This window comes from Mirounga leonina, unplaced genomic scaffold (assembly GCF_011800145.1).
Source record: "Mirounga leonina isolate KUSES-001 unplaced genomic scaffold, KU_Mleo_1.0 Mir_167, whole genome shotgun sequence".
Taxonomy (NCBI): Eukaryota; Metazoa; Chordata; class Mammalia; order Carnivora; family Phocidae; genus Mirounga; species Mirounga leonina.
The window spans coordinates 2,478,702-2,618,407 of record NW_023270422.1 but is presented as its reverse complement, the minus strand read 5'-3'; the positions used below and the strand labels follow the sequence as shown (position 1 = coordinate 2,618,407).

The following is a 139,706-nucleotide window of genomic DNA, read 5'->3' as shown; positions in this document are numbered from 1 at the left end:
GCATATCCACGTGCATGTGTTACTTACTCGAACACATGCATACATGTATGTGTGGGTGTGTGCATGTGTGTGTTGCAGGTTCCAGGCAGGGACACAATTGACAGAGCTCTCCCCTTTTCTCTTCCTCTTCATTAAACCCCATACCTCCCTACCTCACAACAAAGTTGTGTGCTGTCTTCCTCACCATCTTCCAGAGCTTCTCACCGTTTAAGTTGACACCCCTGCACAATCACTTCCTTTCACTGTGTGGGGAGACTGAGGAAACTGGTGGGCAACATTCAGCAAAGCCATGAGCTGTAAATTAGAAAGCAGGAAATGTGGGTTCTAGGGTTGACCTTGAGCAATGAGCCTCTGCTTCCTCCCTGCAGATCTGAAGGGCTTGAGTCACCACCTCTCAGTGCCAACTCAGTGTTCTAGAAGTAGCTCCACGGCGCCGTCCTAGAGCGTGACGCATGTGTTAATGGCAGTTCGGAAATCCTTCGTAATGACAGTGTCAGGAATGCAGTTTCTGACCGCTCGTAAAATATGGTGCCTGCAGGGTTGGAGACAGCGGAAATGTGTTTTCTAAATTACTTCCAAAGGCAAGGCCCTGAGTAAAGGAAGTTGGAGCTTTTTATCAACATATTTTCCCTTCGGTGTAGTGTGTGGATCCTTTGTGATGTACTTTGGAAAATGTGACTTAACTCTAAAGATGGGTTTAACATTCCTGGGGAGATTACACTGGGAGGAGCAACTTCAGTTTTGCAAGACTTTCTTACCTCCCCTGGGGGCAGGGCCATCCTCCAGGGCCTGCCTGCTCAGGGGAAGGGATAGCCTGTGTAGCCCTCAACCTGTGGCAGGCACATGGGGCCAGAACTTCGAGTCCCGTGTGTGAACGGGGTCAGTTACAGCACAGCACCTCTAGAGGTCTTGTAGAGCCAGCAGAATACATTTTCCTAAGGCCCTACTCATTAAGCAATTTGCAAAGGCAAGTTCTGTCTGAGCACTGTGCGTGGGCTGACCACCAGAGGTCTTTTGGAAAGAGCCGCATGCCAGGGGTTCCCTTTCTTCAGATGTTCTTCAACTTGTCGAAGTCTGGCAATGGCCTTGGGCAGCAGACCTGGGGAAAAATAGTTTCTCTTTCTTGAAGTCCTTGAGAGGACCAGGTGCTTGCAAGAAGCCCTGAGCACCTGGTAGTTGTGTTGCTCAGAGGGCTGGGTGATGGCACAAAGGGGCACGTGGCTAACGGGCTTTCCCTTTCCATCACAGCGGAGCTGGAGTTTGCCCAGATCATCATTATCGTCGTGGTGGTCACGGTGATGGTCGTGGTCATCGTCTGCCTGCTAAATCACTACAAAGTCTCCACACGGTCCTTCATCAACCGCCCGAATCAGAGCAGAAGGCAGGAGGACGGGCTACAGCCGGTAAGTGTGGGCCTGAGCCTCTGGGTGCTGCCCAGGCCTGTGTCTCGGCTCCAGAAGTGAGGCTTGGTGCCCACAAGGGCCACAAAGCAGGACACCCTCTTGAGTCAGCCCACTGTGGCCCATCGGCATCGAAAACTCTATCGAAGGTTCCTATACTTCAAGAAGAGCCTGTGCAGCATGAGCGTGAGGCTCAGTGAGTTCTCACAAACCGAAGACACCTGTGTAACCCCTCCCCCAGCAGCCAAGAGACGTGGCCAGCCCCCAGAAGCCCACCTGGGGCTCCCTCCTAGCCATGCTGCTACCAGGTCACCACTGCCTGGACTGCTGTCAGCACAGATTACTTGCACTTGCTCTTGACAATGTTTTTAACAAAAGAGTCCGCCGGTAGGTGCTCCTTTGTGTCAGGCTTCTTTCACTAAATCCACCCATGCTGTTACATGGAGATGGGTTTTAAAAGCAGCCCTGGAGGTGTTGCGGTGACAGGAATGCACTTGTGCAGCGCCCTGCATCCATGACAGGCTGCGGGGTTCGGCAGCACGGTGGGTGTGGGCGAGCTAGAAGGGCAGTGGGGGGATAGCAGGAGCTCGGGGCCTCCTTAGGGGGATCAGGGTGGGTTGGGTTGTGTAGGGGGCTCACAAAACAGCCCATAGTAAGGCTCTTCATCGCACTCCTCTGGAAAATAAAACATGTTTTCAGTTAAACTGCTCTATGATCTGTACTTAGGGGACCAAAGGCCACTGGCACTTCCTGTTCTGAGCCCTTTTACAATCTGTGATTCTGGTGGCCTTCAGTGAGAGGCTTGGGAATGCGAGTTTAGGCAATTACAAATTCTTGGGTTCGGTGGTGGGCAAAAGAGGCAGAATCGCCTCGTGGTACTTAGCCCCTCAGAGCATGTGTCAGGACCAGGGTGGTCTGGTGACTGGCTTAGGGAGGCCATCACAGGTGTGGGGGTGCAGCTGTCCTGGCAGGTGTGGTGGAGTGGCTGCTGGGCCCAGGGCCCTTGGACCCCTAGGGAGGGTTGGGTCACACTTCATCAGGGCTGCAGAATTGCTCAGTGGCCCATTAGCTCTGCTGTCCGCATGGGCGGAACTAAGGTTTGCTGGGTGCAGGCGGGGGGCGGGGAGAGGGAAGGGATGGGGCTGCTGGGAGCAGTCCTGAGAAAGAACCCCGTTCTCCTTCTTGCTTTCCCTCATCCTCTGCAGTCCCCTACCTTTATCTCTCTGGGTCCCCGGTTGGGCACCTGAGCCTCCTCCAGCCCTATTAACATGATTTTCATCACGCCACAACAGTTTCCGTGTGGGCCCCGGGCCCTTGGTCATCCCCGCAGTCTGGTACCCAAGGGGTCCAGGCTCACTGAACGCTGGCGTCTGGGTGCCTATGGATTCCCCACTGTTGTATAAGGACAGTTCTGTTACCTAAAGGAGAGAGCCAGTTCTTGCGAAGTTCTGAACACAGAATACACATAATTCCCCTGAGTTTAAAGAGAGAAAATCATATTCATAGCAACAGTTTCAGAACTGCGAAAGGATCAGCCATCACTGCTTTGCCTAAGCCTTAATGCAAAGACCATAAGTGCTGACCCCCAGTCTTGGGGGAAAGAGGTAAAACCATCCTCACTCCTTGTCATCAATAGGCAGCTCTCAAGTTTCCATGAAGTGCCTGCCATGAATTTACCCAAGTTCCCTGCTTTAGGCTTTCTGTTCCAATCCCCAGAGGATCTGGAGTCACTGCACACAGGGACTCAGACTGCTTTCTTGTGTTTGGCCTGGGTCCCCACCTACCTCAGATTTCATTTGGGGATCACCTTGCTCCTACGTGACTTGCCTCGCATTGATGAGGTGGCTCCTTCCTCCACTCCTCAGTGCAGACCTGGCCACGTCTGTCACCGCCTCCGTCCAGTGTGGCCTAAGCACCGGCCCATGGGTCTGCTCCCCAGACTGGGAGCTCCATGACTCAGTCAGGTGATGGGACACATACACACACACGGTCACACACTTACCAGAAGGATAACAGTTTTACAAAGGCAGAAAAGTGAAAATTTAAGTTTGTTTTTATGTAGAATGTGTCTTCTGTTTCATTTGGGAATGGGTCTGTGTGGAGCCATCTTCCGGGGCGGAGGCGGGGGCTCGCCTGTGTCTCCCTTGCTCCAGGGGCTGCTGGGCAGCAGAGCCTCCATTTCTTGAAACTGAAACGGTAATTAGTAATTTTTGGATGTCTCTTCAGGGCTACACAGCAAATGAAGATAATCAATATCTAGTGATTGTGTCCAAAGAGGTCTTTATCCCACTGTGTGCCTAATTTTGTTAATAAATGTCTGAAAGTTTTAGCTCTGAGAGCTGGACCGAGACGCAGGCTGCACACAACTTGGGGTTTAATTCCTTTGCTGCTACTATACTATTTTTTGTTTTCTTCGCGTGACCCAGTACTGAGTGCCGTTGCTTCTCAAAGCTTGAATTTTCCTTCTCAGTAAAATGGGAATGGGGATATTGCACAGCTTAGCAATAGGCTCTGTTCAGTGTTTCACAAACTCAAGATGTATTTTTACACAGTGATGAGAGACAATTCAGGCCCAGACTGTAGCCCCATTTCATGACTAGGACAACTGACCTGTGTATAATCCAAAGAGGGAAGAGAGAGGGTGAGAAAGAAACCTTAGCTTCTCTTCTAGACACAAACATGAATATAGCCAGCACTGCGGGCCACTTACAGTGTTCCTGGCTACCCAGGAATGTGCTCCCAACCAGACTTCTTGCCTACTTTTTGCCTACCTCTCCTCCCTAACGCCTTTCAAGAGATGCTGCTTCCCTTAGTACAGTACTAAGAGAGCAATTGATTAATTTACACTCATGGTTCCCCGATGGGGCGATTTTGCCCCCCTAGGGGACATTTGACAATGTTGGGAGACATTTTTGGTTGTTATAACTTGGGGATGCTACAGGGATGCTCTAAACATCCTGCAGTGCCCAGGGCAGCCCCCACGACAAAAAAAAAAAAAAAAAAAACAACAACAAAACGATCTGACTCTAAATGTCCGTAGTGCCAAAGTGGAGAACCCCTGATCTCAGCAGGTGTTGAATGCTCCCCTTTCTAGAGGCACCTCGCTGTTTGAAGAGGGGGCCTGTTAGTGTAAGTGGGTCTCTCATGACTGGCTCTGAGGCTTCAAAAGAGTGAAGAGAACACTTCCCCACAGCATGGTGGAAAGCATTGGGGGTCCCTTGCATGATCAGAGGGTCCTGGTCTGAGACTCTGCCCCGGAATAGTTTCCCCCACCCATTTCTGCCTTCTTTTGTTCATTCAGTCGTTCGCTGAACAAAATAATGAAGAAACAGTGTGATGTTTCCTTGCCCCTGACCGTCCCTGCTACCATCAGCAACATCCAGCTGGCTAATTCTGTTTGGCATTTTAGCAGTCTTACTGGGACAGGCCAGGGGTCTCCAGTGGCCGTTTGTGTAAACGGTAGGAGGGGTTTGGGATGGGGCATGAGGACTCAGAGTGGAAGTTTCAAGTTGCCCATCCAGGTGGCCCTCCCAACATCCCAAACTGACCACCTGTGCCATCCAGCCTCCTCCCCTGAGGGGCTTAGATGGAACTTGACGTTGAGGAAGGCCGGGCTCTTACTGACAGAGCCTGTTGCGGATAGCCTCCCAGGTTCCCCGTGGTGTGGTGCATATTTGCGCTCCTTGGGGGAAAGGTGGCTGGTGAAGCTGAGTGCATTTGTGGTTGCTGCTGCCCATGTGGCTTCAGAGCCCCGCCTGTCATCAGAGCACTTGAAGGGATCTGCTACGGAAGCACCTTTCCGGACGTCAGCATCGCAATCCTGCCTTCCCTGGAGCCTGAGTGGCGGGGCTGCAGGAGCCAGCTAGCTGGCAGCTTGTGGGTGCAGGATGGCCCTGTCAGCCTCACCCTGGGTGAGCGTCTCATGGTTCTAAGCCTGTGTGCTGCTGAGAGACCCCCCCACTTCTGAGAGCCTTTTAGCCCATCTGTTCTAGAACCATGTGAGGCCTGCTGCGCATGTTAGGAAAGATGTATTTATTTTAAACTTGTGTGAAAAGGGCTGTGCAATGCACAGGGCAGCCCCCACAACCAAAAAAGCGATCAGACCCTAAATGTCCGTAGTGCCAAAGTGGAGAACCCCTGATTTCAGCAGGTGAGACAGTAGTTGGGTTTTATTTTCAAGGAGGAGGTTGAACATGTAGATGTTCTGTTTTGACTGAGGAAACTTCACTGCCCTGATGTGAGCTGCCTCCTCTCCTCACGTAAGGGCTTTCCACTTGGACCAAAAGGAAGAGCAGAACTAAGGTTCATAAGATAGAGTCTTAATAGCTGTGATTATCCCTGGTTCTCAGGGAGAGTCTTCTTCTGGAAAATGGTTGGTTGGACCAATTGCCCCTTTGGGCCAAGCGTCAGGCTCACCCTGATTCCGGGAGGTTTGCTTTGTAAAGTCAAAAGTACCTTCCTCCATGACTCCACCACATGCGTCCTTCCGCACATGGCCCCCCCTCCCAGGGACTCCCTCCCCAGCTCTAACAGTGTCTTTTGGAAGCACACACTTTCTGTGCCGGCTCCCTCTGGCGAAGGAAGCAATGGATGGCAATCTGCTTTGGCCTCGGCCAGTCAGCTTCCATCAGCACGGTATCTCTGAGACACCGGTCCATGGGAGCCCAGGGACAGGACAGTCCTGGCCATGAATGTGGTGGAAGCCGCCATTTCTGGATGAAAATGAAAAATAGCAGCCTAGGCTTAAATTACAAGAAAAGTAAATGCTTAACAAATGGCAAAGAGCTGTGAGTGGCTTTGTGACAGAAACCTGTATGTATTCTTCCTGAGGTAGCCTCGGCTTATTTTTCAGAGCCTCGGTTTATGCGATTTCAGGGCTTTGAGACTGTCTAGATCTCTTTCCATCACCTTGGACTCCAAGTAACAGGAAAACAATAAAGGGGCATAAATATTCCAGACACAGGCCTGAGAGGTATTTGCACACGTCACTGGAGCCTCTCTCACCAGGGTTCGTGGGGGCTGATGGGGGCATGAGCAGCCTTCTCCAACAGCCTGTAGGGAACCCACCGGGACAGCCCAGGGTGCAGTGGACAGAGGAAAGAGGCGAGGTCCTCAGCCACTTACTGAGGAACAGCAGAGGGACAAACATTTGACTTAGTTTGAACTATGTGGAATTGGGGCTCTTCAGCCATTCTGACCTATAAAAACAGCAATTTCAATTAAAAAATTAACAGAAGGAGGCCTGTCAAGCATTTCTTCCTTGCTAAGTGCTGCCGGGATTAAATCCCTTGTGAAAACACGGGTGCCTCGTCCTCCCCATGGAGATGGACGGGGGAAGTGCAGGTGGGATGCTGGGAAGGACGCCGTTTGTTTTGTCTCCCATCTGTTGGGAGGGAGGACATGACTGCAGCGACGGGCTGTGTCAGTACAGAAATGTGGGTTCTGGAGATGCAAAGTGTCCCGGGGTGCGGGAAGTCCACGCCCAAAGTCCCTTCCTGCAGATGTTGCAGACTTGGCCTAAGGTGTGGCCAGTGCGTATGGCTTGCACCACAGGGTGTTTTGACAAAACTTGATGGAACGATAAACGTTGGGAGATTTCACATAAAAACTAGAATTTACCTGTTCTCTTGAAAAGTCAGCATATCAGGCCACACTGGCCCCTAGTCTTGCCTGGCAGCCCCAAGATGGGGCCACTCTGAATGGACTAGTGCTCACCTTTTGACTGTGGACCCACCTTTCTATGGGGAACCCTCAGTTGTGGGTAGGGTGCCATGGCCATCTATTGCTTTGCACAGTGGTGGTTGTTTTTAGAGAAAATATATCCTGCACTCATGCCTCTATCACAAGGGTGAAAACAAAAAATAGACCAAGAGAGCCACTGGTTTCCAAAGGAATGGGAGAGAACATCCTTATAGAAGCAGCTCAGGAATCCACCCACACTGGGCTCAGAGCTCACGGTGCTTGCAAAGCCCACAGGCTGTGTCCTGGGCCCAATGAAGGGTGCAGGGAGTTGGGGCGTCACCACACACACAGCTCATTCCCACTCTGACTGGAGAGGTGGACTGCTGTGTACCTGCCTTTTCTCATTTCTACTAGGTTTAGAAAAGCATTTCGAAAAACATTTCTAAAATTATAGAAATGAACTATTTTAGTTAAGGTGCAAAAAAAAAAGAACTAAAAGGCTTGATGATGTAGTTATAATAGGCACGTCTCTAACACCCCAGACTAAAGAGAAGAGAGCCACTGGCTTTATTTAGCATCAGACTGAGATGAAAGATGGCAGGGGACAGTTTCTCTGTGGGTGAGGCAGATTCTTGCTGCACTATAAGACCAGGGGTACTTGTTGTCAACTTTGTCCCAGAACAATTCATTATTTGATGAGGCTCTGAAACTACATTTCCTAACATCACAGGGACGGCAAGGGGCAGGTCAAACTGTTTCTCTCTGAATGAGTGAAGATGCAGTCCAGCTGCCAGACTGGTCATTTCAAAGGTTTTACACTTTGGTCTGTCTGAAGCATTAGAAGATAATTTTAACAGCTTCGGAATGAAGATGTCTCCCTTCAAGTAAGAGAAACAGGAGGTGAAGTTGCTAGCAAAAATTGGATAAAGTTGCTGGGACACACCGTTACACAGCAGATTCTCATCTGAACAAAAGTAGAAAGACCTTTTTAATAGCCAAGATTTGTCTTTAGAGCAATGTGAGTAGTGCAGATTGTCCATCCACTGATGTTGCCAGTGCTCAGAACAGTTTTGGAAATACCTTCAGAGCTTGCAGGTCATATTTTGGAGGTTTTTCAAGGGAAAAATATTTTTTTAATATCTCAGTGATGGCAATCTTCCTTTTTCTTATTTGTTCCCTGAAGATGGATTTGATTTTTGGTACCAGCCAAAACCCATTTAGAGCTAAATCTTACAAATGATGTGACTGATCAGGCTAAATGATCCAAGTTTGGTGCAAAACCAAATGTGGCTCAATTAGTTAAGACTGATGTTGTCTGAGTTACAAACCGATGCTGCAGAGAAAGGGGAAAAACTCACAGCAAACCTGTGGCTTCCTCTGGGGAAGAGCTGGGATGGGAGGAGGTAGACAAAGAGAACCTGGTTTGTGGGTTAAAACTTTTTTTATAAGAATGTATTCATATGTTACTTTTGCAATTAAAAAACATCCTCTGCTCACATAAACTGATGATGAAGACAAGTCCAATAATGTTCTGAGCACCTATAGACTCCCAAGGTAACTCATCTGAGTTGAAATATGGTTTGTATTATGACAAAAGCATGGTAAAATCAGATTTTTAAGTAAAATTGATGAAAATTTTAATAAAGTTTTAGTGATGTTTTAGATAGACCCTGGAGCATTAATAATCTAATGGTAAAGCCTGTTTTGTTTATTTTTCATTAGTCCTTAGAAATTGGTGTAAATTTGTTCTGGGGAAAGAAAAGTTCTCTAAATTATTCTCATTCTGTGGCCCTAGCTGAGTAGGCTCTCCAGGGCTATCAAAAGACGCCAAGGGAGGTAGCTGGGTTCAGGCTCTGTGTTAATCCCCTACCAGCTCTATGACCTTGGGAAAAGCACTGGCCCTGTCCCTAGGCTTAATCTCACAAAAGAGGAGGTGATTGTGCCTGCCTGGGCTGACAGCATGCAGTTCCACGTTTCTCTGTTGCCCTGAGCTTTCTAATTCCCAGGCTGGTTTGTCTCCGGGTCTGATTGCTCGCTCCTCCCCCAGCACCCAGCACAGGAGAGGCACCTTCGTGGTTCCTTTTCTGCTTGCTCCTCAGAGCCTATAGACTTCCCTGATCCCATTGCATTGTTCTGGAAATATAGAGGATTCCCTTTTCCTCCCAACGGATCTTCTTGGATGATTTGTCTTTCTCTTAAGGGATGTGCCCTAGATTGAGTAGAGTTGGGAAGGACATTTTAAGTCTTGAGAGTAAGTCTGATGGTGGATTCCTGAAGAGGAATAAAGGGGGAAGTGCTGGAGAAAACAGTCACTGATACCTAGAGGTCTCGCCTTTGCATCTAAGCTGTTACTGCCATCTAGGGTGGAAAGACAGTAATACTAAAGCATTTGGATGGTGAGAGACTGTGTGAGGAAAAGGAAGAAATGAAAGAAAATATGTTTTACCAGATGGTAAAGGTGCTGCTGAATATCCAAAGATGAGTTTTACCTGTGCTTTGAAGTTCTCATCCTGAGGTGGAGAGGAAATAGAGTTCCAAATATTTGATGCCATACAATACGTTTATTCACTGGGAGGTACCTTTGAAGGGTAGAAGACAAAATATCCAGCAACAGCCTTGCTTTACCACAAACTGGCTTTCACTTCCAATGAGCAGTGTACCTTCTTTGGGCTCACCTTTCTCCCATCTAAAATGAGGGATAATTGGCTTTTAGATCAGAGGCCTTCAGATTGTTTTTGACCGTGAAGAACAGTAAAAAACACATTTTACATCATAATCCACAATACTCACTTACACAACTAAGGCAGAAGTTTTGCAAAACAATACTTACAGACAATGTACTCAGTCATTATCTGTTCTGTTTCAGTTTTTTGGAATGCTGGTTGTGACCCATTTAAATCGATTTTCCAGTTCTCTAAGAGGCTGCAACTCACAGTTTGAAAAACACCATATTAGGTGTTTACAGTCTCGCAGAGATCTGGTTGTTTACAGTCCTCAAATATGCTTCCTGTGGTCCTCTGTCTATGGAAAGGAGAGTTGAACTGAGAGCATAAAACAGAGAAGATTCAGGGCATGGGAGTGGCCTTACACATGGTTACAGTGCATGGGGATGCAAGGCTTCAGCTGCAGGTCACAGCAGAAGCCCCAGTAAATCATGGTCATATATTACTCTCTTTTAATGCTATAAATGTTGTATACTTTAGATGGAAGAAGATCCAAAAGATACAGAAATAAAAAAGATTGTAAGAGAGTACTATGAACAAGTCAAAATGGACAGATTCCTAGAAACACACCGTACTAAGATTGACTCATGAAGAAACAGAAAATCTGAATAGATCTGTAAGTAGTAAGGAGATTGAATCAATATTCAAAAACCTCACAACAAAGAAAATAACCTAGACCAGATGCCTTCATTGTGAATTCTACCAAACATTTAAAGAAGAATTAATCCAATCCTTCTCAAACTCTTCCAAAAAATTTGAAGAGGGAACACTTTCTAACTCATTCTGTGAGGCTAGCATTTCCCACAACCCAGACAAAGACACAACAGTAAAAGAAAACCAGTATCCCTTTGAATAGTGATATAAAAATCCTCAACAAAATACTTCAAACCAAATTCGGTAGTATACTAAAAGGATTATACACTATGACCAAATGAGGTTTATTTCTCTCATGCAAGGATGGTTCTACATATGAAAATCAATCTACTATTCATTAATGTTCATAAAAACTAAATGATAATCTCATTGATACAGAGAAAGAATTTGAAATTATTCAGTACTTTTTCATGATTAAAAACATTCAAGAATCCAGAATAGAAGGAAACTACCTCAACATAATAAAAGGCCATTTATGAAAAGCCCATAGCTAACACACGCAGTGGTGAAGGACTGAAAACTTTTCCTCTAAGATCAGGAACAAGACAAGGATGCATGCTTTTACCATTTCTATTTCAACATAGTATTTATTGGAAGTTTTGGCCAGAGCAACTTGGCAAGAAGAAGAAATAAAAGGCATTCCAATTAGAAAGGAAAAATTAAAATTATCTCTGTTCAGAGATGACATGATCTTATATATAGAAAACCGTAAAGATTCCAACAAACAAACAAAAACCTGCTGGAACTAATAAACAGATTGATCAAAGTTGCAGGATACAAAAATCAGTTGCATTTTTTACACTAACAGTGAACAATCTGAAAAGAAAATTAAGAAATCAGTTCAATTTACAAGTAGCATCAAAAAGAAGAAAATACTTAGGAAGAAACTTAACCGAGGAGGTGAAAGATGTATACACTGAAAACTATATGACGTTGCTGAAAGAATTTAGACACAAATAAATGGAAAGACATTTATGTTCATGGATTGGAAGACTTGATAGTCTAAAATGTCAATACTACCCAATGCAATCTACAGATTCAGTGTAATTACTGTGAAAATCCCAATTATGGTTTTTTGCAGAAAAAGAAAAGTCCATCCTAAAATGCATATGCCATCTCCAGGGAGATAGTGGCCCCCACTGTAGCCAAAATAATATTGAAGAGGAATAACAAAGTTGGAAGTCTCATACTTCTTGATTTCAACACTTACTACAAAGCTACAGTAACAGAACAGTGTGGTGCTGGCATAAAGGCAGACATAGAGTCCAATGGAATAGAATAGGGAGCCGAGAAATAAACTCTCACCTATATGGTCAAGTGATTTTTGACAAGGATGCCAAGACCATTTAAGGAGAAAGGACAGTGTTTGCAAAAATGGTGTTGGGAAAACTGGATGTCCACATGCAAAATAATGGCATTGAACCATATCATCTAATACCATATACAAAAAATTAACTCAGCATGGTCCAAAAACCTAAACGTAAGAGCTAAAGTTATAAAACTCTTAAAGAAAACAATGGGGAAAAACTTCATAAACTTGAGCTTGGCAATGATTTTTTGGATATGACACCAAAAGCACAGGCAACAAAAGAAAAAAATAGATAAATAGAATTCAGAAATTAAAAAGATGTCCAGAGAGTGAAAAGGCAACTCCCAAAATGGGAGAAAATATTTGCAAATCATATATCTGATAAGGGATTAATAGCCAGAATATATTAAGAACTCCTACAATTCAACAACAAAATACTAGACAACCAAATTTTTTTTTTAAAGATTTTATTTATTTATTTGACAGAGAGAGACACAGCAAGAGAGGGAACACAAGCAGGGGGAGTGGGAGAGGGAGAAGCAGGCTTCCTGCCGAGTAGGGAGCCCGATGCAGGGCTCAATCCCAGCACCCAGGGATCATGACCCGAGCCGAAGGCAGATGCTTAATGACTGAGCCACCCAGGTGCCCCTAGACAACCCAAGTTAAAAATAGGCAAAGGACTTGAATAGACATTTCTCCAGAGAAGATACACAAATGGCCAATAAGCACATGAGAAAAGCTCAGTATCACTAATTGTGATGGTTAATTTTATGTGTCGACTTAACTGGGCTAAGCAATGCTAAGATAAGTAATAGACCATTATTTTTGGATGTATCTATGAGAGTAATTCTGGAAGAAATGAACATCTGACTCAGCTGACTGAGAAAAGAAAATCTGCCCTCCCCAGTGTGAGCTGGCATCATACAATCCTTGGAGGGCTTGAATAGAACAAAAAGGTGGAGGAAGGGTAGATTTTCTCTCTTTCTTCTTGAGCTGGGGGGTACATCTTCTGCCCTTGGATATCAGAACTCATGGTTCTCGGGCCTTTGGACACCAACACTCATATTTGTGCACCCTCCCCTGACCCGCAGCTTCTCAGGCCATCAGACTCAGACTGGAATTATACCACGAGCTTTCCTTGTTCTCCATCTTGCATATGGAAGAGACTTCTCTGTCCCTATAACCATATAAGCCAATTCCTATAATATCCTATTATATATATATCCTATTATATATATAATAGGATATACATTAAATTAAATTATATGTATTAAATATATATGTATATTGTGTGTATGTGTGTGTGTATATATAGTTATATATATATATAGTTATATAGTTATATAGTTATATAACAATATTCCCTATTGGTTTTGTTTCTCTGGAAAACCTTGACTTAATACACTAATCATACACAAATCAAAACCAAAATGAGACACCACAACACACCCATTAGGATGGCTGTTATCCTACTGGGTATTTACCCCAAAGATACAAAAGTAGGAATCCAAAAGGGTACATGCACCCCGATGTTTATAGTAGCAATGTCCACAATAGCCAAACTGTGGAAAGAGCCAAGATGTCCATCGACAGATGAATGGATAAAGAAGATGTGGTATATATATACAATGGAATATTATGCAGCCATCAAAAGGAAGGAGATCTTGCCATTTGCAATGACATGGATGGAACTGGAGGGTATTATGTTGAGCGAAATAAGTCAAACAGAGAAAGACATGTATCATATGACCTCACTGATATGAGGAATTCTTAATTGCAGGAAACAAACTGAGGGTTGCTGGAGTGGGGGGTGGGGTGGGAGGGGTGGGGTGACTGGGTGATAGACACTGGGGAGGGTATGTGCTCTGGTAAGCACTGTGAATTGTGCAAGACTGTTGAATCTCAGATCTGTGCCTCTGAAACAAATAATGCAATATATGTTAAGAAAAAAAAAAGAAGAAGAAGAAGAAGGTAGCAGGAGGGGAAGAATGAAGGGGGGGAAATCGGAGGGGGAGACGAACCATGAGAGACAATGGACTCTGAAAAACAAACTGAGGGTTCCAGAGGGGAGGGGGGTGGGAGGATGGGTTAGCCTGGTGATGGGTATTGAGGAGGGCACATTCTGTATGGAGCACTGGGTGTTATGCACAAACAATGAATCATGGAACACTACATCTAAAACTAATGATGTAATGCATGGGGATTACATAAGAATAATAAAAAAAAAAAGGATGGCTGTTATCAGGAAAACCCAGGAAATAACGAATGTTGGTGAAGATGTGAAGAAATTGGAACCCTGTGCATTGCTGATGGGAATGTAAAATGGTACTGCTGCTAGGAAAACAGTATGGTTGGTTCCTCAAAAAATTAACCATAGAATTACCATATGATCCAGCAATTCCACTTGTGGTTTTAGACCCAAAATAATTAAAAGCAAAAATTCAAAGTTATTTATAAACCCCTGTTTATAGCAGCTTTATTCACAATAGCCAAAAGGTGGAAACAACCAAAATATGCATCAATGGATGAATGAATAAACAAAAAGTGACATATATCTACAATGGAAATTAGCCTTAAAAAGGAAGGGAATACTGACACATACTACAACATTGGTGAACCTTAAAGATATTATGCTAAGTGAAAACAGGATACAATATTGTATCTGTCCACAAAAGGACAAATGTTGTATGATTCCAGTTATAAGAGGTACCTAGAATAGTCAAATTCATAGAGACAGAGAGTAGAATGATGGTTGCCAACAGGTCGGTGGGGCAAGGAATGGGAAGTTAGTGGTTAATGAGGCCGGCATTTCGATTTGAGAAGATGGAAAGGTTCTGGGAGATGGATGGTTGTGATAGTTGCACAACAATATAAATGTACTTAATGCCATAGAACATACTTTTAAATGATTAAGATGGCAAATTTCGTGTTATATACATTTTGCCACAAGAAGACAAGTTGGTTTTGATTTCTCACTCACCACCCACCCCCTAAAATGTACCAGATGGTCAGATTTAAAGGGAAAAAATGCAGTCACTGTGTTCCAGGTCTGCAAATAACACATCTTGATTGTTGGCATCATAAAGACAATCATTTGGAAGATAGGTGATCATTTTTGTCTTTAATGCAGATGTTTTAGCGTCAAGCAGGTTCGACTTAACAGGAAATTTTTCTGTCAGTTTCACTGTTCATTGACAATTGGGAAGGAGGAAAATACAAAGCGACTTCTCAAGTATAGAAGAGTCTGAAAATACCTGTCTTCAAGCCTGCAAGATTAAGAGCTGTCCTGTGGCCCTTTTCCCATAAGGCGTAGATTCAGTAGCACCTCTTGATGACCAGCCAGCACCCCCAGGGCGGTCCAAGGGGTTCAGGGTGCTTTTCTGTGGATCTGGGCTGATAGGCACTGCCATGAGGGAAGCCTCTCTCTTGGCATGTTTCCGCAGTCCAGGCTCTGCCCACAGCCTTGCAGATTCAGAAGAAATATATCACCCGACTCAGAGATGGTCAAACATGAGTGAGTGCTCCACAGTGACTGCATTAGCAGAAGAATGACAAATGGCGAAGGACTCATTTACAGGAAAGATTTCATTTTAGCAAGTAAAAGAAGATCTAAGAGATAAGCTCTTGTGATAAGCTCTTATTCTGTTTACTGCCTCCCTGCTTTCACCTCATGACATCAGAAGGAGTGGTGCACGGCCTAGGCAGCCTGGGCTGATGTCTGTACTTACCGGTGGTCCCCTCAGTGGACGGCTACTGTCAGCTAAGCGAATGACCGAAGAGCGCAGAGAGTCATCATGCAGCAGTGGGCCTTTCTTCTATGTAGCACCTGGGGTCTTGCTGGAACCCAGTGGTGGGAAGTTGTGGAGAAGACCTTGCTGTGAGGGGTCTCATGGGTAAGGCCCCTTGTAGGAATCAGCTCCCGACCTTATGAGAAAGGTTCTGAAGAAATCGGAGGTAAATGCAACTTTGCTTAAGCCTTTCTGACGCTTCCAGTCTTTCCACTCAAAATGCCACCTTTGGTGACAAATGGTCACTACACTTTCGGTGAGCAAAGTCTAACGTACAGAGATGTGGAATCCCTATGCTGTACACCTGAAACGCAGGTAACATTGTGTGTCAGCTAGACTCAGAAACAGTTTTTTTGAAAAAGGCAAAATGCCACCTTTAAAATAGTCTTGTAAATAAACAAATAAGGAAATTTCAATGACTTTGTTATTTTAAAAGCGTAACTGAAAATTGTCCCCACTTTAGTTGTGTAAAACAGCAGGTAGCCATTATGTATAATGTTAAGAGCTACCATTTACTGAATACATATGTGCAAGGCATGGACTAAGGAATTTACATACATTGCTATAATTGAGGCTCACAACAAGCTCTTTTACAAATAAGGAAACTGAGGCGTGAAGAAACTAAACAAGCTTGCCTGAAGTCACAGATTGAAGAGTGGCAGGGCCAGGATTCTGGCCAAGTGCTTTCCCGACTCAAGAGTTCACTTGCCCTTACAGATCCGCCTCTGTGTCAAGAGCTGTGTCGTCCATCCGGGTGGTATTAAGTTGTCATCAGATAATCAGTCATTACCTTTCTTGTTACAGAGCCTTTGTTCCAGGCAGAAAGCTAAAGAGTAAGAAACATACATGCAAGGCCGGGCACATACAGAGAGGGACCCAACTGAATGCCTTTCTCGTAAGCATCCTAGATCAGGTGTGACAGTCCCCCATGTGTTGTCCTCAGTTTTAATGTGTGTCTCAAGTAACTGGGACTAATAATAGATACAACATGAGCGACTTGAGAATAATATACCTTAAAAAAAATGAACTAGAATTGATTCAAAGTGATCCTTAGAGTGATGTCACGACAAATCACATTCCATGCTTTCTTGAGTAGAACAAGGGGGAGGGGGGAGTGACAGCTTAACCTCGGGGGGGTTGTCCAGACTCCCTGTTTCCCCCAACCCCCCATCCCATGGGGAGGTGTGGCACAGGGGCTATTTGGTTATGCACAGCATCTCACGTGTTGGGATCAAGACCTCTTGTCAGGAAGTGTTCAGTAGATATATGATGAAGTAATGAACGAATGCTTCCCTTCCTTTTGGTGGGTATTCTAACAAGGAAACAGCTGTAAGGGAAGGAATTTGTTTAAGCCTGCATAAAAATATTAGCAAAATTTTATTCCTATTGCTCAAATTTCTATGAACTATTTTAAGTATTATCTTAATTCACAGCTTCTTCCAAGTATAATACCATGTAATAATATAAGCATTAGCCAGGAACAATGGAGACTTCTCTGTTGAGATAAAAATTGCTTCCATAATGAGGATCCAGAAATATTGCCATTTGAGTAAATCCCAGCTGTAGGATGAGCCCCTTCTCCCTGAAAATGTCACCACTAGTGTTTGGAGAAGAAGAAACAGGGGTCTAGGCAAGAGGGCCCATGTCTTTGAGTTCAGCTAGCCACAGCTTTCTGAAAAGATAGTACAGGCCCCTTGGAGGACACTGGTCATGGGGTCAGATCATAGTCCAAGGACTTCACCTCACCTGGGGGGCAAGAATCATCAGGCTTCACCAGCAATGTGCGAGTTGGTGCTCCTGAGGACAGTCTGGTGATGGGCGGCATGGGACAGCCCCCAGGGTGTGGCCACTGCAGCTTATGGCATGAGGGCCTGAGTGAGGCAGGTCCCCTAACCATCAAATCGGCTGGGAGCCAGCCTTTCTAGAATTCTGGCCATCTTCTGGGTCTCAGTTCTCCATGTACCAGCACAGAACTAGAATGATAGCTTTTCTGGGCTGCTGACCCTAACTGTTCTCACCATGGCATCTTGTAGATCTTATAGTTTTCATGGTCTCCTGTGTACTGTGTGGGTGAAAGCCCTAAAAAATAAGTGTCCTGTAAAAATGAATGAATCAGGGGGCAGGGAGTTGTTAGTGGATGGTTAAATAAGCCATGTCGTTGTTAAAATATTAATGATGGAGGGGCACCTGGGTGGCTCAGTCGATTGGGCATCTGCCTTCGGCTCAGGTCGTGATCCCGGGGTCCTGGGATGGAACCCTGTGCGGGCTTCTTGCTCAGTGGGGAGCCTGCTTCTCCCCCTGCCTGTGCTCTCTCTCTCTGACAAATAAATAAATAAAATCTTTAAAAATAAATAAATAAATAAATAAATAAATAAATAAATAAATAAATAAAATATTCATCATGGCAATGAGGGAGGTAGAGTGGGGCGAGGGGGCATGGTAAGAGGATGAGCCCCAGTGGCAGAGGAATATGAAGTTCCGGGAGAAGCTGATGAGCTCCCGTGCAAACAGCTTGGTGCTGGGATTCCATCGGAATCCAGGAGGCCCCCGTAACTGGGTACTGGAGCTCCTGGGAGGTGCAGTGGCGTGGATCCATCCCCACCAGGATGGCCCTGCAAGGAGGGGGGTGGGAGGGAGTGGCCCAGGGAGCCCGCAGCGAGAGCAGACGTGCCCCAGGCGGGGTCTGAGGACCTCCTCACATTTTACCAAACGCAGAGCTGGAGGCACCGCCGAGCTTGGGGCCACGTGGCACATACCAGGAAGGGAGGGTGGTGCCGAAGGCAGGAGAGTGGCCCCAGCGGTGCTTGGAGGAGGCCCGGTGAGAGGTCAAAAAGCACCAAGTGGAACTGGCGACAGAAGGCGGGTATGACTTCGGTGAATGGAGGCTCAAGACCACAAGGCGTGGTCTCTTCCAGGCAGTGTCCCAGTTTGGCTCATTTCTAGGGAAGTAAAACCATTGAGGATGGCTATTTCCGTTTTCAGAAAATGTGCGAGCCCCTACTTCTGGGTCACCTCGCGTGGTGCTGTTATTTCTGGCCCTTAGGCGGCTCACTCTGCATCAGCCTCCTGCTCTGGCTGTCGCCTGGTGCCAGTCCCCAGGGTCAGAGGGGTGGCCAGTGTGTGCAGGCGCAGGAGTGTCCCCAAGCTCACGTGACGGACACGAAGAGCTGCTGGGGCAGAATTACAAGTCAGAGAGCTATGCAAGGCTTCGTTTTCACGCTGTTTTCAATCTGAGAGTGGCGCAATCACCCAGAGGCATACTGATTGTTTCCCTTTGACCCCGAGGAAGCTGCGCCAGCTCCGTGCAGCTCTGGGCCTGGTGGCTGCCTGTGGGTGCAGGGCAGCTGCTTGATTAGATTCGACTTGGGGCCGTCTGTCACCTGTCACCATGCCGGAGCCAAAACGGCCCATTACATGATTTCATAGTCAGACCCTAAGCCCCAACTTCCTCTAAGTGCAGCTGGGCCTGTTCATATTTTTGCCCCTGATTCCATGATGTCCTGCGGGTATCTTAGGAACAGGTTGTATGTACCGGACAAGCGCACTGTTTAGCTGTGAAGGGAGTGTTTGTATTAGAATTCTGGCCTACAAAAGGGAGCAAGACAGGGTTGGCCTTCGCGTCCAAAGACGTAGGGGTATTTTACCTGGCAGGCTGACTCGTGGGCGTTCTTAGACTTCAGGAGGCTCAGTGATGGCACAAAGTCATGTATGCATATTCCTAGGAATCCAAAAAAACAGGCATCTCTCCCCACCACCACCACCACCACCAACCCAGCTGTCCTTACTCTCTTTCTTAGAGTAACAGGCCTTAAGCTAATACATAGCCCAACAGACGCTGGCAATAGCCAACAATTTGGGTTCAAAAGGGAGGACATATTGAAATGCCTTGTAAACAAATTTACAGAGTTAGAAATGACCCTTAATCACGTCTACTGTTTGCTCGTCACCTTGTGGGTCTGGTCAAACATTTTTGAAAAAGGTATTAAACAACTAGATGTCCAGTTACATGTGCCTTATGAATATATAGACTCAAGAATAAACTCACTACAAGACACTCGAAGGGCGTTTGGGCTCTTGGAAACTCAGTTTGGGGTCTGAAAGCCAACCAGCGTGGCTAGCTAGTGTTTTCCTTCTAGTACTGGTGTTGCTTAGGTCCAAGCTGGTTGCAGTTCAGAAGGGTGTTGTCTGGCGCTCCGCCCCATGCTGCTAGCACCCATTGTGTGGGCAGGCCTCCGAATAAGAGCTTGGATTCACCCAGACCCACGCAGATCCAGGTGGTGATTGAATGCAGTTTTGAATGCAGTTTTGAGGCCATTTTGAATGCATTGCAAGCACACAGGTGTATAGTTCGGAAGATACTTGATTTCAGATCTATTTCAAATCCATTATGGCTGAGACCAAAACCTCCTACCTTTTCCTTGTGGTCACGATTCTCTGTTTGGATGTTAGGTGTGAAAAAGGACCAGTTCTTTGTCACTCCATGTTTTAAACAGGTCTGCTTCTGTCAAAGAGGAATGTGATCCCTTGATTCTGGGTGCTGTTGTATGAAACTAATGATTTTCTTGTGATGTTTCTTGTCCTCCCACTGCCAGGAAGGGCGCCTGTGGCCTTCAGGCAGCTCCGGGCCTCGGCCAGGGGCCTCAGAGGTAAGGAGTTGGGCAGGGGTGGGGGGTGGGCCGCTGGAGGTAGCTGCTGCACCCATGTCAGGGGAGGGAGGAGGGGAAAAAACACTGCAGCAAAACTGGTGGAAAGGCTAAGTGTATTACAGCATAGATTAAGAAATAATGCATTTCCCTTAAGGTGTATGCTGTAACTTTGGGTTAAAAAGGTGGGGAGGAGTTTTGCCCTGGAATGTCCTAGAGATGATTCCTGCTTGTCTGAAGCTCCTTACAGAAACCAGGTTGAGAATCACTGATCTTTACATGGTCCCATAAGCTGCTAATAATGAGGCTTGGCAGATGTGGGCATAGTTTATAAATACATCTCCAAGTTTAATAATATGATTTTTTTAAATAACATAATTTTTGCCTATAAGTTAAAAATATGGTGTGAGAGAGGTTAGTGGAGATATATATCTTTAGATCTGTATATATCTCTTTCCTCTAGAAGAAATTTGGATGGTGGAATAGGTGAGAGGATTATGTAAGAAGAATAGTACTTGGATTCATTTTGGGAAAACAAATCTGTAATTATATTTACTTTGGAGTACAAAATATTTTTCATGTCAGTTACTAAAAATAACTACAGGAAACTTTTATCCAGAATGAAACAACTGGATAAGCCTAGAACCTAGAAGGAAAAAGAACTCACTTTTTCTGTATTTTCTTAAGTAATTGATAGATCAACGTGCTCCTGTAAATAATTCATAAATTGACCCAGTGCCTTGTACCTACCCCAAGTACCATTGTGTGCAATTAAACTTACATTTACAATGAAAACTCTGAGGGCCCCCCTACTCTTCTGAATCATAGGTGAGAGAGCAGGCAGCATGGTCCTTCCGCTCCAGGTGAAGGGGTGGGGGCCCAGAACTGTCACCAGGTGGTCAGGACTGCAGCGCCCCCCGAACAGCGTTCTTCCACCCCACCCCTGTTTACTGAACTCTGGAAATTGCTGTTGTATTCTACTGGAACCAGCAGAAAATGTATACATAGTGTGCACCGCAACTCCCATTAAACCAGTTAACCACAGTCTCCACTGTTGAACCATCCGAGATTACCTGTAGTTTGGCAAGATGAGTGGTGTAAGTCACAGGGAATAAGAAAACGACTTTTTTTTTCCCCCCTGAAATAGACTTTTCCTGTTGTTTCCTGTTTTGAGGACTGTTTGAGGGCGCTTGGGTGGCTCAGTCATTAAGCGTCTGCCTTCAGCTCTGCCTTCAGCCCCGCATGGGGCTCCCTGCTCGGCAGAAAGCCCGCTTCTCCCTCTCCCACTCCCCCTGCTTGTGTTCCCTCTCTCGCTGTGTATCTCTCTCCGTCAAATAAATAAAATCTTAAAAAAAAAAAAAAAAAGTCTCCAAACTGCTGAGGACACAGACCAGGCATGAACTTTCTTGATACCATCACATTCGTGGTCCTTGTGTCGCGGATGTCTTCAACCCTCTCCTCCTTCCCTTGCAGATCATGTATGCCCCGAGGTCCAGGGACAGGTTTACCGCCCCATCCTTTATCCAGAGGGACCGGTTCAGCCGTTTCCAGCCCACCTACCCCTACGTGCAGCACGAGATCGACCTTCCTCCCACCATCTCCCTGTCTGACGGGGAGGAGCCGCCTCCTTACCAGGGGCCCTGCGCCCTGCAGCTCAGGGACCCTGAACAGCAGAGGGAACTCAACCGAGAATCTGTGCGGGCCCCGCCCAACCGAACCATATTCGACAGCGATTTGATAGACATTTCCGTGTGCAGTGGGGGCCCATGTCCGCCGAGCAGCAACTCGGGCATAAGTGCCAGCACCCGCAGCAGTAACGGGAGGATGGAGGGGCCGCCCCCGACGTACAGCGAGGTGATGGGCCACTACCCGGGCGCCTCCTTCTTCCATCACCAGCACAGCAGCGCGCACCGGGCGAGCAGACTGCCGTTTCAGCAGGACAGCTCGGGGGGCACAGTGCTGCCCCTCCAGGGCAAAGACAGGAAGCCCGGCAACCTCGTCTGACCCGCCCACGTGCACAGGAGGAGGAAGACGCCGAGCCGGGAGGAGGGCCGCGCCGCCTCCGCACCTCCGGCACGGTGGTGGTCCGTCTCACCTGCTACAACGAAGTAAAACCAAATGTGCAAACGTGGTCTTTGTTTCTGATTCCTTTCAGGGGAATTGCATGCAGACTAGACTGAAATAATACAAACTTCCATCCGGTCTGACCGCGAACAGTGTTTATCTGGGGACGGGCGTCAGGACGGGGTGGGGGTGGGGGCTGGTTTTGGCAAAGGGCGGGCTTGGGAACACAGAGAAAGGGATGCTTGGAAGAGATCATGAAATAAAACCCACAGAGGTATTTGATTTATTTAATTATGAAAGGAGACTTTTCAGAGAAAGAGGCCAGAATGGCCCGTTTTATAACTAATTGATAAAGAAGGATGCATTATTATATATTATCATGGGGAAGTATCGGCCAGTTTGCTTTTTCTCCCAAGGTGTGGAACTTTTATTTTGTTTTAAAAACATGATTCAAAATTCCTGTTTTGTGTGCCAAGGTATAAAGTGAAGAAGTTAGATGAATGCAAGGAGTTAATTTGTGTTGTGATGATGTGTTTTTAAAAAGTTGCACTATCTAAATGTTTATATATGAGGGGACTGTTCCATGTGAAGTTCTGTATGTTGTCTTCTCACCTGTGGATTATTATTAGGCTCGAGGAATACCTGGAGTGTTCCCCATAATCACGCGAGAAAAGATGTTTGGGGATGTAGCCTCACATACACCAACTTACCTAAATCTGGAAGCCATTCCTGTTGCAGGAGTTTGCTTCACATAGCAGTGCGCCACTGAAGTATTTGGAGACTTTGGATGGAAGATAGGAAATACTAAATCCCAGCATTTCTGACTTGTTGAGTTACTCTGCTAGTCTTAGGCTGCATATTTGATTAACTTTGACCCCAACACATGCATTTATGTACCCGGTATCATGCAGTGCTGCCCATCCTCCCGCGGTGCAGTTTCTTCAGTAATTTAGAGGTTTTTTTTCCACTGTAGCATGAAATATACTCAGATACATACATTATTTTATGCAATAAATTGTTTAAAATGCAAGGTGGTTATTTTTAATACTGTTGAACTATGTGACTTCTCAGTGTATTCCCCGTTTTCTCTCTCCTTTTATAGCTAGGTAGTTCAGTTCAGGCCTGGATGGCTGGTCAGGGCTCTGGAGGCTCTCCGCCGTGGCCCTCGAGGCGGCCTACCTGGCCACGGTGTGCAAGGCTTCTTCATGCACAGGAGGCCCCTGGAGCGGATGAGAGCACGCCGAAGTGCCCCGCACCGGAACAAGCCCTTGCACGTCACTGCCCATGGCGCTGCGCTCTTGGAGGGATGCGGTGCTCAGAGCCCACCCCAGCTCCGGGGGGAGTGTCCTCGGCTCCCCAGACGGTTACCCAACAGTGCAGGGCAGGGAGCGACTGGAAGCGCACAGGATAAAAAGCACAACACGTAGTTCAATGCAACTAGAAGGCCAATTTTAAATATTGCTAGTCTTCGCTTTACTACTCCTGATATTTCCGAGCGTTTGCTCTTCTGTAGAATAGATAACTTCCTCACGTGGAAGCCAGCATCTGGCCCGTGTGACAGCCGTAGCCTGTGGGTTTGGCCGGCACCAGGCCTCGGGAGGGCTTGTCCCCTTTGGTCTCTGCATGTAAAACAGTGAATTTGGAATGATGGCTCAGTGACTCTGATCTCTGCAGTTTTCCTGCCGAATCGGCACACGTGTGTTCCTGTCTGTCTGTGGGTCTCTGGGGTGGTTTCTCAGGGAGGTGACTTGGTGCTGTGGGCTCAGAGCTGGAGAATGTCCTGTCCACTGCTCCTTTCTGCTACTTCTCTTGGTCAGGAGGTGGCTGGGTTTTGTTTTGTTTGGAGGCTCAGAATCTCCATTGCACTCATCCGTTTCACACAGTAACCTCCACAGAACTAGTCACTCTTCAGAGAGAGAGAGAAAAGGTGGGGCAGAAGCTGCCACTCAGGCCTCAGAGCCTGTTTGGAGGCTTGTGTTCCGGGGGCTGCCTTGGGGATTCCAAGACCGGGCAGATCCCTGGGAGCCCAGACTCAGACCCAGAGACTGCCTCTCCCGTGCCCCAGGCCCTCCCACAGCTCCGCTCGCTGCCTGGGTCACAGGCCTGCACTTAAGCAAGCTGGGCATCCCCTTGGCATGAAGCCTCACGTGGCCCCGCAGGGGAATGTTAGCACCTGACCCAGTCAGGACCCCCCACGGGTGGGGGCTCAGGGTGGGCTAGGTGTCCTGTCAGATGCAAAAGGAGAAGGTTAGTCATCATTCCAAACCTCACCTGCAATTTTGGTAAAGTGGTGAACCCGCTTTATATAGCTCTTGCTCAAAACGGTTTCACAGTCCTTTTCCTACCTGCTACCGGAATGAGCTACGGTCGGAAACTGGTAAATTCCCTAGTCACTTGGCAAGTTCATGAATGTTTTGCAGATGTCCACAATAATTGGCAAAGCAATTATTTAATTCAAATAACTTTAATCGTCCTTCAAAGGAGTTCCTCCCATTCGGCCACCCTAGAGAATTGCCCTTGGAGTTAAATAGTTATTTCAAGACACAGACCTATCAAACCATGACTTGATGGTCTTTGAGGCTGGACCTCTGCGATGAATTAGTTTGAAAGCTAAGGTCATGAATTGAATTAATAGTCAATTCCCTTCGACATGGGGAAAAGGTGATTTAGATCCGTGGCTTCCTGGAAGGTGTGGCTGCCCTGTTCACACCACATTACTGGCCGGGTGAGGGACAAGAGGTGATGTGAGGAGGCAGCTTGTACGGGGGCCCAATGTTCAAGAAGCCCACGTGCTTAGGAGACCCTAGGGTCTGGCTTGGGAACCTGTGATGTAGGCAATCCGTGGTAGGTTTATTATTTCAGTAGAGAGTTAGGATAAAGGATTGCATTGTTCAAAGGAGCAGTGGGTGGGAACTGGTGCTCCCGGGCATCCGGCTGCCATCCCCGGACTTCCAGAAGTAGGAAACCCAAGGCATGTTGAATCCTGTTTCTAGGAACACAGTCTTCAGGGGTGTATTTGCTTTTTCAGGAGGTCTGTGTTCTTCAGTTGCCAAAGCAGTCCTTAGTACAAATGAGATTTTGCTAAACAAACTGTATAATTAAGTAAACATTGCTCCATTCTTTGTGTCCCTGACCAAAAGTTAGTGTTAAGGAGTTTGACAAGCATGCCTTCTGTCCTTTCCCGCTGCATAGGCACATGGACACACAGCCCACAAGAAATTTCAAGATAGCTGAAGAGAGTATTTAAAACTTGCAAAGACTTGTCCTGAAGAGGACTTCACGTGTATCTGCTGATTTTAGCTCAAACTCTTTGGGGAGGACAGGGGCTGGGAGGCCTTCAGAAACACTGGCATAGGAATGTCATGCACAGATGAGCACGCCTCGGGCTTCTGAACATCTTCATTTGATCTTCTTCACCTTTAGTCTACTTTCGTAAGAATGAGAAGGGCTCAAATGGCACGCACTGCTAGAAAGCTGCACTGACCTGGAAGAATCCGGTCAAATCACAGCCTTCCCTCAGAAGCAGAGTTGCCCCCCTTGACAGGGCCCTCCTGCACCATCTGTCCAGTTGCTTTTCTGACTAGGGGGTGCCTGTAGAAGGGTCCTGATGGGGTCCTCTGGGGCAGGGCTGGGGGCCTCCCCCAGCCCTGTGCTCCCTGCCTGCAGCCTCCATCTGGTGTTGGCTGTGCCGGGGCTCCTGTGTGAGGTTCGCTATGTAAAGCGGCACCGTTAACTGCATGTTGTCTCGTATGCCGTTCATTTCTCTTCAGATTTCCAAAGCTCAGCAGTGTGCAAAGGGGGTGAGGGGGAGGGAAATTGGGAAGGACACTTGGTTTTTAACTTTGCGGTTTTGTCTGTGGCTAAAACAAGACATATGCCCATGCTTGGCACCAAGCCTTTGTATGGTGACACGCCCCCCCAAGGCCACCTCCCCTCTCTGCCAGGGCCCCCAATCCTAGCTGAAGGGTCCGACACGGGCTCCGTTCTGCTGACGCTCACCCAGATTACTTGGCCTTTGTGAACCTAAATGAAATGACATGATTGGGTGACGGGCTGGCAGGTCTCCCCTCCTCAGTGGGAGCCACACGGTATCCACCAGTGCCCACCAAAGTCACAGATGAAGAAACCGCTTTGGCCCCAGACCACAAAAGCTAGTCTCAGCAGCTTTGCAGCTCCCTTGACTGGCACCAGCTGCCAAGGCCAGCCAGGGGACCTTGCAAAATACTCCTGCCTCGCCATACCCTGCATTCTTCAGGACCCAAGATTTCAGCCGAGGTTATTTTACCACCCGAAGTACTGTGTCTTTTGCATAGCTCGAGTTTGTGATTCACTGCCAGGCTTAGACGGTTGTTTGCGGCGGCGGCTTTCCAGGCCATCAGGACGCTGGGGTGTGTGAGTCAGAATGCCTTGCCAAGAAAGCGCGGCCTTCCTCTGATCCTCTTTCCTTCCTCGGCCTGTGCTTGTTTGTGTGCAGTGTGGTGGGGGTGCCAACGCCCTACCCGCATGTTGCGTCGCCCGTGGCGTTCCAAAGAGCTCTGCATGCCGGGGGCTCCTGCTGACTTCAGCAGGCCCAGGAACTGAGCCCCCCACCACCACACTCTGCCCCCACCTTTGTTGTGCCTCACTTACAATGGTGCTTTTTCAGTTGTCTGTCTTCTCTTATGTTTTTATTTGTAAGGTGCTGTATATAACTTGAATATATTATGCACATATCCTACCCAATGGGTAGAACAAAAGATTGTTAATACTGTAATATAATGTATAGATACTGATTTTAACAGAAATGGCATAGAATTTGTGAATGCCTATGTGCTTTGTCCTCTTTTGTAAGGAAATTTGCAAATGGATGCATACAGATAAAAATCTATGTAGTTTATTTTCCTATTAAATATCAATATTATAACACAAGGGAAAGAAGTCTGAACAAGCAAGCCACTGTTTATGACCAGCATATGTATAGCAATTGAGAGTTGCATCTTTGCTGTGAAAACCCTTTATTAAAAAAAATAATTTAAAAAGAATCCCACAGCTTTTTGGTTGCCACTAGATGCTTCTCATTTTCATCTCTTTAGTAAGGCTCAGTTGGACCAGTGATAGAGTCAGAAAAAAAAAAAAGTTTTTTTCACCTTTGCTTTATGAAAAGATATCTCATGTTGTAGAATAGTGGAGATGTCAGGCCCCAGGGAGAAGCACGTACTTTCTTAAAATTGCAGAAATTATGTCCAAGTTCAGTAAATTGGCCAGCAGCAGAGGACTTTGTTCCGTACAGAGGCGTTGGCAGCCGTCTGTGTCCCTAGTCTCTCTGTGCCTTTTTCTTTGACAAACTGAAGCTGTGGAGCCAATGAACGAATGCGTGTGTAGGGCAAGAGTATCTCAGGAAAAACAAATCCACTTAGGAGAAGACCCCACTCTTAGAAAAACTGTTTTGTTTTGGGTTATCATTCACAGAGAATTAGCTATCAGCCAGTCAAGTGAAGAATCTTCTATCCGTTCCTGTTGGTGTGTCGTGGTGATCTTGACAAGCTAGGTTTTGCCAGCAGTTAGGGACGACGTTTTCAGTCGCATGCTCTGTCACACCTCTTACGCAGCATCTATCCGTTCAGCTCAGTGTTGTGTCCGTTGTGACCTCTGCATTTATCTTCAAATATCCTAATACTAAAAAAGGAAAAAGCCTTTCACGTGTTTACCAAAACCGCGGTTGAATCATGGGTGTGTGCCTCCTTTCCAGTGTTGTCCTTAAAGGCAGTCAGGGAAATTTTGCCCATCTGATCCATATTTCCACTCTATCTGTCACCAGAAGATATTAATTCTAATAAAACCCATGTTTTTTATTTGCTCTGTGGCATATGTTCTGATTTTGAAAATCACGAGAGAATCATGCCCTTATCCTCCAGAAAGCAGACTATTACAGATTCTCCTTACATTGAGAAGACCTCTACAATGCAACTCTTGTTGCTGAAGGATGAAAAGTCAGCCCTTCTCGCACTGTCTGTTCTGAAAGGGCATGACAAGATAGCTATCTCCTGGGGGCTCTGTCCCGTCCAGCCCCCGTCTGCTTCCCTTGTGAACTGCAGGGGCTCCTTGTGTTTCTGGTTTGACATTAGGAGCCAAGGCCCTCTGCTGTCAGGAGCAACACTCCCACCCTCCCGGTTCCTTCTCTTGGGAGAACTGTTGAGCATGAGTGTCATCAGAGAATGTTCTAGACTCAGAGGTACTAAAGTGTGTTACCACACCATTGCTTCCTTTCTACAGAACTAACTGAGGCTTATACTTTACTCTTAATGGTACTGGTTCATCTTAATGTGCTTGTTGGTATCTTGCTATTTTTCATTTCATGGCTTTCAAAGATCACATTTTGTAATTGACTTTGTCTAGTGGAAAGCTATTTTTAAATGTGTACAACACTATTCATAGCATTGAGTTCATTTAATTTTTATTATAAAGCAGCCAACTAAAAAAGTACAACCGTATTCAAACTTTTCAGTAGTTCATGTGAGCTCTGATAACCAGAGTCATTAAAGTCTGTAACAGCCCTTTGTGCTTACTTTTCAACATAATTCCAAGTTATATACAGAGAAATATTTCCAACTGTTGTGTATCTGCCTCTTTTAACTGAGCAATGGTGATGTAGTTCTTAGACCTAAGGTCTGTAATTGCAATACTTTTAAAGAAAGATGTTGCTCTAAGTGCTGTTTGTTAGTTATGAAATCAGCTTTTTCTGCTTGTTCTTAATGCTGTGGTCAAACCATAGCACAAAATCATTAAAAATAATCAGTGATATACATGTGTGTCCTGTTTTTCTTTTTTGCAATCTTTCAAAAACAAAGCACATATGTGTGTGGGGGGGGTGGAACTACATGCGTTTTAAAATCCAGTCTCAAAGAAACACTATTTTTATGGTTTCCCAGCTAACCTTTCCTCAAGCCCAGGTTCTACATAGAAATGTTCAGGGATTGCCCACAGATCTCATCATGGGAGGAGCCATTGAGAATGGCTTCACCTGAGCTGAGGTGCCCAAGGGCTGTGTAGCTGTCTCCCAGTTTCGGGATGGCTGTCACAGAGAAACAGAAATCAGCTAAGCCCAAAACACGAACAAGATTTCTAGCAATGGGTCCACAATAGCCAAACTCTGGAAGGAGCCAAGATGCCCTTCAACAGATGAATGGATAAAGAAGATGTGGTTCATATGTACAATGGAATATTACTCAGCCATCAGAAAGGATGAATACCCACCATTGCTTTGACATGGTTGGAACTGGAGGGGATTATGCTAAGTGAAATAAGTCAAGCAGAGAAAGACATCATATGGTTTCACTCATATGTGGAATATAAGAAACAGTGCAGAAGATCATAAGGAAAGGGAGGGAAAACTGGATGGGAAGAAATCAGAGAGAGAGACAAACATGAGAGACTCTTAACTACGGGAAACAAACTGAGGGTTGCTGAAGGGGAGGTGGGTGGGGGATGGGGTGCCCGGGTGATGGGCATTAAGGAGGGCACATGTGATAAGCACTGGGTGTTATAGGCAACTAATGAATCATTGAACACTACACCAAAAACTAATGATGTACTATATATGCTGGCTAACTGAATATATATATATAAAAAAAAAGATTTCTAGCAATGGGAACTGTTCAACCCGGAGACAGATGCCTCAGAGGTTTAAGGTCCTTGGCATTGGAGGTTCTCAGTCTGTGACCACGTAGCAAAAGGACTCTAAATTTCCTTCACTGAGAGATTAGAATAATATCTCTAAGCTCTAATTACATATACAGATTCACAGGTAACATAATTGTGTATGCACAAAACCTCAAACAATCTTCCAAATTACTAGAATAAGTGAAGTGAACATGGTTGCAAAAAACACAATTATTTTTGCATGTCTATGTTAGTAATGAGCTTCGGAAACAAATGAACTTTGGAAACTGAAATCTTAAAAATGCCATGTAAATAATTTTTGGTAACACCCATTTTGGACTCTCAATTTTTTTCTTGAGAGAGTGTGAGAGAGAGAGAGAGAGAGATGGGGAGGGGCAGAGGGAGAGGGAGAATCTTAAGCAGGCTCCATGCCCGCCTGACATGAGGCTCTATCTCATGACCCTGAGATCATGACCTGAGCCGAAATGAAGAGTTGGATGCAAAACTGACTGAGGCACCCAGGTGCCCCTGAATTAATTTCTTTAAAATTGTTTTGTAAAGGGGATTAAAACGGTGTAAGGAGGAAAACAGCTATAAGAAAAGAATTTCTTTTCCTCAAAACAGCAAATAGTCATTGATAGATCATCCTATGCTCTGGAATAAATAATCTCTTATTCGGTAGATCATTCAAGAAATATTAAAAAATATCCCCAAACTTGCTATCCCTGAGTGAAGCTAAGACTAGTATAAACTTTCCTCATGGAGAAACTTCTGCATAGGAATGAGGGGGTTCAGGGCTTGAGATGCCTCCTTGATCCTCCTGTTCAGTAAATCCTGGGGTCTGCAAAGAAACAGCTCCCTACCCCCACTCCCCCTCTGCCACAAGGAATCTATACCAAGCGCCCCCTGGTAGCTGTCACCGTGTGGGGTTCCCTGAAAGCAAAATCTGAGAAGAGGATCTCCATGCAGGTAGCTTGCCTGGGAGCTGTTCTCAGAGGACGAAGCAGGTAATGAGAGAGGAGACAGGCAAAGGTGTTCACACTGGTTTCCACTGTAGGCGATTGGGGCTCAAGATGGTGCCAAGAAGGAGGGGAGGCGGGGGCACCAATCTCCACTGTTGAGGGTTGCCCTTTGGGATTATCTTCCCAGACACCCTGGGTGGGAACAAACTGAAGACTTCTGGAGAAGCCCTGAGGCAGAAAAACCCAGACAACTGATGTCTGGAAGCTGCCAGCATGCGTAGCAGCTAACCCTCCCAGCTGGAGCTGAAATGACTGTGGACAAGGAGCACAGGAGTGGAACTCGCACGCTTCTGCCACGGTGCACACCGCATTCAAGTAGGTCCTTGAAAGATCCAGGCACTGCTGGCAGGGGAGAGAAAGCCCCAGTTCTGGACCCGCCATTTTCCCAAAGAGGCTTACACTCAGCACAGGACATGAACGGAGCCCAACATCTCCCCTTCTTGATGATGACCTCTGCTGCTGCCTGGGCTTCCTTGTGTCCCCACCTGGGGGGCACAGTACTTCAGTGCTGCCAAAACATGCCTGCTGGGACCCCAAACCCCTCCAATCTCTGGCTTCCTTTGACCAACTTATTCTGTTTATTAGCTTGTTTGTGAAACAGCAGGGCTGCTGGCTGCTAAGCAGAGCAACTAGTAATCACACTCCTCCGGCTGCCCGCTTCCTGCCCCCTTAGGAGAACATTTGGAAACACAGGGCATCCTCTCCCAGAGATCCACTCATAGTGAGCCTTGAAATAAAACACCGTATTTGTGACTCTCCATGCTGGTACTTGCACATAACATTCTGTAATGAGTCTGTTACTTAGAACATCATAATTAGATTTCTCGTTACGCTGTTTTGCTTTGGATTCTAATTCCGATGTTCGTTTTAAAATAGCAGCCCCAAAGTAAAAACTTTGCATTCGTGAAGTTCTTTGTTTTAACATCATGCTCTGTTCAGACTTCAGCTTTTACAAACCTCATTCGCCCTCCTTTACACACTTTTCTGAAAAGTCAGAAATGGCAAAGCTACAGTTTTAATCATTTGAACACAGCATAGTGGTAACTGAAATGTAGACTTTCAAAAGGCCTCATCAGGAAGCCTGCACATATATTTACAGATACCTGTATATAGTAGCTCCTGTATAACTTAACCTGTCTACAAAGCCATTTGCATTTAGAGTTGTATTGTGGCTACTGTTACCATGCATCTCTAAGCAGCAAAGTTTCTAGCAAGCCACACTAACAGAGGCAGCATGCTTTAAAGCCAGAGTACAAAGGTCAGTCTCCCCCACTGTGTGGGCCAGGTGACCCCAATGCCCCCTCACTTGCTGTCTTCCCTGAGTGAGGGCACTCCCATCTTTGGCATGGACTCTAAGGTGATTTGGCATCTGTCCCACTTCTGTAAGATTTCCTACTTACAATTAAAGGGCAGCATAGATTTTGGAGCCTATAGACCTGGGTGGGTCAAATATTAGCCTTATCTCAAATTAATGTGCCTGATGGGCTACTGCTTTTAAATGTTACCTGTCCAACAGGAACACCCATGGAAAGACTGGAGGACAGAGTGTGCTTGCCATGCAGGGCCCTCAATGAAAGGAGCTGCTATTTTTATAACATCCATATTCTAGATTTAATTTAAAAACATTTGCCCAATTACTATAGATGTGTAGACAGTACTTTACCTTGGAATGCTGTCTACACTCACTACTACAGCTTAAAATGCCACTGAAAGAAACAGGCACCAGAGTAATTTAAAAGGGGAAATAAAAGTTTCTTGAGACAAACAAAAATGGAAACACAAAATATCAGAATCTATAGGATGCAGCAAAAGCAGTTCTTACAGGGACATTCATAACAATAAACACCCACATTAACAAATAATCTACCTCTATGCCTTAAGGAACTAGAGAAAGAACAAACTGAGCCCAAACTTAGCTGAAAGAAGGAAATAATAAAAATCAGAGCAGACCGCTGAGGGACATCACTCCGGTGGCTAAGCGGGGGGTGGAACCCTCACGGGACAGTGTGGTCTCAGGACCCTCAGGGTCACAGAAAGACCGGGGTGCCTGAGTGTGGCAGAGCTCCCAGGTAACAGAGCAGGGAAGCCGGCTGCAGAGGCGGAGCCCAGGCGCGGGCTCTCAGCTCGGGGTTGCCATAAACCGTGATCCGCGGCACAGTCGGGCCCCTGCTCCTCCAGCAGGGACCCAACAAGCGGCAGATCCGGGGAGACTCACCTTCCCCCCCAGGAGGAGCCGCGCGGGAGTGCACCGCAGGGATCTGCTGGGTTTGGAGACTCCACCCAGGGTCGGGTGCCAGAGATAGAAACGTGCGATCACAGGCCGGGTGAGCACGGAGTGCGGCCGGAGACCGGGGAGCAGGGAGTGACTGACTGCTTTTCTCTGGGGGCACACTGAGGAGCGGGGCCCCGAATTCTCGGCTCCTCTGGGCGGAGATTGGGTGGGCGCCATTTTCACTCTCCACCTCCAAAGCTGCACGGAAAGCTTGCAGGGAAAAAAAGCTCCTGAGAGCAAACCCGAGCAGATTATTTAGCCGGGAGGGGGCAAGGGCGGGGCAATTCCGCCTCCGGCAAAGACATTTGGGAACCATAGCAACAGGCCCCTCCCTCAGAAGATCAGCGAGAACAGCCAGCCAAGACCAAGTTTACCGATCAATGAGAACGGCAGAACTCCAGCACTAGGGGAATACTACACATAGAATTCATGGCTTTTTTACCATGATTCTTTAGTCTTTCAAAGTTAATTTTTTTTTAACTGTCTTTTTTTCTTTTTCTTTTTTTTTTTAATTTTTCTATTTCCCTTTTTCAACCAACATCTTATCAATCCCTTTTTTAAAAAAACATTTTTATTGTTCATTTTTAGAGTCATATTCTATCCCTTCATAGTAGTTACCCGTATTTTTGGGATATATATATATGTTGTTCTCTCTTTAAAATTTTGAGATAGTTTCTTCTAACAGATCAAAATATACCCTAAATCTCTAGTATATGCTTTTTTTCTACTCCCCTGTCTGATCACATTCTCTCCCTTTTTTTCTTCTTTTTTTAAAATCCTCTTCTTTCTTTTTTCAAACAACTTCTTATCAATTCCTTTTATAAAATTTTTTATAATTTCCATCTTTACAGTCATATTCCATCCCTTCATCATATCAACCCTTATTTTTGTACATATATAAGTTTTTCTTTCTTTAAAATTTTGGGAGGCACTTTCTTCTAACAGACCAAAATACACCCAAAATCTAGTGTGTGGCACTGATCTATATACCAGCCTGATCATATTTGATCACATTCTGGTTTTTTTGTTGTTGTTGCTTTGTTTTGTTCTGTTTTTGTTTGTTTTTATCTTTATCTTTTTCTTTTTCTTTTTTCTCTCTTTCCCTTTCTTTTCCCACTGTTTCAGGTCTTTTCTGATTTGTTTAGAGTATATTTTCTGGGGACGTTGTTACTCTGCTAGCATTTTGTTCTCATTAATATATTCTCTGCACAAAATGACAAGACAGAAAAAATCACCTCAACAAAAAGAACAAGAGGTAGTACCGACTGCCAGGGACCTACTCAATACAGACAGTAGTATGATGTCAGATCTAGAGTTCAGAATCATCACTTTAAAGATACTAGCTGGGCTTGAGAAAAGCATGGAAGTTATTAGAGAAACCCTTTCTGGAGAAGTAAAAGAACTAAAATCTAACCAAGTTGAAATCAAAAAGGCTATTAATGAGGTACAATCAAATATGCGGGCACTAACTGCTAGGATAAATGAGGCAGAAGAGAAAATCAGTGATATAGAAGACCAAATGATGGAAAATAAAGAAGCTGAGAAAAAGAGACATAAACAACTACTGGATCACGAGGGCAGAATTTGAGAGATAAGCGATACCATAAGATGAAACAACATTAGAATAATTGGGATCCCAGAAGAAGAAAGAGAGAGGGGCAGAAGGTATAATGGAGCAAATTATAGCAGAGAACTTCCCTAATTTGGGGAAGGAAACTGGCATCAAAATCCAGGAAGCACAGAGAACCCCTCTCAAAATCAGTAAAAATAGGTCAACACCCCGACATCTAATAGTAAAACTTATGAGTCTCAGAGACAAAGAGAAAATCCTGAAAGCAGCTCGGGAGAAGAAATATGTAACCTACAATGGTAGAAACATTAGATTGGCAACAGACCTATCCACAGAGACCTGGCAGGCCAGAAAGGACTGGCAGGATATATTCAGAGCACTAAATGAGAAAAAGATGCAGCCAAGAATACTCTATCCAGCTAGGCTGTCATTGAAAATTGAAGGAGAGAGAAAAAGCTTCCAGGACGAACAAAAACTAAAGGAATTTGCAAACACGAAACCAGCCCTACAGGAAATCTTGAAAGGGGTCCTCTAAGCAAAGAGAGAGCCTAAAAGCAACATAGACCAGAAAGGAACACAGACAATATACACTAACAGTCACCTTACAGGCAATACAATGGCACTAAATTCCTATCTTTCAGTAGTTACCCTGAATGTAAATGGGCTAAATGCCCCAATCAAAAGACACAGGCTATCAGATTGGATAAAATAACAAGACCCATTAATATGCTGTATGCAAGAGACTCATTTTAGACCCAAAGACACCCCCAGATTGAAAGTGAGGGGGTGGAAAACCATTTACCATGCTAATGGACACCAAAAGAAAGCTGGGGTGGCAATCCTTATATCAGACAAATTAGATTTTAAACCAAAGACTGTAATAAGACATGAGGAAGGACACTATATCCTACTTAAAGGGTCTATCCAACAAGAAGATCTAACAATTATAAATATCTATGCCCCTAACATGGGAGCAGCCAGTTATATAAGGCAATTAATAACAAAAGCAAAGAAACACATCAACAACAATACAATAATAGTAGGGGACTTTAACACCCCCCTCACTGAAATGGACAGATCGTCTAAGCAAAAGATCAACAAGGAAATAAAGACTTTAAATGTCACACTGGACCAAATGGACTTCACAGACATATTCAGAACATTCCACCCCAAAGCAACGGAATACACATTCTTCTCTACTACCCATGGAACATTCTCCAGAATCGATCACATCCTAGGTCATAAATCCAGTCTCAACCGGTACCAAAAGATTGGGATCATTCCCTGCTTATTTTCAGACCACAATGCTTTGAAACTAGAACTCAATCACAAGAGGAAAGTCGGAAAGAACTCAAATACATGGAGGCTAAAGAGCATCCTACTGAAGAATGAATGGGTCAACCAGGAAATTAAAGAAGAATTTAAAAAATACATGGAAACCAATGAAAATGAAAACACAACTATTCAAAATCTTTGGGATGCAGCAAAGGCAGTCCTAAGAGCAAAGTATATAGCAATACAAGCCTTTCTCAAGAAACAAGAAAGGTCTCAAGTACACAACCTAACCCTACCCCTAAAGGAGCTGGAGAAAGAACAACAAATAAAGCCTAAACCCAGGAGGAGAAGAGAAATCATAAAGATCAGAGCAGAAATCAATGAAATAGAAACTAAAAGAACAGTAGAACAGATCAACGAACCTAGGAGCTGGTTCTTTGAAAGAATTAACAAGATTGATAAACCCCTGGCCAGACTTATCAAAAAGAGAAGAGAAATGACCCAAATCAACAAAATCGTGAATGAAAGAGGAGAGATCACAACCAACACCAAAGAAATACAAACAATTATAAGAACATATTATGAGCAACTCTATGCCAGCAAATTAGATAACCTGGAAGAAATGGATGCATTCCTAGAGATGGATCAACTACCAAAACTGAACCAGGAAGAAAGAGAAAACCTGAACAGACCTATAACCACTAAGGAAATTGAAGCAGTCATCAAAAATCTCCCAAAAAACAAAAGCCCAGGTCCAGATGGCTTCCCAGGGGAATTCTACCAAACATTTCAAGAAGAATTAATACCTATTCTTCTGAAACTGTTCCAAAAAACAGAAATGGAAGGAAAATCTCCAAACTCATTTTATGAGGCCAGCATTACCTTGATCCCAAAACCAGACAAAGACCCCATCAAAAAGGAGAATTACAGACCAATATCCCTGATGAACATGGATACAAAAATTCTCACCAAAATACTAGCCAATGGGATCCAACAGTACATTAAAAGGATTATTCACCACGACCAAGTGGGATTTATCCCTGGGCTGCAAGGTTGGTTCAACATCCGCAAATCAATCAATGTGATACAATACATTAACAAAAGAAAGAACAAGAATTGTATGATCCTCTCAATAGATGCAGAAAAAGCATTTGAGAAAGTACAGCATCCTTTCTTCATCAAAACTCTTCAGAGTATAGGCATAGAGGGTATATACCTCAATATCATAAAAGCCATCTATGAAAAACCTACAGCAAATATCATTCTCAATGGGGAAAAACTGAGAGCTTTCCCCCTAAGGTCAGGAACACGGCAGGGATGTCCACTATCACCACTGCTATTCAACATAGTATTGGAAGTCCTAGCCACAGCAATCAGACAACAAAAAGAAATAAAAGGCATCCAAATCGGCAAAGAAGAAGTCAAACTCTCACTCTTTGCAGATGATATGATACTTTATGTGGAAAACCCAAAAGACTCGACCCCAAAACTGCTAGAACTCATACAGGAATTCAGTAAAGTGGCAGGATATAAAATCAATGCACAGAAGTCAGTGGCATTCCTATACACCAACAACAAGACAGAAGAAAGAGAAATTAAGGAGTCGATCCCATTTACAGTTGCACCCAAAACCATAAGATACCTAGGAATAAATCTAACCAAAGAGGCAAAGGATCTGTACTCAGAAAAATATAAAATACTCATGAAAGAAATTGAGGAAGACACAAAGAAATGGAAAAACGTTCCATGCTCATGGATTGGAAGAACAAATACTGTGAAGATGTCAATGCTACCTAGAGCAATCTACACATTCAATGCAATCCCCATCAAAATACCATCCACTTTTTTCAAAGAAATGGAACAAATAATCCTAAAATTTGTATGGAACCAGAAAAGACCCTGGATAGCTAGAGGAATGTTGAAAAAGAAAAGCAAAGCTGGCGGCATCACAATTCCAGACTTCAAGCTCTATTACAAAGCTGTCATCATCAAGACAGTATGGTACTGGCACAAAAACAGTCACATAGATCAGTGGAACAGAATAGAGAGCCCAGAAATGGACCCTCAACTCTATGGTCAACTCATCTTTGACAAAGCAGGAAAGAATGTCCAATGGAAAAAAGAGTCTCTTCAACAAATGGTGTTGGGAAAATTGGACAGCCACATGCAGAAGAATGAAACTGGACCATTTCCTTACACCACACACAAAAATAGACTCCAAATGGTTGAAAGACCTCAATGTGAGACAGGAGTCCATCAAAATCCTAAAGGAGAACACAGGCAGCAACCTCTTCGACCTCAGCCGAAGTAACTTCTTCCTAGAAACATTGCCAAAGGCAAGGGAAGCAAGAGCAAAAATGAACTACTGCGACTTCATCAAGATAAAAAGCTTTTGCAAAGCAAAGGAAACAGTCAACAAAACCAAAAGACAACCAACAGAATGGGAGAAGATATTTGCAAATGACATATCAGATAAAGGGCTAGTATCCAAAATCTATAAAGAACTTATGAAACTCAACACCCAAAGAACAAAGAATCCAATCAAGAAATGGGCAGAAGACATGAACAGACATTTTTCCAAAGAAGACATCCAAATGGCCAACAGACACATGAAAAAGTGTTCAACATTGCTCGGCAGCAGGGAAATCCAAATCAAAACCTCAATGAGATACCACCTCACACCAGTCAGAATGGCTAAAATTAACAAGTCAGGAAATGACAGATGTTGGCAGGGATGCGGAGAAAGGGGAACCCTCCTACACTGTTGGTGGGAATGCAAGCTGGTGCAGCCACTCTGGAAAACAGTATGGAGGTTCCTCAAAAAGTTGAAAATAGAGCTACCCTACGATCCAGCAATTGCACTACTGGGTATTTACTCCAAAGATACAAAAGTAGGGATCCGAAAGGGTACGTGCATCCCCATGTTTATAGCAGCAATGTCCACAATAGCCGAACTGTGGAAAGAGGCAGGATGTCCATCGACAGATGAATGGATAAAGAAGATGTGGTATATATATACAATGGAATATTATGCAGCCATCAAAAGGAATGAGATCTTGCCATTTGCAACGATGTGGATGGAACTGGAGGGTATTATGTTGAGCGAAATAAGTCAAACAGAGAAAGATATGTATCATATGACCTCACTGGTATGAGGAATTCTTTATCGCAGGAAACAAACTGAGTGTTGTTGGAGTGGGGGGTGGGGTGGGAGGGATGGGGTACCTGGGTGATAGACACTGGGGAGGGTATGTGCTCTGGTAAGCGCTGTGAATTGTGCAAGACTGTTGAATCTCAGATCTGTACCTCTGAAACAAATAATGCAATATATGTTAAGAAAAAAAAAAGAAGAAGAAGGTAGCAGGAGGGGAAGAATGAAGCAGGGGAAATCGGAGGGGTAGACGAATCATGAGAGACGATGGACTCTGAAAAACAAACAGGGTTCTAGAGGGGAGGGGGGTGGGAGGATGGGTTAGCCTGGTGATGGGTATTGAGGAGGGCACATTCTGCATGGAGCACTGGGTGTTATGCCGAAACAATGAATCATGGAACACTACATTTAAAACTAATGATGTAATGTATGGGGATTAACATAAGAATAAAAAAATTAAAAAAAATAAGTGACAAGATTTCACTCCTTTATATGGCTGAGTAATATTCTATTTTATATAACATACCACTATGGAAAACAGCATGGAGGTTCCCCCCAAAATGAAAATTCAGCCATAAAAAAGAATGAAATCAGGGCGCCTGGGTGGCTCAGTTGGTTAAGTGACTGCCTTCGGCTCAGGTCATGATCCTGGAGTCCCATGATCGAGTCCCGCATCGGGCTCCTTGCTCAGCGGGGAGTCTGCTTCTCCCTCTGACCCTCCCCCCTCTCATGCTCTCTCTCTCTATCTCATTCTCTCTCAAATAAATAAATAAAATCTTTAAAAAAAAAAAGAATGAAATCTTGCCATTTGTAATTACATGGATGCAGCTAGAGAGTATAATGGTAAGTGAAATACGTCAGTCAGGGAAAGACAAATACCATACGATTTCACTCATACATGGAATTTAAGGAACAAAACAAATGAGCAAATAAAAAGAGAGAAACAAGCCAAGAAACAGTCTCTTAACTATAGAAAATAAACTGATGGTTACCAGAGGGAAGATAGGTGGGAGGGTCAGTGAAATAGGTAACAGAGATTAAGGAGTGCACTTATATGATGAGCACTGGGTGATGTGTGGACGTGTTGAATCACTATATTCTACACCTAAAACTAATATAACAGTGTATGTAAACTATACTGGAATTAAAATTTTTTGAAGTTTTTAAAAAATTAACATTAGAACTACCATGTGATTCCTCAATTCCACTTCTGGGTATTTATCCAAAGAAAATAAAAACACTAACTTAAAAAGATATATGCACCCCCATGTTCACTGCAGCATTATTTATAGTAGCCAAGATATGGAAGCAACCTAAGTGTCCATCAATGGCTGAATGGATAAAAAAAAATTGTGGTAACCATCACAGTCAATTTTAGAACATTTTCATCACCTCAAGGAGAAACCATTTAATTATCATCCCCATATTCCCTCATCCCCTTATCCAGCCCTAAGGAACAGGAACTTACTTTCTTTCTCTATAGATTTCCATATTCTGAACTTCCATATGAATGGATTCATATAGTATGTGGTCTTCTGTGACTGGCTATCTTCACTTAACATAATGTTTTCAAGGATCATCCATGTTGTAACATATGTATCAATACTTTGTTCCTTTTTACAACTGTATAATATTACATTGTATGAATATACCCCCCTTGTTTGTCCATTTGTCTGCTGATGGACATTTGCGTTGTTTCTACTTTATGCTATTGTGAACAATGTTGTTATAAGTATTTGTGTACAAGTTTCTCTCTGGGCCCATGCTTTCATTTCATTTGGGTATATACCTAAGAGTGGAATTTCCAGGTCATATAGTAATTCTATGTCTAATCATTTGAGGGGCCATCAGACTGTTTTCCAAAGTGGCTACACCATTTTATGTTCCCACCGGCAGTGTATGAGGGTTCCTATTTCTCCACATCTTCTATAGCAATACTTGTTACCTGATTTTTTGGTTCTAGCCATCCTACTAGATGTGAAGTAGTATCTCATTCTGAATTTAATTGGTAGCATTTCCTTGATAACTAATGATGTTTGAGTATCTTTTCATTTGCTTTTTGGCCATTTGTACATCTCACTTAGAAAATTGCATATTCAAATTCTTTGCCCATGTTTTGATTATTTTATTGTTGAGCTTTAAGAGTTATTTATGTAGTCTAGACACAAGTTCCTTGATCTTCTTGTCATCACTTGACTGAGATCCATATCTGGTAGGAAAGTGCACAAGGTGGATCTTGCAGTCAAGAAGATGGTATAATAAGACCGGAAAGAGCTTCAGATTGAAAGAGCTGGACATGTGGAGAAAAGGCCCAGCCTGGTTTCTGGATTTTCAAGAAGACTGGCAGCCCATAAAAGGGCTCCAAGGGGAGCTGGCTATATGTAGCTAGCTGGCTAGCAAAGCTTCTCCAGGCAGTTGTTAAAAATTATTTTACTATATAAAACTTTTATTAAATGGTGCTCTTTGTAAGAAAAAAAAAATCAGAGCAGAAATAATGAAACAGAAAAACAATAGAAAAGATTAACCAAACTAAGAGTTGGCTCTTTGAAGAGATAAACAAAATTCACAAACCAAGGAAAAAAGAGAACAACCAAATCAACAAAATTACAGAATTATAAATGAGAAGGGAAACTGATACCACAGAAGTTCTAGATAAAATACTTAGGGGGGGGTGCCTGGGTGGCTCAATCAGTTGAGCATCTGCCTTCGGCTCGGGTCATGATCCCAGGGTCCTGGGATTGAGCCCCATGTCGTCAGGCTCCTTGCTCAATGGGGAGTCTGTTTCTCCCTCTCCCTCTGCCTGCCACTCCCCCTGCTTGTACTCTCTCTCTCTGTGTCAAATGAATAAAGAAAATCTTAAAAAAAAAAAAAAAAACCGAAAAAAACAATAAAGTACTTGGGGACAAATTTAACCAAGGAGGTAAAAGATCTCTATTCTGAAAAACACAAGACATTGATAAATCAAGGAAGACACAAATAAATGGAATGGTATCCCATGTTCATGGATTGGAAAAATTAATATTGTTAAAATGTCAATACTACCAAAAGCCATCTATAGATTCACTGCAAACCTTATCAAAATTCCAATGGCATTTTCATAGAAATAGGAAAAAAAAACACCCCTAAAATCTATATGGAATCACAAAAAAAAAAACCCAAAAAACAAAAAAAAAACACCAAAGAGGCAAAGAAATCCTGGGAAAACACAGCAGGTGGTGTCACACCTGATTTCAAAACTACACTATAAAGCTACAGTCATTAAAACAGTATGGCCCTGGCATAAAAACAGGCCAATACACCAATGGGACAGAATCAAGAGCCCAGAAATAAACCCAAGCATATATGGTCAACTAGTATTTGACAAGGGAGTCAAGAATACACAATGAAAAAAAGACCGGCTTTTCAGTAAATGGTGCCAGGGAAACTGGATATTCACATGTGAAAGAATAAAACTTGACCTCTATTTTACACCACTCACAAAAATTAATTCAAAATCGATTAAAGACTTACAACCTAAAACCATGAAATTCTTAGAAGATCTAGGAATAAACCTCATTGGCAGGGGACTTAGTAAAATCACACCTAAAGTGCAAGCAACAACATAAGATATAAACAAGTGGGACTACATCAAACTAAAAAGCTTCAGCACAGCAAAAGAAAACCATCAACAAAATGAAAAGTCAACCTACTGAATGGGAGAAAATATTTACAAATCCTATATCTGGTAAGAGGTTAATATCCAAAATATATAAAGAATTCCTACAACTCAATAACAAAAAACAACCCAACTAGAAAATGGGCAAAGGACCTGAATAAATATTTCTCCAGAAAAGATATATGAAAGGCCAATGGGTACATGGGAAGATGCTCAACGTCACTAGTCATCAGGGAAATGCAAATCAAAACCACAATGTGATATCACCTCACACCTGTTAGAATGGCTATCATAAAAAAGACAGGAGATAACATATGCTGGCGAGGATGTGAAGAAAAGGGAAGCCTTGTGCACTGTTGGTGGGACTGAGAATTGGAGCAGCCACATGGAAAACTGTATGGAGGATCCTCAAATATTTAAAAAGAGAATTATCATATGATCCAATAATTCCACTTCTGGGCAAATATCAAAGGAAACAAAAACACTAACTCAAAGATATGTGCACCCCCATGTTCACAGCAGCATTGTTTATAATAGCCAAGACATGGAAACAACCTAAGTGCCCATCCATGGGTGAATGAATAAAGATGGTGGTGGTGGTGGTGTGTGTGTGTATGCATGCACACACGATGAATGCTATTCAGCCATAAAAATAAAATAATAATAAAATGAGGAAATCCTACCATATGCAACAATATGGATGGACCTCGAAGGTATTATGCTAATTCAAATAGGTCAGACAGAGAAAGACAAAAACTGTATGATCTTACTTATATGTGGGAATGTTAAAAACAAACCAACCAACAAAACCCTGCCAAAGTCATAGAAAAAAAAAATCAGGTTTGTGGTTACCGGAAGTGGAGGAAGGTGGTCAAAAGGTACAAACTTCCAGGAGGAGGAAGATGGTGGAGGAGTAGGAGACCCTAGTTTTGTCTGGTCCCTGGGATTCAGCTAGATAGCTATCAAATCATTCTGAAGACCTACAAACTCAATTGGAGATCTAAGAAAAGAATTGCTGCCAACTCTACAAATAGAAAAGAGACCACTTTCTGCAAGGTAGGAGGCGTGGAGAAGTGAATCCGAGGTGATATATGGGAAGATAGACTGTGGTGGGAGGGAGCCTCTGAAAGCCAGCTACTGGAACGTAATAAAGCAGCAGAGCGCAAAATCAGAACTTTCAGAAGTCTGTTCCGGTGAGGGCCATCCCTGCCTGAAAAATGCTCAGGTGGTGAAGTGGGGTGGAATCCTAGACGGGACAGTGTAGTCTCGGGATTCCCGGGGTCACAGAAAGAAAGGGAGTGCCTGAGTGTGAGAGTTCCCAGGCATTGGAGCAGGGAAGCTGGCTGCAATCAGCGATCCCAGGAGTGGGCTTTCAATTCAGGGTTGCCATAAACCATGAACCACAGCACAGTCTAGAGACTGCTCTCTGAGCAGGGGCCCAGCAAGCAGGAGAACTGCTGCAGGACCGCCCCTCCCTCCTCTGGGAGGGGAGGTGCAAGTGGGAGCCACAGGAGTCTCTAAAGTTGGAGATTCCAAATGGGGTCAGGTGCCTGAGATAAAATACTCGGTCACAGGCTGGGTGAACACAGAGTGCAGACGGAAACCAGGGAGACAAGAGTATTTGACTGCTTTCCCCTGAGGGCCCACTGGAGAGTGGGGGGCATGAATTTTCAGCCCAGGGCTGGGGATTGAGGCACCACCATTTTCATTTTCATCCTCTAAGGCGGCATGGAAACCCTTCAGTGAACAAAAGCCACACAGAGCAGTTTGAAGCTGCCTATACCTAGCCTGGACCCCTGTCAAGGGGGGTGTGATTCTGCCCAGGGCAAAGACACTTGAGAATCAGTGCAACAGACCCCACCCCCAGAAGACCAGCAGGAACACCCAGCTAAGACCAAGTTTACCAATCACACAGAAATACAAAACTCCAGCGCTAGGGGAAAACAGTGTATAGAATTCATGTTTTTTTCCTTATGATTCTTCAGTCTTTCAGATTAAATATTCTTTTTTTCCTTTTCAACTAGTTTCTTATTTTATCAACTCTTTTTTAAAGTCTTTTTTAATTTTCATTTTTACATTTTAAATATATATTCTTCATTTTTGGCTTCCTTTCATTGTATTCAATTTTATTTTTGTATATATCTGTTTTCTTTCTATACAATTTTGGCATCTAGCTTCTCCTAACAAACCCAGGACCTAGTATATTATTCTGTTCTGTCCATATGTTTAATTATATTCTTTTTTTCCTTCTTTTTTCTTTTTTGGTTTCTGATCTCTTCTGATTTTTTTTTTAGTGTATATTTTGCTGGGGTCCTGGTTGATATTTTTGTATTTGGTTCCCTCACTCATCTATTCTTTTTTATTTTTTTTAAGATTTTTTTCTTATTTATTTGACAGAGAGAGGGATAGCGAGAGCAGGAACACAAGCAGGGGGAGTGGAGAGGGAGAAGCAGGCTTCCTGCCGAGCAGGGAGCCCGATGTGGGACTCGATCTCAGGACCCTGGGATCATGACCTGAGCCAAAGGCAGATGCTTAACGACTGAGCCACCCAGGCGCCCCACTCATCTATTCTTATCTGGACAAAATGACAAGACAGAAAAACACCCCAGATAAAAGAACTAGAGGCAGTACCAACTGCCAGAGACTTAATCAATATGGACATAGGTTAGATATCAGAGCTAGAATTCAGAATAATGATTATAAAGATACTAGCTGGGCTTGAAAAAACATAGAAGACACTAGAGGATCTCTTTCTGGGGAAATAAAAGAACTAAAATCTAATCAGTTGAAATAAAAAAGGGTATTACTGAGATGCAATAAAAAATGTAGGCTCTAACTGCTAGGATAAATGAGGTAGAAGTGAGAATCAGTGATACAGAAAATTATGGAGAATAAAGAAAATGAGAAAAAGAGAAACAAAGAACTACTGGATCACCAGGGGAGGATTCAGGAGATTAGTGATACCATAAAGCAAAACAATAGCAGAATAATTGGGGCCCCAGAGGAAGAAGAAAGGAGGGGGGCAGAAGGTATATTTGAGCAAATTATAGCTGAGAAATTCTGTAATATGGGGAAGGAAACAGGCATTCAAGTACAGGAGGCACAGAGAACTCCCCCTCAAAATGAATAAAAGTAGGTCAGCATATCAGCATGTAATAGTGAAGCTTGCAAATTTTAGAGACAAAGAGAAAAGCAGCTCGAGACAAGAGGTCCTTAACCTATAGAGGTAGAAACATAAGCTGACAGCAGGCCTATCCCAGGAGACCTGGCAGGCCAGAAAGGCCTGGCATGATATATTCAGGGTGCTAAGAGAGAAATATATGCAGCCAAGAATACTTTATCCAGCAAGGCTGTCATTCAGAATAGAAGGAGTGAGAAAGAGCTTCCAAGACAAACAGAAACTAAAAGAATTTGTGATCACTAAACTAGCTTTGCAAGAAATATTAAAGGGGATCCCAAAGTAACATAGAACAGAAAGAAACAGACACAATCTACAGAAACAGGGACTTTATAGGTAATACAATGGCACTAAATTGATATCTTTCAATAGTTACTCTGAATGTAAATGGGCTAAATGCCCCAATCAAAAGACACAGGGTATCAGATTGGATAAAAAAGCAAAACCCATCCATATGCTGTTTACAAGAGACTCATTTAGACCCAAAGACACCTCCAGATGGATAGTGAGGGGGTGGAGAGCCATTTATCATGCTAATGGACATCAAAAAAAACATAGGGTAGCAATCCTTATATAAGACAAAATAGATATTAAACCAAAGACTGTAAAAAGAGTTGAAGAAGGAGGGTGCCTGGATGGCTCAGTCAGCTGAGCAGCTGCCTTTGGCCCAGGTCATGATCTCCAGGGGTCCTGGGATCGAGCCCCATGTCGGGCTTCCTGCTCAGCAGGGAGTCTGCTTCTCTCTCTCTCTGCCCCTCCCCACTGCTCATTCTCTCTCTCTCTCAAATAAATAGAAATCTCCAAAAAAAAAAAAAAAAAAAAGATGGAGAAGATCACTATATCATAATTAAAGGGTCTATCCAACAAGAAGTTCTAACAATTGTAAATATTTATGCCCCTAACTTGGGAGCAGCCAATTATATAAACCAATTAATAACAAAATTAAAGAAACACATTGATAAGAATAAAATAATAGGGGGCTTGAACATCCCACTCACAGCAATGGACACATCATCTAACCAGATCAACAAGGGAACAAGGGCTTCAAATGACACAATGGACCAGATGAACTTCACAGATATATACAGAGCATTCCATCCTAAAGCAACAGAATACACATTCTTCTTGAGTGTACATGGAACATTCTCCAGAATACATCACATACTGGGTCACAAATCAGGTCTCAACTGGTACCAAAAAACTGGGATTATTCCTTGCATATTTTCAGATCACAGTGCTTTAAAACTTGAACTCAATCACAAGAGAAAATTTGGAAGGAAAACAAATGCATGGAGGTTAAAGAGCATCCTATTAAAGAATGAGTGGGTCAAGCAGGAAATTAACGAATTTAAAAAATTCATGGAAAAAAATAAAAATGAAAACACAACTGTTCAAAACCCTTGGGATGGAGCAAAGGTGGTCCTAAGAGGGAAGTACACAGCAATACAAGGATTGCTCAAGAAACAAGAAAAGTCTCAAATAGACAACCTAACATTACACCTAAGGGAGCTGGAGAAAGAACAGCAAATAAAGCCTAAACCCAGCAGGAGAAGAGAAATAATAAAGATTAGAGGAGAAATCTGTGAAATAGAAATAAAAAAAATAGAACAGATAAATGAAACTAGGAGCTGATTCTTTGAAAGAATTAATAAGATCGATAAACCCCTAGGCAGTCTTATCAAAAATATAAAGGAACCAAATTAATAAAATCATGAATGAAAGAAGAGAGATCACAACCAACACTGAAGAAATACAAATAATTATAAGAACATATTATTAGCAACTATATGCCAATAAATTAGGCAATCTAGAAGAAATGGATATATTCCTGGAAATTTATAAACTACCAAAACGGAAAGAGGAAGAAATAGAAAACTAGAACAGATCCATAACCAGCAAGGAAATTGAAACAGTAATAAAAAATCTCCCAACAAACAAGAGTCCAGGGCTGGATGGCTTCCCAGGGAAATTCTACCAAACATTTAAGGAAGATATAATACCTATTCTTCTGAAGCTGTTTTAAAAAATAGAAATGGAAGGAAAAATTCCAAACTCTTTCTATGTGGTCAGCATTATCTTGATTCCAAAATCAGACAAAGACCCTACCAAAAAGGAGAATTACAGACCAATATTGCTGTTAAACATGCATGCAACATTCTCACCAAAATACTAGCCATAAGTATCCAACAATGTATTAAAAGGATTATTCATCAGGACCAAGTGGGATTTATTCCTGGGATGCAAGGGTGGTTCAACATCCACAAATCAATCAATGTGATAGAACACATTAATAAAAGAGAAAACAAGAACCATATGATCTTCTCAACTGAAGTGGAAAAAGCTTTGACAAAATACAGCATCCTTTCTTGATTAAAACTCCACAGTGTAGGGATAGAGTGAACATACCTCAATATCATCAAGGCCATCTACAAAAAGCCCACAGCAAATTATCGTTCTCAATGGGGAAAAACTAGTAAGAGCTTTTCCCCTAAGGTCAGGAACACAACAGAGATTTCCACTCTTGACACTGTTGTTCAACACAGTACTAGAAGTCCTAGCCTCAGCAATCAAATAACAAAAAGAAATAAAAGGCATTCAAATTGGCAAAGAAGAACTCAAACTCTCACTCTTCACAGATGACATGATACTGTATGTGGAAAGCCCAAAAGACTCCACCCCAAAATTGCTAGAACTCAGGAATTCAGCAATGTGGCAGGATATAAAATCAATGCACAGAAATCAGTTGCATTTCTATACACTAACAATGAGACGGAAGAAAGAGAAATTAAGGAATTGATCCCATTTACAATTGCACCAAAAACCATAAGATACCTAGGAATAAACCTAACCAAAGAGGTAAAGGTTCTGTACTCTGAAAACTATAGAACACTCATGAAAGAAACTGAGGAAGACACAAAGAAATGGAAAAAAGGTTCCATGCTCATGGATTGGAAGAACAAATATTGTTAAAATGTCTATGCTACCTAGAGCAATCTATACATTCAATGCAATCCCTATCAAAATACCATCAACATTTTTCACAGAGCTGTTACAAATAATCCTAAAATTTATATGGAACCAGAAAAGACCCCAAATAGCCAGAGGAATGTTGAAAAAGAAAAACAAAGCTGGGGGCATCACAATGCCTGACTTCAGGTTATATTACCAAGCTGTAATCATCAAGACAGTATGGCACTGGCACAAAAACAGACACATAGATCAATGGAACAGAATAGAGAGCTCAGATATGGACCCTCAACTCTATGGTCAACTAATCTTCAACAAAGCAGGAAAGAATGTCCAATGGAAAAAGGTTAGTCTCTTCAACAAATGGTGTTGGTAAAATTGGACAGCCACATGCAAAAGAATGAAACTGGACCATTCTCTAACACCATACACAAAGATAAACTCAAAATGGATGAAAGACCTCAATGTGAGACAGGAATCCATCAAAATCCTAGAACAGAACACAGGCAGCAACCTCTAAGACCTTGGCTGTAGCAACTTCTTGCTAGATATGTCTCCAAAGGCAAGGAAAACAAAGGCAAAAATGAACTATGGGGCCTTCATCAAGATAAAAAGCTTTTGCAAAGCAAAGGAAACAGTCAACAAAACCAAAAGACAACTGACAGAATGGGAGAAGATATTTGCAAATGACATATCAGATAAAGGGTTAGTATCCAAAATCTATAAAGAACTTATCAAACTCAATACCCAAAAAACAAATAATCCAGTCAAGAAATGGGCAGAAGAGGCACCTGGGTGGCTCAGTCGGTTAAGTGTCTGCCTTCGGCTCAGGTTGTGATCCCAGGGTCCTGGGATCGAGTCCCACATTGGGCTCCCTGCTCAGCGGGGAGCCTGCTTCTCCTTCTGCTCATTGCTTCCTCTGCTTGGGCGTTCTCTCTCTGTGTCTTAAATTAATAAAATCTTAAAAAAAAAAACGGGTAGAAGACATGAACAGACACTTCTCCAAAGAAGACATACAAATGGCCAACAGACACATGAAAAAATGCTCCACATCACTTGTCATCAGGAAAATACAAATCAAAACCACATGAGATACCATCTCACATTGGTCAGAATGGCTAAAATTAACAAGACAGGAAACAACAAATGGTGAGGATGTGCAAGCTGGTGCAGTGGCTCTGGAAAACAGTATGGAGGTTCCTCAAAAAGTTAAAAATAGAGCTACCCTATGACCATCAATTGCACTACTAGGTACTTACACCAAAGGTACAAATGTAGTGATCTGAAGGGGCACCTGCACCCAAATGTTTATGGCAGCAATGTCCACCATACCCAAACTATGGAAATAGCTGAAATGTCCATCGACAGATGAATGGATAAAGATGTGGTATTACACACACACACACAATGGAATATTACTCAGCCATAAAAAAAAAAAAAAAGAATGACATGGATGAAACTAGAGGATATTATGCTAAGTGAAAAAAGTCAATCAGAGAAAGACAATTATATGATTTCACTCATATTTGGAATTTAAGAAACAAAACAGAGGAGCATAGAGGAAGGGAGGGAAAAATAAAACAAGATGAAATCAGAGAGGGAGACAAACCATGAGACTCTTAACCATATGAAGCAACTGAGGGTTGCTGGAGTTGAGGGAGGTGGGGGGGATGTGGTCGCTAGATGATGGGCATTAAGGAGGGCACGTGATGTAATGAATACTGGGTGTTATACACCACTGATTAATCACTGAACTCTACCTCTGAAACTAATAATACACTACATGTTAATTAGTTGAATGTAAATAAAATAAAATATTTTAAAAAGGTACAAAGGTACAGTTATAAGATAAATAAGTACTAGGGATGACTAGTAGCTAACCCTGCTGTATGATACGTAGCAAAGTTGTTAAGGGAGTAAATTGTAAAGGTTCTCATTACCAAGTTGTTTTTTGTTTTTTGTTTTTTTTTAATATCTATATGAGAAGATGGATGTTAAATAAACCTCTTGTGGGGATCATTTCAAATATATGCAAGTCGAACCATCATGCTGTACACCTGAAACTTACACAATTATTTCTCAATAAAACTGGAAAAAAATTGTCACAGATTTTAATGCTCCAGCAATTAGTACAACTTAGGGTTGAAGCATCCAATGTCAAGGTAAAGATTAAATCACCAGGCCTAAAACTTCCTTCCCATAGGTTTAAACAAAATACATGTTTCTTCATTATTGTTGCCATCTACAGGTTTTCTGGTTAATGAAACACATTACGGGGTGGGGAGCAGGCTGTGTGTGTGTGTGTGTCTTACAGTCTTAGAAACAATGTGAAAATCCAAGAAGAGAATAGTTTAAAAAATAATTTCCCTCCTTGCCTTGCCCCCTTCACCTCACTCTCTTTCCTTCTCTGGCTTTCTTGTTATGTGGGGGAGCAGCTAATGCTGATTTGAGCTCTGTTATTAGCATTCTTACAACTAACCCGGTTTCGTCCTGAAGGAGACCCTGGATGAGCCTCAGGCCCCAAGTGCCAGGACCTTGCACTTCAGGCACCTCTGCCTTTCTGCATCTAGAACCCGTGCCATGTTCTTCATTTCTCTTTGCTAACGAGGGCATGATCGCACTCTTCTGGAATGCTACCCATGAGGCTCAGGCTTTTCCCGTACTGTCAACCTCCTTTACACCTCAGATGGACACGTGTGTTCTCCATTTCTCTCTGATGTTTTTTTCCATCAGCCAGTCTCTGCCTGCAAGTGTTTCGGCCAGGCACAGCTACAGGGGAGACAAAGCAAGATGTGGACACCCACCCAGTTGGAGGTGCTCTGCATTCAGACGGAGGGGCTGCTGCCCACGAACAGGAGCTTATTTTGTTCTCACCATCCTTGCTGACTGTGCATGCAAGGTACATGAATGACAGAGGCAAGGCAAAGGCAGCAAAGCAGTTTTAGCCTGTCAGGTCCACTAGACATGTCCCCCTGCACAGAATGTGTGTAGTAGGACGACACTGTGAAGAACACAGCTTTTCTCTGCGACACAGCACCGTATCGTACAGCGGCTCACCAGTGTGTGACGTGCCAGGTTTTAGTTTGGTCATTTTCTTGGGACTCAGTGAAGCCAACCTTTGTCCTTTGGTGAAACCTGATAATCCTTAACCAGGGATATACTGAACTTCTCAGTGCTACAATTTTCCATAAATGCCAGCTTCTGATCGCTTCAGAGGTTTCCAGTGATTGGCCTCAAGTAAATGGAAGATCCCAATCTGAGCCAGCTCCAAATATGCCGCAGGTACAGGCTCCACATAGTGGCAACGGGAAAACGCAAACTCCTTTTTTGCCAGGGAGGCAATGGAGAATTTCCCGAGATCAAATCCTCTTTGGATATATGAAGTATTAAATGTGCAGCTATATGAAGACTAGATCTAATTACCAAAGTTTTGATTATTTGCTCTCCAGTATGGATTTAGGGTTTGAAAATAGCTACTAACTGCTTTGCCAAGGTGAATCTGGATAGCCGAAAGACGCCACCATTGACTAGCCCTGGGCAAACCTTCCTATGTCGCAGGCTGAGGGAAATGAAGCTGGAACATGAGAAATGAGGCAATATCTCCGTTCTACAGCCATACCTGAAATCACAGGATAGCTGCTTTCTCCCCCACTACTAAAGAGAAAAGGATGAAAATAGTAGACTGTAAACAAATTAAAGAAAAATTGTAAGGTTAAAAGCCAAAAGAAGATGGAAGGCACCAGCAGAAGAGAGGCAAAGAATGTTAATAAATTGGCTTCAGCTCCAAAAATATAAAGAATTTCAAAAGACCCAAAGCTGGGACTTACTTTTATTTCATGCCTGGCATAAGAGGATAAATCAAATAGACTGGAAGTTGGGATCTGATTCCAGACCCAGCTCTCCTGTGCCTTTCTTCAACGAAAAATATTGGTTTCAGTTCTAAAATGATCCACTAAAGGCAAAATTCTATATAAATTCTCTGCAAGCCTGGGGTATATGACTCAAAACTCCTATTAATCTAAAATGCTTCTAAAATAATGCAGTTACTAAATGGTCTAGATTCCTCAACAAAAGTTGCATTAGATTTTGTGGACAAAAGTGTCTGATGATATTTCCAACTTTTCAGGGAAACCACTGAGACTTGCCCCTTATTTCTGAACCAAAAGAAGTAATAATATGAATTACGACCCATCACATCCTGCATCCTCTTTAATAGGAGAACTAGAGGGGAGGGAGGTGGGAGGATGGGTTAGCCTGGTGATGGGTATTAAAAAGGGCACGTTCTGCATGAAGCACTGGGTGTTATGCACAAACAATGAATCATAGAACACTACATCAAAAACTAATGATGTAATGTATGGTGATTAACATAACAATAAGAAATTTAAAAAAATAAAACACAGAAAATAAATAAATAAAAATAAAAACATTGATGAACCCCCCCGCCCACCCCAAAAAAGTTTCCAGTTGGTGGAGTACCATGGTAACCAAGCCCTGCAATTCTATCTCCAGAGGTAGCTGAAGGGCAGGCAAAGCCATCCGTATTTGAGGACTTAACAGACCCCGTGTTTAGCACCCTTAGCGTAAAGGGAACGAAAGCAGCCACTGTTCTTAGATAAGTAAAGCAATGGTGACAATTAAGTCACCATATTAAGTGTCCAAAGAAAATACTGACTCAGATTCATTAAAACACAAATTAAGTAAAATGTGCTTCAATCATTACAGAATCTTAAATCTAGTACTTAGAGGTTCATAAAAGGTAATTATAACTGAAATATTTGTGTATATAGAGAAAACGCTGTATGTTCTAGTTTTCAGGCGCTAAAACATCTAATTGGTAAAAGGGAAGATACAGATTTGCCATATTTCATATGTCATATGCTTAGAATAACATTTACGGAGTTACCAAAAAAGAGTGAAAGGCTTTCGGCCACGTATTTGATTAAAAAGTCAGGGAACTGCGAGTTTACCACCCCACTCTTTCTGAAGCTGGGTCGTGTGGACCTGCCCCCTAGAGGCAGAGAGGGAGAACTGGTCTGTACCACACAGAGAAGCAGGCAAGCTTGTGTTCACACTCTGTTTCCTTTCTCACAAGTTTTCTAACTTCTAAATTGATCAAAATTCAAAACAAAACAAAACAAAAATGCTGGACAGAGGGAGGGAGAGGGAATGAAAGAAGAAAGGTTCTATGCAATCTGTACTTTCAGGAAGAATGAGAATATACTTTGGCAGCATGTGGAACATCTTTTAACTGTCCTGAGGCTTCTGCCCTCATAGACCATGTTGTCCCAGAGAAAACTCAATGTGAAAAGTGTTCTTTCGTATTACTCTTTGTGAGCACCCGATCTGTGAACAGAAACTACATGCTCTGAGAATGACTCCGGCTGCCTGTTGTCCGATCAAGTCATCAGAATAAAGAACAGGCTAAACATTATACTCTGCCCTGAAGGTTTCCAAAATCAAGATGCATTCTTCCTACTAAGATCATGCTTATGAAAATAGCCAGATAATTGCCACAAGATAATTATGATCTGTAATTATTATTGTTGGTGATTGTCAATGATGCACAGGGAAGAATACAGCTTGATTTTCAAAGCCTAACCCTTAAGAAGCAAGACAATCAAAAACTTGTTTTGACTAGTTAAAATGAACCAATGTGACACAGAAGTCACAAAAGAAAAATCTCACAGAGGGGAAAAATATATCCAATTGGCCTGAATCAGCTTTTCTCAAATATAAGTTACAAGCTCAAACTGCAGGATCTTTCAAGAATCAGAAGGCTAGGCCAAAATTCATGGCTGAAGATGGGTTCTGGAAAGGAGTGGGACCCTAGGCCATTCAAGTCTCTAAGGGAGAATGAAATCTGGAGTCTGCTGTACCTTCAGGTACATGGGACAGCATCTTATGGAATCCCATTTAATGTTAACTTGATACCACATGACATACTGATGGACAACAGAGACTAGACAAATGTCCTATTTGCAGAGTGAATAATTAAAAGTACCCACCTTTAGTTCTATAGATTTCTGACTCAGGTTGTTCACTTCCAAGGCAGCAGAGAGGCTCATACTCTCCTATTTCAATGCCCCCGTGCTAATTCAGCTCTAGGCCAATATGATTTGATGCTGATTTTAGTCTATTGCACGGATAGTCAATTGTGTAGTTAGCATTTAATACGGAAAATACTTCAAACCAACTTTGGTAACATTTAACCTGTTTTAATTTAGGCCTTATAAGCCCAATTTTGGAAAATTTCAAATAAATGAAGATACCCATTTCAAAAAATGAATTGTAGCCAACAGAAGACATATGTGTCTACATTACCATGAAAAAAGTATTTTTCAGAAACATATCTCAGGGCGCCTGGATGGCGTAGTCGGTTGAGCGCCCAACTCTTGGTTTCGGCTCAGGTCATGATCTCAGTGTCCTGAGATCAAGCCCTGAGTCAGGCTCCGCATTCAGTGGGGAGTCTCCTTGAGATTCTCTCTCCCTCTCTCTCTGCCCCTCCTTCCTGCCCTCTCTCTTTCTCTCAAATAAATAAATCTTAAAAGAGAAATGTAGGGCGCCTGGGTGGCTCAGTTGGTTAAGCAACTGTCTTCGGCTCAGGTCATGATCCTGGAGTCCGGGGATCGAATCCTGCATCGGGCTCCCTGCTCAGCGAGGAGCCTGCTTCTCCCTCTGACCCTCCCCCCTTCATGTACTCTCTCTCATTCTCGCTCTCTCAAATAAATAAATAAAATCTTTAAAAAAAAAAGAGAGAGAGAAATGTATATGTCACAAATACAATTTACAAAAATGGTATCTCAAAAATATCAGGAAAGATGCACTCGCTTTTCCTGCCTCATTTGTTAAAACCACCTTCTGTCCATTTCATTACCATCACCATATTCCACCACACACAGGCCTTGTTTAAAATGTTTAAAAGAAATCCTGAGACTTGATCTGAACCCAGTGGAAAGAACACAGGGTAAAGCTAGATATGGTTTTCGCCCAACACATCTTCTGCCCAAACTATTAAGATCTTTCAAATTCCGAATTACCGTCTAAGATCACTAAAGTAGGACAATCAATAGCTCCACTTCACCCCGGGGCATGAGGACTACAGTGGTGTCTTTCATTTGTAAATAAATGGGGGTATATTTTGTAACAAAAAAAATAGAAGATTACATTTGAAGGCAACAGCATTTGATAAGATACACATACTCCTGATGCCAAATAATGACAAAACACTCACCTCTTCAGAGAACATTTTACTAGAGAATTTCAAAGCACTCATCAGCATCTCACTTTCTGTAACTGGATAAACACAATAACAAAACTGGATGGCAACAAAACTCAAATGGTGGATAGTCAGAAAAAGTAAATTTTAGTTTCAGGATTATTAGTGACGTCTAAGAAACCAAATTTTATCCCTACTGGAAAATATGCCCTGTGTAATATGAAAAGTAAATTGTTTTAGAAGAGTTTCATGTAAGATGTTAAAACACAGGCATAGTCTCAAGTACTCAAAAAAAAAAAAAAAAAAAAAAACAAGAAATTTGTTAATATCTTAGCATTTAATAATCTGCAAAAATGTGATTTAATAAGCAAACTAAAACATGGAAACAGTGTTTAGATTTGAAATGCACTGTCAATCTGAAATTATGTGTTCAGTTGTGTGTCTGGAGACCAAACCATTCTGCCTGATCAAGAGTGTGTGTGGCAGGGCCACAGTGGGCCCCGTCACTGCTCTGCCCTGCCCTCCCCCAAAAACGGCAGAGATTCCAATCACAGCATATTAACTTACCAAGTGTTCCAATGTAATGATTAGATGTATCAAATGCAAACATTTTTTCCTTTAAATTATTCCCCAAATTTGGCCAAACTAAATATTTAATACAAAAATCCTGCCCAACAGCAGTGATCCCCACAGGATTGCTTCTGAAGTCCCTCTGACATTCTCTTGCCTTATCACATCGCTCAAAACAATGATAGGTCTAGAAAGAGGCCATCCTGTCTTCTGAATATCAAGTCAAGAGTCAGAACTGAAGCAAAAGCAGTTAGAGCAAAATAGACACATACATCTTCAAACATACTCACACAATCATGGCAACTCTCATATCTGACAATGGTTGAATTTTATTCCAAGCAGATAATTTAATGATAGCTTTGCTATTAAAAAAAAATTCAAGTAAAATGCTCAAGCATATTTCAATATAAGGGAAAAGCTCTATTTCAGTCTAAGGGAAAAAGCAGCTACATTTAAAAATTCACTGCACAATGAAATCAGCATTAACTCTGAAACAGACACTGAGAGTGTTGGCCTGTGGAGACAAACCTGCCACGTGGTGGGGGGGTGGGGGGGTCAGCTCTGGAACAACCTGATGGCACTTTCCATCTTCCCACACCTGTATCTGCTCAAGAACCACAAACTTGAGTCATGGCTTAAGAATATTTGATTTCAACAATAAACTTAAGGTATCACATTATTTTCACTTTTCCTCTGAAAAATAGTTGAAGAGAACACAAATGATTCAAAGTAGAGATTTATGTTTTAGGTGAAAAAGTACCATAGCCATATATATTTGCTTTAAAAAAAACTGACAAGCTTCAGGTAAAAATCATTTTTCAAGGGTCAATTTTTCATTTACATGTAACCAATACATCTTATTTACATATACAGGACTCCATTTTTATTCAAGTTCCTTCATATAAAATGTGTATTTTAACTGGTATATAACTGTTATATACTGTTTTTACAGAACCACTAAGTATCCTCTTATTCACTGGCAGTTTTGACGGTAATATTGGTTTCCACATTAAGAGATGTATATAGTTAAAAGCTCAATGAATAACATCAAGATGAAAACCCAGTGTTAACACCCTGTCTAGGGCCACATCAGTTATCCAAGGAGTCAACTGCTTCATCTGCATAAATTATAGCTGCAACAAAACACAAAGCAAGTATGATTCTGAAGACCCCGAAAAAAGAGCTCTGACTTGAGAGACACTAACCACTGCTTCATGCTGCTATTCATGTTCAATTCTTATACTGGGTTCATTTTTTCTTTTCAAAAGACACTGATTTTTCTAGTAATATATAACTTTAAAAAGGTATCTTAGGTCTTTAACCCTCAGAGAACTGGTATATTTAGGCAACTAACCAAAAAAATAATCAGGATCATGTATCTTTGTCCATAGTTTCCAAAGGGTTAAAGTGCAGAAATTGTCTATCACCTGTTACAGAAGGCACCCTATTCCACTTTTTTCTTAAAAGAAACTTTTTCTTTGGTTTCTTGTAATTTTTCAGTGAGTCTATCCTTTGTTTCTTCCATTTTCTCTGTGAGAAGCTCCTTGGTCTCTTCCATCCTGTCTTGTAGATACTCCTTAACAGGAGGCGGTGTCGACATGTAGCCCCGGTTACGCAAGTACTTCACAGTGAAGGAGGTTCCTCCCAAAGTCACAGTATATCGGGCAGGTGTTGCAATCTGAGGAGAAAAGCAAACACAGGCAGTATCATGACTATCACCTTAAGCAAAAACAATCTGAAATTAAAATTTTTAGTAATAACCCAACAGTATAAATTACTTTATTGCTTCACACTGACCCATGGATTACAGAATATTCGCAGTAGAAGCGCTGGAGCCTGTAACCACGTGCTAGGGAACCTGCAGACAGGCACCCTGGGAGATGAGAAAGATGGCTCAGGACCAACAAACACGCACATGCTTCTATTCCCTAAAACCCTGCTAACCTGTGGACACTGTGTATCTAGAACTAAACCAGAACCAAACTACTTCAAATGGTGAGAGGTAAACACGGGCCAAGTGTTTATTCTTTACTGAATTTAGTTTAGTTTCACTTCCAAATCCGACTTTTCCAGGCCTTATGCTACCTTCTCGTTACAATCCACCCTGGGTCTGGAATCCCAACTGGGAACTTCCATGAGGCCAAAAAAACCCAGGCAGGCATGCACAGGCTTATCTTTGACCAGAGATTTAAGGACCAAAGCTGAATACTAGACGAACTGGTCAAAGAGCCACACAAAAGCGGTACCATCTCTATCACATCCTGATAGCTTCTGTGTTAAAATTCAGTACCAAAACTCTTTCAAAGAGCCGCCTATGCTCTCCATCTCCAACTTCCCTCTTCATTTGCTCTTGAATTTACTCTAAGCCTTCACCCCCACCTCTCATCATAGTCACTGAAGAGGCTTGTGAACCATCAGAACTATGGAGGCAGCTTCCCCCTCTACTCCTTGGAGCATGTCCTGCCCTGGCTGCCACGCCCCCACTTCCCTGGTTTCCTTCCACTTTGGAGGCTACCCCTTTACAGTCCTTCCTGCCCATTCTTCTTCCTGTTGTCTACCTCTGAACACTGTGGGGCAGCATTCAGTCCCTGCACGCCTTCTCCACCTACCTCCTTTCCTTGGTGGTCTTATCCAATTTCAAGTCCGTAGTGCCATCTGTACATTAATGATTCTTAGATTTCCAGACTGAGCCTTTTCCCTAAATTCCAGTATATACAACCTCTGACTTATTTCCACCTGCATGTCTAATAGGATCTCAAAATGTCATTTGTTCAAAACTGATCTCATGATGTTCAATGGTCCCACCCCAAACCTGCTTCTCTCAAAGCTGTCTGCATCTCAGGAAATGGCAATGCTATTCTTTTATTTATTTATTAGAGCATGAAGGGAGAGGGAGAGAGAGAATCCCAAGCAGACTCCCTGCTGAAGGGGGAGCTCCACGTGGGGCCTGATCTCATGAGCCTGAGATCATGACCTGAGCTGCAATTAGGAGTCAGACACTTAATGGACTGAGCCACCAGGGTGCAGAGCCTGATGTGGGGCTTGATCTCATGAGCCGAGATCATGACCTGAGCTGAAACCGAGAGTTGGAGGCTCAACCGACTAAGCTACCCAGGTGCCTCGCAAATCTTTAAGTTGCTTAAGCCAAAAAGCTACACGATAGCTTCAACTCCTTTCTCTTGCATAATTTACGTTCAACCCATTAAGAAATTCCATCAGCTCCATCTTCAAAACACATCCAGAATCACCTACATCTTATGGGCTCTCCTGCTACCACCTGAGTCCTGGCCACTACCAGCTCTTACCCATACCATTGCAATAACCCCTCCTGCTAGGTCTCTGGGCTTCTTACCTTACCCAGCTATATGTAATAGACTGTTCTCAACAGAGCAGCCAAAATGATTTTGTTAAAACACAAGTCAGATACTCAAAACCACCCAGTGGCTTTCTATCTCCTCTGAGTAAAAGCCGAAGTGCTCATAATGGCCCATAAGGCCACCCTGATCTGGCCACTCTGTTGCCTCTCTGCAGTTCACTCATCCCAACCACAATGGCATCCTCCCTGTTCCCTCCAATACTCCAGGTATCCTGTAGCCTCAGGACCTTGCACTTGCATTTCCCCTCCTTGAATGCTCTTCTCCCATACAACTGCCTATTAACTCCCTCACCTTTTGGCAACCCTCCCTCTAAAAAAAACAAAACAAAACCGAATACTAAAAAAAGCACTCCAACACAAACACATCCTCCCTTGCTGGTTTGTTCTTTCTTCTTAGCACTTAACATCATCTAAACGCCACAGTGTGTGTGTGTGTTTGTTTTAACTTTACGTTCTTTACCTAAATGGCTCCCACCACTAGAATGTAAGTTCCACGAGGGCATGTATTTTGTACCATTTTATTTAATTACAGTATTCCCAGTACCTAGAATGGCACTTGACACAGAGTAGGAGCTCAACAAATTTTTGTCAATTCAAACGAAGGTTCACTTCCAGGACAGTGCTAGGGGGCTGAGGAGTGTGTCCTACTCTGTGTCACAAGGTCACACTCAGGTGGTTTTTCTCTTGGCCACACCTCTTTTTTGAGGCTTTGCCATATTGAAGCAACAAATCTCAATGTTTGTCGCTCCACCTGAGAAACTATGGGTTACAGAAAATACCCAGGAGAATCCCTGCACATTCCCCACCTCACAGAGGAACAGTGAGCGGGAAGGAACACTGCTGACACTGACCTACCTATGTGTACAGGTTCATGTTTCAATTCCCACCCAACAAACATGCACTGAGCACTGATGTGCCTACAAAGCACAATACCAGGCATAGTGAAAACACAGAGAAAGAAGACATGACTTTGAATTCCTGAACACTTAAAATCAAATGAAGAAACCAAATATTAAAAAAACAAAAAAGGGGCGCCTGGGTGGTTTAGTCATTAAGCGTCTGCCTTCAGCTCAGGTCATGATCCCAGGGTCCTGGGATCGAGCCCCGCATCGGGCTCCCTGCTCGGCGGGAAGCCTGCTTCTCCCTCTCCCACTCCCCCTGCTTGTGTTCCCTCTCTCGCTGTGTCTCTGTCAAATAAATAAATAAAATCTTTAAAAAAACAAACAAACAAACCAAAAACAAAAAAGCCCCACAAAACTAACACCAGACCATGACATGAACTATAAGAGCTACATACACGTTATGGGAGCATAGGATAAGGAGCAATTATAATTAGGGAAATGGTTTAAATCATCATGATACTTTGACTTATTAAGGTAAATTACACCCACTATAACTAGAAACTTGGTAATTTATGAGTTTATTAAGTTTTAATGTTTAAAAACTCAGCAATTAAGCTTTAGCCCTCTAGTCAAAATCATAATAAAAAAGGAAATCTCCCAAGAATTCAGAGGATTTTAATGAGGATGACAGAATAAAACGTCAGCTGTACTACTATAAAACCATACTTCTAAGTATTTTTATTACAACAGAAGCAAAATAAAATCTAGTTTCCAAACGTTTCCTACCTGTTTTCTTTCTTAGGATGAAGATATATAGAACTTCATAATTATTTGTCAACTGAGAAAAATAAGATTAATATGGCTAAATTCCACAATTTAGAGTCTCCTCTTCCAAAAGAAAGACCCATAGACATAGAAACTCAGCTTATAAAGATGTCGGTGTCTCAACTCCAGAGAACAGCTACAGATGACAAACTTCTAAAATGAAACGTATGTAACAGCTACTAAGTCTAAGGTTTATCCCATGAAACAATGTGAACTAAACTTTACTATTTTACTTATCAAGTAGATGAAATATTATAAACAGTAAAATAAATGCTAAATATAACAAGTCAGGTGGCACATGGATCTCTGAAAAAGGAAAATTAATATACCATAAGTGGGAGAAATGTCAAAAAGATGACTTCCGGAAATTCGGAAAGTCTCACATTTGTCTGATCACAGCAGGTTAGGAATGATCTACCTATTTTCAAGTCACTTCTTCCTAAACCATCATTTTATTTATACTTAAAAGTTAAACTTAAAAAAATATAAACTTTAGCCATTAGACTATGGTATTGTATATGGTATTTTAAGTTACAAAAAATAACTACTGGGAACTAACATGGAGTTTTATGAGGAACTGAGCAGGTTATTGGTTAAGTGTGAAGAGCAACTCATTTATAACAGTACTTACCTTAAACAAGGCATATGCTGTTAGTGCATTTCCACTTTGGGAATTTTTCAGAATGTTTACTATGCTGTCCGGTAACCCAATGAGTTCTAGAAAAGGAATAACATTCACGCCTCTAGGAAAGAAACAAAATGATTTATATATATATGTCACTCCTCTAAGGAACAAAGTAACATATATATACACACACATTTATGTATGTATACACACAAACTTTAAGGGGTAAATATTTTCAAAATTTTTCTGAAAATACCAAAACCAAATTTTGTTTAAAAATCACTTATGCATCATCAAGAACTGTGATTTAACTCTAGAACAGAAACATTAGTGTTATACTGTATCCTACTGTTGCAGCTTCTACTTTGCTTCTGCACATGGACATACATCCCTAATTACCATATTTTAAGAAATAGAAGGATCTAGCAGAGTAAAATTAATAGCTTTAAATGACTTAAGAGAGAAGGAACGATCAGAATCATTTACTTGGTCTTAGTTTCCCCAACCAAACACTACTTCTTCAGAATGCTCTAATTCAGACTTCAAGACCTAAGCTTTTCACCTCTAAAATTACATGTCAAACTATATTGCTGTAAAAGCAACATTATAACAGTACTTATTGTGTTATTATGCAAAGAATAAATGATCCCATGGGTTTGATGAAAACTTTAATTATTCTAAATGGATGCCTGTATTCTATTAGCAGGCTTAGAAGGCAGGTGAAGAAGCAATTACCATAAATTACAACAAATTTTTGGACGGAGGGAGAGAAGGCAGAAAGTCTCTAATACAAGCTGTTAAGCCCTAATTTATTTTAGTTTCCATGATTATCAACATTTAGCTTTACGGGCATGTGCTCTCTCATGCTCTCTCCCTTTCTGTGTGTTGTTTTACAGACACTGTAACCCTTTGCCCCTCATTCAGAACAAGGTTCTTGTTCTGTGCTTTTCCTACATAAACATAACTATCATATTCAGGAATTTTTTTTAAAGATTTATTTATTGATTTTGAGAGAGAGAGAATGTCGCGGAGAGGGGCAGAGGGAGAGGGAAAAGGTCTTAAGTAATTCTGTACTGAGCGTGGAGCCCGATGTGGGACTCAATCTCATGACCCTGAGATCACAACCTGAGCTGAAACCAAGAGTCAGATGCTTAACTGATGGTGCCACGCAGGCGCCGCCATATTCAGGAAATTTAACATACACAAGAGTATATAGTTAATACACAATATATTATTTAATATTAAAATTTCCTGAATTGTTCCAGTATGTCCCTTGTCACTATCTTGTCATTTCTCTCTGGTCTCCTTTCCTCTAGAAGTGATCCTCAGAACTTTTTTGAGAAGGAGGGCAGGATGTCTTTGACACTGAGATTTTTGAAGCTTCCAGACCAGTTCCAGTTAGCATGGGAGAATACCCCTCCATTTGGATTTGTCTGTTTTTTTTCCTCCTGATCAGGTTCAGGTTAAACATTTTCAACAGGAAAACTGTACAGTTAATTCTGTCTCAGTACATCACAATAGAAGCCCCATGACATCAGTTTGTCTCACTGCTGGTATATGGGTGACTCTTGGTTAGCACAGGGTCTACAGGGTACTTTTCTGTACAGATACTCTTTCTCTTTGTAATTAAGAAAGGGAATTATCTAGAGCCATTATTATTATAGCTAGCTGTATTCTGTATAACATATAATAGCTAACAAACTAATTTATTCTTAATATTAAAATATATTTGGTTAATTGGGGAAGTTGTCCCTCCATGATTTCACTATAATACTCTGAAATCAGGGACTACTCTCAAGAACATATGGCTGGTCATCATCAAGGAAAATTACCTATCATCCACAAGAGGAAAGCAGATAACTGAAGGATCTTTAAAAAGTTAAATTACAAAATTGACTGTAAGTCCAACCTGGTTTCTTCTTTCTCCACCATCAGTTCCTTTTCAAGTCTCTTAGATAAAAACAGAATCCCATTAAAGCAAAACTTAGTACTACAAGGCCTTAGCTATTCTATGGATCTAATCAAGTCACTCTGCACCATTAATATCTTACCATGATATGCTAATTATATCTTCTAGAACCAATACAACTATAAAATTATTTTATCAATCATATCCTAGCCCAGTATGTAAAATCTACATATTTAATAGCAGTCATGAAGGGGAAACAAAAGACAAACATTTGGCCAAAAATAAGACAAAATTGAGTGATTAAAAAAAAACTATCATAAAGATCAAATAATTACCTCAGACACCTTGCACAAGTATCTTTTATAAAATAAAGAAGTAAACAACTGGTTCTAGTTCTTTCTTTATTTTGAAGATTTATTTGAGAGAGAAAGAGAGAGAGTGTGTGTGTGTGTGCCGGGGGGAAGGGGCAGAGGAAAAGAATCTCAGGCAGATTCACCACTGAGCATGGAGCCCCACGTGGGGCTCTCTCTCACAACCCTGAGATCATGACCTGAGCTGAAATCAAGAGTCAGACGCTTAGCCAACTGAGCCACCCAGGCGCCCCTGGTTCTATTTATTTCTAAAATACCGACTTGATTATTTTAAAGTAAAAATAACTTTCATTTCCTTTGGAATTGCTAAAAATGAAATACTAGTGAGGGACTGATTGACTGATTCCAACAGTAATACCCACTTGTCACTTTTTACTCTGAAGCTTCCACGACCTGACAGAAATCTGTGCTTTTCAAACTGCCAGCTTTATGGATGTTTCAACTGATGCAGAAATACACAAGGGCAAAGGACATTCACAGTAAGGATAAAATGCAGTAAAAGTCAGGTAGGATTTTGCCTCAGAATGGATCTGTAACTTTAGAAACTTGAGGCCTAAAACACAAGGATCTAACTGTAGGAACAGAACCATCATCACAAAGCTACAATTATCAAACAGAGCAGTTCTGGTTAGATGTAAGATCTCTGCAAGGTTTTGCCAGATAGAAGGGGCAACAAAGCTTAGTTTAAAATAAAATCTATTAACATGTACAATTCAGATCTTCCCTGGGATAAAATGTTTCAAAAGCCGAGATCTTTATCACTGAGTTAAATAAATACAGTATGGCGTTCTGTTCTATCATGTCTAGAAACGCAGTAATGCTAGGTCAGAGTGACTACAACAAACACTGGTCAGTAATGCAGTGTGATGTCAAATGCCCATCTTTCAAGTTACAAACTACTTTTTTCTTCTCTTTCTTTTAATAGTTAAATACGTAACAAATAACAGAGAGCTTTGCCCAGCTAAAAACAAAATAAAGCTAGCCTCTTGTCAGTTCAATTAAAAACCTGTATTTAATACAATCAACTCCAATTTGATAATAAAACCACATCGCAGTGATACACTGCCATTAGAACAAATCCTCCTTACTCTGTTAAGTATTACTTGTGATAAGATCTTTACTTAGAACAAATCAACTTTCTGAAGGGATAGGATTTAATAAAAACATTAAGAAGAACTGTTTCTGAGAAGCAACACATCCTACATAATATAAATTAGCTGTGTGATACCATAACAGAACTGGACCAGTCGTCACGGCTGGGCAGGGGTGGTGGGTGTGGCAACCAAAGTCCCGTGCTGACAAAAAGCCAATAGGCAAATTGTGATGGATAAAGGGACATGACTTTAAGTGGATAGTCTTACTACCATGTTTACACACAAGTATTCTCCAGAAAAAGAGGGGGAAGAATAAAATAAGGGTGCATTCCACAGGGGATGGCAGAATGTCACCACAACTGCCTTAGGTGCCAGACAGACTGAAAAAATCTTAAGTATAATTCATATCACTAGGTCACTTGGGGTCTGCTTTTTCAGTTACAGAACTCTTACTTAAGAAGGCAAGGGAAAGTGAAAGGAACAAAGGAACAAAGATGCTCTTTTTAACAGACCAAATGAAAATTTCATATTAAATTAAAAACTTAGATTTCTTCCTCCAAGGCCTTCTGGCCAAATGAAAACTAAGGAGGGCAGAACTATCAGTCGTATCATTTTCACAGTATTCCATCAGAAAATCCTCAATAGCTCAAAAAAGAACATTTAACATATAGATAGCCATTAATTAGAGCTGATAATAATTTTTATTCAAAATGGCACAGGATTTTATGCTCTATTAAAAACTAAGGGCAGTTTTGAAGACTTCTATAAATATTATACATGTCCAGAAAAATGTCATTAATGAAAAAGATAATTCCATAAAGTGTACATACAAGGATTTTCTATAAAGAAAGGGACAATTCTTAAAGGATAATGATACACAACAAAGAAGGATATAACTGAATATTAGGAAGATAATGGAGAAAAAGATGTGAAGAGAATCAGAACAGCATCAACTACACAAAGTAAAAAAATCCTTTCAGAACTTTTGTAAAGAAACACTTCTAATCCTGTGTTTTCTAAGAGTAAGTCTTCATTTCATTATCTTTTAATTTAGTAAAAAATAACCTTTATCCCAAGGAATGAGCTTTACATACAAAACTGACATATCTTATTAATTAATATCTTACTATTGAGCCATTAAATATAACCAAACACTGAAAATCGATGGACTTCTGGAAAGAATAAAATAATTCTAGCCCCATAAGGATTGAGTTTACTAAAACTCAAAGTGGGGTCCATTGTGCCATTTCATTGCCCTCAGGATGGTGAGCTCATTCAGCTCTGCCATGCCCAGGCTAATATAAAAAAAGCCCACACAGCACATTCAAACAAATAGGCACACGTCAGAACGCCTTAGTAGCTAGTGGCAGAAACAAACTGGAAATCATTGGGATCTGCTTCAATGTGTACCCTGCTCCTAAAACATTGTAAATAATATAGCTTAACTTAAAAGAAAGGAAGAGTATTTAACAAAAAAGGGTGCATTTAGATATCTGTGTTTTACAATACCTGCAGGCTAGGGCCACCAAATTAACTTTATTTAGAAGTTTATTTTAGTTGTGGTAAGAACACCTATCATGAGATCTACACTCAATTTTTTAAGTGCACAAAAAATTAACTTCTGATCAGAACAATAGACCTTACCTTGACACATATCAGATGTGGGTAACACTAAAACATAAGCCTGCAATTTGTTAATTTTTGTATCTGTAACAGGTATTAGCCAGGCTTTGGCAAAAACGTCATACTAATTTCCTACCAAAATCAAACATATGGCAAAATAACAGATATATTTTTACATTTGTGAACACTTTAAGAAATATATAAGTATAGAACTCAATAGTGCTGCCAAATTTCCGAAATCTCTTATTTTATTTCTGTGCCATGCTAAAGTTGATAGACGAGCATAGTGATAAAGAGCAGGGGCTTTGAAATAAGACTCCAAAATATTTGGGAAAAAGCTGTTATTCTGACTTATTCTTCCTTAATTTCATTAATATAATATATTATAATTAATATAATATAATAATTACACTACCTACTTCATAGAGTTGTGAGGATTAAATGAGATGATATAGTTTAAAATTTTCGTATACTGCCTGCTATACATGGTAAGCGAATTTAGCTATGAAAATGTCAAAAACAGCTATGAAAAGCAGTCACACTCAACAGTTAAAGACATTAAAGCATTTAAAAAACTATTTAAGGCTTTGATTAGTACAATTAAGAAGATTAACATTCTGATAAAGCAAGGAAAGGTGCTCAACGAAGCAAAAACTTACTTTATGGCTGCATAATAAAATGTTCCAAACCAAACACCAGAAGTTATTAGATGCACTGGAATCAAAACTTTTCCATATTGTCTAAATGTTTTCTTAAATCGTTGATAAAGACTAATAGATTTGTCTTGTAAAGGATCAGGTTCTTCCTTTTTTTCTGAAGGAGTTCCAGGGGATGTGGCACTGGATGACATAACCCTCTTGGATAAAATATCTTCCTCCCACTGTTTATGGTGAAGGACCCCTGGTTGGGGTGGATGAGCAGTGAATGGCTTCCTTTCCTTTGCAACACACTGGACAGCAGATAAATGTAGCCATTGTTTTTGAGGGCCCTGTACCAAAACTACTCTGGATTCAGCTTTATACAAAAGTAATGGTCCCTTTATGTTTTGACAGTGTCCAAAAAGATTGGCCTTATGTGGTTCCATGCATGTCCTATGTGCCAGTCGGAATACAGACCTTGGTACATTCCATTGCATTTTGAAGAACGGTGATTGATGGGATTTCAGCTTCTACAGAGACTAGATAAAAAAAAAAAAAAATTAGATTATACTGATTTCCATTTTAAACCAATCCACTTAAAAATAAATCATTAACTGTTAGGAAGTAAAGGACAGACATTGCTACCAAATCCATACAAATTAATGTTAAGGTATATAGTTTGAACATACCACAATTTTAAAATGTTAATAAAATATATTTAAATCTGATATAGTAAACCAGTCTAACAGATATCACGAAGGGTAATGTTTTGAGGTTATTTTATTGCTACAAAAGGGATGTTTGTAGGGCTTCTGTTATTCTACAAGGAAGCTGTGTAGCATAATGGAAAGATAATAAGATCTAGAAGTCAAAAAACTGGGCCCTCATGTAATTGCCTTTTAGACTTCAAGCCCAAGTCTACTAGTAAAATGATTACTTCACAGGACTGTTACATAAATGACATGAAATTTCTGATGTAAAAGTGCTTTTGTAAACTAACAAGTATCAAGTAAGTTATTATTACAACTGTTAAGGTCTGATAAATAGTTGATACAAGTACCAATTTTTCTATAATGCCTTTCGACTTAATTATATAAAATTTTAAATCACATATATTTTTGGCTGGTGAGGAGACAGACTTTTCCAGATATCTAAACTTCTTGTGAAAAGACAGTATTTTATTTGTGACAACATAAATAACATACTTTAATGGAAAAAAATAACTACGTTTCCCAACAGAAAAATTTTTACTGAGAAAAATGGGACTGTTTTACCTCTTTGTAAATCTCTTTAATGATTGGCTTCATGGAAGACAGCTGGATTCTCATATCTGCTTCTGCATTCAACCTGTTACAGTATGTCTTTTGGGGCAAGGATATGAAGGAAATCCAGTCACACCCTTTTAGGTCACTGTGGACCATTTTCTTTGACTCTTCACTAAAACTAAATAAGTAGTAGTTTCTATAGTAAGTCTCAATGTGCAATATTAATTAATAACTTTTGTTCTGAACCATAACAAGAACTGTTGGTTCTGTTACAATAAAATCCATGGGTCTACTTTATTTTCAATGGATAGTTTATCCATGCACAATTTTCTCATGATGGGCCATTTCAAAAATATTGATGCACTGTGGAGCACCTGGGTGACTCAGTAGGTTAAGCATCTGACTCTTGATTTTGGCTCAGGTCATGATCTCAGGGTCATGAGATCGAGGCCTGCATTGGGCTCCGAGCTGGGCATGGAGAAAAGACAGTATTTTAAAAGAATACAGACTTTGGAATAAGATAGACCCAACTGAGCTAACAGTGGTATTATTTTGAGCAAATTACTTAGCTTCTCTAGATGTAGGTTTCCCCACTAGTAAAACAGAATTATAGTATGCATTACTATATAGGAAATCAGTTCCCTTCCCTCAATACCAGGCAGTGCCACCTAATCACAATCTCCACCCCTACCCCACATCAGCTACCTTACTACTTCTACTACATTGTGAATAGATGATTTTGTTTTTTAAACTGTACACTAAGAGTCAACAGCATATGAGTTAGCACCCCAATAAATTAGCAATCCAATAAATACAGGTATTCCATTTTACATGAATATTTGTTATCTGGGGTACAAAGTTGTCTGTCATTATATAAAAATATCCATTCATGAATTGTCCCCATATAAAATTAATCCCCTGACTCATCCCTCCCTGATTAACAGTTAACATCAGCTCTTATCAGGCTCTCACAAATAATCCAACAACACAATGCAAACAAATTATGAAAAGAAACTGCACATCTTGCAAATAATAGGCTCCCAGGAAACCTTTAAAGGTGATACTGGAGATTGCTGCAATGAAAAGCAAAGTCAATGACTGGTCTGAAGAATCAGACCAGTTAACAACCAAAAAGAAAAACCACAGGAATGATAACAGGTGCTTCATATAACGACTTAAATATTAAACAACTAAGAAAGGCCATAGAGAAAAATGATTAAGTCCTTAATTATTTTTACAAAACTGACTTATTTGTTGTGAAAGTCAAACATTAAGTAAAGGAGGTCTTATTGTGCTTTCTTACAACCCATACAATTTCCTACAAATCTATGCTATGTCTATTCCAAGGGGAAAAAAAAACATCAATTGGTTATTTATTCTAAGAATTAGCTGAGTTGGAATTATAACCTAAGATTTGTCAAATATAACATTTGGCTTGAATTTTTACAAAACATTCCTTTCAAGTATTTTACTATGAATCTTTGGTCTCTATTTTAGTTGGATTTATTTTGAGGATTTTCTCCAGGACCATTATCTTTGTTTTGGGGTTTTTTTTTTTTTGTTTTTTTTAGGACCATTATCTTTGAATTATTCCTGTCCATGGCTTTAATGCAGGTGTTTTCTGAAGTCAAAGGTTTTTTTTTTTTCTTTTAAACATATTTCCTTTACAAGGCGGTTTTCCAGGAGTTGAAGTTCCCAGAAGGCTTTCAGATAATTAAATTATTATGTTTGTGTTTGTGAATAAAATAAAGGAAAAAAAAAGATTATAAAAAAAAAAAAGCCTCTTCCAAGCATCCAGTTTGCACCCTTTCCCCTGGTTTCCCCAACTACCCACTCCCATTAAAAAAAAAAAAAAAAATTTATCCTTTCTCACTTCTTATTGACTATTTTTAAAAATATCCTTATTGAAATATAATGAACATACATTTCACTCATTTAAGCTGTAGAATTCAATGACTTATAGTATATTTATAGTTGTGAAACTATCCCCACAGTCTTAGCTTAGACCATTTTCATCACCCCAGAAAGAAATCCCATATCCATGAGCAGTCACTCATCATTCCCTCCCCCTCCTAGCCCCAGGTAACCACTACACTATTTTCTGTCTCTCTATATTTGTCTATTCTGAACATTTCATTTAAATGGAATCACAGTATGTGGTCTCTTGTGACTGGCTTCTTTCACTTCACATAATGTTTACAAGTCACCCCTGTATTACGTCTTGAGCTAATATTTACCTTGGTTCCCTTAGAAGCCAATCTCTGGGCTAGTGGTTTCCAAAACTGGCTATGCATCAGAATCATGGTAGGCTGCGGATATTGAGGGAAAGGAGAGATGGTTTGAAAAACCAGATTCCTGGTCTCCATCCAGACCTAATAAATCAGAATCTTCTATAGCCAGGTCACACCTGACAATATGAATTTGGGGGTCATTTCTCTAGGCCCAGCAAATGGCTTCAGTGCCAGAGGCACTGTTCATTCCAGAATATGTATGATACTACTCAGTCTGTACTTGCCATCTACTTTTTCATCTGAAGTAGGTTTGTTCCTTGAAATCTAACGAGTCTTACTGTGTATGTCATCAGTATTGTGACTGATTACCTTTGGAAGTCTAGAGTGGTAGCAATGCTGTTATCCATCATCATCATCATCATTGTAAGATGTTTTTTAGCCCCTACTATGTGGTAGGTGTTATAAACACTTTACATATATTAACTCATACTATTCCCATAATAATCTAATGAAGGAGGGACTACTGTCACCACTTCACAGTTGAGGACACTGAAACACAGAGAGGAAATACACTCAACTGGTGAGTGGAGAAGTTGGGATTCAAACTTAATCACTAAGCTAATGGCCACTTCCAGAAGAAACAAACAGTGCCAATATTCTTTTTTTTCCTTTTTTTTCAAGATTTTATTTATTTATTTGACAGAGAGACACAGCGAGAGAGGGAACACAAGCAGGGGGAGTGGAAGAGGGAGAGGCAGACTCCCCGCTGAGCAAGGAGCCCGACGTGGGGCTTGATCCCAGGATCCTGGGATCATGACCTGAGCCGAAGGCAGATGCTTAACAACTGAGCCACCCAGGTGCCCCAACAGTGCCAATTTTCAGTAGACTAAGATACATAAGACACATAAGACACATGATAAAAGTGCCCTAAGGAAACATAAGGCCCAAGAAATTAACTTTTAACTTAAAATTAACTTTTAAATTAAAAGTAAAAATCAAAACTAATTTAAATAACAACATATGGGCAATGGCTACAATATTTGACAGACTCTAGAATTCCAAAGGTAATCAATTACAATACTGATGACATACACAGTAAGACTCGTTAGATTTCAAGGAACAAACCTACTTCAGATGAATACAAGTAAAAGTAGATGGCAAGTACAGACTGAGTAGTATCATACATATTCTGGAATGAACAGGCTTCAGGAACAATAAAACCTAGGCAAGATAGAAGTTATCTTGTCTCACAGCTAGCATTGTGTATAATGGCCTCAGCTCACTGGCAGCTTCCATTTCTGGATTTTATTAGTCTGCTCATCTTCTCAATGAAAGATAAAAGTTTTTGGTTATTGGTAAATGGTGGAGGTGTCATTCCTCAAAAACTCTACTTAGATCGGATTAGTTATATGTGGACAGGATGAATGGACCTGAAGAAGCTGTGAACGAACAGGCCTCTATTTCTGATATAAATGGAGACCTAGAGTGATGAACAAATTAAACCTGAGTTTCTTCCAGTGAAATACAGTAATTTCAGTAATACATTTTTTAAATCATGAGACTTAGCTTATACCAAAAGTTGCCTGTTATTTTCCTGCATCAGCAGTATGAAATTTTCATAGGTATAGATGAAGCAGTGTTCTAAACTGCTTATTGTTTCAGTTATGGAAATAAATGATGAAGTGCATTATTAGACCCAAGTGAAGTGACAAGATTACATTGCTTGTTGTGGCTATCCTTTTCCACTTTAGAATTACATCATAAAGGCCTTTAACACTTCAAGTGGTTGGCATATAGTTAATGGTACCTAATTCTGAGTATACAACCCTACCCTGTGTATGCTATGTCTATTCCAAGGGGAATAGTTATATGTGGGGCATCACGAATAATTTCTAAGTAAAGCCTGATTCTGTCATGAATAATTTTCATGAGCAGGCAGAATTTAACAAATGAGAGCCTGGAATCCAAGGTCAGACTGACCAAGTTCACATCCTGAAAATGCTATAAACTATGTACCATTTGGACAAGTTAATTAGTTCCCCCAACCCCTGTGCCTTGGTTTCCAATTTGTAAAATGGGGTTAATAATAGCACCTACTTCATAAGATTGTTATGAGATTAAAATAAATACATGTAAAATGTTCAGAAAATGATGAGTATGTAGCAAGTGCTCAGAAAATGTTACAAGTTATTATTGCAAGTGTGTAAATAAACAAAGTAGTCTGTTGCCCTTATTCACAGTGAAACAGCCTAAGGATCAGTGCCTGAGCTGAAAGGAGATTACACAGGATAAACAGTTGTCTAGGATGGCTCTGGCACAAAACTTGAAAAACTACATGAAACTGTACCTAATCAATCCAATAATATCCAGCCCAAGACCAGGCATGAAAAAGCAGTTAACACACATGCGTGAGAGTTAGGAGCCTCTCCACAGCAATTCTGAGGCAAAGAGAAGGTGAAGACATAGTGGTGAAGAGTAAAGTAAAGCATAAGTATAACTGGTATAAAACTTGCAGTTGTGGAATGAATAAGTCACGGGAATAAAAGGCACAGCATAAGGAATATAGTCAATGATATGGTAATACTTGGTATGGTGACAGATGATAGCTACACTTGTGTTGAGCCTAGCACAATGTATAAACTTGTCAAATCACTACCTTGTACACCTGAAACGAATGTAACATTGTGTGTCAACTATACTCAAATTAAAAAAAAAGAAAGAAAAAAGTCAAGGTATAAGGAAGCAGTGGGAACCAAACGAAGAGAAGCCAAATTAAAGGAATGACAGAGAGGGAAGAGGGATTGGAACAAATGTCATTGAGAAACCACAAACGTTAAAATGCTGTTGGAATTATAGAGAAGCTATACCCTAAATTTCCAGTTCTATGAGGCAAATGAATTAGTTCATGAGATTCCTTTCCTCCCTCTATATCCTAACCAAACCCACACTCCTCAAGATTATATGAACACGTTTCTGTTCCTCACAAACTGGAAGCCTAAGACATTCAAGCAGCATTAGAAATACAATAGCTGAGTGTACATGGAATGAATTAATTTATATGCCATTCTTATAAAAGAAATAAAAACACACTAACTAAAAAGAGAGTTGAAACAACAAATTACAACAGCAAGATTTAGTTCTCTATTGTATGAATCCAAAAAACTCTTCTCAAACAAAATCTAATTTGGAAGTTCAATAAAAATAAATAAAAGCAAAGTTGCTCAGGTTAAAGCAGGATTAAAAGAGGAATAGAGTCTTCTGGCTTGTCCTCACCTCCTCCAGCCCATGGGCCACTGTGCCACAGATTCCCTAACTATGAAAACAAAATCACAAAGTGGACAAATTCTCTATAAATAATGGTCCTACTTCAACTGCCATTTTCCTGCAAGTCACATCACAGGCACTAATTCCTTCTGAAGTCCCTGGGCCCTGCAAGGCTAGAGAAGAAACTCCACTGAAAACACAGATACTGGAATCTTCTTTTTCTTTGTGGACTCTCTGTTCCTGGAGAGCAAGAAGTCTATGTTAATTCCCAGTAGGTACAGGGACTAGCGCAAAACCTGACATCTAGTGGGTGTTCAATCTAATTCAGTTCCATGAATGTCAACAACTTGTTAGTTTTTAAAAGACTCAATTTATCTCTAATAAATGACTTCTAAAATCAATGTAGCATCTTCAGCTTGGGAAGTTTTGAGGACTTAAAAATTAACCCTTAATATGTTAAAAGTTTGAATGGGAAAAGTAAACAACACAGAATGTAAGCAGAATGGAAATTCTAAGAATCAAAAGGAAATGCTACAAAACAAAAACACTCTAACAGAAATGAAGAATGCCTTTAAGGGACTCATAATCCACAGAGCCAAGGAAAGAATTGGTGAGCTCAAAGGGAGGCCAACAGAAACTTCCTAAACTGAAATGCAAAGAGGAAAAAAAAAATGAACCCTTCTCCCCTGACCAACACACATATAAAAATACCAGAATAAAACATCCAAGCATATGGGACAACTTCAACTTCAAAAGGTATAACACACACATGATAGGAATGCCAGAAGGAGAACAGAGAAAGAAGTATAAAAGAGAATTTTCCAAAATTCCTAACAAACACCAAACCACAGGTCCAGGTAGCTCTGAGAACCAAGTAGGATAATTATCTAAAACCCTTATCTGAGCATATCATATTCAAGTTGCAGAAAATCAAAGACAAAAAGAAAATCTTGAAAGAAGCTAGGGGGAAAAAAAAATCCCCCCCAAAACAAACACCTTACCTAGAGGGGAACAAGGATAAAGGTAGAGGCAATTTCTCAACAGAAACCAGGCACACAAGAGAATAAAGCGAATATTTAAAGCGTGTACAGAAAAACCATCAAACTTGAATTCTATATGCAACAAAATTATCCATCAAAAGAAGAAATAAAGGTTCTATCAAACAAAAAAATGGAAGGAATTCACTGTCAGTAGACTTGACCTTCAAGAAGGAAATAACATAGAAAAAGAAGGACTGAGGTTAGAAATTGCAGGAGGAGGAGGCAAGATGGTGGTAGAGTAGGGGACCTTGTTCCATCTGGTCCCTTGAATTTAGCTAGATAACTATCAAACCATTCTGAACACCATGAATTCAGCTGGAGATGTAAGAAAAAATACCTGGAACTCTACAAGTAGAAAAGTGACTGCTTTTTGCAAGGTAGGAGGTGTGGAGAAGTGAATCTGAGGGCAGATATTGGAAGATAAATGGAGAGGAGAGGGAGCCTCCATAAGCCTGCTACAGGAAAGTGATATAGCCCCAGAAGGCAAAATTGGAACTCTCAGAAATCTGCTCCAGTGAGAGACATCCCTGCCTGAAAGATGCTCAGGGGATGAAAGGGGCAGAATTCTAAGTGGGTCAATGTGATCTCAGGACTCCAGGAGTTACAGAACTAATGGGGGTGTCTGAGCCAGTAGAGTACTCAAGCAGTGAAATGAGGAAACTGGTTTTACAGTCAGGGAGCCCAGAAGGGGGTTCTCAGCTCTGGTTGCCATAAACTGCGACCCGGGCCTGACTGGGTGACTGCTCTCTGCCTGGGGACCCTGCAACAGACTGGAATGCGGGGACCATCTGCCATTCCCTGGGAGGAGCAGAATGGGTGTGCCCACAACCTGGAAACAGCTCTCAGGGTGGTGGCCCCAGAAAGGACAGTATGCTGACACTTAGCTGTCCCCCAGGAGGGGTGGAGCAGGTCCATGCATGATCCCTTGACCACTCTCAGCAGCAGGACCCCACAAAGGGCAGTAACTGGGGACCCTCGGACAGCTCCCGGGAGAATCACTGTCAACACACACCGCAGGAGTCTGCAGAGTTTGGCACACACAAAAGTGAAGACCATTTATCCCAGAGGGTTTACTGAAGAGAGGGGACCATGATCTTTTGGCTCTGGGGCTGGAGATCAGGGCATGGCCATTTTTATTTTGCTCCTCTAAAGAGGCACAGAGAGCCTTCAGGGAACAAAAGCCACACTGAGGACCACTAACACTGAGCCCAGCCCCCTGGCAAGAGGCAGGGCAACTCCACCCAGGTACAGACACCTGAGAAGCAGCACAGCAGGCCCCAACCCCAGAAGACCAACTGGAAGAACAAGTGCACAAGGTTATAGATCCCACAAGACTGTAAAACTAGCACTAGGAGAAAATAGTATATAGAACTCAAGGTTTTTTCTCATGATTTATCTTTCAGTCTAAAATTTCCCATTTCTTTTCTTTCTTTTTTCCCTTTTCAACTAGTTTCTTACTTTATCAACACTTTGTTTTTAAGTCGCTTTTTTAACTTTTTACACCTACATTTTATAGATATATGCTTCATTATTGGCCTTTTTTTCACTCTTCTATTTTATTTTTGTATATATACAAGTTTTGCTTTCTTTGCAATTTTGGGATTTAGTGTCTTCTAACACACAGACCAAAATTCTCTCAGGAACAAGTGGATCACCCTGTTTTGTCCACCCTGTGATATTAGATTCTACCCCCCTTTTTTGTTTTGTTTTTGTTTGCTCTTCTGTTTTGGTTTCTGATCTCTTCGGATTTGTCTAGTGTGTATTTTGATTGGGTTGTGGTGAATATTTTCGATTCTGCTCATTTGCTCATCCATTCTTCTCTGGGCAAAATGACTAGGAGAAATTCACAACAAAACAAAGAACCAGAAGTAATGTTCTCTGCCGCAGATCTAATTGATATGGATAAAAGTAAGATGTCAGAGCTGGAATTCAGGAAACCATTATAAAGTTAATAGCTGGGCCAAAAAAAAAGCATAAAAGACACTAGAGAATCTCTTAGTGCAGAAATGAGACCTAATCAGGCCAAAATTAAAAATGCTATAACTGAGATGCAGTCTAAATTGTATGCTCTAACAGGCAGGGTAAATGAGGCAGAAGAGAGAGTAAGTGATCTAGAAGACAGGTTGATGGAAAGGAAGGAAACTGAAGAAAACAGAAAATGACTAATAGTGCAGGAAGACAGGCTTCGAGAAATCACTGATGCCATGAAACATACCAATATCAGAATTATAGAGAGAAATGACCAGAAGGTCTATTTGGGCAAATCACAGCTGAGAACTTCCCTAATCTGGGCATTCATGTCCAAGAGGTAGACAGGACTGCTCCCAAAATCAATAAAAATAGATCAACACCCCAAAATATAATACTGAAGCTTGCAAATTTCAGAGAAAAAGAGAAAATCCTGAAAGCAGCTCGAGACAAGAGACTCCTAACCTACAGAGTGAGGAATATCAGATTAACATCAGACCTAGCCACAGAAACCTGGTGGGCCAGAAAGGGCTAGCATGGTATATTCAGGGTACTAAATGAGAAAAACATGCAGCCAAGAATTCTTTATCCAGCAAGACTGTCATTCAGAATGGAAGAAGAGAGAAAGAGCTTCCAGGACAGACAGAAACTAAAGGAATTTGTGACCACTAAATCAGCTCTGCAAGAAATATTAAAGGGGAACCTTTAAGTGAAGAGAGAGCCCAAAAGTAACAGAGATCAGAAAGAAACAGACAGTCTACAGAAACAGGGACTTTACAGGTAATTCAATGGCACTAAATTCATACCTTCCAGTAGTTACTCTGAATGTAAATTGGCTAAATGCTCCAATCAAAACACACAGAGTATCAGATTGGATAAAAAAGCAAGACCCATCCATATATTGTCTACAAGAGACTCATTTTAGACCTAAAGACACTTCCTTGAAAGTGAAGGAGAACCATTTCTCATGCTAATGGACCTCAAAAGAAAGCTGGGGAAGCAATCCTCCTATCACACAAATTAGCTTTTAAACCAAAGACTGTAGTAAGGGATGAAGAGGAACACTATGTCATACTTAAAGAGTCTATTCAAAAGGAAAATTTAACAATTACAAATATTTATACTCCTAACTTCGGAGCAACCAATTATATAAACCAATTAATAACCAAATTAAAGAAACACATTGATAACAGAATAATAGCAGGGAACTTTAACACCCCACTCACAGCAATGGACAGATCATCTAAGCAGAGAATCAACAAAGAAACAAGAGCTTTGAATGACACATTGGGCCAGATGGACTTCGTAGATCTGTACAGAACATTCCATGCTAAAACAACAGAATATACATTCTTGAGTTCACGTGGCACATTCTCCAGAATAGATCACATACTGGGTCACAAATCAGATCTCAACCAGTACCAAAAGACTGGTATTATTCCCTGCATATTTTCGGAACACAATGCTTTAAAACTTGAACTCAATCACAAGAGGAAATTTGGAAGGAACTCAAACACTTGGAGGTTAGAGAGTATCCTACTAAAGAATGAATGGGTCAACAAGGAAATTAAAGAAGAATTTAAAAAAATCATGGAAACAAATGAAAATGAAAACATAAATGTTCAAAACCTTTGGGATACGGGAAAGGCAGTCCTAAGAGGGAAGTACATAGCAAAAGAAGCCTTTCTCAAAAAATTAGATAAGTCCTACATACATAAGCTAAACTTACAACTAAAGGAGTTGAAGAACAGCAAATAAAGGCTAACCCAAGCAGAAGAAGAGAAATAGTAATGATGAGAGTAGAAATCAAAGAAATAGAAACCAAAAGAACAGGAGAACAGATCAATGAACTTAAAATCTCCTTCTTTGAAAGAATTAATAAGACCAATAAACATCTAGCCAGACTTACCAAAAGAAAAGAGAAAGGACCCAAATTAATAAAATCATGAATGAAATGGAGAGATCAAGACCACCACTAAAGAAATACAATTTAAGAACACATTATGAGCAACTATATGCCATAAAATTAATCAATCTGGAAGAAATGGATGCATCCCTGGAACCTCATAAACTACCAAAACTGAAAGAGGAAGAAATAGAAAACCTGAACAGAACTATAACCAGCAAAGAAACTGAAGCAGTAATCAAAAATCTCCCAAAAAGCAAGAGTCTAGGGCCAGACGGCTTCTCAGGGGAATTCTACCAAACATTTAAAGAAGAACTATTACATATTCTTTTGAAGCTGTTTCAAAACATAGAAATGGAAGGAAAACTTCCAAACTCATTCTCTGAAGCCAGCATTACCTTGAACCCCAAACCAGGCAAAGACCCCATCAGAAAGGAGAGTTACAGACCAACATCCCTGAGGAACATGGCTGACAAATTTCTCACCAAGATACTAGCCAATAGGGTCCAACAGTACATTAAAAGGATTATTCACCACGGCCATGTAGGATTTCTTCCTGGGTTGCAAGGGTGGTTCACATTCGCAAATCAATCAATGTGAGACATTAATAAAAGAAAGGACAAGAACCCTATGATCTTCTCAATTGATGCAGAAAAAGCATCTGACAAAATACAGCATCCTCTCTTGATTAAAACTCTCCACAGTGTAGGGATGGAGGGAACACACCTCAATATCATCAAAGCCATCTACAAAAAGTCCACAGCAAATATCATTCTCAATGGGGAAAAACTGAGAGCTTTTTCCCTAAGGTCACGAACATGACAGGGATGCCCACTCTCACCACTGTTGTTCAACATAGTACTAGAAATCCTAGCCTCAGCAATCAAACAACAAAAAGAAATAAAAGGCATTCAAATTGGCAAAGAAGAAGTCAAACTCTCACTCTTCACAGATAACATGATACTTATGTGGAAAACCCAAAAGACTCTACCCCCAAATTGATAGAACTCAAACAGCAATTCAGCAACGTGGCAGGATACAAAATCAATGCACAGAAATCAGTTGCATTTCTATACACTGTAACAATGTGACTGAAGAAGGAGAAATTAAGGAATCGATCCCATTTACAAATACACCAAAAACTGTAAGATACTTAGGAATAAACCTAACCAAAAAGGTAAAGGATCCGTAGTCTAAAAGCTATAGAACATTTATGAAAAGAAATTAAAGAAGACACAAAAAGATGGAAAAACATTCCATGCTCATGGATTGGAAGAATAAATATTGTTAAACTATCTATGCTACTCAGAGCAACCTACACATTCAATGCAACTCCTATCAAAATACCATTGTCATTTTTCACAGAGCTGAAACAAACAATCCTAAAATTTGTATGGAACCACAGAAGACCCCATTTAGCCAGAGGAATGTTGAAAAAGAAAAACAAAGCTGGGGGCATCACAATGCCTGACTTCAGGTTATATTACAAAGCTGTGATCATCAAGACAGCATGGTACTGGCACAAAAACAGACACAGAGATCAATGGAACAGAATAGAGAGCCCAGAAATGTACCCTCAACTCTATGTTCAACTAATCTTTGACAAAGTGGGGAAGAATATCCAATGGAAAAAAGACAGTCTCTTCAATAAATGGTTTGGGAAAACTGGACAGCCACATGTGAAAGAATGAAACTGGACCATTCTTTACACCATACACAAAGATAAACTCAAAATGGATGAAAGGCCTAAATATAAGACAGGAATCCATCAAAATCCTAGAGAACACAGGCAGCAACCTCTTTGACCTCAGCTGCAGCAACTTCTTGCAAGACGGGTCTCTAAAGGCAAGGGACAAAAGCAAAAATGAACTATTGGGGCTTCATCAAGATAAAAAGCTTCTGCACAGATAAGGAAACAGTCAACAAAACCAAAAAACAACCTACAGAATGGGAGAAGATATTTGCAAACGACATATCAGATAGAGGGGTGGTATCCAAGATCTATAAAGAACTTATAAAACTCAACACCCAAAAAACAAATAATCCAGTCAAGAAATGGGCAGAAGACATGAACAAACACTTCTCCAAAGAAGACATACAAATGACCAACAGACACATAAAAAATGCTCCACATCACTTGCTATCAGGGAAATACAAATCAAAACCACAATGATACCACTTCACACCAGTCAGAATGATGAAAATTAACAAGACAGGAAAAAGCAAATGTTGGCGAGGATGTGGAGAAAGGGAAACCTTACAGTACTGGTGGGAATGCAAGCTGGTACAGCCACTCTGGAAAACAGTATGGAGGTTCCTCAAAAAGTTAAAAATAGAGCTACCCTATGACCCAGCAATTGCACTACCGGGTATTTACCCCAAAGATACAGATGTAGTAAAATGAAGGGGCACCTGCACCCCAATGTTCATAGCAGCAATGTCCACTATAGTTAAACTGTGGAAAGAGCTGAGATGTCCTTCAACAGATGAATGGATAAAGAAGATGTGGTTCGTAGATACAATAGAATATTACTCCGCCATTAGAAAGGATGAATACCTACCATTTACATTAACATGGATGGAACAATTATCATATGCTTTCACTCATATGTGGAACATAAGGAATAGCGTGGAGGGCCATAGGGGGAAAGAGGGAAAACTGAATGGGAAGAAATCAGAGAGGGAGACAATCCATGAGAGACTCTGGATTCTGGGAAACAAACTGAGGGTTACAGAAGGGGAGTTGGAGGGGATGGGGCAACTGAGTGACGGGCATTAAGGAGGGCACAAGATGTGATGAGCACTGGGTGTTATAAGCAACTGATGAATCACTGAACACTAAATCTGAAACTAATGATGTACTACTATATGTTGGCTAATTAAATTTAAATAAAAAAAAAAAACCAAAAGATTGACAGGGAAGGCTCAACAAAGATAAGATCTTTTAAAATTATTAATTGATCTAGAATTAACTGTTTAATAATACTAGTAACATTACATTAAGTGAATAATAGCACTGTTACAAGGAGTTGAGAATACTCTATGATAATACTCCATGGTAAGGTACTTCCAACTACATATGAAATATTTTAGTATCATTTGAAGGTGGTTTAGATGAGATAAAAGTGTATTATGAAATTTAGGGAAACCACTAAAAATTTATTTTAAAAATGCAATTGAGGGGCGCCTGGGTAGTGCAGTCAGTTTAGCATCAGACTCTTGGTTTCGGCTCAGGTCATGATCTCAGGGTCCTTATGCCTTTTCTCCCTCTGCCCCCTTCCCACCACACTTGAGCACACGCTCTCTCAAATAATTTTTTTTTAAAGTGCAATTGATACACTGAAAGAGGAGATAAAATAGAATCATATAAAATTCTCAGTTAAAGCCACAGAAGACAAAAAAAGGGAAAAAGAAAGAACAAATGGCAATGAATAAAAAACATTTGCAAACATGGTAAGTTATTAAGCCAATTAAAAGACGAATTGTCAGAGAATAAAAAAAAGCCAACTACATTTTGTCTAAAAAACACACACTTTAAATATAAAGACTCAGACTAAGTTACAAGTCAAGGGATGGAGAAAAACATACCATATTAACACTGATTTTTTTTTTTTAAAGATGGAGTAGCTATATTAATTTCAGACAAAGCAGACTTTGCAAATTTCTTGTTTATCAGTGAAAAAGAGGGGTATTTGATAATAAATAATAATGCAATGATAACATAAGGAAAACATAACATTCGTAAACATGTATACGTCTGATAAAAGAAGATTGAAGTACAGGGCAAAAACTGACAGAACTGAACGTAGAAACAGACATTTCCATTATTATAATTGGAAACTTCAACACTCCTCTGTCAGTATTTGATAGATCCAGCGGCCAGAAAATCACTAAGGATATAGTTGAACTAAAAACTATTAATCAACTTTATCTAATTGACATTTATAGAATACTCCATTCAACAACAGCAGAATATACATTCTACTCAAGCTTATTACATGAAACATTCAACAAAATAGACCACATTCTGAGCCATAAAAGACCCCTTAACATATTTAAAAGAATAAAAATCATGCAAAATATATTCTCAGGCCATAAGGGAATTAAACTAGAAATCACTAACAGAAAGACAGCTGGAAAACCCCTGGAAATTAAGCAACATACTTCTAACTAATCCATAGGTCAAAAAAGTCTAAAAATAAGTTTGAAAATATTTTGAATTAAAAATGGAAATACAACTTATTGAAATTTGTGGGATGCAGTAAAGCAGGCTTACAGAGAAATTTATAGCACTGAATGCACATATTAGAAAAAATAAATGATGTAAACTTAGTAAGATAAGCTTTCACTTTAGGAAACTAGAAAGAGAAGAGGAATATAAACCTAAAGCAAGCAGACATCACCACCATCATCATCACAGCAACAATCAACGAAACTGAAAAGGAAAACAACAGAAAATATAACAAAACCAAAATCTGGTTCTCTGAAAAATATCTCCCTAGGTTTCCCAAGGGAGAAAACACAAATTACTAATATCAGAAATGAAACAGGAGTCTTGACTACTCACCCACAGACATTTAGAAAGTGATAAGGAATACTGTAAACAACTTTATGCCCACCAATATGGTAACTTAGCTGTAATGGAGCCAGTCCTTGAAAAATACAAACTACCAAAACTCATACAAGAAGAAAAAGATGACCAGAATAGTCCTGTATCTTTTAAAGAAATTGAATCAGGGGCGCCTGGGTGGCTCAGATGGTTAAATGTCTGCCTTCGGCTCAGGTCATGATCCCAGGGTCCTGGGACTGAGTCCCGCATCGGGCTCCCTGCTAGGTGGGGAGCCTGCTTCTCTCCCTCTGCCTCTGCCTCTCTCTCTGACTTTCATGAATAAATAAATTTAAAAAAAAAAAGAAAAAAAAAAGAAATTGAATCAGTAAGAATTAAGCTTTCAAAAAAAAGAGAGCACCAGGCCCAGGTGTTTTTACTAGTGAATTCTATCAAATATTTATGGCAGAAATAATGTCAATTCTCCACAATCTCTTCCAGAAAATGGAAGGAGAAGAGAGACTTCCTAACTCATTTTATGAGGCCAGCATTAGCCTATGACCAAAACCAGATGAAGATATCCAAGTAAGGAAAACTATAAACCAATATCTCTCGTTAATATACATGTAAAAATCTTCAACAAAATATTAACAAATCCAATCCATTAATGTTTAAAAACAATTATACACCAAACCAAGTGAAATTAGTCCAGATAAGAATGATTGAACAGTTAAAATCAATGTAATGCATCATATCAACAAGCTAAAGAAAAATCATATGATCATATGGATCGATCCAGCAAAACCATTTGACAAAATCCAGCACCCATTCATGATTTTTTAAACTCTGAGCAAACTAAGAGTACAGGGGAACTTCCTCAATCTGATGAAGAACACCTACAACAAATCCATGGCTAATGTGTTACTTAAGGAAAGAGACTGGGCACTTTCCTCCTAAGACCAGGAACAAGGCAAGGATGTCCTCTCTCACCACTCTTACTCAACATTGTACTGCAATTCCTAGCTAGTGCAATAAGACCAAAAAAAAAAAAAAAAAAAAAAAAAAAATCACTGATACACTACTCAATTTTAAGACTTATTATAAAGCTACAATAACCAAGACAGTGTAGTGTTGGAGAAAGCAAAGACACAGACCAACAGAACAGAGTCCAGAAGGAGATGCACACATATATAGTCAACTGAGCTTTGACAAAGGCTCAAAAGAGATTGAATGGAGAAAGGATAGTTTTTCCAACAAATGGTACTGCAACCAGATGTCCACATGCAAAAAGTGAACATAGACACAGACCTTAAACCTTTCACAAAATTTAAGTCAAAATGCATCATAGGCCTAAATGTAAAATGCGAAACTATAACATTTCTAGAAGAAAACATAGAATAAAGTCTAAGTGACTTTGAGTTTGGCAATGACTTGCTAGATACACCACCAAAAGCAGGATCCATTAAAAAAAAAAAAGGTAAGTTGGACTTTATTAAAATTAAAAACTGCTCTAATGAAAGACACTATTAAGAGAATAAAAAGACAAACCACAAATGGGGAGAAAATATTTGCAAAGCACATACCAGATAAAAGACTTGTATCTAAAATCCAAAAATAATTCCTTAAACTCAACAATTACAAAATGAGCTGAAGATATGAACAGACATCTCACTAAAGAAGACACAGCAAATAAACATCTGAAAAGATGTTCAATCACCTCACACCTGTGAGAATGGCTATTATTTAAAAAAAAAAAAAAAGAAAAACAGATGTTGGTGAGAATGTGGAGAAAAGTGCTGAGCATTGTTGGTGGGGATGTAAATTGGTGTAGCCACAACAGGAAACAGTATAGAAGTTCCTCAAAAAACAGAACTACCATATGATCCAGCAATTCCACTTCTGGGTATTTATCCAAAGAAAAAAAAACACTAACTCAAAAAGATATATGCACCTCCATGTTCACTGCAGCATTATTTACAATAGCCAAGACACAGAAACCACCTATGTGTCCATCAGTGGATGAATGGATTAAAAAAATGTGGTATACAAATACAATGGAAAATTATTCAGCCATAAAAAGAATAAAATTTTGCCATTTGCAACAGCATGGATGGATCTTAATGGCATTATATTAAATGAAATGTCAGACAGAGAAAGATAAATACTATGTGATCTCACTTATATGTGGAATCTTAAAAAAAAAAAAAGAAATCTGAACTCACCGGTATAGAGAACAGACTGATGGTTGCCAGAGGCTGGGGAGAAAGACACGTGGTGATAGATGTTGAATCATTATGTTGTATGCTTGAAAATAATGTCATATGTCATTATATCTCAATTAAAAAAAGATGCTCAACATCATTTGTCACTGGGGAATTGCAAATTAAAACAATAATGAGATACCACTACACACCTATTAGAATAACTAGTATCCAAAACATTAACAAACACCAAATGCTGTTGGGGACGTGGAACAGGAACTCTCATTCATTGATAATGGGAATGCAAAATGGTAATAGGCAACGTGAAAGACAGTTTGGCAGTTTCAAAGAGAGCTAAACATAGGCTTACTGTATGCGCCAGCAATAGCACTCCTAGGTACTTACCCAAGTAAGTGGAAAAGTCTACACAAAAACCTGCACACAAACTTTATAGCAGCTTTATCCATAACTGCCCCCACCTGGAAACAATCATGAAGTCTTTGAATAGGTGAATGGATAAGCACACTGAGGTACCACCATACAAAGGAATATTATTTAGTGATAAAAATAAATGATCTATGAAACCAGGAAAAAACATGGAGGGAAACATGTTGCTAAGTGAAAGAAGTCAGTCTGAAAGGGCTATACACTGCATTATTCCAACTATATGACATTCTGGAAATGACAAAACTATAGAGACAGTAAAAATAGCAGTGGTTTCCAGAGGCTGCAGGGTAGGGGAGGGAAGAGATGATTAAGTGGAGCACCGCGCCTTTTTAGGGCAGCAAAACATTCTACATGATCCTGTAATGGTGGATAAATGTCATCATACATTTGTCAAAACCCATAGAATGAACTGTACAACACAAAGAGCGAACTCTAATGTAAACTATGTACACTAATAATGTATCAATACCAGTACTTCAATTCTAACAAGTGTACAACACTATTACCAGATGTTAATAGCAGGAGAAACTGGGGGTAGGGGTGGATAATACGGGAATTCTCTGTACTATCTCTGTTCCATGTTTCTGTAAACCTAAACTTCTCTAAAAAATAAAATCCATTAACTTTTTTTTTTTTAAGTACACCGTGGCCTTGCCAAATACAACTGATATTTAATATAGCTTTACCTTGAATCACAGGTATGAGGAAGGGATAAATTGTAGAACTCATTAGGTTGGAACATAATAAAAGGGACAAATGAAGAAAAGAATTGCCTTTAGTTATATAAACTCTCAATTACCACCAAATTTTCTTCTTTCAACAGATTAAATATTCTAATTTATTCATTTCAATCTGCCTTAATCACACCTTGACTGATGCTTAGAAAAAGTAAACGCATGCAAGTTCGTAGTACTGCATTTTCCTACTCCTCAATGAATTTGATACCTTCAATTTAATTTCTGTTATATAATCCACCTCCTTCAACGTCCTTCAACCTATTCTGCTTTTGCGCTTTCTAATACAAGAATTGAGCAACATATATATACAAGCTGTGGCAATGATGGAGCCATTGTTAAATTCTTAATCTTCAGGAAAGGTTAAGTTATGCCCCCTAGTGAATTCCCAAGGAATTTCATTAATAATTCACTGATTCCAGAGCAGTCTTAAATGTCAAATGTATCATTTATTTTATATAGAAAATCAATGATTTTTCCAAAATTACTACATAAATATGTTCATTTACACAAAATGTTTATGTCTTTTTGTCTTTTCAGAGGATCTAAATTTCCTAAGGCAAGCCAGGGTGATCTCTAATAGTAACACTGGTCCAGAATCTACATGGTTCCACTTCCATTCCCTTCTTTTCTGGGTCTGGCAGGTGTTATTACATTGCAATGGGAAAAACGCAGGCTTTGCAGTCAGAAAGATCTGAGTTCCAGCCCTTTCTGGCATTACTTTATTTAGCTTTTTTCTTCATCCTTAAAGTGGGGTTAATTACACTTTTATACTATGATATTTATGATGATGAAATAAGATAAAATATGTTAAGTATCTAGCATTTAGTATGCTATAACAATAATTAGTTCTAGTTTTCCTTCTTTACCTTCTCATCTGTTGACCTGGCCAAACCAAATTCATATTCTTCCTTAATCTAAAGTTTTATCATTATTCCACTTGGGTGACCCAGGCAAAATTCCAGCTTCTTTAGCAATGCATTCCACCTTGAAGTCATCTGATATTTTTCCACAACTGAAATCCTGAAACCATGCTATCCCACCCTCTGCAGCCTCTTCTACTTACAGTCTTCACTCCCTTACTCTCTGGGCTCTAGTTCCAGGGCCTTACTCCACCTTACCTTCCTTTTTCTTTAAAATCTAACAGCTCCTCCTGGTTTCATTCAGAAGTCTTTAACCAGCCTCAAGTCTCCAGTGCATTACCTGAATTACTACTTTGTCCATCTGCAAATACCAGCCCACAAAATCTAATCTTGAGCTAGTCCATCTATCTGTTTTTCCTATATCTCGTAGCTGAGCACTAACAAAAATCACACAATTGAGTAAATTAGTACCCAACATATATTGAGGGTACATCTTATTTCAGAAAGGCTGTGAATGTTATGTGACAACTCACAGTGGTTCCTGATCCAATAAGCTTCCTCTCCCTTTCCTTTCAATGACCATTCCATACCTTTCCCAATGTCCTCAAATCTCTTATACTTTATTTTCAGGCCATGATAAAATATAAAAGATACATAAAATCATGTCTCTCCTGTTTAAAACTCTCCAATTTCTCTTAGAGTAAAAGCTTAAGTCTGTAATTACAATCATCTACAATACCCCACATATCTCTTCCTTTTTCTTCTCTGAATGCATTGCCTACTGTCTTTTTCTCTGCTCCAGCCACACTGGCCCCCCTTTGCAGCTCTTCCAACATGTTAAAAAAGCCACTCCAAGAATTTTGCACTAGCTGTTCCCTCTGCTTGGAATAAAGTCTTTCTCCAGATGTCTGCATGGCTTATTCTTTCACTTCCTATGAGTCTTTTTTCAAATGGCATTGACTACCCTATTTAAAATCACAATACCACTTCCAACCCTCCCTTCCCAACATCCCAATCTTCCTTATCTTGCTCTATGTTTCTTTTTTCATAGCAGTTATCTTCTAACATCCTATATAATTCACTGATTTATTGTTTACTACTTAGTAAAGACAGACTTGTAAGTAAAGACTTACAAGACAGATGAACCTATCCCCCTCTTCCCTTGAAAAATGAGCCAAAGGTATTAGGGGTGAATTTTCTCAACTTAAGCCTTCCCACTTCCAAAGTTACCTGCATCCACACCCATTTCATAATCCCTAACTCCTTCCTCAGAAAAGAAACTCAGTCCTCCACCTGTGTTCTAGATCTAACCTCTTTCTGTCTTCTCCAAGACTCTGCTCAGCCACATTTTCCTTGTATTTTTCTACTGCTATTCTCCTTCCCTCCTCTGGCTTCTTTCCTCCAGCATATAAGATATGCCATTAAGAAAATAGGTCTCTCTGTAATATCTGCTCAATTTCCCATTATCCTCACTGTATTTAAGGATCCCTAGTTCAGTGGCAGCAGTTTCTGCTGTAATTTCTGACTCAGAGAAGAGCAATCACAAAGTTCTTCATGGATGCCGGGGCTCCCCTCATAAATTTATTTCTCACTGTCATGGTGAAAGGTATCTCCTCTAGACCCTCCCAGAGTGGGTGAGCTGGGCTTACATGATAAATCCACTCTACCATTCCAATCCCCCTACGCCTTTGGATCCCTTCCTCTATAGTATACCAAGGCAGGTCTGGTATTTTAACTTCATGAAGCGTGGGTCACCTTTTGGTCCAAGCTTCAGCCAACCAACCAAACTGTCAGAAGCCCTTCCTAATCCCTCAAGCTGTAACAGTGAATCCAGAATCTTTGCTTAGTGGTTCCTATATCAGTAAATTTGGCCTGGTCCAACTTTATGTTCCTTCCACCATTATCCCATACCTTTAATATCCAACCCCACAAAAATTTACCAGATTTCTATGTGTATAAATAAAAAAAAAAAAAATCACGTGGGCTTTAGAGTGCGGCACACCTCTGCATGGGACACACTTTGTAGCTGCCCTTTGAGGACCTGCTAGGACTTCCTTTCTGAGGAAGGAGTTAAGGGATTCTGAAATGGGTGTGGATACAGGTAACTTTGGAAGTGGGAAGGCTGAAGTTGAGAAAATTCACCCCTAATAACTTTGGCTCATTTTTCAAGGGAAGAGGGGGATAGGTTCATTCGTCTTGTGAGACCACTAAGTAGTAAACACAATAAATAAGTAAATTACATAGGATGTTAGAAGATAACTGCTATGAAAAAAGAAACATATAGCGGCAAAGAAGGGTAGTAGGGATAGTTCCTAAGGAGAATCAGCTATGTCTTACAAGGCAAATACCTCTGGGAAGGCCATTATAGGTACTTCACACAAAGCAGGGTTAAATTCTCAAAGAGGAGTGGAAGGGCTGCTTTTGCTGGCAAAGACAATGGATTAAAATTTAGGGGCTCACAAGATGCCCATCAACAGATGAATGGATAAAGAAGATGTAGTATATATATGGAATATTATGCAGCCATCAAAAAACCGAAATCTTGCCATTTTCAATGATGAGGATGGAACTAGAGGGTATTATGCTAAGCAAAATAAGTCAATCAGAGAAAGACATGTATCATATGATCTCACTGATATGAGGAATTCTTAATCTCAGGAAACAAACTGAGGGTTGCTGGAGTGGTGGGGGGTGGGAAAGATGTGGAGGCTGGGTGACAGACATTGGGGAGGGTATGTGCTATGGTGAGCGCTGTGAATTGTGTAAGACTGATGAATCACAGACCTGTACCTCTGAAACAAATAATACATTATATGTTAAAAAAAAAGATAGTAGGAAGGGAGAAATGAAGTGGGGGGAAATCGGTGGGGGAGATGAACGATGAGAGACTATGGACTCTGAGAAACAAACTGAGGGTTCTAGAGGGGAGAGGGGTGAGGGGATGGGTTAGCCTGGTGATGGGTATTAAAGAGGGCACGTACTGAATGGAGCACTGGGTGTTATACGCAAAAATGAATCATGGAATACTACATCAAAAACTAATGGTGTAGGGCGCCTGGGTGGCTCAGTTGGTTAAGCGACTACCTTCGGCTCAGGTCATGATCCTGGAGTCCCAGGATCGAGTCCCGCATCGGGCTCCCTGCTCAGCAAGGAGTCTGCTTCTCCCTCTCCCGCTCCCCCCTCTTGTGCTCTCTCTCTCTCTCACTCTCTCAAATAAATAAATAAAATCTTTAAAAAAACCCCAAAAACTAATGGTGTAATGTTATGGTGATTAACATAACAAAATAAAATTTAAAAAATTTAGGGGCCCCGTACCCCATTCCAAATTTGAGGTTTGCATTCCTTCTCAATCAATGTCCTTATTTTAACAGCAGATACTCTGTTAGATGGGGAATTCATTTTGCATTGTAATTCAACCATTTTGCAGGATGAGACTCTGGGTTTGGTTTTCAGCAATCTCAGCTCTGCATCTACAGGAGATGAGTTTCTTTAGGGCAGACATAAAGACTTTCAGGTTATTGACGCAGAGCTTGAGCTGGGAATCTGAAGACCTGAGCTCATCCTTTTCTTTCCGCTTTCTCCAGCATAGTTAGCAGCAAGCAGTCAGCAACCAGTCAGTCTAATTACACTTGTTAATTCGACAAAATGTTTTAAGTCATCAAATATGTGATCATCCCATCAAGAACCTTATCTTTTATAAATACTTGGCATAAGATGGTAATGTTCTGCATTTTGCCTATCTCTATTGCCACATCATATCATGGGTTATCAGCGCCCTTTTCACCACTGGAAATAGTCATTAATTAGTGCCTTTAAATCTAATCTGATTAGGGAACCAATTCCAAGAACACCATAACCAATTCAGAAAACTAATCTTTGAGAATCTGTTCCTCTAGAACCACTCTGAGCACCAAACTCTGAATCAGACAAGTTTCTTCAGAGATACAAAGCCAACAGGAAAAAATATATACATATATCTCAATCTGTCTTTAGGTTGATCTATATTTAGGTAAATGGATATTTATTTCTATGTATTAGAAATCTATTATTTGATTACTTACCTAAATAGATACAGATTTATTTTAAGGAGTTGGCTCACAAAATCAGGGGGCCAGCAACTCTGAAACGTGTAGGGCAGATCTGCAGGTTAGAAACTGGCAGAAATCAACGCTATAGGCTTGAGGATTTTTTCTTCTTGAGACACTTCAGCTTAAAATTCAGGCCTTCAATTGATTGGATGAGGCCCACTCACATTATTGAGGGTAATCTCCATTACTTAAAGCAAACTGATTGCAGATGTTAACCACATCTTATAACACCATCACAACACCTAGATTAGTGTTTGATTAAATAGCTACGCAGTATAGCCTAGTCCAGTTGACATATAAAACTAACCATCACACATAGTGAAGTTAGATTTCCCAACTAAACCTTACTTTCAACTATACCAAAAACTTTTTGACCAAGAATACCTTATGTGCTCCAAAAAGGCAGTAAAATTCCAGGAGGACCACTTTGGTGAGTGGACTGGAGGAACAGTCCTTCCTCCAAGACTGGAGAAACAAACCTTCCATAAACCACCTCTCCTACCTCCAAGAATACCATCATGCTTAGGAAGCTATGAGATTGTATCTACATTTAAAAAATCTTTATGTTTAAAAAATGTGATTTTCAACTGCACAACAGAAATCACACTTTAAAATTACACTTCTGAGTGCTGTCACTTTGGAAACTAATGACATAAAAAGAGGGATGGTGTCTACTGATTCTGTTGCTTACCTTTACTTTAACTAGAAAACTTGCAAGTTACTACTCCATTTTCTCTCACTGACAAAAGTATAATCCAAACCAGGAGAATCCAAAGCAGGCTGGGTGAATAATGAGCCATATAATCAAAACAGTGCATAAAGAAATCTTATAAATGGATTGAAATAAATTCTCTATGTCCTTTAAAAAAAAAAAATTTTTTTTAAACTTTTCTTGGCAATTCATTCATTAAGCACCCAGGTATCCCAGGCACTGTTCAAGGCACTCACTGAACAAAATGATCCTTGCCTTGTTGGAACTCACATTCTAGCACGGTATCATCTTTATCGAGTTATTTTCTCTCTGAACATAATAACCCAAGCATCAGGAAGTATCAAAAAATTTTCTGAAAATCTATTATATGGCCGCCAACTTCCAGTTCTGAGGCTGGTCTTCCAGCAGGCACTATTTCATTATTAGCATAGATTCTGGTCTCTGGAGTCAGCCTGCCTTGGTCCAAATCCTAGTTCACTACTTCCCAGCTGCTTGACTTTGGCCAAGTTACTTAACCCTCATCTTTAAAATAATAATAATAATAATAGCAACGACCCCACTGGATTACATAAAAATTAAATGAGTTCCAATATGTAAAGCACTTAGTCTGGCACATAGAAGGTACCAAAATATTAGCTATTATTTTAATTCAATTTTCAGAAAACCAGATATTACTCAAGGAATAATGGGGAAAAATAACATCAACAGTAATTTTAAAACAATTTTATCTAGCCCATTCACTCCTTCCATTACTACTACATTCAAGAGTTCTTCTATTCTCAACTCAAATTGCATGACTTTCAGTTAAGTTTGATAAAAATCGTAAGATGTGATCTCTATATATCTCATGCATGATATTAATTCATGGTGGAGTTTATATAAACACATAGTTAAGAAGCTTTTAATTTAATGAAAAAATTTCTTAAAAAGTCAAAATTAGATTCATTTTTCCTAAAATTACCACAGCAGTTATCTCAAGAAACCTTAGCATCAGAACCAGCAAATACGTGCTAAGTCATTGCTTAGTTCTAGTGGATAGACACGTATATAGTACATTCAATCTCTAGGACCTATACCTTTGCAGTTGTCAATATTCATGAACTGAAATTAATTCTCAACACAGCTCATTGCATTTAATAAAAAGTACAGGCACAGTCATCTGAAATTGATGGCTCATCCTCATTTGTTAAAAATAGGCCTCATTCTTGGTCCAAAGTTATAAAGGGTCAAGAACCTCAGAAAGGTTAATTCCCACAATTTGGAAGTGACTTGATTGTAAACTACAGGCTGCAAATGTTGCCATTCCCAACGCGAAGTCGCATTAATATAACTACCTACTGAGAAGTAGGAAGGCCAGTAAAACTTACGTTTTCAAAGCTGCTTTTAATGGGATCAATTTTGGTAAAGAATTCAAAATGAAACTGTAAATCTAATCACGCTGTTTTTACGCCATGAAGGTGGAGAGGCGCTGAGGCACAACAACGTTAAAACGTAACTCATCAATAACCTTAGTTCACAGATACAGTTCCGACCCTATGTCTCGCGATGAAAGGCCTGAACTATGGAGCTTCCGAGTTTCAGTAGAGTAAACGCCTTGGACTCTCTAGTGGAAATCTGAGGGGATGGACAAAGTGCGTTTTCTCCCCCAACCATCCCATACCAAAGTCCAGCCAACACAGAATACTACTACTATAGCGTTTCTCAAGAATAGTGAGTGATGGGCTGCCCCCTCTCTCCAGAATCTGATAGATGAGAATGGCCTTCTTGAAGGGAGGTATGGCAGGGATTCCCAAATACAGCAATAAAGAATGACCTGTCAGTTCCTAAGAAGTAAGATGTTGCTCAATTTTAAAACAACTCCCAGGGCGGGGGCTCCCAAGACCCTCCTCAGCCATCTTCTGACGTAGGGAAGAGCAGAGGGTGAAGGGCTACAAAGCAGAAAGCTGAAAAACAGTCCCCCAAACAGTATTTGCCGAGCCACAGGCCTGCCAGAGAAGGGCGGGGGTGACCTCTTTCGGCTGCCAGGGGTGGCGGGCGGGCGAGTCTGGAGAACCCCAGCCCCGCAGACGGATTCCCCGGCGTAGCCTGAGCAGCGGTGGGCGCGGGGCATGTGTCGGGTTCGCGCCCTGGTTCTGCTCCCCAACGTGCACCGGGTTGAAGGTGCCCTCTCGACTTCTCCACCCCCTCTCCCCCCCGCGCAGTTCCTTAGAGGTCTTGGGCCTTCGCTACCTCTTAGGAAATCGAGGCCACGCCGTTTCTCGCCGCACAGGCCGAAAGACAGCTCTTCTGATGCTCACTCAGCAGAGTGACCTGATCGAGCGTGGGTCAGGGTGCCGGAACTCACGGGTCTCAGGCGAACACTCGCTGCCCCCCGCCACCGCCGGCACCCCCTGACCCGCCAGCCGCGCCCACTAACAACGTGCTTGCCACTGCCCTTGCGGCTCCGCGCGTCCCTCAGCGGGCCCCCCGCGCGCAGCACGACGGGACTCGTAGTTCCGGCGCGAAGGTCGAGAGACCCTCCACTCGCAGCCGAGAGTGGAGACACGTGACCCGTCCACTCCCCGGAAGTGGCGTAACAACACACGCGTGGCGCCGACCGCCGCTTCCGCAAACAGTACCGTGGATGGCTGTGTCGGTAAGTGTGGAGTCTGGAACTCTGGCCATTCTTTGTCTTTAGCCCCTCCGTCGCCGTCGCGATAGAAGGGGCACTCCAACTCCTATCATGGGCTCACTTCGCGCTAGTCCTGTTCCTTCAGTACCGGTCGCTCGAGGTTTATTGTGCACCCAACCCGAAGCTAAGTGGGCAGTACTTGTGGGAGTCGGCGGGCTCTGTTGCTCATTCAGACCGAGTGAGCCGGGGTCTGGAGCAGCCCTAAGAGCTGTCTCAGGCCGCACCTCAGCGGTGCTGAGAAGGCAGGCTGGGGGAGGGATTGTCGGATCCGAAGAAGCGTCTGTGTTGTCTTGAGTCTTGAGTGGCGGATCGGAAACGTGAGCCGGAGGTTTAGTGAGAGCTAGGCCGCGCCAATGACGGAAGAGGGTGATCTTGGCTGAAGATTTCCCTTCTCGCCTCTGTTGCGTCCTCTTAGGCCTCCCGAGTTGACCCCTGTTTAGCTGGCGGGTCAGGGTGTAGAGGTTATCCTGCTTGAGGTTAAGCCTGGGGGTCCTAGGGCTCGGTCGTTCTTTGAAGAAACTGAAATGGAGACGGGGCCTGCCTCAGAGGTGTGACTGGAAAGCCAGGTCGACATGCCTATTTGGATATTTAATGTATTACCATCTCTGTGTCAGTTTAATCATTACTCTAAGCTCCTTCCTCGAGGATTCTGAGGGGCAACTCTCTTTAGTTTGGAGTTCTTCATTATTGCACTTTGATGCCCCGTTTTTATCTTTGTTACCCATTTCTGCGGTCCTTTAAATTCTGTGAGGTTTATTCTGAGAATCGGTTATGTTTTTTATGACATCCCATCTGTGGTAATAGAGTTGTCTAGACATTTGATAATTCGGTGGCCAGTATTATTACATAATCATTTTAAACTGTTATTCTGAAAATTAAATTTCTAGGTCCCCCCCCCCGCCCCGATTCAGTTCTTCCTAGTTTGGCACGTCTTGGTATTTTGTTACCTACACCTTGGGTAGTGAAAGCTAATATCCCTTGAAACCCTTCCTGGTTTATAGTGACTTGTTTTTACCCATTCCCTTAAGCAACTTCATTTCTTATTCTATTTCTTCACTCAAAAGACTTTACCCCCACCTCTTCATAAGTTTCAGGTTTTGAATTTGCTGAATCTCACCAATTTTTGGACTTTTGCTCTCCCTTCTCCATTTGGTTTGACTAATACAGCCTAACATTTTAGAAGTGGTATATAGATTGTAAGCTTCTTGAAGACTAACCACATAGTGCCTTATTGAGATCCTCTGTAGTAGGAGTATAGTAAAATTGTCAAACGACTTAATAAGTTCCTGTCCCATAGTTCACTTATTTCTCTCTCCCTTCCGTTTTACACATAGGCCTATGAACATTTGAAGGAGACTTAATAGTCATTAAGTTGCAGACTGGGTCTTGAAATTTCTTGTCCAAAGCTGTTTCTACTGTCTTCACTTTCTAATTCTGGCTCATTATGAAATAAGGATTCCAGAAGTTAACTGTAGGTTCCCAGACTTCTGTTCTTGGTGCCCTTAGTCTCTGAATTTTTTTTTTTCCAAGCATCATTAGGTCAGAAGAAATACCCAACAGGTTCCACTTAATAAATAGTTTAGTCCAAAGAATTTAGTATTTATGTCTTAATAACTTTATTTAAAAAATAATACACAAGTTGAAAGGAAAAAATAATGTTTGTGTTTAATTCTTAGTTAACCGTGAGGGCTTGCTAATGGGATGTGTACACCTGTTGGGTACTGTACAATTTCTCAAGCTTTGAAATCAGATTTGACGTTGCCAACTTCATTTCCTGTTTCACACTGATTTCCTGTGGTGCCACCAAAATCTCAGCTTTGCAAAGTTCCGGTATCATTGAAAGGAATGTAGTGTAATCTACTCCGTTGAAACTGTGCTCTATTTGAAGCTGTATTTGTGGTATCTTCCAGATGTCAGATATCAGGGTTTCCCTTAAAATTTTAAAATATCCTGCTGTGCCTGTACAAGTTTGTTATGGTGTCCAGCTCACAATCCTGGAACCAAGGCTATAAAGTAAGGGTCAGAATAGAAATGGAACTAGTGCAGGGTGCCTGGGTGGCTCAGTCGTCTGCCTTCAGCTCGGGTCATGATCCCAGGGTCCTGGGATCGAGCCTCGCATCGGGCTCCCTGTTCCGCGGGAGGCCTGCTTTTCCCCTCTCCACACCCCCTGCTTGTGTTCCCTCTCTCGCTGTGTCTCTCTCAGATAAATAAATAAAATCTTAAAAAAAAAGAAATGGAACTAGTGCTAGTGTAATACCCCTCTCCACCCCACCTCATTTGTCAGTTTCAACGCCAGTAATGACCTTTATGGATAGGATCGCTGTGTGTGTTTAGGGATTATAATTAGTACTTCCATATTAGCATATTCAGAGATTCATCTGTAATGTATGCAGTTAATGTTTTCAGTATTCTCTCTATAATGAGATTTTTTTAAACTCGTAGTTGATTACTGAAATTAAATGGCTAGCTTCTGGTTAAAATTGTTTTGAAGTTTCAGCATTAGTGTTTACAAGTAACATCAAATTTTTGCCATTCCAGTGTTAGTTCATGAAGTTTTACCATCTATTTAAGTAATCAAAAATGGAAAATTCTGCAAAAGCAGAGGAGTGTGAAAAGATCACTCTTGAAGAGGCAAAAGCATCAATAGATTTGGAAACAGAGTCTTCATTCAGTATTAATGAAAACACAACCACTCCTGGGACTGGGCTCTCTGAAAAGGCTCCTATCTGTGGACAAGTAGACACACCAAAAAAGAGAAAAATGGAATTTGAAGATGATCTTATAAAGGAAAGTTCTAGTTGTGGGGAGGATACTCCAACCAAGAAAAGAAAACTTGATGCTGAAATTGTCTCAGAGGAAAAAGGTTCTGGTGATGATGAAGGCATTTCAAGGAAAAGAAGAATGGAAACTGATGATTTTCCAAAAGATGAACCTTCTACTGGAGATGGCACACAGAAAAAGAGAAAAATAGAACTTGAAGATGTTCCTGAAAAGCAAAAAGTATGTTGAGTGTATCTTTTTTATTCCTAATGGAATGTGTCATTGAAATGTGGAGTTGTGAAATAATGTTTTTTACGTAATCTTAAACCTAAAGAATGTTCTATTTGTAATAGATAATGTCTTAAGATAGAGTAAGTTTTTAACTCTTGCAATTTAGTTGCTTTTATTTAGGTGAAACTTCTGCTAATCGAGATAATTTTTATTTAAGAACTCTTATTTGACTAAAAACTTGAAAGCTAGTTTTTATAGTTTGCTTTTCTTCAGTGTTTTGAAAACAACAGGTGTAAGTTCCAGTTGATACACTTTTTTTCCTTTTTTATTATGTGTTCATCACTTTCTTGTGTCAGAAATAATAAAGATTATGACTTCAAAGATAAATTTCAACATTACACCCAGCTTTAATGTGATTCCTTTAACTATATTGTTTCCAGTTTCTCATTGGGGTAGTTACATACAATTTTAAGCCATACATAATATTTAGGATAGAGAGTACAGAACAAGGGACAGCAAGTTATTTTCATCTGGCGATACCATATTACAAAGGAATCTGAGGCAGAATATGAATTTGGATAGAAGGAGTGCTTAAGTGAATGAGTAAAAATTCTGGCATCAGTCCTGAAGAGTAAAGTGTTAGGCCAGGCTTTTGTCATTGGTAGGGTGTGAATCCTTGTAACAGAGAGGAGCTTGTATTATACACACAGTTTCAAACTTTACTAGCAGCAGAACCCTTTTTTCCAAGTAAAAATATTAAACCTGATATGTAAGATGGGTAAAAGATGAAGCACTTCGGTTGAACAGAGAAGTGTGGGAATTTGAAGCTCTTTACCTACCGTGGCATTTTTGCAGAATGCTTGGTGTCTTAGGTCGGTAGCACAAATGGAAACTGTTGGAATAGATTATAAGAAAAAACAAAACAAAAAACATTGACCCTGACCATACCTTAATGAGTTCTAATTCCTTTGTGTGTGTTTTCTCATTTAATGCTTACATCAATTTTATATAATAATATAACTTATTCCTATTTTATTCTCTTCTAGGAACCCAATGCACTGACTGACATTTATTGAATTGAATAAATCAGAACTCTGGAAGAGTACTGGTTTTATTAAGACATTGACACCAAAATTATACAGATGAAAGATTGAGATGAAAATTTTAAACCAAGAGATGTTTTTAAAAATAGGGAACAGGGAGAACAAATCTTACGTGTGATTATAATTAGTAGGATTTCTGTCATCAATGCCATTCCTTATTAAAGTTTACCGATTTCATTAGTATTTTATCCTTGTATAGGTCAGATGCTCTTTTAGGCTTATTTTTGCCATGTTCTGATCCTTAATTTTGTTCCATTCTCTTATTTTCAGAATTTAGAAGAGGGACATAGTTCAGCAGTGGCTGCCCACTATAATGAACTACAAGAAGTTGGTTTGGAGAAGCGTAGCCAAAGTCGTATTTTTTACCTAAGAAACTTTAATAATTGGATGAAAAGCGTCCTCATTGGTATGATTGATTGATTTTTGATTTATAGTTTGGAGTTTTTTATTTCAGCTTATGTTTCATTTTTTTTCCCCCAAATGATTATTCATATGTTAAACTATTAAGTCTTTAATTCCTATTCACTTAATTATCAAGTTTTGACTTCGTAAAACGGGAGCAAAAATTAAAACTAGACCTTCGAGATAATTCTTTTCATATTTACTTTTGGACTACATAAGATATTTATGAGAGTTTAATTGATATCAAGTTCATAAGTTAATTAGGCTTTCAAAAGGCAGTGTGCTCCTTTTATACTTAAGATTATCTAGTGCTATTAAGTAATTATTCTATTTTACTCTAATAGTTTTGGAACAGTGACATAATGTTGGATTAAGTATTCAGCTTCTATTAAGTCAAGAAAATGGGCAGTGTCATGATTTTTCATCTCTAGGCCTTTAATGAGTCAAAAGGTCATGTGGTGATTTTTCATTGAACTTGTTTTTCTTGTAAAGTGTCTAGGGAGAAATAAAAGTTTACTTTGAGGCTTGCTGAAGACATTCAACTTTTTGGAGCCAACATTTTATTTATTTATTTTTTTTTAAAGATTTTTTATTTATTTATTTGAGAGAGAGAATGAGAGAGAGAGAGAGAGAGAGCACATGAGAGGGGGGAGGGTCAGAGGGAGAAGCAGACTCCCTGCCGAGCAGGGAGCCCGATGTGGAACTCGATCCCGGGACTCCAGGATCATGACCTGAGCCGAAGGCAGTCGCTCAACCAACTGAGCCACCCAGGCGCCCTGGAGCCAACATTTTATTTATGGAAACTCATCTTTAAAATTAAAATGGAAATCAGTGGTGGAAATATGATTCAGAATATATTTATTGCTCTGTATATCTAGTATATTAAGTAGTCGGATTCCTTATGTGAGTTTAGAGAATTTTTCTTTTTTTATTTTTTAGATTCTATTTATTTGTCAGAGAAAGCACAAGCAGGGGGAGCGGCAGGCAGAGGGAGAAGCAGGCTCCTCACTGAGCACGGAGGCCCTTGTGGGACCTGAGCGGAAGGCAGATGCTTAACGACTGAGCCACCCAGGCGTCCCGAGTTTAGAGAATTTTTAAAAGCCAGTGGGTTTTGAAGTTTTTCACAGTAAGATTTTGGGTTGTTTTGTTTTTTTAAAAGTCAGCCTCAGAATAAGAATGCTTTTGGGATTACACTAGAAAGAATAAAGTGCTAGTTATGGGTGCTTTCTACTAGTTTTGATGATAATTTACTAATTTTTATTTTACTTATTTTTTTTAAAGATTTTAAAAAAATAATCTCTATACCCAATATAGGGCTTGAACTTAAAACCCCGAAATGAAGAGTCACATGCTCTGCAGACTGAGCCAGCCAGGCGCCCTAATAATTTGCCTTTTTTTTTTTTTAAGATTTATTTATTTATTTTAGAGCAAGAGTGAGAGAAAAGAGAGAGCACGAATGGGAGGGGCAGAGGGAAAGAGAATCTCAAGCAGACTCCCTGCTGAGTGCAGAGCCTCACACAGGGCTTGATCCCTCCACCCTGAGACCATGACCTGAGCCGAAATCGAGTTGGATGCTTAATTGACTGAGCCACCCAGGTGCCCCAATAATTGACTAATTTTTAAAGATACATTATTCATTCTGAATAGTATAGGGAGTGGGAACTAGGCTCATTATTTCGAACACATATTAATATTTTCTGTCTCATTTTTTAATATTCATGTTTTATTACAGAAATATGATTTATTTGTCTCTGCTAGTTTTCAGCTAGGGTAATTGAATGTTGGCTTGTCAACCCCTCCCCTTTTACTTTTAAGGGTTAGTATTATGGCATTTTTAGTCTATACTTCTTAGGTAATCTGTGGACCCTAGTCCTAATTTCTTTTTGTTTATTTCTTTTCCTCATCATCCTCAGTAATACAGATAACTTCTAGGGTGTTTTTTCTTTTTTTTTTTTTTTAAAGATTTTATTTTATTTATTTGACAGAGAGAGAGAGAGAGACAGCTAGAGAGGGAACACAAGCAGGGGGAGTGGGAGAGGGAGAAGCAGGCTCCTGGCCGAGCAGGGAGCCCGATGCGGGGCTCGATCCCAGGATCCTGGGATCATGACCCGAGCCGAAGGCAGACGCTTAACGACTGAGCCACCCAGGCGCCCCTAGGGTGTTTTTTCTGATGGGTCATTTATTCATGTGTTTATTCATTGAATAAATATTTTAAGTTCAACCATATTTTTCATATCATTAGTTGTATTATTTTTATAATCAGGGTAACAGATCAATTTTAAAAAGTCTTAAGTCAGACTTAGCAAAAAATTTTTCTCTCCACATATTTGTGCTATTCTTTCCTCCTTCAGCTGTTCCAGCAACTCTCTTAATGGGTGCTTTGCTATCTGCACCTGTCTTTCTGGTCCTCATGTAATTGGTGTGGTCTGTGCCAGCCTCCCTCTCTGGCTTTTTTTCCCTTTCTCTTCTCAGTGCCCATTCTTTGTCATTCATTTTCTCTTTCTTGTTGGTACTTACAGCTTAGTAACTACTTGAGTACTATTCTTGAATGTGATAAATATATCTTTGAATAATGTTTCATGATTTTCCCTCTTACTAGTCTTACTGTGTGGAAATAAAGAGATTTTACAATGTTTTTTTACTCCATATTATTTGTTATGCTGTTTTTTTTTTTAAAGATTTATTTATTTTAGAAAGAGTACATGTGTGCACTCACATGGGTGGGGGGAGGGGCAGAGGGAGAGAATCCTCAAGAGATCCCCCACTGAGCATGGAGACTGACGTGGGGCTCGATTCTAGGACCCTAGATTATGACCTGAGCCGAAATCAAGAGTTGGCCACTTAACCAACTGAGCCACTCGGGAACTTCGGTTAAACTGTTTTTTTTAAGATTCATAGCAGAATGTTAAATATAGAACACTTGTGCTTCTGTTGAAATTACTTTAAGATCCTATGGACAGTGAAAGGCAGTCATACAGAATTTTTTTTTTTTTTAGATTTTCTTTATTTTAAGAGAGAAAGAGAGCATGAGTCGGGGCAGGGGTGGAGGGCAGAGGGAGAGGGAGAAACAGACTTCCCGCTAAGCAGGAAGCTCGACGCAGGTCTGGATCCCAAGACCCCAAGATCATGACCTGAGCTGAATGCAGAGGTTTAACTAACTGAGCCACCTAGGCTCACTGTGAATATTTTAGCAGTCAAAATAGTACACACATGAAATAGGAAGTGTTAAACTCAGAGTAATAAAGACGGGAAGAGTAGATCTACGATTCAGTATTGTATCAGGTTTTAGAATTGCTGAATACTTCAATTGTCTAAGAATACTAATACGCCTTTAACTAATATTTGAACCATTTGGCTATTGATGTATGGAGTCCTATGATACTATTCGTTGCTTATTAATGTGATTGTTAGATTGGGATGAAAGATTTCATTTTTTATTTTAGAGTGTTTAAGAATTTTGGTCACAGTAAAATTAAGAGGTATGTATATTTTTTGGACCAGTTCTTGTATTGGTTTTGGTGGTAAGCCTGACATGTTTTATAAAAGTCAAGCAATCTTATGATCCCATAATTATTTTGATTTAGTTAGGTATATTATAAGCTAAATGTTTAGTTTTTAGAAAGAGAAAACTACAAAAATTATGAGTAATTTTTTTTTTCTTATGAACAAGTGTTGAGTCTTCTTGTATTAATTAGAATTTAAAATGTCTGCTATTCATTGTTGAGTCAGATTCTAAAAGTAGCCTTCAAAAACCTGTCTGAACTTTCTAAAATATCAGACATAGACTCTTTATAATGCTAGAGGATCAGGTCAACTAACTCTTAGTCATATTTTGAAATGTTCCCCAAAAGTTATGAATTAATTACATAAATGAACATGTAATAGTTTATAGGAAGTGTCAGGTGTCAGTAGGTTATTACGTATAACAGTTTATGCTATAGGAAAAATGGAGAAATAGTAATTTATTATTATATTTCTTTTAGGGGAATTTTTAGAAAAGGTACGACAGAAAAAAAAACGTGATATCACTGTTTTGGACCTGGGATGTGGTAAAGGTGGAGATTTGCTCAAGTGGAAAAAGGGAAGAATTAACAAGCTAGTTTGTACAGGTAAGATAAGTAATGACATGGGCAAGAATAATTTGTGATCAATCAGGTAATTGGAAAATAACAGAATCTCAGTATCACATGACACTAAAATATCTTATAAGAAGGTATCTGGGGCTATGTGTGAGATTTGTGTTTTTTTTAATGAGTTTTGAGACTTTACTGATGGTATTACATAATGTAGTTAATAAGGCTGGGATAACTTGTCCTCCCTAAAAGGAAGGAAGTAATCAAAGATAGAGTCATGTCTAAAGCACAACCTTGAAACTTCCACTGGCCAAAGATAAGACAGTTTCATTATGAAAAAGAATAGTGATTTCAGTGGATCAAAATATATCAAATAAAGGAAAAAAACTCATTGTTCACCCTTGGAGGTTGCTAGGAAACTTACTTGTCGTTCTGAAATTCATAAATTAAGGATTGGGGTATGTTCCTTATCCTATGTGAACTGTACTTCAAGGTGACCAAATGGTTAAAAAGGGAAATTCCACTCTATTAAAAAATCAAAATGAATAAGTGCAGTAGGAATGATGAAAATCACTATTTTCCACCCATGATGAAATAATAGATCTAAGCAACAATCATAAAAAGTTGCTAAAACTATTAGGTGAGAAAGGTTGATAGGAATTTAATAACTGAATGAATCAAGCACCTGAACCCACTGGTCAGCCTTAACACCAAAGTGGGACAAGCAGATGTTATATTCTTCCAGTGAGGTGAAGTGCATAGCACCACCTGTGAAGTGACCTAAATTAGCACTTCTCAAATTTTTTGGCTTTAGGAACACTATATGCCCTTATTTTTAAGATTGAGGATCACAGAAAGCTATTGTGTGTGTGGCTATAGCTATTGATTATAGAAATTGAGAATTAAAAAAATATTTTTATTCATTAAAAAATAAAGTTTAGCGAGAAGACTGGCACTTGAAAAATATTTTTCCAAATACCTTTAGAGTGTGGAATAATAGGAGACAACTGGGTTTTCACACCTGTTTCTGCATTCACTGTGTTGAGATGTGTTATTTGATGAGTAGTTGTAAAATGAAGGTCTATTTTAACAGTCCTTTCGGATGATTGAGCAGATTCATCTTTCATACTGTATCCAAACTCAACAGGTGGTAGTTCCTTAAAGGTAGTTACAGTGTGGCATCTGAATCTGTATCAGTGAAATTTTTGTATTCTGTTATATTTAAATCCATTGGTCTGTCTTGTGCTTTGAATGGATCTTTTGCCCTGCAAGATTTTGTAATATTTGGAAAATAACTTTCACTAAAGTTATGCAGATCTTCTAAATGTTGACATCAAGAAATCACATTTTTTTAATGTTACCACCAATCAGAAAAGTTTTAAGTATTGGGAAGATGCCCAGCCCATGGTGGTAGATGCAAGTGTTTCAAATTATAATTCTCACTGGAAATCTCAAGTTTTATCATTGGTAACAAATACTGTCTTTTATTTTTCTTGAAGTGAGAGGCTCACTTTGTTCATTTTCAGGAAAATGTCTGCCAGATTATAAAGTCTGAATAACCAGTTTGTCAGTTGTTCTTTCAAGTGAAAACACTTGTCTGTGAACAAAAGTGGCTAGTACAGCTCACAACACAGTCACACCAGTCCTGTTTAGACTTTGTTAGGTAGCACAGATGTTCTGTTACTTTCCATTTCATTACACAGAATATTGAAAAAGAGCCAAGAGTTAATAAAATCAAGTTTTACTGCTTTATCAAGAACATTTTTAAATGAAATTGGGTTCTTTTTTTTTTCCCATGCTAGTTTATAATGGTGAAGAAGATAACAATCAAGTATTACCTATATCATTTGGTGCACTACTACCTTGTATTCATGATAAGGTGCCAGTTTTACTTTCTGTTGCTTTTGTACCATCATTGCAAATCTCAACACAGGAAAGAGCAAATAACTTTTTATTAAGAAAAAATAAACTTGATATTTTCAAAGTTGGGCATATAGTTTAAGTTTTATAATTCAAATTGGAGTCTAAACTTTCTACTTTTAACTTGGAATAAGCATTTAAAAATCATGATAGAACTTTTCTGTTATCAGTACCTATTGAGAAAGCTTTTAATCCTTTTGAAAAATAATAAGGCATTTGCATTGGAACAGATACTTTCTTTTGAAGGAAATAGAACCTTTTTGCTTTTACTAAGGATAGATTTCATGCTAGAGTTTATCAGTTAGGATTATTGTCTAGATTTGGGCCATCTTTGCATTTACATTTTATCTCTGTGGGTCTTTGTTGCCAGTTACTAACTCCTGTCCCCCTTCCAGATATTGCTGATGTTTCTGTCAAACAGTGTCAGCAACGGTATGAGGACATGAAAAATCGTTGTCGTGATAACGAATATATTTTCAATGCAGAATTTATAACTGCTGATTGTTCAAAGGTACAGAATTTTTTTCAGTTTGTCAATTTATGTTTAATATTTTTAGTTCGGGTGAATAATGCATTTTAAAAACCAGTTAGTTCTTTTAAAATGTACTTTGAAACACTAAAAATCTCAGGACATGTCCTTTGAGTTTCAGCTAGAAATTCTATTAATGATAAATTTCCTTAAATGACCCACTGAGTACTTCTGGGAGTTTTTTGTTTTTAATAATTTGAACTTTATAAATCATTTGTTGCTTTTCTGTTCAGACAAGATTTATTTTCCAGTATTTTAAAATAGAACTGAATTTACATTTTGTTTACCTTGTAATTTATTAGGATTTGATGTTTTGTACTTTCCACTTGTTTCTGAATTTCTTAACAACTATGAAGTTAAACAGAACTACGGAGGCACTTAATAATGAAAATCTCACCTTAAACTTTAATGCTCTGTCTGACTCATTAGCTCATTAAACTATTAGGGATATCTTTAATCCTACACGTTTTGTTTGTAGTTGTGAAAGTGAGATGGAAAAGTGATAGTATACTGCTAGAATGTTGGAAACCTTTAAAACACTTTTGCACTTTTAAAAAGTGTCCCAAAGGCCAGCTTTGTGTTTTTTTTTTTTTAATCAGTTATTGTTCGACAACATTTTACTTTAGCTTTGAAGTAAAGCCAAATAAAAGCATCAGCTCTTTTAAATGTCATATTTGGTTGATAGATTTTGAAACATGATTTCATCCTAGTTTTTAAATTACTGTGAAAATGGAAATCAAATTCTGTTGAACCAGAAAGAAAAGATCATTTCATTGTGGACCTCATTATACATAATGAGAGAAAGGATAGGTGGTTGGGAAGGCATGTCTACTTTTATTTTAAGGACCCTAATTCTAGAAATTAACTTAGTAAAAAGTTTTTATATTGTAGTTAACTTCAAAATCTTGACCCTTTTTAATATTTAATTTTGTTTCAGGAACTTTTGATTAACAAATTTCGTGACCCAGAAACGTGCTTTGACATCTGCAGTTGTCAGTTTGTCTGTCATTATTCATTTGAATCCTATGAGCAGGCTGACATGATGCTCAGAAATGCTTGTGAGAGACTGAGCCCTGGAGGCTATTTTATTGGTACCACTCCCAATAGCTTTGAACTGATGTAAGTGCTTTTAATATATTGTGGTTTATAAGATACTCAGAATTAAGCTTATTTTAAAGTAGCAAATGTTTATCAGAAATAGAGTTTATAAAACATGTCATGTTGATCTTATAAGGGCTGAAGTACTTTGATAATATACTTGAGTAGATATTCAACATTTAAGGTCAAAAGATAGATTTACAGATGAATCTTTAAAACATTTTTACTGGTAAATTGGAGATCGATGCTATATCCAGCCAGAGGTTATAGTGCTACACAAACTCCAGATCAGATACTCAAAGACTTAGCCAGTAGTCATGATAGTGAAACCTATTTCCAGCCTAATTTTAGTTGGGAGATTGTTAATGATCTGTTAATGTACTGCTTCTTAAAAGTAGCTCAAATCCAGTTAAAAAGCTGATCAGGTATCTTTTAAAAATTGCATCCTGTAGTTTTTTCACATGCATAATCTGATCAGAATAAGTCTGAGCTAATAACTTTAATCTTTTTATTTTGGTTTGGGGATAACCTTTAATAGAAGACGCCTTGAAGCTTCGGAAACAGAATCATTTGGGAATGAGATATATACTGTGAAGTTTCAGAAGAAAGGAGATTATCCTTTATTTGGCTGCAAATATGACTTCAACTTGGAAGGTGTTGTGGATGTCCCTGAATTCTTGGTCTATTTTCCATTGCTAAATGAGTAAGAATGTCATTAATCTGTTACTCTTCTCTTTATGCCTTAAGAGAAATAAAGAAAAAAAATTAGTATTTCTGCTTATTCCTTATTTTAAATGGAACCCAAAGAAAAAGTATAGACTTGTAAAAAGAAAAAAAAAAAAAACTAACCTCAAATTCAGGCTTATGCCATAGCCTCTTATAGCCTTGCTTATTTAGTTTTCTTTCATCCTTGGAATTACTTTATCCTGTAGGTAAGAAAGGGAGTCTGTTGCCTTCATCTTGTCGCAGAAAATAGCTGACATTGCAAATAGTGAAAGTTTTTTTTTAAGGAGTTAATAACTTTGGTAATATAAAATGAGTCTTCATAAAGCAAAGCTCCTCCTTTGATGAGGATAGGTATTAAAAGTTGTTTTACATTTCACTGTAGCTTTGAACTTGCCTGTGTCTCATAGGCAGTGTTGATAATAAAATCCTGATTCAAAAAGAATATATTCACTCATGCACCTGGTTCTAGGTGTCCTAGTAGACTACAGACATAGGGAAAGTTGGGATACCAGGCTTCATCAGATAAGGCTTCAAGGCCTTATGAGACCCCTGGGTCTTAGGGTTTCCCTGAGAGGGAAAATGGAAGAGTCGTAAGGCCATGTCACAGTTGACCAAACTTGATTTCTTACTTTTAAAAAGTCTTTTGTTAACTGAGGAAAGAGAAGAGCTTTATTTGCTGCTTATTTTGAGTTTGTGATTATTTGAATTGTGCCTCAGTCAGGTTATAAAATTATAGATAAAAGACTTTTAGGATTCTACAGTATATAAAAATTTTATACAATAAACTATAACATTTAAAAATTTAAATCATTTTTCCCCTTAACATTAGTAAACTCCTATGAAATGTTTCTGCTCTTTACCTTTATAAAAGGAGAAATTAAATGTTTTTAATATGTCATTACATGTGTTTAGTTTTTGGTTAACAAAGTTGGTAATTTGAGTAGGCCCAAAAAGATAAAGGATATAATGAAAGTTTTTTTTTTTTTTTTTTAAGATTTATTTATTGGCGGGGGTGGGGAGGAGGGGCAGAGTGAGAGAGAATCTCAAGCAGGTTCCCAGCTAAGTGCAGACCCTGAGATCATGACCTGAGCCAAAATCAGGAGTTGGACATTTAACCAACTGAACCACTCAGGTGCCCCATAATGCAAGTTTTTTTAAATGCTAGGAAACACTAGCAATCTTTTCTACTTAATTTGCCTAATGGTGATGCACATGTAAAGTTACAAGTCATCACTATAATATCTAAATTTTTTAAAAAATTATTTAGTAAGACAGTTATACGTTCAATGAGACAGGATCTGAAAATGCATAGGATTTTGAGATGCCCTTTTGCATTTTTATTAAGAAACTGAACAAATAATTAACTGTTATGTGGCAAACCTATTCAGATTGGTCAAATTGAGTCTTACTTCTTTGTAATTATGATATTTCTCAGGTGTAAAACTTGATTTTATTTCTGAAGGCTTATTTTGGAGATTTATGGTAGAAAATGAACTGCCTAGAATAAAAGAGACTCTTTACTCATGTTGTCTATCCAAGAAGGGCTAATTCAAATCATGGGGAGCACTGCCTTACATATGCCTCTTACATATATATCCCAGTGGCTCTCAGGTATCTTCTTTTTCATTGTCCTTTCCCCATTATCACCTCATAGGCCTTCTCATCGACCCTTTCAGAGTTAGTTTCCCTTCATCTCCTCCTTTACCTGCTACCTAAGATCATCCCCAGCCCCCTTATGTTGTCAACAGATACAGATACTATAAACTTTGGCAAATGCAGTAGGAAAAAAAAACCAGTATAACAAGGAGAGCTAATATAGCTGAGTATTTAAGGAATCCATCTGTGAAGAAGTGATGTTTAAGCCAACATCTAAAGGATGAAAAGAAGTTCACCAATTGAAGACTAGAAGGGAGAATGTTCCAGGTATAGGGGCAGTATATGTGAATGAGTTGAAGGAAAACCATTGTGTGGGTTGTAAGGAATCAGGGCCCAAGTGGCTCAAGATGAGGCAGCATTATTATTATTATTATTATTATTTTATTATTAAGCTCTATGCCCAGTGTGGGGCTTGAACTCATGACCTGGAGATCAAGTCACATGCTGTATGGTTGCATGGACAGCCAGCCAGGCGCTTCAAGGAACCATTTCTTTATAGATGACCGCATTAGAGGCCATGCAAAAGACTTTTGAATTGTGTCCTATTAAGTGTGCTAGAAAGCCAGTGAAGGGTGTAGATGAGGGAAGTGACATGTATGTATTTTTTGAAAGCTCAGTCTGGCTGCAGTTGGAAAATTCGTTGAGGGAGAGTAAGAATGAAAGTAAGGAAACAAGCGAAGTAGTATAGCTGAGTGGTGGTGGTAATTAAAGCAAGATGGTGGCCAACGAAGGGTTAAGAAGAACTATTTGAAGAACATTTTTAAGTAAACAGAGGACGTAGTGGTGTGTGGAACATTGGGAAGAGGATGGTGGCATGGAGGACTCTGAGGTTTCTGGCATGAATCATTAGATAGATTTACTGAAATAGCAAAGATTGGCAGAACAATCTAGTGGGGTTCAGCCTTGATTTGGGAAGGTAGAGAATACCTGTGACACATCCTGGTGGAGATTTCTAGGAAGCAGTGGAGTAAGTGAGTGTGACGAGAGCTGAGCTACAGATAGCTGTTGGCATGCTGTGTGAAGTCAGGGAAGGGAAAATGAGTAATGCTCTGGGCCAAACTCTTCAGAATATTAAAATTTAGAAGTTGGGTAAAAGAAATTTGTAAAATTGCGAAGAAGCAGCCCAAGATGTGGTATAAAAATTAATAGTGTATCTTGCCAGAAAACCCAAGAGATGAAAGAGAGTATTTTAAGAAGGAATGGCAGCTGTTTTTAATGCCACTGTGAGGGATCAAGTTAAATAAAATGGAATTAATAGAAAAGTGTTCCTTATAGCTATTCATCCCCATCTCATAGCCTTTCGTTTTACTTCCTGACCTATTTGTTACAGTAATAGAGTTTCCTGTGACTCATTGAGATTTAGGATGCATGTTATGTATAGATGTAATTACTGGTATGTTACTCTTCATTCATTTTGTATCATCGTGTTGTGAATTTATAATGATAGCTTTTTTGGTGATGCCCAGACATTGTCACTGTTGTGTGAAAGTAAACTTTAGAGGAATTATAAATATTTTGGAAATGTTTTCATTAAGTAATCTGTTTTGGACAGAATGGCGAAGAAGTACAATATGAAACTAGTCTACAAAAAAACATTTCTGGAATTCTATGAAGAAAAGATTAAGAACAACGAAAATAAAATGCTGTTAAAACGAATGCAGGCCCTGGAGGTAGGTATTTAGAAAAGGTATAAATATTCCACATCTTCGTAAACTTGCTTGACTGTTTCTGAGATTCCTTTTAAGGCTGTATAGATGCTCAATATTTATATAAATCACACAGATTATTTTGAACCACTCTAGACTCTTCAGCACCTAGGACAGAGCTCATTACAGAACCTTTCCTTGGTGGGTACTCAGGAAATGAATGAATGAATGAATGAATGAATGAGTGGTGCTATCATCAAATTCTATTTTCTAGATAGTACGCCTTTTTAATAGAATTTCTTAACCTCAGGACTGTTGGCATTTGGGACTTTAATTTTTTTGTTGTGAGGGGCCGTTCTATTCAACAACATCTCTGTCCTCTATGCACTAGATTTTAGTAGCACCCCTGCCCCCAGTTGTGACAGCCAAAAATGACTCCTGACAGTATTACCAAATGTCCCCTGGGGTACATAATTGCACTGCTTCTTCACAATATTGCCCTTTCTTTACACATTAGTAATTTAAAATCTTCCTGGCCAGGGTCTAAGATGAGCTCATACCATGACTAATTTTGTTCTTTGCTGACTACCTAGCAAGATTCTGGTCTTTTAGGCCATATTGTTGCTGGGACCTGCTTCTGGACTCCTTCCTGCTTTCCCTAATTGCAGCAATGACAGCTTCTATACAAGTTTTAAATATAGTGGATAGCCATTGACTAGTTTGTTTTCCTTATGTCCATTTTCAGTATTTAATTAAGTCTAAAATAGTGAACATTTTTATTCTTTTTTTTTTTTAAAGATTTTATTTATTTATTTGAGAGAGAATGAGAGGAAGCACATGAGAGGGGGGAGGGTCAGAGGGAGAAGCAGACTCCCTGCTGAGCAGGGAGCCCGATGCGGGACTCGATCCTGGGACTCCAGGATCATGACCTGAGCCAAAGGCAGTCGCTTAACCAACTGAGCCACCCAGGCGCCCCATTTTTATTCTTGATCAACACGGTCATATTAATCAAATGATCATTAAACTTCTTTAGAGAGTTCATTCAACTTAGAATATTTTTTAAACTACTTTAAGCATATACTTATTTAATTTGCTAATTACCCCACAAAGTAGGCAAAACAGTCACCTTCCATATTTTAAAATGGGAAGTATGAGGCCCAGAGAGGATACATGACTTGTTCAAGGTCACAAAGCTATTAACCTTCATATTTTCTTTAGTTTTTATAGGTGGTTTTTAAACAAAAGTTGCATCCATACAACTTTCCCAATTTGGACTGGAAGGGTCCTTTTTAAATCCTAAATTATCTTTTGAAACCACTAAAATGTTACATTCTTCATTAGTTGTATTTCCTATATTTTAGAATTAAGAATATTTGTATTTGCTTTATATTAGCAGGAGAAGCTTGTTTTTATTTTGAGGGAGAAGAAAAAACTAGAAAAAGTGTGTGTACAAATCACCACACACACACATGCGTGTAGGTTGTCATCCTTGGTGCTTTGCATGTACAAAAACATGTACTTAAACAGACAGCTAAATTTCTAATATCTGAGCTTACTGTAGGATACATATAAAGCAAGAGAAAAGAGAAGATAGCGAAGTAGACATTTCTGGATCATTTTCTTAAAAATTCATCAGGAAGATCTAGGTTTAAAGTGGTTCCTTGCTAGCTGGTTTGCTATAAAAAGACAAAGGAATTGCAAAGAACATATAACCTTTGTAAAGTAGATGGTTGTTAAAAATATTAAGTATTCTATGTAATTCATTCTGTTTTGATTTACATGTATTACAGAGCAGGGCACTTCATAGATAAGGGGATGCTACTTGAAATGGATTAAAAGTAGTGCTTGAGGTAATCTGAATAAACATTTGGCCAACATAGCCTTAAAAACAAAGCTGTGTGTGTGTGTGTGTGTGTGAAAAATATGGAGATTGCCCATAATAATTTGGAGGCTGGATTATTTTGCTTATCTTTTTTTTTATGTTATGTTAATCACCATACATTACATCATTAGTTTTTGATGTAGTGTTTGATGACTCACCGCTTGTCTACAACAGCCAGTGCTCCATGCAGAACGTGCCCTGTTCAGCAGCCATCACCAGGCCAACCCGTCCTCCCACTGCCCTTCCCTCTAGAACTCTCAGTTTGTTTGTCAGAGTCCATCGTCTCTCATGGTTCGTCTCCCCCTCCGATTTCCCCCCCTTCATTCTTCCCCTCCTGCTATATTCCTTTCTTTTTCTTAACATGTAATGTATTATTTGTTTCAGAGGTACAGGTCTGTGATTCAACAGTCTTACACACTTCACAGTGCTCACCATAGCACATACACTCCCCAATGTCTATCACCCAGCCACCCCTTCCCTCCCACTCCCCACCGCTCCACCAACCTTCAGTTTGTTTCCTGAGATTAAGAATTCCTCATATCAATGAGGTCATATGATACATGTCTTTCTCTGATTGACTTATTTCGCTCAGCATAACACCCTCCAGTTCCATCCACATCGTTGCAAATGGCAAGTTTTCATTCCTTTTGATGGCTGCATAATATTCCATTGTATATATATACCACATCTTCTTTATCCATTCATCTGTTGATGGACATCTTGGCTCTTTCCACAGTTCGGCTATTGTGAACATTGCTGCTATGAACAACAGGGTGCACGTACTCCTTCAAATCCCTACATTTGTATCTTTGGAGTAAATACCAAGTAGTGCAATTCCTGGATCGTAGGTAGCTCTATTTTCAACTTTTTGAGGAACCTACATACTCTTTTCCAAAGTGGCTCCACCAGCTTGCATTCCCACCAACAGTGTAGGAGGATTCCCCTTTCTCTGCATCCCCACCAACATCTGTCATTTCCTGACTTGTTAATTTTAGCCATTCTGACTGGTGTGAGGTGATACCTCATTGAAGTTTTGATTTGGATATCCCTGATGCTGAGTGATGTTGAGCACTTTTTGATGTGTCTGTTGGCCATTTGGATGTCTTTGGAAAAATGTCTGTTCATGTCTTTTGCCCATTTCTTGATTGGATTATTTGTTCTTTGGGTGTTGAGTTTGATAAGTTCTTTATAGATTTTGGATACTAGCCCTTTATCTGATATGTCATTTGCAAATATCTTCTCCCATTCTGTCGCAAAAGCTTTTTATCTTGATGAGGTCCCAATATTTCATTTTTGCCCTTGCTTCCCTTGCCTTTGGTGATGTTTCTAGGAAGAAGTTGCTGCGGCTGAAGTCAAAGAGGTTGCTGCCTGTGTTCTCCTTTAGGGTTTTGATGGACTTCTGTCTCACATTGAGGTCTTTCACCATTTGGAGTCTTTTTTTGTGTGTGGTGTAAGGAAATGGTCCAGTTTCATTCTTCTGCATGTGGCTGTCCAATTTTCCCAACACCATTTGTTGAAGAGACTGTCTTTGTTCCATTGGACATTCTTTCCTGCTTTGTCGAAGATTAGTTGACCATAGAGTTGAGGGTCTATTTCTGGGCTCTCTATTCTATTCCATTGATCTATGTGTCTGTTTTTGTGCCAGTACCATGCTGTCTTGATGATGACAGCCTTGTAATAGAGCTGGAAGTCCAGAATTGTGATGCTACCAGCTTTGCTTTTCTTTTTCAACATTCCTCTGGCTATTTGGGGTCTCTTCTGGTTCCATACAAATTTTAGGATTATTTGTTCGATTTCTATGAAAAAAGTGGATGGTAGTTTGATGGGGGTTGCATTGAATGTGTAGATTGCTCTAGGTAGCATGGACATCTTCACAATATTTGTTCTTCCAATCCATGAGCATGGAACGTTTTTCCATTTCTTTGTGTCTCCCTCAATTTCTTTCATAAGTATTTTATAATTTTCTGGTACAGATTCTTTGCCTCTTTGTTTAGATTTATTCGTAGGTATCTTATGGTTTTGGGTGCAGTTGTAAATGGGATTGACTCCTTAATTTCTCTTTCTTCTGTCTTGCTGGTGTACAGGAATGCCACTGATTTCTGTGCATTGATTTTATATCCTGCCACTTTACTGAATTCCTGTATGAGTTCTAGCAGTTTTGGGGTGGAGTTTTTTGGGTTTTCCACATGAAGTATCATATCATCTGCAGACTGAGAGTTTGACTTCTTTGCCGATTTGGATGCCTTTGATTTCTTTCTGTTGTCTGATTGCTGTGGCTAGGACTTCAATACTATGTTGAATAGCAGTGGCGATATTGGACATCCCTGCCATGTTCCTGACCTTAGGGGGAAAGCGCTCAGTTTTTCCCCATTGAGAATGATATTCACTGTGGGTTTTCATAGATGACTTTTATGATATTGAGGTATGTACCCTCTATGCCTATACTCTGAAGAGTTTTGATCAAGAAAGGATGCTGTACTTTGTCAAATGCTTTTTCTGCATCTATTGAGAGGATTATATGGTTCTTGTTATTTCTTTTATTAATGTAATGTATCACATTGATTGATTTGCGGATGTTGAACCAACCTTGCAGCCCAGGGATAAATCCCATTTGGTCGTGGTGATTAATCCTTTTAATGTACTGTTGGATCCTATTGGCTAGTATTTTGGTGAGAATTTTTGCATCCATGTTCATCAAGGATATTGGTCTGTAATTCTCCTTTTTGATGGGGTCTTTGTCTGGTTTTGGGATCAAGGTAATGCTGGCCTCATAAAACGAGTTTAGAAGTTTCCCTTCCATTTCTATTTTATGGAACAGTTTCAGAAGAATAGGTATTAATTCTTCGTTCAGTGTTCGGTAGAATTCCCCTGGGAAGCCATCTGGACCTAGCCTTTTGTTTGTTGGGAGATTTTTGATGACTACTTCAATTTCCTTAGTGGTTATAGGTCTGTTCAGATTTTTAATTTCTTCCTTGTTTGGTTTTGGTAGTTGATACATCTCTAGGAATGCATCCATTTCTTCCAGGTTATCTAATTTGCTGGCATAGAGTTGCTCATAATATGTTCTTATAATTGTTTGTATTTCTTTGGAGTTGGTTGTGATCTCTCCTCTTTCATTCATGATTTTGTTGATTTGGGTCCTTTCTCTTTTCTTTTTGATAAGCCTGGCCAGGGGTTTATCAATCTTGTTAATTCTTTCAAAGAACCAGCTCCTAGTTTCATTGATGTGTTCTAGTGTTCTTTTGGTTTCTATTTCATTGATTTCTGCTCTGTTCTTTATTATTTCTCTTCTCCTGCTGGGTTTAGGCTTCATTTGCTGTTCTTCCTCCAGCTCCTTTAGGTGTAGGGTTAGATTGTGTACTTGAGACCTTTCTTGTTTTTTGAGAAAGGCTTGTATTGCTATATACTTTCCTCTTAGGACTGCCTTTGCTGTATCCCAAAGATTTTGAACAGTTGTGTTTTATTTTCGTTTGTTTCCATGAATTTTTTAATTCTTAAATTCCTGGTTGACCCATTCATTCTTTAGTGGGATGCTCTTTAGCCTCCATGTACTTGAGTTCTTTCCGACTTTCCTCTTGTGATTGAGTTCTAGTTTCAAAGCATTGTGGTCTGAAAATAGGGAATGTTCCCAAAAGTTTCCCAATCTTTTGGTACCGGTTGAGACCTGATTTGTGACCTAGAATGTGGAGAATGTTCCATGGGCACTAGAGAAGAATGTGTATTCTGTTGCTTTGGGATGGAATGTTCTGAATATATCTGTGAAGTCCATTTGGTCCAGTGTGTCATTTAAAGTCTTTATTTCCTTGTTCACCTTTTGCTTAAATGATCTGTCCATTTCAGTGAGGGGGATGTTAAAGTCCCCCGCTATTGTATTGTTGTCAATGTGTTTCTCTGCTTTTGTTATTAATTGGCTTATATAACTGGCTGCACCCATGTTAGGGGCATAGATATTTACAATTGTTAGATCTTCTTGTTGGATAGACCCTTTAAATAGGATATAGTGTCCTTCCTCATCTCTTATTACCGTCTTTGGTTTAAAAATCTAATTAATCTGATGTAAGGATTGCCACCCCAGCTTTCTTTTGGTATCTATTAGCATGGTAAATGGTTTTCCACCCCCTCACTTTCAATCTGGGGGTGTCTTTGGTTCTAAAATGAGTCTCTTGCAGACAGCATATCAATGGGTCTTGTTTTTTTATCCAATCTGATAGCCTGTCTTTTGAATGGGGCATTTAGCCCATTTACATTCAGGGTAACTATGGAAAGATAGGAATTTAGTGCCATTGTATTGCCTGTAAGGTGACTGTTACCATATATTGTCTGTGTTCCTTTCTGGTCTATGTTGCTTTTAGGCTCTCTCTTTGCTTAGAGGACCCCTTTCAAGATTTCTTGTAGGGCTGGTTTTGTGTTTGCAAATTCCTTTAGTTTTTGTTTGTCCTGGAAGCTTTTTATCTCTCCTTCTATTTTCAATGACAGCCTAGCTGGATAGAGTATTCTTGGCTGCATATTTTTCTCATTTAGTGCTCTGAATATATCCTGCCAGTCCTTTCTGGGCTGTCAGGTCTCTGTGGATAGGTCTGTTGCCAGTCTAATGTTTCTGCCATTGTAGGTTACAGATCTCTTCTCCTGAGCTGCTTTCAGGATTTTCTCTTTGTCTCTGAGACTCGTAAGTTTTACTCTTAGATGTCGGGGTGTTGACCTATTTTTACTGATTTTGAGAGGGGTTCTCTGTGCTTCCTGGATTTTGATGCCTGTTTCCTTCCCCAAATTAGGGAAGTTCTCTGCTATAATTTGCTCCAATATATCTTCTGCCCCTCTCTCTCTTCTTCTTCTGGGATCCCAATTATTCTAATGTTGTTTTGTTTTATGGTATCGCTTATATCTCGAATACTGCCCTCGTGATCCAGTAGTTGTTTATCTCTCCTTTTCTCAGCTTCTTTATTTTCCGTCATTTGGTCTCCTATATCACTAGTTCTCTCTTCTGCCTCATTTATCCTAGCAGTTAGAGCCCCCATTTTTGATTGCACCTCATTGATAGCCTTTTTGATTTTGACTTGGTTAGATTTTCATTCTTTTATTTCTCCAGAAAGCGTTTCTCTAATAACTTCCGTGCTTTTTTCAAGCCCAGCTAGTATCTTTAAAATCATCATTGAACTCTAGTTCCAACATCTTACTAATGTCCGTATTGGTTAGGTCCCTGACAGTCAGTACTGCCTCTTGTTCTTTTTTTTGAGGTGATTTTTTCCGTCTTGTCATTTTGTCCAGTGGAGAATAGATGAATGAGAGAACAAAATGCTAACAGGGTAACAACATCCCCAGGAAATATACACTAAACAAATCAGAAAAGACCTGAAACCGAGGGAAAAGGAAGGGAAAGAAATAAAAAAGGAAAAATGATAAAAAACAAAAAACAAAACAAAGAAGAATATGATCAAATATGATCAGGCTGGTGCATAGATCAGTGCCACACACTAGATTTTGGGCATATTTTGGTCTGTTAGAAGAAAGTGTCTCCCGAAATTTTAAAGAAAAACTCATATGTACAACAATAAGGGCTAATATGAACGGATGGAATATGACTGTAAAGATGAAAATTTTAAAAGATTTTATAAAATGATAAGTTGGTTGAAAAATGAAAGAAGAGGAGTTAAGTAAAAAAGGAGTGAATGTGATCAGGCAGGAGACTAGAACAAAGCCATACACTAGAGATTTAGGGTATATCTTGGTCTGTTAGAAGAAACTGTATCCCAAAATTTTAAAGAGAGAACAACTATATATATATATATATATATATATGTATATATATATATATATACACACACACACCAAAAATAAGGGTAACTACTATGAAGGGATAGAATATGTCTCTAAAAATGAAAAATAAAAAATATTTTTTTAAAAAGAGATTGATATTGGTTGAAAAAAGGGAAAAAGAAAAATTAAAAAAAAAAGTTAAAAAATTAACTTTGAAAGACTAGAGAATCATGGGAAGAAAGCCATGGATTCTACCTGCAGTATTCCCCTAGCGCTGGAGTTCTGCCGTTCTTATTGATTGGTAAACTTGGTCTTGGCTAGCTGTTCTCACTCATCTTCTGGGGGTGGGGCCTGTTGCTGGAGGCAGAATTGCCCTGCCCTTGCCGGGGTCCGGCTGAGTAATCTGCTCTGGTTTGCTCTTGGGAGCTTTTGTTCCCTGCAAGCTTTCCGTACAGCTTTGGAGAACGAGAGTGAAAATGGCAGTCTCCCAGTCTCCGCCCTGGAGGAGCCGAGAACTAGGGTTCCCACTCCTCAGTGAGCCCCTAGAGAAAAGCAGTCAATCACTCCCGTCTCCCCAGTCTCTGGCCACACTGTGCTCACCCGGCCTGTGACTGAGCATTTCTATCTCTGGCACCCGGCCCCATGTGTAGTCTCCAAACCCAACAGAGTCCTGCGGTGCACTCCCGTGCCACTCCTCCTGGGGGAGGAAGGGGAGTCTCCCCAGATCTGCCGCTTGTTGGGTCCCTGCTGGAAGAGCAGTGGCCCGACTCTGCCGAGGATCATGGTTTATGGCAACCCCAAGCTGAGAGTCCACTCCTCGGCTCTGTCTCTGCAGCCGGCTTCCCTGCTCCGATACTTGGGAAATTTGCGCACTCAGGCACCCCCGGTCTTTCTGTGACCCAGAGGGTCCTGAGACCACACTGTCCAAGCAAGGGTTCCACCCCCTGCTTAGCCACTGGAGCAATGTTCCTCAGCGGAGCTGACTTCTAAAAGTTCCAATTTTGTGCTCCGCTGCTCTATCACTTGCCAGAAATGGCTGACGGAAGCCCCCTCCCCCGCGGTCTATCCTCCCGAATATCGCCTCGGATTCACTTCTCGGCATGTCCTACCTTCTAGAAAGTGGTTGCTTTTCTGTTCAGAGAGTTGTTGCTGCTATTTTCTTCAATCTCCTGTTGAGTTTGTAGGTGTTTAGAATGGTTTGATTCCTATCCAGCTGAATTCCTGGGACCAAACGAAATCCAGGTCTCCTACTCCTCTGCATCTTGCTCCTCTCTTATTTTCCATATCTTCTTGAACTCACAGGGTTCTCTTTTGACTCAAGTTTTTCATCTGTACTTTTTTTTTTTTTAAGTTTTCATTTCAGTCACTGAGTGCTCATTAGGACAAGTGCACTCCTTAATCCCCATCCATTGTTTTACCCATCCTGCGCACCCACCTCCCCTTTGGTAACCATCCATTTGTTTTCTATAATTAAAAGTCTGTTTCTTGTTGTACTTCTTCCTTAGTGATTTGGATGCCTTTTATTTCTTTTTGTTGTCTGATTGCTGTGGCTAGGATTTATAGTACTATGCTGAATAAAAATGGTGAGAGTGGACATCCTTGTTTTGTTCCTGAGCTCTGAGGGGAAAGGCTTTCAGTTTTCCCCATTAAGGATGATGTTGGCTTTGGGTTTTCATATATGACCTTTATTCTGTTGAGGTAGGTTCCCTCTAAACCTACTTCGTTGAGGGTTTTTAGCATGAGTGGATGTTGTAGTTTGTCAGATGCGTTTCCTGCATCTGTTGAAATGATCATATGTTTCTTATCCTTTCACTTATTGATGTAATGTATCAGAACTGATTCAGGAATACTGAACCACCCTTACAGCCCAGGAATAAATCCCACTTGATCCTGGTGAATGGTTTTTTTAAATGTACTGTTGAACTTGGTTTGCCTGTATTTTGTTGAGGATTTTTTCATCTATGTTCATCAGAGATACCAGCCTGTAGTTCTTTTTTTTTTTTTTTTTGTGGTATCTTTATCTGGTTTTGGTATCAGGGCAATGCAGGCCTCGTAGAATGAATTTGGAAGTTTCCTTCCTTTTCTGTTTTTTGGAATAGTTTAAGAAGGATAGATATAACTCTTCTTTAAATGTTTAATAGAATTTGCATGGGAGCCATCTGTCCTGGACTTTTGTTTTTGGGGAGTTTTTTGATTACTGATTTAGTTTCTTTGCAGGTTATCAGTCTGTTCAAATTTTCTATTTCTTCTTTTTTCAGTTTTGGTAGGTTGTATGTTTCTAGGAATTTATCCATTTCTTCTGAGTTGTCCAATTTGTTGGCATATAGTTTTTCATAATGTTCTCTTATAATTGTTTGTATTTCTATGGTGTTTGGTGTTATTTTTTGCCTTCCTCATTTGTGATTCTATTTATTTGGGTCCTTTTTCTTTCTTGATGAGTCTGGCTAGAGGTTTATCAATTTTATTGATTTTTTTCAAGGAACCAACTCCTAGTTTCATTGCTTTTTGTTCGTTTTTTTTTTTTTAGTTTCTACATCATTTATTTCTGCTCTGATCTTTATTATTTCCTTCCTTCTGCTGATTTTATGTTCCTTTGTTGTTCTTTCTCTAGGTCCTTTAGGTGTAAGGTTGGGTTGTTTATTTGAGATTTTTCTTCTTGAGGTAGGCCTGAATTGCTATAAGCTTCCCTCTTAGAACCGCTTTTGCTGCATTCCAAAGGTTTTAGACTGTTGTATGTTCATTTTCATTTGTTTCCATGTACTTTTTTAATTTCTTCTTCTATTTCCTGGGTGACCCATTCATTGTTTAGTAGCAGGTTATTTAACTTCCCTGTATTTGTGGTCTTTCCAGAGTTTTTCTTGTGGTTGACTTCTGGTTTCATAGCATTGTGGTCAGAAAAGATGCATAGTATGACTTTGATCTTTTTAAATTTGTTGAGGCTTGTTTTGTGGCCTAATGTGTGGTCTATTCTGGAGAATGTTCCGTGTACACTTGAAGAGAATGTGTATTCTGCTGTTTTAGGATAGAATGTTCTGAGTATATCTGTTAAATCCATCTGGTCCAGTGTGTTATTCATAGCCATTGTTTCCTTGTTGATTTTCTGTTTAGATGATCTGTCCATTGATATAAGTGGGGTGTTAAAGTAACCTATTATTGTATTATTATCAATGAGTTCCTTTATGTTTGTTACTGTTTTATGTATTTGGGTGTGCCCATGTTGGGGGCCTAAATATTTACAATTGTTATAACTTCTTGTTGGATTATCCCCTTTATTATTATCTACTGCCCTTCTTGGTCTCTTGTTACAGTCTTTGTTTTAAAATGTATTTTGTGTGATATAAGTACTGTTATTACCCTCACTGTCTTTTGACATCCATTTGCATGATAAAAGTTTCTCTGTCTCCTCACTTTTTATTTTTTAAGATCTATTCATTTATTTACTGAGAGTGAGAGAGAATGAGTGGCAGGGAGGGGCAGAGGGAGAGGGAGAGAGAATCCCAAGCAGACTCCATGCTGAGTGTGGATCCTGAGGCTGGGCTTGATCCCAGGACCCCAAGATCATGACCTGAGCCGAAACCAAGAGTCAGACGCTCAATGGACTGTGCCACCCAGATGGCCCTCCATCCTCTCATTTTCAATCTGTAGGTGTTCTTCGTCTAAAATGAATCTCTTGTATGTGGCATATAGATGGGTCTTGTTTTTTATCCGTTCTGTCACCCTGTGTCTTTTGATTAGAATGTTTAGTCCATTTCCATTCAAAGTAATTATTGATAGATAGGTATTTATTGCCATTTTATTACTTGTTTTGTGGTTGTTTCAGATTTTCCCTGATCCTTTCTTCTCCTTCTTTCATGGTTTGCTGGTTTTCTTTAGTGATATATTTGGATTTCTTTCTCTTTATTCCTTGCATATTAGTGGTTTTTGACTTGTGATTACCGCTAGGTGTGTATATAACATCTTCTGCATATAGGGTCTGTATTAATTTAATGGTTGTTTAAGTTTGAACCCATTCTTTACTCCTCTTCTCCCCAGGTTTTAGGTATCTTGTGTCCTATTTCATATCCTTTTATTTTGTGAGTTCCTTGACTGAGTTTTTACAGAAACATTCATTTTTATTGCTTTTGTGTCTTCTACTTTCATTCTTTCATTTTTGGTCTTTCCTTTCCACTCCAAGAGTCCCCTTTAATATTTCTTGTAAGGCTGGTTTAGTGGTCACAGACTCCTTTAGTTTTGTTTGTCTGGGAGACTCTTTAATCTCTCCTTCTGTTCTTAATGATAGCCTTGCTAGGTAGAGTATTCTTGGGTGCCGATTTTTCCCATTTAGTACTTTCAGTATGTCATTCCACTCCTTTCTGGCTTGCAAAGTTTCTTTTTAAAAATCTCCTGCTAGCCTTATGGGTTTTCCCTTGTAAGTTAATGACTTCATTTCTCCTGCTGCTTTTAATATTTTTTCTTTATTACTGTATTTTGCAAATGTAATTACAGCATGTCTTGGTGTGGATCTGCTTTGGTTGATTTTGATGGAGATTCTCCATGCCTCCTGGATCTGCATATCTGCTTCCTTCCCCAGAGTAGGGAAGTTTTCAGCTATTATTTCTTCAGATAAATTATCTGCCCCATTTCCTGTCCTGGGACTCCTGTGATATGAATGTTATTATGTTTGATGGGGTCACTGAGTTCCCTAAGTTTATTCTTTTTTTATATATTTCTTTTTTTTCCCCTCTTTTGTTCAGCTCGATTATTTTCCATTACTCTGTCTTCTGGTCATTAATTTGTTCCTCTGCTTCTTTCAGCCTGCTGTTCATTCCATCAAGCATGTTTCTCATTTCATTTTTCAAGCCCTTTATCTCTGTGTTATTCCTTATCTGTGTTAATGGTCTCACTGATGTCCTCCATTCTTTTCTCAAGTCAGGTGACTATCCTTATGATCATTACTTTAAATTCTCCATCAAGTGTGTGCTTATATCTGTTTCTCTTAGATCTCCAGCCATGGCCTTGTCCTGTTCTTTCATTTGGGACAAATTCCTCTGTCTTCTCATTTTGTTTTTGTCTCTGTGTGTTAGGAAAGTTAGCTACATCTCCTGTTCTTGAGGAAATGGCTATATGAAGAGAGGTCCTGTAGTACTCTGCCGTGTAGTGCCCCTTGGTCCCCAGGGCCTGGTGTGTCCAGGAGTGTCTGTGTGCTTTGTGTGCTCTGCTGTTGTGATCTGGTCTCTCTGTCCTTTAGGCGAGTCATCTGTAGAGGCTGTCTTTTCCTGTTGTGAGCAGTGTTTGTTCCCTGGCTTGAATGTGTATTTTATCAAGGTGTGCTCTCGTCTGCTTGTGAAATGGGACTTCTTGCCACTGCTGCCTGAACTAAGGCCCTGCAAAACTCCTAGGTAGGGAGATGTGTGGGTAGGGGTTTGGGCCCATCTTCTGTGGAAGGGGGCCCACCACTGGGACTGAGGCAAGGGTGCCTGGGAAGGGCCATTCCACCAGAGTGGAGGCAGGGTCGGGATTGTCTTAAGCAATTTAGGTAGTGTTTATGAGCACTGGTTCCTGCAAATGGCTGGTGTTTATGCTGAGGAACCATGAAGGGAAATGGTGCCAGCCAGTTCCTTTATTCTTGGAGGGGGTCTCTGATCGCTGTCTCTCTGGGGCATGCTCCAAGATGAGCAACTAACCTTCCCACTATGTGCCCCAGGCATTCTTCAGATTGCTGTTTCCATGTTATATGTCTGCAGGCTGTTTGCCCTGCCTTTTCTCCATTAGCAGCCCGAATGTCCTCCTCCGAGTGCTCTCCTAGAACCACGCACACTGACTAGGGTTTAAGCCCCATTGGTTGCAGGAACTCATGAAATTCAGGCCCTCTCACTTTGCAAGCCAAATACTATGAGGATTTGTTTTCCCTGTATGCTCCCCTGTGTTTTGGTGCGTTTCTCACCCTTCTCAGCGACTACAGCTCCCTCCCCACCAGAGTGGCCACAATCTGTTTTTCCCAAACCATGTCTCTGCATTTCCTACCTTCTTCAGTGAGGCCTCTTCTCTACCTTTAGTTGTAGAGTTTGTTTTACCAGTCTTCAGATTGATTTCTGGGGTATTTAGGATGATTTGATAGTTACTTTGTTGAATTCATGGGATGAGGTGAGCCTCTGGGCCTCTTACTCTTACACCACCACCTTCCCCCAGGATTTTGAGTTTTTCATTTGTATTACTTTTAATTTCTGTTCATGCTTCTGATGGCTAATATATCACCGTAATCTTTAAACTAATATTAAGCTCTTTTGATAATAACTTCCTTCAGCTTTGCGTTATAACAGAAAAAGTCTTTCACTGGGAGCCAGGGCAAGTGTTTACTGCTAAGTGGTCCTTGGAGGTGATTAAATAAATGGTACAGTTTTGTGCAACTGTAAATATTCTATGATTATCAAAGTTGAGTATCGATAACAGCTACTTTGTTAGGAGATGATCCCCGTCTCCCATTTTTTTTTCATATTTCAAAAGTATGTATAGTTTATATTCCTGAAATAATACTTAAGGATTATTTTCTTAATTATTTTATTTTAGTGACTTACTGTTTTTAATTCTGAATTACAAGTTTCATTTAATTTCCTAACTAGGAATTTCATTTGCTTCCCTAGCCATATCCAGCAAACGAGAACTCCAAACTTGCCTCCGAGAAGGTGGATGACTATGAACATGCAGTAGAGTACATGAAGAACAGTCAAGTAAGGTTACCTTTGGTAAGTTTTCGTGTATAGCATGTTTTATAGAAAACGAAAGGAAAGCTTATATGGAAACTTACAAAATTATTTCATTGGTTTACAAATCAGATACATGTTAGTCTTTTTCCCCTTTTTGGAACCGTAGAATAGAAAATAAAATATTTCAATACTGAAAATGGAGTGCTATATCTGAGGCAGTAAGGGTGGGGAGAAAGTTACAAGCTTGGATGGAGAGGTTTTGCCTATATCATATCTTAACCTAGGCACTGCTGACTCATCGTGTTCCATAGATAAAATTCACGGGCTCATGAACTTAATGAAGAAAAATTACATCTCCATTTTCACTGACTTCTGCATGGAAGTTCACACTTTCTTTAATTGAGTGCAATAGTACCACAATGGTATTAGATATAGCTGTGACTTTGTTATCAGTAGAAATTACAGATACTTATATAACACATTTCTGCTGACATCTTAGACTATCATTTACATTCATCACTTCTTCAAAATTACATTAGTGATTCTATCTTGTTAGTGCATGTGCAAAGCAGCATATATATGACTATGTCAATATGTTTTTTAATATTTTGGTAACTATTTTAAACATAATTTATTTCCTTTGAATGATACGGATTTTGTGATTCCTTTGTAAAAACACAAAAATCTTATTCCCTCCTATAATGCTGTTGGATGTTTCAAGGTAGGCTTTTTTATTTTTTCATTCTCCAAGTTAAAAATATATGATAGATGCTTTTTCCCATTACAGACATGCACAAATACCCTCTTTACACAAATTCACCCTTTGGTTGAGAATCAGTGGTTTAGAGAATTAGGCAGGAGAGCAGAATTCAGAGGATGACATTAAAATCTCATTGATTTCTTTTACATATTTAGGTCACAATAATATTAACAGTAAATTGTGTGTATAGTTCACCCTTGGACAGTGTGGGGGTGACTCCCTATGCAGTCAAAAGTAAGCCTATAACTTTTGACTCCCCGAAAGCTTAATTACTGATAGCCAGGTGTTGACCAGAAGCCTTCTGATAACTTGATCAGTTAATTAATACATATTTTGTATATGTATTTCATACTGTATTCTTACAAAAATGTAAGCTAGAGAAATGTTACTAAGAAAATCATAAGGAAGAGAAAACACATTTACAGTATTGTGTTTGTTGGAAAAAAAATGCACATATAAGTATACCTGCACAGTTCAAACCTGTGTTGTTCAAGGGTCAACTTACATTTATGGTGAAGTAGGGGTGTTTGGGCACTTGTGTCCAGTATTGAAAAATATGCATTTATGTACTTCCATATTCAATCTAAAATGTTCTTTCTTTTTTTTTAAATTCCAGGGAACCTTAAGTAAGTCAGAGTGGGAAGCCACAAGTGAGTATATCATCAGTATAGATTTACTGACATTTTCAAAGATCGTTTCAGAGTGATGGTTATAATTTGGAAACTCTGGAATTTTTCTGACACATATTAGGGTGTATGTGTTTATGTTTACGTAGAATCCCTATGTATGTCTAACGCCCCCTTTCTTGCACAGCTGTTTAGTGCCAAGAGAAAATATATGCAGAATGTTCCTTAATATAAACTATCATGAGCATTCGTAAACATTTTCATTGCCTACTCATTACTACGTAGCCATCTGTATTTGCTATCTTTACCTCAGATTTCTGTTGGAAATTTTGGCTTATAGAACACTACCATGTATTTTGTTTTTAGCCGCTCTGATGTTGACAACAAAGACATAATTAATAAGTACTGGACCATTTAGTGAAGCAGCCATGAGCAGGATATTTTAGAGGGATGTGTGGTTGGGAAGGGCCTGGTACAGAGACATTCTGAAGTGAGGTGCCTGTCTTTGGAAGAGAAGTCAGAGGCCTGGCAAATATGTGAAGTCCGCGGATGTTGAGGAAGTGAAAGCCCAGACCCTCAGTGTTAAGATGACGATAATACCCTTATATGGCTGCCCTGAGGACATAAAAGGTAGTTCCCCCTGTTCATTTAAGTATTTGTTGATTATGTTGAAGGCGTAAGTGGTAATCAGGGACGATCCATTTGATAAGTTGAGTATTGATTTATGTAAAGTTCTGTGAAAGGCTTTGGGGGATAAAAAAAAGTAAACAGTTGTAATCTCTACTTTCCAGATGTATACTGTCTAATGGAAGAAACAGACACAAATAAGTGCGGTACTAGGCAAACTGTTTTAAGTGCTGAAGTTTCTATAATGGGGAAAAAAGATGAAGGAGAGCCTAAGGAAAAGTAGTAAAAATCTGGAAAATAGTAATACTTGATATAATTGAGTATTTAACATGTGCTCAAGCATGACTGGAGACTTTTAATATGTTCTAACTCATTTAATCCTCAGTGCTAAGAAAGCACTTCAGTAACTTGTCTGAGGTCACAGAGCTAACCCAGGTGATTCATACTAGTAACCGTGGCCTCGTGTGTGAAAGGATTGTTCTTAGGACTTGCCGAATTGGAGAGAGGAAAAGGAAAGAACACAAATAGAGCCAATATGTTGAGCCCATTTGTCTCAGAATATTGCTACCCTTAGTGGAGATGGGATTAGAGGACCAACAGACTGGGAAATGTGTGCCTAAACCTGTACATTTCATTACTTTTCCTAGACTGGAGATGGGACAGTTAGATTAGATAGCCTGCCAGTCCCAAAGTATGATGTAAGGAAAACAGCTTTGGCCACAGGTAGTGATGGTGGTACTAGCTGTAGTTTAGAACTGTATTTCTGTACCTTAGTGTGGACTTAGTGATAGCATGCAGATGATGAATTAGATGCCCCCCAGACCATGGAGGGAGATGGGTTAGTGATGTGAAAAGCAGTAGGAAAGGAACAGTGGTCACATTGCAGCCAGGATCTAGCATGTCTGGATCAGTGTGTTCTTTGATGAATTATACTATTCTAAACTGGAGCACTCTGTGGACTGGAGAGTATCTTGCCTGGTGTCACACACAGTCTAGTAAGTTCAAGAAGCAATACTTCAAACTCCTACTGGTCTAATCATTAAGCTCCTATTACCAGAACCTGCTGTTCGTCTAGAAGATTCTTTAAATGTGAAAGGAAAGTAGAGAATTGTTGCCGATTTGCTTTTAGAAGTGGTTCAAGATTTATTTCTTTAAATCCCAGTTGATATGCCTGCATGGAAGGCATTTTACACGAGTGAGACGTTCAGAATGTTTGAGTTAGAAAGGAAAGAAAGTTATTTATTGCTGATCTGAATTCAAACATTGCATCTTAGTGGTTTTAAATGACCCTAGATTTAGGGCAGGTGAGGACTGCTGGGTTGTTTGCAGTAGGTACCAATGTGTTTGGGTTGGGTTTGCCAAGGTTAGACTGCGGAAGGATCGCTTGGAGTGTGGGCCAAGCTAAATAATGCTGGCTGTTCCTAAGTCTTGTAACATACTTGTGAATGTCTTGGACTGCTTTGCTTTCTTGTCTTGTAGAAGAATCTACCATGTTGATATCACCCTGACTGTTCTCTGTTCATCTACCTACTCTACTGCCAGCAATGTTTCATTTCTCCTAAAAGAAATTGGGAACTGGTAGATAAGGAACAGACAATAGCATTACCAAAGTAACATTTTGGAAGGACTGGTGTGATACTCCTGGACAGGTTGAGGAAAAAGCTAGAGGATTGGGAGGTTTTTACAGGGTCTGCAGTCATTCATCTGTACCCCGTTCAAAAGTTAACTCAAGAAGGGAGGACACAGAGGTACATGGCCTACTATCTTGACTCGCTGACTGAATGTTCTAGCATACACACTGAACATCCTTGTGATGTTTTGAGGATTTGTCATTTTTTCAGGGGTTTGCTTACCGTAAAATCTATTAGTGTCTTATTAGAAGATGTAATAGGTTTGAACTTCAGTGTGATCCAGAATGAGGAACCATAGATGCACTTAGATGTCTTTGCGTGAACACATGCCAAAGCAGGAAATCATATTTAAGGGAGAGTATTCTTAGGAATGGAATATCACTGTTGGGGCCAGATAAATATCTCTAAGCAACAATTATCATGTAGCTTTTGGCTCACTTTCCTTATCAGTCCTTACAACAGTTGGATAATTGGATGAATTTTAACTTGCACATTATATATGTTCCTTATAATTCTTACTAGTTTTTTTCCCCCCCAAATAGAAAATCTAGATAACCAATGCCAGAAGTAATCATGGTAGTGCAGTTATTCTACCTGTCTTGCTCCAGATAAAAAGAATTAAGTTATAAGATTTTTTAGTTTTAATTTTCTTTGCCTTTATACTTTTAATTTTTCTTATCTCAAACTGTTTTTAGAGATTTTTAGAGCTGTTAAGTTGGTTTTCTCAAGAGCTGTAATGTGACTGAGTATTATAGTAAGTGGATATTTGTTTTCAGGTAAACAGCTATGACCCCATATCTGCTTAAGTATGACTGAAAATAATTGAGAACTCTTAGAGATAATGGGATTTTTCCCTTCAGAAGCTTGAGAATTTTCACCAAATTCCAAACAGGACTGAAATTGTTCTGTTTAGCCTATGGATATGAGAAACCAAACTCTAATTTTTATTATTTTCTTTTTAGGCATTTACTTGGTTTTTGCATTTGAGAAGCAGCAGTGAGCCATATACGCACCAGGACAGCTGTGTCCTGTCCTGTACAGATTTGAATGATCCATCCTAGATTTGACAACTTTCTGTTTGTTTGTTTTAATTATTCTAAATGTGCAGGATGCTGCCGGAAGCTCCAGTGTATAAATTCAACATTTGCTGTCTGTGACAGATGAACTTTTGTGTGTGTATATAAGAATGAGTTGGGACCTTTGTCTTTAAAAATCTATTTTTAAGTAATGTTCTAAGAATTCCATTTGCTGCACTACTCTCTTAGTGCATAAAAATTATAGTATGACTTGTTAGAGCTGCTGAACTCTTCCACAGTGCTCTGATTTGTTCAGTGTTTGTTTATAGTATTAAATTCATTGCAGTTGTAGAATTGATGAGGGAGCATACTGGTTTGTGGGGGTTTGTGCTCATTTCTGTAGTTTTGTCATATAGTATTTTTCAAGATTAAATGGATTGTGTTCTGTACAATTGAATGTGTTCAATATATATCACTAAAGTTGTAAGTTTAAAACAAAATTTTAGATGGCCATGAAAGTTATTTACCTAGAATTTTAGCCAGTTATTACATTTCATTATAAATACTAACTAGTTTATATGCTAATATGATCTAATTCTGGAACTGGTTAGAATGTTTTATATGCCAGCATAAAATTGTTTTGGATTTTAGGGGCTTTATCTTAAGAATTTCCTTCCATAGCAATTAATGTTTCTGGTTATCAAGAATGTAATTAGACAGATTTTCCTTTCTTCATTGAACAAAAATGCCATAGTTGTTTTTCCACGATTTAATGAAAACCTGTCCCATGCGAACCTGTTGCACATTTTCCTCAGATACATGTATGGAACTGCAACAGGAGGATGAGACTAAAAGAAGCTGAAAAGCAGACTTCAGATGAATTCTCCCTGACATTAGATAGAGCTTACTGGTACTGTGTGCTGGGTAGATCCTTTACTCCCCTTCAGCCCCGAGAGAAGCAGTTCCTGCTCTTCTATTACAACATCATACTTTGTGCAGTAGGATGCCGCATCTCATCACCACTCAGAATTTGTATTTGCCATTTCAGAACTGTTAACCGTTTTTCAGCCCTGGCTTCTTGCTTGACTCCTCTTCCAAAACTGACACCTAGGTGAACTGTTGTCCTTACTTTACATTACTGTTTAAAACACTTGCCAGTGTTTAGGTATAGTGAAAAACTTACAAAGAACAAAGCAGAGCAATTATTGCATAGTCTTCTAAAAATCATTTATTTATGCATGGATTTAAAAGACATTACTTTCTGTAATTATCCAGAGTATTTGTTTAAAACGTGAGGTTTCTTAATTTGTTTATATATGTTGATTATTCATGGTGTTAGAATAATAGACCTTTTAACAAGAGAACACGGGTTACCTAATTTCTGTTTCTTGTGCAACTTGTCAATCTCCAAACTGTTACCAGTTTACAAAAATTAAGTCTTTTTGCCTTAATGGTGGTTTGCCATGTCATTTGGAGAAATAAATAATAGTATTTCTGACTATGGTGGCTGCCGTTAGCTAACAAAGGTTTGGTAATGGTGCTGGGCGGTAGGAATGGTGAGCTCTTAGTGTTACAAACACAACCAGGTTAATTTTAATTCTGGGAGAAGTTCCAGAAAGTATTTTGATAGTTTGATAGAGGATGTGGCTTCTTTATTATTTCCTATCATCATTTTCATTTAATGGTCTTAGCCAATTTTAAGCAACTAATAAAACATTTTTAGACTCTTGCTCTTTCCACTCCATGGATGATTTGTGGGAGAGAAGGATCCCCTGAAGGATGGAGTGATTGGTGGTAATACAGAGCAGAAAAGGAAGGTGGAGTCCCCCGGGGCCTTCACTGAAGGGGTAGAAAGGAGTAAAGGAAACCCAAGTGGACTGAGCCAATGTCTTCGCTCGCAGTGAGCGAAACTGTTGTGTGTACAGAAGGCACATGGAGCTGCACCCAGAGGATGCAGAGTTCTGGCATTGCCCTTGTGCTTGAGCTTTATTGTTCTCTTAGCCACCTCTGTTCTTCACTCCCGGATGCCTTCCTGCTGCAGCTAAGTGTCTGGGCAGTGACTCAGGAAGAACTTTAGGAAAAGGTGGATCCTGCCCATCACCAAGGTAAAAGCTGGGAGGATACACACTCCCCCCCCCCCCCCCACCACCATACCCACAGTCTCAGTGTTTGGGAATTTTCCATTCAAGACTTGTAACTGTTATGAAGGGGGCATGGCTCTTCACTATCAGGTCAGTGATGTGAAGTTTGTGGAAGTGATTACAGGCACTCCAGTTTGTCCTCTGAGGGTGAAAGTGAAGTGAAGATCAAACCAGCCACTTGTGGAGAGGACACAACCTGCGGATTGGGAGGATTGGTCTGGGGACATGGCTGGATTGTGGTATAACAAAGAACACTCAAGTTGAATTCTTTGGGCCTAGAATACACTAAAGGAGAGGCACCATGTAGCCATCATGTTCAGGGAGACAAACTGGCATCCAAAGGGGAGGTGTCCTAACCTGCACACCACGGCTGTCTGCGGGTAATGACTGTTCTTCCAGTGCCCACTGAGCCTCTGGTTCCAGTGTGACTTTCCAGAGAAATTTGCCTTCAGGAAGAGAAGGCATTGATTAGAGACTTTGACTTCTGTTAACTAATGTGCATAATGACTCTGAAAGGTAGATTACCAGTAGAGTTTCCTAGCTGACCCTATCCCCAAACTTGAAAATGGAGATGTGATTGCTGCCTAAATTCATGTTAATAGCATTAATAGGGCATCAGAGGTGTGCAAAGTGATGGGGTTTGAGGCAGCGTGCAATGTTGGTCAGCAGTGGAGAAGTAGAAAAAGCATTGTCAGCTATCAGAAGTCCAGATCTCCAGTCACATTAGCTCTTATGGGGATGTATTCTTCAGTCTGTCTTAGCTTAACTGATACTATGTTATTTTGCTAAGTCTTCAAGTATCCTAGTGAAGATGTGGTTTCTTGTGAGGTCTGCCAGTGTGAATATTCTAGCTACTGAATATTATTTTTCACTGTTGATAACTTTTTGTTGTCTACTTCAGGCTTTGTATGTATTGTGAGCCAGTTACTGCCAACGTCTCTGGGTCTTCAAAGTAAGGCCAGATCCAGGGACCAGGGCTCTATAATAATTGTACTGAAATGCCTGTGGTATTTACTGGCCCTTTGGTCAAATAAAAAGCATAGGTATATGATGTTACCACCTCCCTAGTTGGTGTTATGTCAAATACTACATAACTGATGTTTCTTCATTTCTTGCCCTCTGATGGAGCAACATTCCTGATTCCTTGAAGGCAGTCAGTGTAGTGGCTCTTACACTTATTTATTTAGTGATATATGTGACTAGGCTGGGGGACAGCCAGCTCTTCACCTTCTCAATTTCTCTTCTGCTTCCATGTAATCCTGAAGCATGGGCTCCTGTTCCTCACTGCAATACTAAGCAAGTGTGGGACACCCAAAAGTACCCTCCTCAATTTGGGAGACTTTTGGGTTAGCCCCACAGCCCTCTGCTCCCTAGATTTATCCTGGGCCATGGTTCCTTGGGGACAGCATACCTTGGATAAAGCCAGATTGACAACATTTATTAAGCTCCTTAGATCAGTTATTTTCCTAAATCTTTTATATGCGTTAATTCATTTTGATCCTTATAACTATATGAGCTAAGCACTGTTATCCCTGTTTTAATAATGGAGCTCAGCACAGAGAGAGTACAAAGTTGCCCAAGGCAGGGCGAAGATTTGAATACCCATATCCCACAAGTTAGGCCTGCAATCCAATCTCATGTTATACCCCTCTTCTCACCCATTCATTACTCACAACTTGATATGTTAACTGGTTGGTGCTCCAACCTTCTGATTCAAACTTTTGATACTTATTTTGGGGCGCCTGGGTGACTCATTCAGTTAAGTGTCTCCCTTTAGCTCAAATCATGGTCCTGGGATCCTGGGATTGAGCCCTGTGTTGGGCTCCCTGCTCAGAGGGGAGCCTGCTTCTCCCTCTGCCCTTCCCCCCTGCTTATATACATGCGTGTTCTCTCTCTCTCAAATAAAATCTTAAAAAAACCCCAAAACAACCTTTGATACTTAAGTATCCCCTGAGAGGAGCATTTATCTTGCATAAGAGGCTTTGGGGCAGAGAGAGCAAGAGGACATCTGACTGTACTTAGGGACCAAGGGTAAAAAGTATCAACAGGCAGAAGGGCAAAGATAGACTTGGACTTCACATTTTGGTAGACCTGCTCCTTTAGCAACCAGTCCTATAGCAAATCTAGTTTAGTCTGCATCTTAGGGGGTGGGGGGTGTTAGTCTGCATCTTAGGGGGTGGGGGATGGTTCTTTCCCCACCCTCACCATTGGGAAATACCAAGAGGTGGGAGCACAAGTGTGACTATAGCCAAAGGGAGAGGCCAAGAGAGAAGGAATCATTTCTTCAGTCTGAGTTGATTACCCAGGCAGAGGCAAATCATTTTGTTTTAACTTTTAATTGAAGTATAACACACACAGGTTGGTTTTTAACAAATGGAACACAAATACAGTCATCACTTCAATCAACAAACTATTACCACCCCCTGCAGGAGCCCCCCTCATGTTCCCTTTCACTTACTACCTCCCCAAGGGTAACCACTGTCTGACTTCTAAGAACATAGATTAGTTTTGTCTGTTTTTGGACATAATATAAATGGAATCAAATCGTATGTATTCTCTTGTATCTGGCTTATTTGCTGTACATTATGTTTGTAAGATTTTTGTTGCATGTATTTGTACGTGGTTCCTTCTCATGGCTGTATAGTATTCCATTACATAAATAAACCATATATTTATCACATGGATGTTTGGTTCATTCCCAGTTTTGGAACTATTAATAGTACTGCCTCAAATATTCTAGTACATGAATTTTGGTGCACCTAGGTACTCATTTCTGCCTAGCAGTGGAATTGCAGGGTCACAGTATGTACATATGTTCCACTTTACTGGATACTGCCAGTTTTCCAAAGTTCCAGTTGCCCTACACTCAGTAGTGTCTTGTCTTTTTCATTTCATTTTGGCAGGTATGTAGTGGTATCTCATTGTGGCTTTAGTTTTCGTTTTACTGATTATTAATGAGATCGAGCACTTTACATATGATTATTGCCTTTTGACTATCCTCTTGTTAATGTCTGTTTAGGTTTTTACCCACTTTTCTATTGGACGGACTATCTTTTGTATTGACTTGTGGTTTTCAAAAATATATCTTTTCTGGATGCATGTCATTTGTTGAGTGTATTGAGAGAATGTTGAGTGTATTGAGAAATATATATATATTTCATATATATATATATGAAAAGAAGCTATTTTAATATAGTATACAATATTCTCTTTCATAGTTGGCATATTTTGCTTAACAAATATTTGTCTATTCCAAGATCATGAAGATGTTCTACGTTTTCTTTTAAAATCTTTTATGTTTCACTGTTCACTTTTAAATCTGAAATCATACTGATTTCTTGTTTTGTTTTTGTTAATAGTGTGAGGTAGGGTTTAAAGTAGAAGTTTTCCCTTTATGGATTTCCAGCTCTCCCAGCACCATTTACTGAGAAAAAACATCTTTTCCCCCTAAACCACAGTTTTTCACCTTTGTCACATTTAAGGTGATTATACATGTTTGCATTTGTTTCTGAATTCTGTTCTGTTCCACGGGTCACCTTACTTATCCATGCATCAATACCACATTATCTTAATTATCTTTGTAATGGATCTTGATATCAGTAACAGGAGACAAAGGTAGTTTTAGCTTGTTAATTAGGTTGAACAAAGTGAAGAATGATAAATGATGAATGCATAGAGATAGGCAGGAGTGGGAAGAAACCTGGATATTCTAAAGGCAGTGGAAAGCCACAAGAGGATTATATCAATGTGGTTATTTTATGTTTTTAAAAGAGAAGCCTGATAAAGATAGAAAAGATTTGAACAGCCCTATTAACCAACTTAACCTAAATGTTATCTATAAAACACTTCACACAACAACAGCAAAATATACATTTTTTTAGGCATAAATAAAATATTCTCCAGAGTAGACCATAGAACAAATGTCAATAAAATTAAAAGGATTAAAATCATACAAAACATTTTTTCTGACCACAGTAGAATTACATTAGAAATCAACAGCAGAAGCAAATTTGGGAAATCCCCAAATATTTGGAAACTAAACCAAAAAACATTCTAAATAGCCCAGCTCAAGAAAGAAATGACAAGGAAAATCAGAAAATATTTTGAGCTGAATGAAAACACATCAGGATGTATGGGATGAAGCTAAAGCAGTACTTAGAGGGAAATGTATACCTATAAAAACCTATATTGGGGGGGGGGAAGATGGTAGAGGAGTAGGGGACCCTATTTCAACTGGTGCCCGGAATTGAGCTGGATATCTACCAGACCACTCTGAGCACCCACGAAACCAGCCTGAGATGTAAGAAGATCTGGATCTCTACAAACAGAATATCGCAGGCAGTTGGTTTTGAGATATGAAGCGGAGAGCCGTGATTCTGCGGGCAGATATTGGAGGATAAACGGAGGAGGGAGGTTGCCTGGAAGTGGGGATCCTACACCGCCTGTGAGTGACAGCCTAGCGCGCTGCGGACGGGGCACAGACTTGCAGACCGGTAGCGTCGGGAAAGGACTTTAGGGCAGCCCCCGGGGTGGAAAACCAGACTGGAGGGGTCGCGAGCATGCAAACTGCAGGCCTCCCTGACAGAAACCAGAGCGACGGTCGAGAGCACGCGAACTGCAGCCTTCGAGTCGGAAACCGGTGTGCCGGGGTCGGGCCGGTGAACTGCAACCGCCAGGAGTGGAAACCCCAAGTGGCGGAGTCATGCGTGCGTGAACTGGGAGTGGCTGGCAGTTTGAGAAGCACAAAGGGCAGAGACGTGCCCCAACCTGGAGGCAGGACTGGGAGCACTGCTGAGGTGCGCACAACCCAGGACGCTTCAGTTTATAGCAACACTGACAGAAATGGAGACAGTGTGGCCTGGAGAGCTCACTGAAGAACAGACTGAGGTCTCTCTGCTCTGAGGCAGAGGGTTGGAAACGGTCTCTTCTGCTCTGACTCGTGGAAGAGACGCGGAAAGCCGCCAGGGAAAGGTGCCAGAGAACAAAAGCCCCAAAGACTGATTCCCACTGAGCCCATCCCCCACCACAGGGGCGCAGGGCAACTCTGCCCGAACAGGGTTGCCTGAATAACAGCGCAGCAGGCCCCTGCTGCAGAAGACAGGCTGGGAAAACAAGAGGCCAGCAACCCTAAGGTCCCAAGAAAACAGGTGCACCTTGCTTGGGTTCTGGTCAATAATTTGGACTCTATACATTCCCTCGAATACCCATCAACAGAATGACTAGGAGGAGGAGCCCCCAAAACAGAAAAGACTCAGAAATTATGACTTATGCTGCAGATTTACAAATGGATGCAGATATAACCAAGATGTCGGAGATGGAATTCAGGCTAGCAATTGTGAAGACAATGGCTAGAATGGAGAAATCAATTAATGGCAACATAGAGCCTCTAAGGGCAGAAATAAATGGTGAATTGGCAGAACTTAAAAATGCTATCAATGAGATCCAATCCAATCTAGATAATCTAAAAGGTAGGGTAACTGAAACAGAAGAGAGAATAAGCGATCTGGAAGACAGTATAATAGATAAAAAGGGAAAAGAGGAGGCCAGGGAAAAACAACTCAGAATCCATGAAAATAGAATCAGAGAAATAAGTGACAACATGAGGCATTCCCGGAGGGAGTGGAGAGAGAGAGAGGGCTAGAAGACGTATTTGAGCAAATCGTAGCTGAGAACTTCCCTAATCTGGGGAATGAAAAAAACATTCGAGTCCTAGAGGCAGAGAGGACTCCTCCTAAGATCAAGGAAAACAGGCCAACGCTCTGGCATGTAATAGTAAAACTTGCAAATCTTAGAACCAAGGAAACCATCTTAAGGGCAGTTAGGGGGAAGAGATTCCTTACGTACAGAGGGAGGAACATCAGAATAACATCAGACCTATCCACAGAGACCTGGCAAGCCAGAAAGGCCTGGCAAGACATATTCAGGGTACTAAATGAGAAGAATATGCAGCCAAGAATACTTTATCCGGCAAGGCTGTCATTTAGAATGGATGGAGAGATGCAGAGCTTCCACGACCGGTAGAAGTTGAAAGAATATGTGACCACTAAGCTGGCCCTGCAAGAAATATTAAGGGGGGTTCTATAAAAGGAGAAAGACCCCAAGAGTGATCTACAACAGAAATTTACAGGGACAATCTATAAAAACAACGTCTTCACAGGCAACATGATGACAATTAATTCATATCTTTCAATAATCACTCTCAATGTGAATGGCCTAAACGCTCCCATAAAACGGCACAGGGTTGCAGATTGGATAAAAAGACAGGACCCATCCATATGCTGTCTACAAGAGACTCATTTTGAACCTAAAGATACGTCCAGACTGAAAGTGGAGGGATGGAGATCTATCTTCCACGCCAGCGGACCTCAAAAGAAAGCTGGGGTAGCAATTCTTATATCAGAGAAATTAGATTTTAAACTAAAG

At 40.2% G+C, this 139,706-nt stretch overlaps 3 protein-coding genes across 17 annotated transcripts in view; 2 read left to right on the top strand and 1 right to left on the bottom strand.

Annotated features, from left to right (window-relative positions):
* Positions 1 to 28,722, top strand: part of LDLRAD4 (low density lipoprotein receptor class A domain containing 4) — a 432,267-nt gene extending 403,545 nt beyond the window's left edge. For 12 of the 13 annotated variants that reach the window (XM_035013827.1, XM_035013825.1, XM_035013819.1 and 9 more), the window contains 3 exons: positions 1,249 to 1,403; positions 20,149 to 20,202; positions 21,673 to 28,722. In XM_035013827.1, the coding sequence (XP_034869718.1) occupies positions 1,299 to 1,403; positions 20,149 to 20,202; positions 21,673 to 22,203 (690 nt within the window). In that variant the 5' untranslated portion in view covers positions 1,249 to 1,298 and the 3' untranslated portion in view covers positions 22,204 to 28,722. The remainder of the gene's footprint in view (positions 1 to 1,248; positions 1,404 to 20,148; positions 20,203 to 21,672) is intronic. The other variant, XM_035013818.1, reaches the window with a different exon arrangement.
* A 27,506-nt stretch (positions 28,723 to 56,228) lies between these two features.
* Positions 56,229 to 95,863, bottom strand: FAM210A (family with sequence similarity 210 member A). Of its 3 annotated transcripts, none has more exons than XM_035013814.1 (4): positions 95,578 to 95,863; positions 68,105 to 68,622; positions 62,455 to 62,566; positions 56,229 to 58,458 (listed from the first exon to the last, which is right to left on the bottom strand). In XM_035013814.1, exons 2-4 carry the CDS (start codon positions 68,578 to 68,580, stop codon positions 58,225 to 58,227), a joined length of 822 nt encoding a protein of 273 aa, XP_034869705.1. In that variant the 5' UTR covers positions 68,581 to 68,622; positions 95,578 to 95,863; the 3' UTR covers positions 56,229 to 58,224. The 3 variants fall into 3 exon arrangements, with proteins under 3 accessions (XP_034869705.1, XP_034869707.1, XP_034869706.1); XM_035013816.1 differs by lacking the exon at positions 95,578 to 95,863 and adding an exon at positions 71,586 to 71,657 and having other exon boundaries at positions 58,225 to 58,458; XM_035013815.1 differs by lacking the exon at positions 95,578 to 95,863 and adding an exon at positions 69,358 to 69,759 and having other exon boundaries at positions 58,225 to 58,458.
* A 73-nt stretch (positions 95,864 to 95,936) lies between these two features.
* On the top strand, positions 95,937 to 134,301 carry RNMT (RNA guanine-7 methyltransferase). The gene is made up of 11 exons (XM_035013813.1): positions 95,937 to 95,983; positions 98,558 to 99,019; positions 100,384 to 100,519; positions 104,499 to 104,624; positions 106,904 to 107,019; positions 107,975 to 108,156; positions 108,674 to 108,838; positions 112,070 to 112,187; positions 126,420 to 126,521; positions 127,859 to 127,892; positions 131,089 to 134,301. The coding sequence occupies exons 2-11, from the start codon at positions 98,600 to 98,602 to the stop codon at positions 131,124 to 131,126; spliced, it is 1,437 nt and encodes a 478-aa protein (XP_034869704.1). The 5' UTR covers positions 95,937 to 95,983; positions 98,558 to 98,599; the 3' UTR covers positions 131,127 to 134,301.
* Positions 134,302 to 139,706: the final 5,405 nt, after the last annotated feature.

Bases quoted from the DNA above. Each gene is read 5' to 3' on its own strand.
- FAM210A (XM_035013814.1), bottom strand. From the start codon at position 68,580: ATGCAATGGAATGTACCAAGGTCTGTATTCCGACTGGCACATAGGACA. The intron at 62,567-68,104 runs GTAAGTTTTTGC...TTTCTTTCCTAG, and splicing joins TTTTATTATGCAGCCATAAA to AGGCGTGAATGTTATTCCTT. The intron at 58,459-62,454 runs GTAAGTACTGTT...TTTTCTCCTCAG, and splicing joins CAGCATATGCCTTGTTTAAG to ATTGCAACACCTGCCCGATA.
- RNMT (XM_035013813.1), top strand. From the start codon at position 98,600: ATGGAAAATTCTGCAAAAGCAGAGGAGTGTGAAAAGATCACTCTTGAA. The intron at 108,157-108,673 runs GTAAGTGCTTTT...AACCTTTAATAG, and splicing joins CCCAATAGCTTTGAACTGAT to AAGACGCCTTGAAGCTTCGG. The intron at 112,188-126,419 runs GTAGGTATTTAG...TTGCTTCCCTAG, and splicing joins AACGAATGCAGGCCCTGGAG to CCATATCCAGCAAACGAGAA.